Here is a 144,179-nt window from a genome sequence, read left to right as displayed (position 1 = left end):
ACTCACGAGGGCGGTACCAGACCCTCTTTCTGGCTCGGTTAAGCAAACCCTTTGGGTAACCTCTATCTCTTAGTCTCCTGATAATGATGTCTGTTTCCATGAAGAAATCCAACTCTACGCGAACAGTTGTGTTGTAGACTTAAAAATTGACCGTACGGTAGGTTATACCTCAAGTTTCTTGGATGGCGAGAGTCGCATTCCAAGAGGGTGTTAAGTTCAGAAGGTTATCTGTACAGGGTTGTGAGGATTTTCACTTCTTCAACTTGTAGCGTGAGGTCCAGAAAGCAGATGGTCTCATTGATATATGCCATCGTAAATTTGATGTCCGATGATCGTCTGTTCAGCCATGTTTTAAAGTCTATCAGTTTTCGTTCTCTGCCTGTCCAAATCATCAGGACGTCATCAATATATCACTTCCAGATGGTGATGTTATCAATGAAGGGGTTCGAAAGATCATATATATAAGTATCTTCATATTGGTCCATGAATGGATTGGCTAGACTGGGAGCGAACCCAGCTCCCATAGCGACATCCTTGCATTGGTAATAGTAAGTCTCTTGGAAAACAAAATAATTCCTTATCATGGCTATTCATAAGAGTTCCAACAAGAAATCTGTTGGGATCCAACAGGGGGTGGGTCGTTTGTGAAGAACCTTACGGATCACTTCAATCGCCTGATCTTGTGATATACTGGTATACAAGGATGTGATGTCCAATGTTACCAGGAATTGAGACAATTTGTCAAAAGGTTGGTTCTCCACTATCTGAATGGTATGCATAGTATCTCGATGAACTGAGTGACTGTCCAAGATGCATGGCTGCAAAAAGCTGTCTATGAATTGATTTAATGGCTCCAGAACAGAACCACAACCTGAGACGATTGGTCTCCCTGGTGGATGTTCCATGTTTTTATGAATTTTCAGAAGGGTGTATATTGTGGGTGTTCTGGGGTTTGTCTTATTGAGAAAGTTGTACTCCGGTTCTGTGAGAAAACCTTCCGTAAGGCCCTTATTGGTGAGTTCCTGGATAAGTTTGGAAATATCCTGGGTAGGGTCCCTGTTGATTCATTGGTAACCGTTGTTGTAATTCAATTGTTGTTTGATTTCGGCGACATAGTCATTGGTATTCTGAATAACCAGTGCTCCCCCTTTGTCTTCTGCCTTTACCACAATCGATTGGTTGTTACTAAATGACTGTAGTGCTGTTTTTCCTCCTTAGTGATGTTGGACCTGATATATTTTTTGTTGCTGAGAAGATCCATTACCTCTGTCAGTACAATTTTTTCATAGGCTGAGATCTTTTCACTGATGAAATAAGCAGCCGGGGTAAACGTGGAAGCTGGTCGAAAATCCGTTGCTGCAGAACGTTGGGCCCATTGGTCGTTTTTCTTGAAAAAGTACTTTAATTGAATTTTGGGGAATAATTGTTGAAATTCCAGCTTGATAAATGAATTTGGGGGGTCGTAGCAATAAAGGATAGGCGCTTTGCCAGAATGTCATGTTCGGCAGCTGAAAGGTGGTATTCCGAAATCTTAATAATGGGGTCTGTTCGAATAATTTCCAGACCCGAAACCAGGGAGGTTACCATCTGTAGATCTGCCACTGTGTCTGGATCTCCCTGTGGTTCTCCTGTTGGTGGAATTTGACTCTTGTGCTCCCTCGTTGAGTAATCCTTCCCCAGTTCCATCCTCTCCGTCTGTCCCAATTCGCTTCCAAGTTCATTCATGTACGATCCCCTAAAAAGGAGATGCACAGTGGGTATCCTGGAATCTTGGTCCCTGTTGGTATGATCGATTGCTGGCACTAGTAGTAGGCCTTTCTGGGTCGCGCTCCGACCCACTTCCAAAGGATGAGTTGGAGAAAGTGACAAATTTGCGTGGTCCTTGCCTGCTACGATTAATGTAGAAACCTTGAGAATCCTGCTCGTAATAGTCTTCCCTCTGGTGTTGATTGGTCCCTTTTTTGTCATATGACCTAATGTCCTTACTCAATTTCTCAAGCTTTTTGTTGAGTGTAGTCATGTTGAATTCAGCAATAGCTTTTTCCACACGTTCTAGTGTTTCTTATGCGTTGTTAAGAGCCTTATCCTCAAGGATTTCTTTTTTCAGGTCTGCTTTTTCCTAGGACAGCTTTTTTACATACTCTAGGGCTGTCTCCACTCCCAACACCATCCAGTGCCTGGAGCAAATGTTGGCGACAAAATTGAAGCCCTGCCGGAACTTGGGGATATCGATGAAGATAGCTTGTTCATTCCTCACCTGCAGGCCCTTAGGGATGATGTTAGCTTGCAAATATTTTGTTAAGAGGTGTCTGGGCAAGTGAGAACGTACAAGCTTATCGTTAAGTGTGGTATCTATGGGAGCCAACCCTCTTCCAGGAAAGTTAAACTCACTTTACTCTTGAATTAGCCTGTTTACATAATCTTCGCTGTAGGAGAGTGGCTCTCTTTTTGACATAGTATAGTTTAAAAAGACAATGAATGAAATGAAAAACCCTTGCAGGTGGTTACCTGCACTGGTAGACCATTAGAGTTAATGGGGTGACCCTGTGTCCCTCGAAACCTGGGTATTTACGATATAGTGAATAATTAGTTCTGTTGGGTAATACAATTACTGTGTTCTGTTTATTCAATATAAAAGTGACGATGTATCTCAAATTACTCTCAACAAATGCAAAACAATTTTTTTTTTAAAGTGGAAAAACATATGATAAGAACACACCAAGAGAAAGAGATTTGCAAAAAGCAGAGTTTTTTACTCTTTTATTATTCACAAGGAAATTGAATATGGCTGTCACAAACAATTAAATTGCGGCAAAACAAGAGTGACTATTGTGAAAATAAGTGAAATACGGTGACAAGTGAAGTCAGTGGTGAACTATATACTCGACATACATAAGTGACATAAATGAATTTGATACGAAATTTCTGTCCTATCTCTAAATTTATAACATTATTACAAGGCCCAATGATGATTTAAAGTTTGGGTCAAGGAGACCGTATAGACGTGAATGACAATAACATCGACGTTTCGACCCTGGAAACAGCGCAGCATGTTATATATCACAACAGGTCTTCTTCAGGACTGTAAAAGGCGGGGTGGACAGCCTATAAAATTAATTAAGAGGAGTCACGTGTGTTCTAAAAGTCAAAGAACTATTGTGTGCATTGCAGTTGTTATAGGTATGGCTTACCACATGAACGTATAATCCAATCAATGGATTAGAAGGAAGCTCTTTTTCTTTGCTGAAGTTTTATGAATTGTAAAAAAAAATAATATACTGTGTAACTGTTTATGGTTCCTTGAACCGAAATAAAGGTATTCTTCACTTGGTTTGAGTAATGAGTTGGAAAGTTCCACTTTAACCGAAATGTATCCCCCAAGGCGACTCCATGCAATAGATACTAGAGTGCAAAAAATTCCAGGCATTGCATGTTCTGTGAGTGGCAAACAAGTCCACCTGATTCAACCCCCCCAGGGGAGTTGAATCAGAATGAGGAACTTGCTGTTCGCCTCAAGAAGGTATGATACCCTTTGCCTCTATTCCTTCATATGCATGAGAAACCAAACTGTTCATGGTGTATGCTATACTTTAGTTATGTGTATTTTTAAGATTATGTGTTTTATGCTGATATTCTCTTTTATTTCCGTGTTTCTTCTTTGCAGGAGGAAAGGAAGGGACCCATCACTACTTCACTCACCAACACAGGTTCTCTACCATTTTCTTCGTCGTCACTCCAGGGATGTTTTCACAGATAAGATATACCATGCATCATTTCTCATTAGCATTTGTGGATCTTTTTGCACCATGCATATCTTAGTCAGAACGTGCTCGGGCATTTGCCCATAAACCAATGGTACAGTCATTTTTTAGTTTTATTTTTGAGTATTATTTTTAGTTAGGCAGTAGGCCTAACCTGGACTATCCTACTATCTGTGGGATGTGACCTAGCTACACACTTATGTACAGGCACTATGCTTTTACGCTCATTGACTCACCGTTGTTATGCCACTTTGTGGTCCAGGCTTTGGGCACCATGCCAGTACTACAGTTTTATGCATGCCGATAGTAAGTTGTCTGGTTGGCACTTTCATTATACCAATTGGTGTAAATATGTTTATTTTTGTTCATATATTGCAATTTGTTTTCAATCTCACTTGACATGTTCCATATGATGGTTGAATCTGCACCATTCCTTATACTTTTTCTGACTATTTTGACACCACTCCAATATGGCCGACATGTTAGATCCTCTTGTGTCCCTTCTTTATGTCTAGCATGAATTTTTAAGGACACCCATGTGGTGGTGTAAGCATGTGACCAAGGCTGCGCTGACATGCGTTGTTTGAATAAACAGTTTCCTGCAACAGTTGGTGTTGTTTATGCTATAACCTGAGATCGCCCTAAATGGACCCTTTGAATATATATATATATATATAAATATATATTTATTTACTAATAAGGGTTTTCAGCCAGCCCTGTTAACCCCTTCAGCGCTGGGCGAATTCCGCCGCGGTGCTGAAGGGTTCGAGCGCGGGCGGGGCCATGACGGAACGGTTCCGTCATGAGCACAGCTCAACCGATGCTCATGACGGAACCGTTCCGTCATGAGCATGGAAGGGGTTAATCCATTAGCCTGTTATTATGTCAGTCAAATTTTTCATCTACCCACTGCAGCATACAGAATGGGGCAATGGTCTACCCATTTCACCCATTTGCTAACTTCACTATGACAGATGACATTTTGCCGTTTCACAAGCAGCAAATCCACACACAAAGTAGTTCCCATCAGCGCTAGAGAATACTATTTCAAAGTGTGCTTTGTGAGGCCAAAAATATTTTTTCTTTAATCCATCCTTTTGTTTCTCTTGATGAAGACCTAGCAGCTGCCCCAATAAAGATATACAAAAGCCATAACAAAACAAACAAGCACTGGCAAAGACAGAAGCCCTAGTCAGCATCAGACCCATTTGCATTTCCAATGCTTGTTTTTCTTACTGCAGCGGTAATGGCGCCTGGAAACTGGGGGTAGCATTGGCAGAGTCGGAGGCATCAAGGGGAAACCATGGATAGCAGCTCCCACCTCTATCTTCATACTTTTGTGAAGAATGTGTCACTAGATTGATAAGTATGTCTGTGGGTGCCTTCGCATACCCTTGAGCATTTCCTCCTCACCCGACTGAATGCCATGGAAGTGGGAAGATACATTCACGGTTTGAAACGAGATGGGGGGAATCGCAGTATGAAATGTAATCCCGTTCATGTGATCCCTTGATTTTCCTATGGTTAGGTTCATATCTTTGGTATTGTTGAATGTACAGCAATGAAAGGGGGTGGCTATTTTAATCTGTACACCACCTTGACAATTACAGTTTTCAAAAATCCTTAATTATGTCTTTGCATATAATTAATTCTTCTTCCTGCTGTTTGTTTTTGGAGTTTGAAATGATCCTAATGCACATGAACAAAGAAGCAACCTCACACCGTGGAGCCCTGCGACTGACACTTCGGCTCCTTTTATCTCGAAATCAAAAACATAAACATAGAGCTGAAAATTGAGTTTTCAAATATCAATGTTTCTTTATCCATGAAAGACAAGACTGTGTGCACTGCCAAGCGGCCCTTCAGCCAGCCCTATCAGCATTATGAGACCGAAAGTTCATCTCCATTTATTAAGAATTCTCTAACATAGAAAGTGCCCCTGGCCAAAATCCGGACTGGCATAACAATCACACATGACATGGAGCCACTTGGGTGCTGTGGACTGCTGACCAATGGCTCTGCTCGATGATCCGGAATGATAGTTTAAGGGATTGAATGGTGGCGGCTGATGAAAGTAGTGACTAGAAGGTCATGGTTTTAAAAGCCAGCAAGTCTAACTCAGGCTTTCATGTTTGTGCACTGTACAAATCTTGATAGTAACATCTGCTACATAGAGTTTAGAAATGGCAAACCAGCTTATTATTACTACTATTACTGTTATCACTTTGCCCCAGACTCTGCAGCAAGCAGGCAGTAGTGAATCTGGTGCTGAGAGGAAAAAGTGCGGTAAATTATTGACAGAGGACAATGAGACATAAAGGAAGAGTTTGCCATGTTGACCTTCATTCTGAGTTACTTGGAGCAATATCAGCGGGTTCCATCCTAGGCCACAAGTTGTCCAGTGTGTAAGGACCCAAAATTCCGGGTCTGGAAACTGCAAACGTGGTTTTCCCAGCCTGGATTGCACCCTTAAAAAACATGGCTGGGAGACAGTCAAAAGTCACAAAAACCTCTCCACTCCCTCTCCAACCGCTGCCCAATACCTCGACTCATACTGGCGTCACCTGCTTGGAGGGCGTGATAAATATGCATGTTAAAAGGTGGAAACTGAAGTAAAGAAACTAGTAATTATAGATCCTACAAATGATTCCCCAGTATGAGAAGTATAACTCATAATCCATGCTAATCTAAGGGGCAATACGTGCTGATGTCATTGATTCTGGCCTCAATATCTCACTGTGCAGTTAACAGGGAGCTTTTAATAATGGACTGACTTGTGCTAAGTTTAAATTCCACATTCAAACCTTGAAGTGCTACTATGACGAGGTTATCCATACAAAAACCATACTAGATAATACTTTTGCTTAAATACCGGCATTGCTTATTTGTTTTTCCTTTGAAATTGTCACTATATGGGCACAGACATACTATTTTACTGACAAAGCTATATTTCACACAAAATATAATATATGAAAATCGGGTTACAGTGAATATTTATCATTTGTGCATCACCAAGTAAAGTGTCTTGATTTATTTTTGATACGATGTTTCCAGCATGTAGCATCCTACTGAGCCCAGGTACCCACCAATGACTACACGACACACAGAGAGTAGTTATACATTTCTTTATTCTTCAGCATGTAAACAAGAACTCAACATTCTAAACCTGCATTCACTTCATAACCCGCCAATGCTTACATCGCAGGCCTACGGAGTACATCAGGAACCAAGAGTTCTGTCATTCCTTATTTTTACAATACCACATCTCCCCTTTGTTAAATAAAAAGTTCCCACTTTTCACAATCAACGAATAAATAAATACATAAATAATTACAAATACATATGCACTTATAACTCTGCAATGAGCCTTCATGGCGCTTGAATCACTCATCCTGATTGGGTCTCCGGAAATAGGGAACTGGCAGAGAGAGTAACTTAACTAATAATCATTGTAATGCGATCTGTGGGACACTTGGATCCTCCAATGGTCCATCCCTGGCCGATATCATTGGCCTACCCGGTGGTTTATTAGGGTCTTTGTGTACTTTTGGGATAAAATAAATTGATGGTGTAACCAGATTGTCTTTCTTCAAAAACTTATATTCATCTATTGTGATGAGCCCCTTGCATTTCCAAGCTGAGAGTTTTCGGTGATACTCTTTATTTGCCTCTTCCAAAGTCATTGCTGTACCTCTGGAGTAACACTCTCTGTCATTGAGTTGCGCAAAAACCTCTTATATATCTATGTGTATATATATATATATAAATATATATACATATTTCCACAAAATCCACAAGTCTCGCGCCGAACTCTTCGACGGGTGCCTCCGTCATGAGCTTATGCTCCACCAAACCTCTTAACAGAGCAAACGGAGCACTCAGCGGGCTGTACAATTGAAATGTATTGACAACGCTTTTCGGCGTTGCCGCCTTGCTCATGTCAATATCATTTTACACTGTTGGCTCGCCCTCATTAAGTACGAGTTTGATGATAAACACAAAGAGAGAACTCCCTTTTGAAATGGCCAGTTCATCAAGTCGCCATTGCACAATGTTGATTGCCACATATGTCCTGAATAGTATTGACACCATCAGTTGGTAGTTTATTCATAATGCGTGCCGGATACGCCAAATAATTCAACACGCCAAGTATTATAAACCTCTCTTCATTAAGACAGTGTAAGTTTTTACGCCTTCATCTTACAGCATTTGTCACACGGTAATATTCCCGAAGGGGCCTGTTTTCAGTAGCATGCACCAATTCATTTTGTAATGTCCCTTGAGCAAGGCGGGCATATCCCACTGATAGTTGCGGCGGTTCTGGCACTTAAAAATTTATTTCCACCAAATCCACAAGTCTCATTCTAAACTCTTCGACGGAGCTGGATCTGGTCATTCTGGGTTTGGCATTTTATTCCCAATTCTAGAGCAGAAAACACATAGGGCCCGATTACGACATCAGACAAAAGCCTCTGAACAGTGGTCAGTGGCTTTCCACCTGATATCGTAGGTTTCATTCTGACCACCTTATGAGGATGACAGCGGTCAGAATGAAACCAGCTGGGACATTCTGATGACATGGTTCAGACCGGCTGAAACAGCCCGTCAGAGCGTCGGACAACAGTATAATCCCGTAATGACGGCAGAGCCAGGCTCGACTTCGCCATCTGCATTATGATGGCACTTTCCAACAGCTATTTCATGTCGGCCATTCCGACATAAAAAGTATGTCGCAAAGTGTCTTTGGTGGCTCCTAGCAGGGCCCCCTACCACCCTGACCCTCCACTACGGGATCTGGGGGGCACCTATGCTGCTATAAATCGCAATGTACCAGGCATGGGTAGTCACCTAACCTTTCACCTACATTTACCCTGCCATTGTACTTCATAATAGGATTTATGCTGACCGTTTACCTAGTTAGGTGCTGCATAAATGTTGGGTGGTTTTCTCAGAAAACTAGCCTCATTTATTATGTATGAGGATTCTCAGACTCACAGCAGAATTACCATCTTCTACATCTTCTGCATAGTAACTATGTATAAGGTCATGCCTATCATCATCCTCGGAAAACATGACACAGCAAGGTAGAACACCTGAGGGTACCTTTTGGGTCTATAAGCACCATATCTTTACTGGGGCAGGCAGAGGAGAAAGACTTCCATGCTGACACACTGACACGAGACTCTGAGGTCCTTGCACGCAGATACTCCAGCACGCAGTGGTCTGACATCCCTTGCGGGGTGTCCAGCTCGAGACCAAGACGGGGCCCTTCATTTTCTCACTTCAGGAAATGGGGTTGTCTATATCCTAGGGGGATTCTTGGCTATACACCTACATACGTGCAAGATATATCAGGCACATCTAGTTAGGGTTAGCATCGTAGGAGTAGGCATTATTACTGTCATGTATTTACATGCCTGCATATATTTATTGTTTTAGCACTATGGTATATTTCTACCATCTATTTACTCTGTTGGTGCTTAAACCTGTTTACATCTCTTTCTGTCTTTTGGCTGTTGCAGCCCACATACTGTACACTAGGATCACCGTGTTTAATAAATGCTATTGAAACCAACCCCATCGTTTATTCTGTGTATCTCTGTGAGACAAAGTGAGCACGAGTGACTGAGCGGAAAGTACAATACTGTTTTCACGTCAATAGTTGCCAGAAACTATTTGCTCCTTGGTAAGATGAGTTTCATAGTGGCACTGTAAGCTAGCTGGTATACAGGCGAACATATCCGGCAAGGGTGTCTGGAGTCAGTCTGGACACCAATCCCATAACTTATGTTGTCTAAACGCGCAGATCATATATATATTTATAGGAACTACACTACAATGCTGCCCCTCTAAACATCCCTGCACCGCTTGGCAGGCACCCTGGGCTGCCTGCCACAAGTTGCAGAGATGTTTACAAATATCCACTTGTCAATGGAAGCTCATGCTGTAGGCCGTTTCCGCATGCCAAACAAGCGTCCATTGACAAATTAATGTTTGTCACCGCCCTTTGGGCGTTTACATTGTACTTCTGTGGTCGGAACCGCCAACCTAAGGTCGGACAGTTCCTCTCCACAACGGTGTCGGGGAGACAAATTTTGCTCAACATCGTAATTACGCCCATATTGCCTGGTAACTAGGGGGGATACCAGGCAGAGGGGCAGATGTATGACCATTTTTTGCTGTTGCAAAAGGGAATTCGGCCCATTTGCGACCGCAAAATTGGTCAGCCCCATGTACAAACCATATTTTGCGAGTCGCTAAACTATTAGCGACTCGCAAAATAAGGTTTGCGACTCACTATTAGGAAGGGGCGTGCCAAGGGCATCCCTTCCTAATAGCAAGTCTGACTGCAATGTCTGATTGTTTTTCAACCGCATTTGCAGTCGCAAAACACTCGCAGTTTAACACCCTTTTCAAAAGGGTGGTAAGCCACTCGCAAACGGAAAGGTGTCCCCAAGGGACCCCTTCCCCTTTGTGAATGGGTGCGAGAATAATTTTTAAGAGCAGGCGGAAAAGTAAAAATAAAAAAGTAAAAACTGAAAAGTAAAAGTTTTCTTTTTTAAATGCATCCCATTTTCCTTTAAGCTTTATTGAAAAAGCAGTCACAGACATGGTGGTCTGCTGACACCATTCCCAATAGGGTCGCAAATTGCGACTGTCTCATGAATATTAATGAGGCATGCAATTTTCGACCCCATTGGGAATCGCAAACAGTGTCTAAGACACTGTTGTACATTCACTTTTGCGAGTCGCAAATTGCAAGTCGCAATTCGACGCAATTTGTGACTTGCAAATGGGAATGTTCCTACATGTGGGCTAGAATGTTTAAATACGGCTGTAGGATCTCCTTCTCTAATGGCCCTAATGAGGGACTTATCCAACCTTTGTATCATCCACTACACAAGAAGCCTTGGCAAATTCCAGAAAATGACTTGACTTCAAAATGAACAGTCAGGAGAGAAGAGGAAAAATAAGTGGGAATTCGTGCAAAACTTTTCCACTCTAATCTAAATAATTCGTATTAAACGTGTACCGTTTATGTTTTCTTTGAAAATAGGGCAAAGGAACGAAAACTAGATTCAACGTAAAGACTTCTTCTGTAGAAATATTTTACCTTTCAATAAAAAATAAATTGGTACCAAACACATTTTGTAGTTTCACAGTGTCCCTATTATTAAAGCCTGCAGTATAACATTTAATGTTCCAAGTTTGCCAATGGATTTGACAGTGCACTTTTAATTTGAAAAATCCTCTTTTAATCAGGCCCCGTTGCTGGCATTCCAGCTGAAATGTCCTCATTTACCGACTCATTTTGGATATTTTAATTATGACGTTGCTTTGTCTTCCTGGATGAGCTCCTGGCGGTGGGCTGCAGCAATTGTTCTCATTTTTCTTATGGGCAAAATGGCAATCAAAGTCATTAGTAGTTTGTGTTTTTAAGACGGATTGGTGTTTTGAAGAGAGAGTTCCAGGAGCTGATTGATGTGTTGCCATTAACATTGCAGATGGGTGGCAGCATGACTCAGTTGTTGTGAGCTTTAGGAAGGCTGAGTGTCCTCAGGTTTCCTCTCAAGGAAGCTTTGAAAAATATTAATGTATTGCTAGACCTCGCATTCAAGTCTTGAGACCAGTGCAATGTTTAAGTATACGGGAGTATGAACATGTGTTCATGTAATGTGTGATTTAGCTATGGGAAAATGATTAAACCGCTTTAGGCCTGGCAAAGCATAGGAAAAGCACTATATAAAATTAGAATAGAATTCAATATTGGAAAACTAGCAATGTATTTGTAGAACGTATTTGTCTGCATTGAAATATACAACACACAATATAGAAGTCTAGCTTGGCAAAGAATGATGGTAATAATGAAAATGGCATATTTTACACAATTACTGTGTTTTATAAAAAAGGTAATTGGAGTTGTATAAAAGGCAATTTAGCATCATGTATTAACTAAATCCTATTATTTCAGCACATGAATATGTCATAGACTAGCAGCTGTAGGTACAAGAGGTGCTGACCATTGCTGCAGGTAATATGCATCCCTTCGCCAGGAATACCACAAAGATTTTCAGAGTTTCAGGCAAAATTAGATTTTCCTGTCTTGAAGGCTCCCCGGACATGGAAAAAGGAAATGTGGGGGTTATTCTGTGGTAATATGGAACCACCACTAGGTGACGTCCAAAGGATGCTTCTTCCCTTTGTCTCATGGCAGAGCCAGCCCATCCCCTGCCGGAGAGGCGTCACAAAGCTTCTCCTGACCACACCAGCAGCCTGCCAGGAACTACAAGCGCCCACTTCTTCCTGGGAAGCAAGACGGGTGTAAAATAGAATTAGCACCTATTTGGGAAAACAGGAAGCAATGAAAAACTTGAAAAGAGCACTAAAGAGTAGTTGCCCTTTACCTGAAAACTGACTCCAAGTTGAAGCAAATTAGAATTCACACGTGGAGACTCAGGGTTACCAAAAGATCATGCAGGGTATATGAACAATAGGGGCAAGAAATCCGATTATGAATACCCTAGGACTGTACCTAACAGTATTTTGGCTGCAGTAAGGAGTCATTTGGAGGTAAATGGACAAGAGGTCTTCTAAGGTGGTTGTATACTGATCGCAATGTAATGCCAGAAGATACTGACGTGGTTGTGTTTTTTGGACAGGCAGAGAGGCGTAAGAGACAGAGATTCATGGAACAGACTTTTCATTTACCCATCAGGACATGATTCTAAATGTTGGTGCACTAAGTGGGGCTCTTGGAAAGAGTGGTGAATTCTCTCTGGTAGAGAATGGAAGGGTGTCACATAAAGGAGCTTGAGACATCAAATATTGTCTCCAGGAATTAAGGATATGTCTATAGAAGGTAAGAGATTGACAGCAAGTAGGAGAGTTACTGGATGCAACAAGGTAAAGAGTGTACAGTCATGGTAGGGGGTAGGAAAAGGTAAGACTGGTAATAGTAGTCTGGTAAGCAATGTTATCTGATACATCTTGCAAGATTTGTTGGCAAGTTGTAGAGGGGAAGTGGGGGATTTTGCTGGAGGTGCAGGCATTTGTTTTTTTTTCAATAGACTTGGGCTATGGATAATCTGAAAAACTATAATAGGCCCAGCTAATTCACCAAGAGCTTTCTTTTCGATTGTATCTGAAATAACCTGCACGGATAGTTCTAAGATGTCTATTCCCCCTTCTCAACATTCTTTGACCATCTAGCTGCCTTTTTACAAAAGAATATTGAACTGATACATGGCAGCAATGCCTCAAGATCCTATGACATAAACAATAGATGTGGACACAACTATAGCTGCTCTTGGTAGGTAACCATTCTATTATCCCTAACATCACAGGAGAAGTTTCATATTGGCAACTGCTATAGGGCATTGGAATAAGACAAATCTAATGATGATCCCAATGGGTCCGGCAAGAAAAAGGTATGTTGAAAATTGAGATGTTGAATGTTAACCATAGTACATCCGTTTCTAGAGTAAACCTGGTGCATTTGGGGAGAGGAGTTCGCCTAACAGCTAAGGCGCTCGACCTCGGACCTGGGGAACTTGGTTCGAGTCTCGGTAATGGCGCTGAACTTCCAGTGATTCTGGGCAAATCACTTAATCTCCCCGTGCCTAACAAACAATGAATGTGTGTCCTCATGTAACGTAACTGGTGCTATGTAAAGCGCTCTGATACCTGATTGGATTCGGGTCAAGTTTGCGCTATATAAAACTCGTCCAAAAAGAAAAAAATGTCTTATTTCTTGTAGAATGTTTGCATTCATGTGAGATTTGTATACATGAACAAACTATGTGTATTGTAATTTGATATAGGAGCAGAAAGTAATAGTTTTCTGCTATATTTAGTATTGAAGAAGTCATTACTCGTGAGGACAGCAGAAAATCTGAAAGAACCTCCATCTGACAAGACTAGCTGTGGGACTGTGTGTTTAAAAGCCGACTACCTTTCTTGTGCATCTTCTCTCATTATCCCTATGCCCCTGCAATGAGTTCAGTCTTGGATATGTTTGGCTGTCTTAGTCATGGCATGTCAGCTGACATTTTATCCATTATTGCCACCCTCACCTCCAACAGCACCTCCCTTACATTATGGAATTCTTGTGTTCCCCACTTGGGATTCCGTTCTCGCTGTGTGTCCCCTAGCATCATAAAGAGACTCTTGCCCCCTAAGGAAAACATGACCCCCTATTGGACGCTCAGAAAGAATACTCAGATGCTATCCTTTATTTAAATCAAGAAGAATCTTAGTGGGTGTTTATGGGTCGAGCCAATAGGTTCACTCCTTAAAGGCTTGCAAGAATCTCGCGTGAGTTTATGTCCCACAAGATCTCGGAAGAACTTCAAACTCTCATCGGCCATCTTAGGCGTAGCTCTATTTAAACTGCAACCACTACAGAATTAGTGTTTTGCCTTGAGCCCTTGCTGAAGGAATCACCGAGTTCCCTGCTTCACTTCTCTTGTTACCTGAAAATATGCAGGTGGAGCTCCGACGTCTTTATCCCAATCACCTGAGGACCAGGTGGGAAGAGCCCTCTTGCACGCTGTCACTGCACCTGAGAGTGAACAAGACTTTCAAGGAAGATAAGCAGGCACGCATCATTAAGCAGCAGGCTAAGGCAATGAACATATATTAGCGACATGACATTTGAGTTGGATTTGCAAAAGTCATTTTAAAAGGACAGCAATCTGTGAGAGTTCAAGAGTTTGATTTTTAACTAAAAGTCTAGAAAATTAGAAACTGCGCAGCACGCTACACATAGCTCAGTGTTTATAGAATATTTGTTAATTGCTTTTCGCAAGGAAAAGACAAGTCTTCAACAGAGCATCGGAGTCTCATTAACCTGTGTGAAAGTAACAGAAGTTAAGAAAACAGACCCAAATCCTTTGGTGGGACAATTGTGTATTAGATTTATGCAGGAAGAGTAGAAACAATATTTGTCAGGTTCTATGGGGTAATTGAATAATGTTTTGTTTGTATTGTACTTACAGCACCATAGTTTGCCACAAGTAATCATCCTTGAGACAAAGGGTAGAGAGAATCTTAGGAATAAAACAGATACAACGGACAAGAACCTTTGGCAGAGCGCAAGCCCAAACTGATTTGCAGGTAGGGAAAAACTGGAGAAAGTACAAACCACGACTACTAGGGAAGGCTCTCAATGAGTAATTACGAATTCAGGTCTAATCCCTGATTTCATTTGTGTCTTTTAAGGTTCAACAGCGTGAGAAGATGCCATTCCCAATCCCTACTCAACACAACCAACCCCCTTTTTCTGAACTTGATCCACCTTCCTTGGTGTGACATAAGAGAATGCTGGAAAGAGGGTCGGTTGTGAGGAGTACGGAAGGACAATGGTGCAGGCTTCTTCTGGCAAGCGCCTGAGTTACTGACATCAGCACTGTCAACCTGGAAGGAGACTGGTGGGTGCCAAGTCCTTTGTGCAGTAGCATTCAGATCTACATGTTAGTGGTGACTTGAAGCACAAAGGACACTGTATTAGGTTCCTATTTTACAGCGAATTGAGTTCTAGACCTTGTGTTTGATACATAAAGTCTTCAAAGCACCAGGCCGTTGCATGTTAGATATGTCCCCAGATACCCTCTACACTCTTCCTCCTCACTTCTACTCACTTCTTCTTCTTCTCAATATGCACATATTGGTGGTCATTCTTTCTCGCTATCATACCTCCCCTTTGGAATAATCTTCCACTCTGTTAAAGGCAAACTTACAATCATAATGCCTTCAAGAAATTACTCACATCTTATTTGTTTTGCTTAAATCAGAAACCACTTACAGTTTCCAGCATTAAAATGCAGGATTACATATGTTGAAGTCTACTAATAAAGTTCTTTATTTTGTAGTGGTATATGGCACAAACTAGACCCGCAGGTACCAGAGCACTTTACATAAGCACCAGTTGCGTAACAGACGGACAGATACATTTATTTTAGGCATGCAGAGATTAAGTGATTTGCCCAGAATCACAGAATTTTGAGTTTCCCTGCCGAGGCTCGAATCTGGTTCCCCAGCTTCAGGTCGACTCCCTTAGCCGTTAGGCCACATCCTCTCCCCAAACTGACTTTCTTATGGGTAGTGTGGGGAAGTTGGAGTACCCAATGTAATGAGAAAGGTAGTAGGTGGGTGGGGGTATGTATTACGTTTTGGGTACTTTGTGGAATAACACATATGCCTCAATATCCAGAGTCTAGAGCAAGTGTTTACAAGAGTTTTCATAGGCTGGCTAATTTAGAAAAGGTGAGGAACATTTTTAGTGAGGCAGGTATTAGAAAGTTGATTATTGATGTGGTAAAGGATGTACCAATCCTTTCCCACCAGACAGTCCCTGGCCCTGGTTAGATCACAAAACTGTTGTATTTGAAATTCTTGCCAGCACCTTGTAGGACTAGCAAAAGCAGCAGGAAACTCTCCCAAAAAATGTATGCTAAGTTCAAACAGTATTAAACAGCAATCCCCCCTTACTGTCTTATTGATGTGTGCATGTATACATCATAAACATTTGTAGATAAAATGCCCCACTCAAGTCTATATGCAACAATAAAGGAAGGGGAATCCCTGTGCACTGCAGCAATATTGGGGAGCTTTTGTCTCCCCCCCCCCCACAATGGGTGATAAGCTCCTCCTGGGTGCTTTGAGGGAGGCAGCCTGGTGCTCACTTCCAGGCAAACTCATTAGTATATGTACGTTGTCACTAGTAAAGTCACTACCAAGTATATGTGCCTTTAAGGTATTTTCTAGCCCCTCCCAAGTCTATCCAAGGATCATGCTTGTTGGTGAGCTTAGGGAGGGGCTAAGAACAGCTATTACTCCCACCAGGTCCTCCCTTGCCATGCCCACCAATTGAAGCCATTTCCTGTAAAAAGGGGAGCTGGGAGAGAGTTCAGCTCCTCCCTTCTAACACCAGATGTCCTTTGTAGTTTTTCAAAGTCTCGGAAAAACATACTAGCAGTGTAACAGTGCCTGGCTTCTTTGTTGGCCACAGAAGTATAGCTCTGTACCCCAGCAAGGAGCTAGATGCTGCAGGACACAGAGCACAGTTCTATGTTCCAGTGAGGAACCATACTCTGTTTGGATATTTTCTTATCCAAAGAAAAAATCTTCACTGCATCTAGCTCCTTGCTTGGCACAAACACATCTGCACCACACAAGAGTGCTGTTGTATTTTTTATTTGCCTATGTAACAATCCAAATAGTGTCTCCTTGCTGGGTCACAGAAACATACATCTAGACCGACGAACCCCAGACACTTCTGAATATTAGACACATAAAAGCATCCTGGGTGGACAAGGATGATGCCTCTTATTCGTACTCAGAATTGTACCCCGGAAGCGGACTCATTGTACTCCGCGCCCGAAGGCGCTTAAAAACAATCTCCACCCCCCGTATCTGCAGGTCAAACATTTATTTGAAAAAAACCCCAATTTGCTCATTTCTGTGATGAAATGTTCTGGACGAGTGAGGAGCAGAATACATCCCATCTACCAGTGTACCCACATTTCATCCAATAAAAACAGTACCTCACATGTGTGCAACTAGGTAGAATTGCAGACTGACTGTAAAGGAAAGATGTCAGTCAAAGTTTTTATTTCTTTGGGACTTAGATGTTTTCCTAGGTCTCAAAATCCTCCAATGGACAAAGCAAGATGCTGAAGCTGGCTAGGAACCCTCAAAGTCAGATGTTTTGTCACTGAGCTCTAACTGAAGACTTCAGTTTTGGTGCTAACAGCCAGGAGCATCATTTAGTCAATAACATTAGGGGAGTATTAATTTGAGATTTGCAAACAGGAACCTGCTCTACACTAAAAAGAATAGGGCAGAGGCCACTGGACAGTGTTAATGCATGGGGTTGGGGTTAGAGGTATACGTTTTCTGGTATTTTGAAAAGTAAGGCCAGCCAGACCAAGACTTCAGTGAGATAGTCCAGACTGTGTTGTGCACTCTAGTCCATTTCCTTCAAATAGCAATGTAGGGCAGAGACATCAAGAGGAGAAGGTAACATAAACTGATACCCAAGATCAACAGACCAAGCTTTGGGTAGGTGGCAAGAGCAGGCCTTTTAGTAGCCCAAGAACATGGTTGGAAGAAGTGAGGATTTAGACAGAGTGGGCTAGATGGAAGCTGCAAAATAGTCAAACATTCTGCAAAATACCTAACAGTGAGTAATGACATGAGACACCCAAAACTCCAAGAAAGGAAAGTTTTAATCTACCTGGACCTTAAAACCCTTATACACTGTGGCGATCTACACAGCAAGGAACAAGTGGCCCTCTTACTTTCTCCCTTTTGTTCGAAAAAAATAAAATGATATTGCAAACTTAAAGGTCTTGTCACTCGTTTACTTCCGAGATGCAAGGAGGCGGAGAAGAGGTCACATCGGGCATTTTCCGCCCTTTTTGAGGATTAAACAAGTTGTGCTGCTTTGGGAGATACCGTGCGGCTCACGGCATCCAAGGCGAGAGAGAGAGACTTCTCCCGTACTGCCGCACTACAAGGACCGCTCTGGGCGGTAATTTGCAGAGACGCCGAAGTCGGCTCCCACGGCTGGGCGCTCTCCTTTTGATACTAATATACGGAGGCTGAGAATTCATCAGCACCCCATAGACGAACCCTTCTTTTCACACGGAGGTGCGAGCTCCAGGTTCTGGTGGGATATCGGCAGCAAACTCTAGCGCTAAAAGGCGCTTCACTTTTCGTTAATGACATTGTCCCGGCCAGCAGCGTAAGAGGAACGCGGAAGTACTTGCCTAGTGCCTGCACTGGGAAGCGCTTCTGTTTTTAGTTGTGTATTGCCGGTTCTCCACCTTTGAAGCTCGCGGAAGCACCGGCCAATCGTGTGTGCGAAGGAGCACATTTTGGTTATTGGATGTTTGCGGCCGGTCCCTTCGCAAGGAGGATGCAGCAGCACTGGTAGCTGCTTTTCCACGTGTCGCACTGTCTGGAGGAATAAAGTAGAGACACTAGAAGGCCTCTCTGGCTTCTTGGTGTTTTGCCAGTCGTTCCAAGAGCTCCGAAAAGAGTCCAGGAGACAGGAGTGCCATTGGAGGCTAAAACAGAACACTCTCTACTGTGAGATAAGTATCTCGTACTTATAAGTTCAAGACTGTGTATCTTTTATACGTTCCTTTATTGGGTCGGAGCTCCTACACTGCGCCGAGAAGAACCCTGCACTTTTTCCCCTCACAAGTGTCAGGTGCGGCAGCCCCCTCTATGAGACCCGAGGAAAATAGCGGTCGAGGACGAAAGCAAAGGCAAGGGGGATATCGGTGTTACTGGCAGCTGCCCACGGCTGCTCGTGGTGGTTTCCCCGCCCTCCTATGAGGGGCTGCAAGTTGAAGGAGAGATGCTCCCTTTGCAATCTGTGCGTGAGGTGGGGGGCAGAGCAACAGGCAATACAACAGGCAGCAGTAAGCAACCCCTCTCCCTTTTGGCTGCTTATATTACAGCGCAACGCAAGCAAGAGAAATCAGTAATTGGATTTGTGGATTGAACTTTGCTTTAGGTGGACCCAAAGACCTCTGCATTTGCCTAACTCTGTACACTCGCACGCACAGGTACGCGTAGAGAGACCTATTCCTATATATTTGACCGTGAGACACTTTGGACTTTGTCCTCTAACTGTGCTGCGTGTGTGCTGGGGGGTTGCTTGCACGTCCTGGACATTTGAGTCTACCTGTTTGCGCTTACCTGTGCGCCTCCTTGGTTCTTGGGGTTGCTGCTCTTCCTGCTGGCGATTGTTTCTCCCTCCCGCCGTCGCTGGACACCACGACCGCTGTGTGGAGGGAGTGAAAGACTACACTACCCAGGCTCCTTCGCTCTAGTACCCCGGAAGCGGACTCATTGTACTCCGCGCCCGAAGGCGCTTAAAAACAATCTCTATCCCCCGCGTCGCGGGACCGCGCGTGGGCAGCGCCGGGCTGAGCCCGGGCAAAGGGCGGGCCCTCTGTAGCCCTCCGGAGTCGAAGGAGGCCGGGCTTACCCTCTTATTGTTGGTTTGTTCCGTTCTAATGTTTGTGCTCCTTTTCTTGGGCTGATTCCTTAGTGTACTGTACTTATATATTTGTTTTGTCTCCCTTTGCTCCGTTTGTATGCAATACTTATAGTGGGTTATTGCATTAGCATCATTAATATGGCTGAAAGTGTAAACAGGGGGACCCTTGATGGTTATTTATTTAAAGTTAATTTGGGAATAGATCGGTATGCAACTCTTGCGGAATTAAGGGCGAAGCGTCGAAGCTCTATTGAGCTTATTAAAAATACGCCACTCTCTGTGGCTCCTTCTCATTTAGTCACTTCCCCAATTGGGACTGGACCCTCTCACAAAGAAGTTCAATATATTGCTAGTAATGTTGACTCTCCAACACTATCTCGAAACTTAACCTCTCTAACCGAGTCAACTAATGATTTGTCCCCAATAGCTTCCCCCCTACCCCTTAATGTAACTCCTGAACCAGTTGTATTAAACGGGTCACCACCACAAGCTATCAAGCTTTTATCTCAAAAGGGTAACTTATCTAGGCAATCCAAAGCTCCAGGCCCATTACCTAGAAAAAGGAGAAAGATAGATTCAGAGTCACTAAAGAGTAAAAAAAAAAACAGTCGTAATTCTGATCTGGCTTCTACTGGCAAAGGCCCTATATTTTGCACTGCCAATTCATCTTTCTCAACTACGCCTGTATCTGGGTCTATAAATGATACATCTATTACGGAGTTAATGGGCAACATAGAACAGTTATTTAAATCTCTTATGTCACCTATTGTTGAGAGTTTAAAATCAATCGATAAAAGGCTTGTTCAGGTAAGCGCTAGTGTAGGCGAAGCATCCTCTGACTCCCTGCTGCTGCGCCTGCTATCTCATGATTACTGCCATTTACCTGCCTATAATTAATTCCAATCGTGGATCTTGAAATTGATTTTTAAATTGTACCACATGCTCGGCGCTTGAAGCGCGGTTCTGTGCGTTTTATTTTTAGCGCGTTTTAAATGCAAAATTCATTTCTGGCTTGGCTTGGCTGCAATTAGGGGGCTTCTTAGGACATACCTGCATTTAAAATTTGTTGTAATCTGCACCGCTGTTTGGCGGCCCGTTAGCTGGACTGGGGGTTAGGCGCCATCTTGGGAGGGGAAGTGCCGGCAAGAGACGCCATCTTTGTTGGCGCTCTAGCTGCTGCTGCAGACATAGCACGATTGGGTGCTATTTAAGTCGACTGAAACAGGCGCTCGCTCTGTTCAGGTAAGCGCTAGTGTAGGCGAAGCATCCTCTGACTCCCTGCTGCTGCGCCTGCTATCTCATGATTACTGCCATTTACCTGCCTATAATTAATTCCAATCGTGGATCTTGAAATTGATTTTTAAATTGTACCACATGCTCGGCGCTTGAAGCGCGGTTCTGTGCGTTTTATTTTTAGCGCGTTTTAAATGCAAAATTCATTTCTGGTTTGGCTTGGCTGCAATTAGGGGGCTTCTTAGGACATACCTGCATTTAAAATTTGTTGTAATCTGCACCGCTGTTTGGCGGCCCGTTAGCAGGACTGGGGGTTAGGCGCCATCTTGGGAGGGGAAGTGCCGGCAAGAGACGCCATCTTTGTTGGCGCTCTAGCTGCTGCTGCAGACATAGCATGATTGGGTGCTATTTATACGCCCCCATGATGACGCGCAGCGGTGACGCGCAGCGGGCGCGCCATAGGCGCGCCGGAGGCTCGCCAGAGGCGAGCCCATCTTTGCCCATCAGTGACCATCCGGGACCCGGGGCCAGAACCCCTGGTCCAAATTTGCCCTACTCCAGAGGTGAATTATTGGAGCTTAATATGGGTAAGTCCCGCCTTGATCAGGACTGTATACATCTGCTGGCTCGGGAGGGCCTGCTGATTTCACCCAAGAGCACAAGAGCGCGGCAGCGCGACTCTAATACTCATACTCTAAACTATGGCCTGCTGAATACGCGCTCTTTGCAGGGCCATAAGTTGGAGGTCTTTTCACTTCTGGAAGACGGGGAGCTAGATGCCCTTGCGCTCACCGAAACATGGCTGGAGGATTGCTCGGCGCCGGACTTAGTGGCGGCCTTACCAGATAATTATCTGGCACTCCATTTCAATAGGGGGGGAGCTAAGAAAGGAGGTGGAGTAGCTCTCCTCTATCAGGCACGTCTCCGCGCCGAAAGGTTTCTTTCCGAAACCCTAGGGGGTGCAGAGGTTATGGGGGTAAAGCTCAGGCGGGGGGCGGTATGTGTGGTGTTTTTGGTGGTGTACCGACCGCCTTGGGCGTCGCCTGATTTTCCGGTTCTTTTTACTAGATTGGTTCAGGATCTGCGCTCGAGATATGACAAAATGGTTGTGGTTGGGGACTTCAACTACCATTGGGAAAAATCCCCCAAAGAGGGACAAGCACTACAGATCGAGGAGGCTATCTCCTCCTTGGATTTCACCCAACAGGTGAAGGGACCGACACATGAGAAGGGACATATGCTTGATCTAGTCTGGACCACCATGCCAGCCCAGGGTTCTACAGAGATCTTGCCTTGTGCCTGGTCCGACCATTTTTTAATAAAGGGCAGAATTTTATTGAGTGGCCATTTGTCCGAGCCTGGGGAAGGTTGGAAAATGGCCCGGAAGTGGAGAAACTTTGATGGGGAAAAAATGGTCTACCTCCTGGAACAGTCTCCTTCAGTAAAGGAGCAGGATGCTAACATTGATGCCCTCTGTGGTCACCTTCAGCATAAACTGGGGAGCGCCATTGATTTGGTGGCACCCCTTCGTAGGGTGAAGAAGGTGGAGAGAGGAGCTGGGGCCCCTTGGTACAATGACTCCCTACGGGATATGAAACGTGGGGTGAGGAAGAAAGAACGGGCATGGCGCAAAGAGTATGACGCCATTGCCAAGAAAGAATACATTTCATCCTTAGCGAATTACAAACTAGCCATCCAAATTAGGAAGGCTGCTTTCTTTGAGGAAAGAATAGTTGCAGCTAGAAATCCACAGAAGGAAATCTTCCGGGTCCTGGCGGAGCTCAGGATAAATAAAGAGCAAAGTACTGAGTTCACCCAGGAGGATTGCCAGAGGTTTCAGGATTTCTTCGTGAATAAGATCTCCGATATTCTGGGAGAAATTGCTGCAACTACACCCCTCGAATGTCCTGATCCACCGGACCTCACTGTCCCGCCAGATATTTCACCACTAGTTGAGCTCTCCCCAATTTCAAAACAAGAACTATTTACGATCACGGACCGAGTCAAATCGGGTTCCCTGATGGATCCATGCCCTCCTGATGTGTTCAAGTTGGCATTGCCAGGAATTGAGGATGAGGTTTTGCATTTGCTGAACATCTCCCTTCACACAGGACAGGTCCCTTTTAAAGAGGCTCGCCTGATTCCTCTACTAAAAAAACCCGGATCGGACACGAAGTGTTTGAAGAACTTTCGACCCATCTCCCAGTTGCCTTTCCTGGCTAAGGTGATTGAGCAGCATGTGTTAACATTACTCCTAGGTCATCTAGAGAGCAACAACCTGCTGGAGTTCAATCAGGCAGGGTTCCGGGCTAACCATAGCACGGAATTAGTCATGCTATCAATCCTGGATGAATTGAGAACTCGGGTTGATGTAAAAACACCGAGCGCCCTGGTACTACTGGATCTCTCCGCGGCTTTTGATACCGTGTGTCATGAACAGCTTTTGTCGCGGTTGGGATCTTTTGGTATCAGGGGTACAGCACATGCTTGGCTTACATCATTCCTGCAGGGCAGGACACAAAGAGTACAGTTGGGGGACTTACTTTCCACCTCTGTTCCCATCACCTGCGGGGTTCCACAGGGATCTGCCCTGTCACCCCTACTCTTTAATATTTACCTGCAGCCATTAATCGCACTCCTGAATAGGATGGACTGCCTAGTATACAACTACGCCGATGATACCCAGATAATCATCCGGCTGGATGATGGCCCGGGAGCGTCCACCAGGTTACAGGACATACTCAAAGCCACGGTTAACTGGATGTCCGAGAACTCCTTAAAAATCAACCCGGACAAGACGGAAGTGTTGCCCATTTCCATCTCGGGCAACCCCTGGAGCGAGAAATTTTGGCCTGTGGAGCTGGGTGTGCCACCAAAACCGGCGACTGCAGTCAAAAGTCTGGGCCTATATGTGGATGACAAACTATCCATGAAAAAACAAGTCACTACGGTAGTGGGTACTTGTATAGGCCTGATACGACAATTAAGGAAGATCTCCGCATTACTCTCATTCTCTACTTTGAGACACGTGGTCTCAGCCACAATCCTGGCTAGGCTGGACTACGGGAACTCCCTGTATATAGGTTTACCCCAGCGGTTGCTGGATAAACTACAGGGGGTTATGAATGATGCAGCCAGGTTGATCTATAAGAAACCCAGGACTGTCCACTCTTCCCCCCCTGATGCAGGAGCTACATTGGCTCCCGATTCGGCAGAGGGTTGTATTGAAAGGATTGTGCATTGTACACAAGGCGCTGTATGGTAAAGCACCAAGATATTTGAAATCCCGCCTACTCCCATATATACCGGGCAGGACTTTGCGCTCGTCGGACGCTGCCCTCTTGTCCCAATCCCGTTTCAAACTGGCCACGGTGGGGGGACGTGCTTTCTCCAACACACTCCCAGCTTTGTGGAACAAACTGGCCCCAGAACTTAGGAAGGAATGCAATTTGCTATCATTCAGGAAAAAGTTAAAAACTGTACTTTTTAAGCAAGCATGGAGCAGACCCTAGGCGCACTGCTGGGATCAAGTGAATGCCATACCTCACTACGTAATCTGGACAAACAGCGCTTAGAGACCCCGGTGGTTATAACGCGCTATATAAGTTAAATAAATAAATAAATAAATGAATAAAGTAGAATTGCTAATAGGTAATAATAGGGAATCAATTCTGAATCTTACAAAGCCAACTATAGTTCCCCCTGTTGTCCCAGTTTCTGTCGTATTACCCCCCATTCCTACATCATCAAAGTCTATTTCTCAAAATCACCCAAGAATTGATAATATAATTAATGCAGGGAGAATCACTCTCCCCAAGCCAATGCAACACATCATTTTAGACAAGGATAGAGATTCCTTGGAAGAAAATAACCTAACACAAAAAGGTACAATATGCGACAGTAAAGGTCACATTCCAATTCCTATTGCAAAGGTACGCAGGCCTTTTTCTATTGAGTTACCACCAGAAGCTGTCCCTCTTGTAGTTGTTCTTGCGGGTGTCCCAACTTTAAAGGACGGTACAATTGAGGGCCATTTCCAGTTAAAAAATAAAGTGATTCACTGGCTTGGACAGAACCGCCCTCTTCCTTCATATATAAACGGGGAAATTTTACATGTCCGGCGTCTATCCTGGCTGGGAAACACACCAAAGAATATAAATGGGGACATCATTATAATTAACTTTAGAGATCCTAGAGCTGTCAGTCATATTCTTAACTGGCACACAAATCATGCAAGGTCTTTTATCACTACCTGGGAACTGACTTATTTTTATCCAAGACCTCAACCAGTTCCCACTCCTAATCCAGGGGCCCTACTTGGTAACCAGTCCAATCCTCTCATTCTGCTTAGAAACCGCTATGAGGCACTAGCAAATCTGGAAGATGTAGATTGACTTAATTACTACAAGGGTTCGTTATTAGCCCCTGATGAGCCATCTTCTGATTTATCTTCACCTCCCAATGAGCTAAGTAATCTAGTACCAGGAGCAAGTGTAGATACTTGTACTAATCATCTTATTGTCCCTGTTTCTCCGCAATCTGCCAACATTTTGGCTGGCATTGAGGTTATCACAGGGAAGTTGTTCTCTTGGAATATTGCAGGGTTGTCCTCTAAACTGGGTGCTGAGGACTGGATATGTTTTGTCAATAACTTTGATCTATGCATATTCCAAGAGACTTGGTCATGTGAACCATCTTTTGCACAGGGATATCTGAATTATTTTGTGCCTGCTTTAAAGGGCCCAAAGGGGAGACCTATGGGGGGGACTAACTATCTGGGTACGTCAGAGTTTAAAGATAGTCATCAAAGTTATTGACACTAGCCATAGAGATATTCAACTAATTAAAATGAATTTAGATAAACTAGGAACGTTGGATATTTATAATGTCTATGTCAGGAGTAACAGGGGAGGGAGGTCTGAGGTTCTAGCAGCCTTGGCCTGTCTCCTTGATACACACTCCCTAAACAACAACATTGTCATCGCGGGCGACTTCAATAGAACATTCGAACCCCTAGTCAATGAAGATGATCTCCTTGGGGACGAAGAGGACCGACAATGGGGAGTCCCTAAATTGGAGCTCACCCCGGTTGTGCGTTGGACTGATGATGTGATTAGTCTAAACGCCCTCTGTTATGAAAAGGGTTTAAGAGCTCTAAATGGAAGTACTTGTAGTGACAAAAATGGGACCAGTGCATTTGATAACGGGCGATACAATAGCAGGATTGACTACGTTTTATGTAGTCTTAAATTATGGCCCTTGATATGCGACATGGAGGTTGTTTGGAGGATAGAGAGCGATCACAACCCCCTGTGCGCAATCCACAAATGGTGGTCCCATATCAACCGGTCCACAGGCCCCACTGAGATCGTTCCTCCCCAGATTGTTCCCACTAATGACATGCGTAGATTAAGGTGGGAAAACATAGCAACCAATCAACAGGTTATTGCTAATATTAGTGGACAGGTTGATAAAGCAATACTGGCCATAGAGCACTCCAACTCACTTAGCACCGGTTTGGACAAGGTAGTAGGAATACATAACGCCCTTTTTTGTACAATTAAAGCCCATTTGCTTAAGCCTGTGAAAAACAAAGGATCCAGAGCCTTTAAGCCCGCAATGTGGTATAACGACCAGTGTAGGGACGCTCGATTAGCTTTAGGTAATGCCATTAAGGGTGGGCAAGCTACTGTAATCCAATCTGCTAGAAAGGATTACAAAGTAAGTATATCTAAGGCTAAGAAAGCCTGGGATGAGCACCACTGGTCCGAGCTAAAAGCAGCTAGTGATAGGAAGGATTCCAGGTTATTCTGGCGCATTGTCAAGTGGGGAAGTTCGGGTTCACCCGATCCCCCAGATAACAATGTACCAGAAGAAGAATGGGTAAAAAAAATTCAAAACCAGTATGCTGAGCCAAATAATGTTGTGCAAGGGTCAGATATAAGTGTAAATCAATTTCAAGATAATTTCTTTAGTATCAATGAAATTATAATGGATCTTAGCACAGTGGCTAGTGGACGTGCCCCTGGTCTTGATGGTGTCCCAGCTGACGTATTCATTAATGATAAAGAGCGCTGGTGTAAGTACATTCATCTCCTCATGAATGCTATTGCACTGGGTGCAGCGGTACCAACATCCTGGCAGGGTGCAGTAATTATACCTGTCTTTAAGAAAGGCGACCGGTCCCAGCCGGGAAACTATAGACCAATAAGCCTTATTGACACCATACAAAAGGTTGTGGGGCGTGTGATTGTCAATAGGCTCCTGGATTGGGCAGAGGAGACGAATGCCCTCTCTCCCTTCCAGGCAGGGTTTCATCGGTCCACAAGTACAGTGGACCAGGTCTTTCGTTTTACCCTGTTGCAATGGAGGACCGTCGTGCTGGGAGAAGGCAGCCTGTACGCGGCTTTTGTCGATTTGCGGGCTGCCTTCGACCTTGTTCCCCGGTCTAAGTTATGGTTGGTCCTTAAGAAGCAGGGTTTACCAAGTGAATTATTATCCCTGATAATGAGGCTTCACAAATCTAATTTTGCTAGAATCCAGTGGAGGGGACTGGGCTCGGTAACTGCGGACTTTCCAGTCGAGCGGGGAGTTCGACAAGGATGTTCAATGGCTCCTGTCCTTTTTACATTGTACATTAATGATGTTGTCGCCCGCATGCTTACTGCTCAAGTGGATGCTCCCCTTTTAGCTGGGATTAAAATCCCTATTTTAATGTTTGCAGACGACACGCTCATTTTATCTAAAACCCCTAGTGGCTTGCAGCGTGCCCTGTCTATTTTTGATCAATTTTGTGGGGAGTATGGCTTAGAGGTTAATACAGCCAAAACAAAACTTATGATTTTTAATCCCCATCGTAGTTTTAAATCCAAAATTACTTTGAATGACCGCCCGCTAGAGGTAGTGAATACTTTCACATATTTAGGCCTACATATATCTAGTGATAAGAGTTGGCGGCATCACATTGATATTGCCACACTTAGACGCAGGCAACTGTCTGGTGCTATTTGCACAGAGCATAGAAAATCTTTAACCAAACCAGTAAAACCTGCTCTACAGGTTTATGAAGCGAAGGCCCTTGGCTCTGCGCTTTATGGTGCTGAGCTCTGGGGCTTCGAGAAGGTGGTTGCACTTCAATCCTCGGAGAATAAATTTCTAAGGGCAATAACTGGTGTCCCTAAAAGCACCCCTTTGTTGCCCCTTAAATACGATCTGGGTAGAAGAGCAGTCTCAGATTTGGTTAAGCTTTGTCCAATCTTGTATTGGCGTAGGTTATGGACGACTCCTGTGCTCTCCCATTATGCCGAGGGTTTCTTAGACATTATAAAATTTGCCGTATACCACAAAATTGAGTGGTTAAAATCACTTAAGACAACCTTGACTGAGCTTGGTATGTGTTCACTCTGGGAAGATCCGGCGAGAGCGATTTTTCCATCTAAAAGTACTCTGAAAGAAATTTACTGGGAGATGGTTGCCTCCCGGTATTGGAGTAGCTCTAGTGCCGGATCTATGACTGGAGAATTTTTAGAGGCCAGGATGTATCCTTGTCTTGAACCTTACTGGGACATTATAACCAGGCCAGGAGAAAGAAAGCTCCTCTTCCAACTTAGAGCAGGTGCACTTCCACTCAGATATTTGACAGCTAAATGGGAAGGTGGATCCTGTGATTACTGCCCTGTTTGTGGTATTACTAAAGAAACGATCGGTCACTTTCTATTTGCTTGTAAGGTCTATCTGGCCCCAAGGCGTACTTGGCTGTCCCCGATGTGTAAAAACTTGGGGACCACTAGTAGCATTGTTGCTCTGCATATTATATGCACTAGCACTTTGACTTGGATTTCAGTAGCCACTGCAAAGTATCTAGGGTGGGCGTGGACGATTAGACAGAGACTGCTAGCCACTTGACTATTCTCTTGACCAGGCAGAGACTGCTAGTCATTTGACTATTCTCTGCTATGTTATTTCGTCTGCATTTTTTAACTTGTATGTTTTCTAAATTTTCCTTTTTATCCAAATCATTTTTATTATATTTTTTATAAATTCCCCATTGTCTAATAGTACGGTACGTTCAAATTAAAAAACAGGATTAGTAATTATCTCAGAAAATTTTAAGAAGTATGTCTTGTATTCTGATAGTCCTGTTTGGAATTTAATTCAACTTTAAAAATGTTGTATGAATTGTTTTTATTGCAAATTTGTATTTTGCTTTTATGATTGAAATTCGAATAAAGCATACTTTGACATCTAAGTGGAAGCTGCAAAATAGTCAAACATTCTGCAAAATACCTAACAGTGAGTAATGACATGAGACACCCAAAACTCCAAGAGAGGAAAGTTTTAAACTACCTGGACCTTAAAACCCTTATACACTGTGGCGATCTACACAGCAAGGAACAAGTGGCCCTCTTACTTTCTCCCTTTTGTTCGAAAAAAATAAAATGATATTGCAAACTTAAAGATATGAAGATTATGGGTGTGGAGTAGTGTACTGAAGGACGTTGCAATTTGTTTAATTCTACCGGGGTGTACAATTGTCCAGTGTTCAGCTTCAAGGGGTTAAGTTTGGGCCTACCTTTCCTAATTGAGTTTCTTTGATGCCACTGAAGGTGTTTGTGGATGTCACTGGTTTAGTCTAACTTCTTCACAATTGATATGCAGTCTGATATGTAGTCATTTATCAGAATACCTTGAAAGGATGTACTACTGAAGGAGCAAATACTTAGACTACTGTTTAGCTTTGACCTGTATTGTGCATATGATGGTGCAAGAAATTGTGGCTAATGTATACTGATGGTGTAGGGTGATGTCTTAGCGTGTGGTGAGAGGGATTTCTACTGATCTATCAAACACTGACATATCTGGACTGATTGATGGAGCCATGAGTTGTCTTTTCACCCACTGGCATGTGCCAGGACATCAAAATGTGATGGCTTGAAGGGCAATAACGATAGAAAGGGTAGCTGGAACCAAGATGTGTCAGGAAGAGGATGGGAGCCACTGAGCTAGGGTGACCAGGCATCCCGGATTTGCCTGGACAGTCCTGGGTTTTCACCAGCTGGCCCGGCAGATTTCAGGAAATGAAGCTTGTGTCCCGGTTTTTAGAGAGGGTCGGCTGAAAACGGTGGGAGGTATCTTTTTATGTTTTGCAAAGCAGGGTAAGTTAGCAGCTGTTATAAGAAAGCAACTTATTAACACACATGCTTCTGGCTCAAAACATGGCATTTTATGTATGTTCTTACTGCCTCTTCTGTGATTATCTGCTTAGGAGCACTGTCACTCTGTGTGCTAGGTTGAAGTAAAATTGTAGTCCTTCTTCCATTTTTGGAAAATGTCCTGAATTTTGGCTTTACCATTCCGGTCACCCTACACTGAGCCCAAGTCAACACCCCCCCCCACCACCCCTTGCATAACAGATGATGAGTGGCATTTAGTTAGATGCAAAAGAAAATTAGTAACCGGGTAAAGGTTACACGATGATATCTATAACTAAATTATTAACCCACTAAGCTATCTTACTTGGACTACAAATGTGAGATCTAACATTACAAGCAGTGATTTGGCGCAGATAAATTAACCATTTTATCCCATTTTCACGAATATTGAAACCACTGGTCAAGCCAGAATTTTCATGCCAAGTTGGACAAACAAAATCATGAAAAAACGCACAATCCAGTATTTTTCCCCTACGAAATATATGTATATAAAGCAGCAACTACAAGATGAAAACACTCTGCATGTATTTTTACTTGTCTGGACTAAATATTTTTAATGCAAGTAGAGGCAAAATCCTATGTAAATAAAAAGAATGCAGAGGTTTTTACACAAACTGTTGTTTAAGTACCAATTATTCGACCTTCCATATGTTCGAAAATTCAGAGCAATGCCCAGTATGTTTTATCATAAGATGTTGGCAACCTTCCTGCAGGACTTCAAAGAAGACATAGACACCCACTGGCTGCTCACAACCATGGTTGGAACTGGCAGCTAAAGGAGCCCTCATGGCACCAACAAGCAGGTACACAACAGTGGGTGTGATTCATGCTTCTGAAACATGAGAGGGGCAGCTTCATAACAAGCTTCTCTTCCTCAAAGAATAGGTACAGCACTCCATCAGCAGCACAAGGGCCACTCACAGGAAAGGGTCATCAGTGCAGATTTACCTCTATCACAGAACAGATACACCACGTGCATCAGTTCACAAGTTTCCCATTTTCACAGGAAAGGGAAACTACAACATCCCTTACACAACAGCGCTGGGTGTCCGTGCAGGCTCGTGGAACATGTGCAGCAAGTGTTTGTCCTTAACAGAAACGGTGCAGTTTGGTAACACCAGCTTCCCTCCCTGGCAGAAACCTTATAACATCAGAACAGTAGTGTAAGCTCTCTACTGTCACATAACAGGAAAAGCCTAAGAAGCATCAGTGAAGCCTTCTCTCTCACACACCAGTTACAACACAGCAGCAGTGCAAGCACCCTTTGCATTTGATGTGTACATTTCAGTAAGGTTGTGTGGACTGGCAAGCGCATGCCTGGTTGAGCAATTAAACAGCGATGCATGGACAGCTGCATTTTAACATCTGTCATACCAGTGCCAAGATGCCCCAACGGATGAGCATGCTGTCTATACCTACATATATCATGTCATGTTATGTCAGATGTGAGGGCTGAATGGCTGTATTGATACGTATGTAAATTGATGGAAAAGGGGATGTTGTGAGTTGGTGAACGTTTGGGTGAGCAGGAGGCAACATTTGTTGTCATGAATTCTGAATGTGTCTGAATAGATGGATGTGTAGATGAATGGAGATGGCTGGGGTCTGATGGGTATTTGTACAAGGCTGGGGGTTGGTCCATTTCTTTATAGGTTGATTAAAGGTATGTGAATATGTATGTATATGAAGATTGTGTATGTGGTACTTGTATATGCCTATGTTGTGTATTTAGATGTGTGTATGTGAGGATCTTGGGTGCGAGTGTGAATGTGTGTTCAGATGGACGCATAAGTGGATGGGTGTTTGTAAATTACCTTGATGCTGAAACATCTGAAGCTGCTTCACTTGTGCACGAGTTGAGCTGTAAAAACCAGCTGGTGACCTTGAAGGACATGTACATCTACCTGCTGGGCAATGAAGCGCTATAAACCTTTGTGATGAGGAAGCACTTTTACTGAATCCCATCATGAATTCTGATACTGTATTGTACTTGGGGGTTTCTTAGGTGCAATTAGGTGCCTTACCACTGTAACAGAAGATTGTATACCAATCTATATAATGTCTTTGATATGACACCCTGACTTGGCCATTGCTAGCTGTAAGAGAACCTCATAATTGAATAAATACCAGCAAGGCATCTCAGAATAATGCATTACATGATGCTGACATGTATAGTGCAGTTGTAAGGTTACACATATAAGTGTGACTCCAGCATTTGTGTTAATCGTGTGCCCCAATTTAGAAGAACATTAATTCGTACAGTACTTCCAAATGACACAACATGAAGCTCTATAATATCTTATCATTGGGATGCTAGTATATGCGTTTGTACTACTCTACTCAGAGTCAAAATGGACTACCACAAGCACTGCCCTGTGACTCACTGTCACACTGAAGAGACGGGAGGGGGAGAGTCCAGGCAGAGCTTAAAGGAAGCAGGTGGGGCATTGCTGGGGAATTGAAGACTCGACTTGAATCTGGTGAAAACCAATGAAGTGGGGCTTTGTTAGGACCTAACATCGTCAGATAAAATTACTTGAATACAGATCCCATGTCTGATGCTTCTCATATACATTACTGAATTCAGACATAGGAAAACCAATGCTGCAGTGAGGAATAGAAAGTTTGAAAGCTGGATTCAATTGCTTGGGCACTGTGTCCCAAATGCAAGAGTGCCACACCTAAGATCTAAGAAGGGTATGAAGTTCCGATGAGATGGGTTGGTCAAATCTCTGTGGGCATCATCACAGGCTCCCAGTCCTTTGAGTAGGACGAAAAAGGTGGGGGGGGGGGGCGCTCTAAAAAGGACATAGGCAAATATTTGTCACAAGGAATCCTTTTCAAGTGCCATGCCCTGTGTAATTATGGGTGTGGCTTAAAACAGGAAAAGTTCAATCCTGTGCTTTACACACTGTGCCAATGACCACTATTTGTGTGCCTCTCAGTGGGTTTCATGCTAATATAGCCAGACATATAACACAACAATGTATCAACAATGATTTTGTTGTCAATAATTTTAAATGAAAACGTTTTATTGTGAAACTGAGTTTTATTGAGACTGAATTAAACATTATTATCTGTTGGAGGGGGTGTTTTCTTTAACTAAATGGGGTGTGTGTCTCAATCACTTACCTTTCCATACACCCCACTTTCGTCTGCTGTCTCTCACTCTGGTTAGAAACTTACTCCCCTTTGTTCCCACACATTTCTGAAATCCTCGATCTACATATCTCACTCATTAGTTTCCTCTTAACAACCTCGTGCCACTCTCTAACTTTGCACAGATTTCTATTCACATCCTCCACTTCACCACCACTCTAAACACACAATTCACCACCTCTCTTTCAAGCACTGCCACTGTGTATCCCCTTCACACACATTCCTATAAAGTCACAATTACAATTGGCACATTTGTGAACATCTCTGTGTGCATTCGGCAGAGATGCCAAGAATTGTCGGTGCATAAAGCTTGAATAGCTTTGCAACCCACTAACAGTCACAGTGAGAAACTCACACTACCTTCAGTCTCATGTCGGGAGCTCTCACTCATGCCCCGTCATGAACACCCATCCATCGTGTTGACGGACGCCTGCACTTAACTGCAAAAAGCAGTAAAAGGAACCAACGTGACAGTGGTTCCTGGCAATGCTTTAGAAATGACCACCAGCTTGGCGGTCATTTCTTAAATTGGCGGACAGTATCTCCGTCAGGGCAATTAAGTAATTTACTCTGGCCCTGGTGGAAAAATGTGCCTCCAGCCGAAATTTCAATCGGCCCCCGATTCCTTAGTGAGACACTTGACTCTGGGGTTCCAATAGTAGTTGAAGTATACTGCTATATTCTGAAACTGTAATCAACACCTTGTACTACAACCCATGTTAGATTTCAAATTTCAATTCTATTCAATTTCAATGAATTATGAGTTATGATGAATTTAGTACTTCTCTGTCAATTTTTATGGAGTGTAATGTTGATCTTAAAATGTATTTTTATGTGGAACTCTTCAGAGTTCCAAATCATAATCAATAAATTATAATTGAATAGATAACCCATGTGAGATTTAAAAGGCAAGTGAAGACTGGTACCACTGTGTGCTCTTTGTTCAGTGTGAAGTTGCCTCAGAGTGAAGGCATGATGCTCCTTTTCCCAGCTCTTTGTTCATTCACTATGAGTATAGCCTTACACCTTGCAGTGATATTTAAAAGTAGTCTTAATATGAAAGCCTTGAAAGCTGTTGTGAAAATGAATTGGCACGTGCGACACAATCATCTTGAATCGTTTGAGCAAGGAATACGGAGTTCCTTAATCACAATCGTTCTGTGTTAGACGTTGACTATACCTGTAGATCTGCTTGGCTATTTTATCAGAGACTGGCTGCTTGTAGAGCTATGAAATCACTGCAGTCCTTCATGACTAGGTCTAGCTGCTGGTTGCATCTAGAGTAGGCACCAATGACCTTTTACAAGTCATACAGTGCTGTGTTATGAGTGTGGTTCCATCAACAATACCACACTTGCACAATCTGGCTCCCTTGCCACATGAAACACACTGATAAACAGATAGTGGTTCCTGTTGCTTGCTAACTTGATGGTCCACACAGCAGGATGTCTTCACGTTTCCACACATGTCAAACACTTGAACGGGTTGTATGTCAAAATTTCGAGGTCAGTAATATTGACCGGCACATATATCAACTACTCACTATTGACTGACAAAATATCATTAATGTAAACATACATAGGGAAGTGTAGATTGCTATTTTTACATCTACTTACCTTCACCGTATGTTAAAAGTGCAAGTCAATACAAAAACTTTGAGAAAAAGCAGGGGAGGAAAACATGGCGCCCGCGTGCTGAGCAGCAGCGCGCGTCCTCGGAGAAGCTCTCCGCTCCTCTCTCTCCCTTGTTAGCGTGTCGAGTATAAGTGGTGTTACGGCATCCTGGAGTAAAGGGATTCTTTCCCCACCTGGGTCGGCTTGAATATTCAGCGGATGAGCCTGAAAGTTTTGGACCGGGCTCCTGCCCCCACTTTCGTCTCTGTCCCCGGGCTCTCCCTGCCACGGCGCTGGGAGGCTGCAGCCGTGGAGTTAAGACGTGGCCGCAGCGCAGCGGCTCGAGGTCTCCTTCGAGGGAGAACAGTGCAGGGAGGCAGTGAAGTTTCCGGTAAGGTGACGGGGGGTAAAGGGATCGGCACTTTTTTCTCCCAGGCGCCCCCCTTGTTGGAGCCTTACAAAGCTCCGGTGGTATGTGACGGCGATTCGGCAAACGCAGCAGATCACGGACAAAATATCTGCGGGGCTGAATCTGTATCTTTTAAGAGCTCCAACTCAACCCCCTGCAAAAAGAAAGTAGCAAAGTGTAAATCACGAAAGGGTAGGGGTAGGGGCAGAGGAGGGGGGACGGGCAGGCACGGTACCCAGGCATTTCTGGCTGACCGTGGTAGTGAGAGCATATTGCAGGAGGGGCATGCAGCTGCGGAGCTAATAGGACCCCAGAGAGGGCTTGTGAGAGTTGTTGTTAAGGGGAGACAAGGAGAGCTTAAACCATCTCGTATCACACCCTCCTTGCGCTCCTTTTTTAAAGTCCTGCCCCAAGTTCTGACCATTTCAAAACCTCACCTTTCCGATCAAGATTGCAACTCTGTATGTGTAGGTCTCCATGAGAAAATGGCTTTTCAAGCGGCAAGTTCTCCCTCAGCGGATATAATCCTACCAGCGGCCGGGTCAGTCCACGACGATCAGGCAGCAGAAGATGTCAGGACAGTGGAGATAATGGTACCTAATGGGGACGTCAGTTCACAATCTGTCCAAATCTCACAAGGTGGCCCATTGATAGAGCCAGAGATTTCAACACCTACTGAGGCTCTGGTGAAGCAAACATCATGTTCTGATCAATCTCTTGAGCCTTTAGATAGGCGAGAGTTTGGTGATAGTGGAGCGGTCATGGCTTGTTCTTCGATAGAATCCTTGTTAAACTCCCTAAAAGTAGATATAACGCAGGAGTTTATGATTTCTGCAGAGAACCAATCTGAGATTAGGGCTGCCTGTGATGTTTTGGAGCGAAAAGTAGATCGGCTCAATGAGAGGACAGAAACCCTCGAAGGCACAGTAGAGGAGCTTAAAACCAATTTAGGATCTGCCCAAGCGAAAATCCACACCTTGCAAAGAGAGGGGGATGTGTTCCGCAAAAGGGTTGAGTCTTTAGAGAACTTTTCAAGAAGAAACAACCTCCGACTTTTGAAGATTCCTGAGGGGAAAGAGGGTAGTGACATTAAAACTTTCATCATAAACCTGCTCAAAGACTCACTCAATTTAGAAGAGCCACTAGATATTTTGGGGAGTGATATCCAGAGGATTCACAGGGACCCCTTTCGTTTAAAACCTGGCAGAGAAAAGCCTAGGAAGATTCTGGTCAACTTTCTTACCTATTCGATCAAAGAAAAAATCCTATCCTTGGCCCTAAAAAGGTCCTGACTTTTGAGATCCGTTCTGACCTGTCCAAAGCCACTTTAGATCGGCAGTGGGAATTAGGACAAAGGATGGAAACATTTCGTGCCCTAGGTGCAACAGTGCAGATGAGATTTCCTGCTTTTTTGCGTGTGATGTTTAAGAACAAAATGCACAATATTAGATCTCCTCTTGAGGCGGATGAGATGCTGGAGTCAATAAAAGATCTTTCTCGGGGGGGTGAAGGAATCCCTTAAAGGGGAAAAAAAAAAAGAGAGAGAAGGGAAAGAAGGAGAGAGGGGGAAAAAAAAAAAAGGGGTTGCTTTCCCTCATGTTATTCTTGGGTCACAAAGAGGAAGAGGTAGTAAAACCCCTAGTAGGCTATAAACCTAATTAGTCTTATATGAACTGTAATGGGGTTTAAAAAAAATAAAAAAAAATAAAAATTATAAATAAAAAAAATAAAAAAACTCGTTCAAAAATAAGCATAAAAGAAAAAGAGGGAAAAGAAATTAAGAGAGAAGAGTGAAAAATGGTTTCGATTAATTGAAAATATGTACTGGTTATGACACATTATGTAGTTGTGGGTGTGGTGGAAGGGGAGGGGGAGGGGAAAGGAGGGTGGAAGAGGGCGCAAAACTGGCATTTCATCTGTCCAGTGTAGGTTGGGTAGGGTTTTGCACAGGGTGGCAAGGGCAAAAATAAAAATAAACCTCAAATGTCCAAACCTAAAAAAAGCTTTAACAGTTCGGTATTTCTATTTATATTCCTTGTCTTATGCCCTAAAAAAGGCAGAGAAAGCTATGCCAACTTAGTTGTAGGAAACTTAAAAGAGGTAGGGGGGGTGACTGTTGGACGAAATGACTCAGTTAAATTTTCTATCCTGGAATGTCAATGGCCTGCGTACTGGGAGTAGGAGAGCAAAGATTTTTCAATACTTGAAGGACTCCCCGGCACAGGTCATCGTCATTCAGGAGTCACACCTCCTCAAGGGTGAAAATAGAGAGTTCTTGAAAAAGGAAAAATGGGTAGACAACTTTGTATGCACAGATCAATCAGCAAACATTAGGCGGGTGCTTTTTGTCAGAAACAACTAAAGGCATGGAACCATCTCCCCTTATCCATCTTTGGGAGGTCAAACCTTATAAAGATGTCTATCCTACCTAAATATTCTTTTTTGTTTAACTCTATCCCTATGGCCTTTGACATCAAACAAATATTCAAATGCCAACAAGGAATTAACTCTTTTATTTGGAAGAATGGAGCCTCGAGACTGGCCTGGAAAAAGCTGAGGAGAAGGAGAGAGAAAGGAGGTCTAACGTCACCAGACATCCAATACTATGCTTGGGCGTTTCAATTATCTTACTCGAGAATGCTCTTAAAAACGCCAGTGGACAACCCTAGAGGGAGGATGTTTCGAGATATGTTGGAGGGGTCCGATCTTCCATCTGACAGCTTTCTTTTTAAGTTTGGAGACCAGAAATTAAAAAAAAAAAAAAAATTAAAAATTCTTCAATCATTGGCTAGGAGTTGGTCCACAATCAGAAATAGAATAGCGTTGTGCTATTTTTCCAACTTAGCACTCATATGGGATTCGCCAGGTATTCCTTTGTGTCTTAAAGACAGACTGGCAGGCCCAATAAAGGAAGCCGGAATTCTGAATTGGGGAGAGCTGATAGCTGGTGGTTTAATGACACCTTGGGAGGTTTTGCGGGAGAAAGTCGGGTCAGGTCTATCTTACTTTAAGTATGTGCAGCTGATTAGTTGGGCTCAGGCTTTGATAAGAAAGAGAGTCCCCTTGGGAAAGTATAGCAACTTAGAAAATCTATTGGTGACAAGGCCAGGGGGGGAAAGGAGGTTGCATGTTGGTACTGGGCGATCTTGGAGGAGATAGATGACGACACCAATCTCCCTGAGGTGTTATGGGGTAGTATCATCGGCGAACAGTGCCAGCAGTTGTGGTCGATCTCATTTAGTTTACTATATAAGATTGTGAAGCCAGCTTGGCTGAGGCGAAACCATCTATATACTCTACATCGTGCTTATCTGTCCCCTCAAAAGTTAGCCAAATTCCAGCATGTAAAAAAATGCAATAAATGTGACCTAGTTGAAGCCTCGGACGTGCATATGTTTAAAGAATGCCCAGCTATTATTCATTTTTGGGAAGAGGTGATGGAAGCATTATCTTCCATTCTAAACATTACACTCAGTAATACTCTCCCCTTGATCATCTTTGGGATTGATGAAAATATCTTAGGGTCTGCTAGATCCTTCCTGTTTTTTGCAATTTTATTGGCAAGGAGACAGATCTGTAGATTTTGGGTAGACACAGCCCCTCCAACATATATGGGATGGTTATCGTCACTATATGAAGTTTCTAAAGTAGACCTGGCTAGACCCTGTAGTATTAAAAAAAAGAAAATTGCCTTTTGGGTCTATTTGATACAGTGGAAGTAAGTTTCCCGGGGTTTTTTTTTTTTTTCCCCGGGTCCCATGATTATGCCAGCTTCCCTGCTCCATGGATCTATAATAAGGGTCTTTTTCGATATTCTGGTCCAAACAGGCTGAAATATGCCTAGGTGGATTCTTTGAAGGTCATCCTTTCCCGTGTGTTGTTCTCTCCTTCTCCCGGCAATTTGCTTTTTGTTTTTAGTGCAATTGTCCAAAGCACACTAAAAGGTTTGGTGGGCAGGACAAGATAGCACAAAATGGTGGTTGGCGGATTTCTTTCTTCACACATAAGGGTTTGGCAAATGAGGACAAAAAAAAAAACTTTGAGATTTTGGTAGAATGCCATTGAAGGCAGACAAGGGCTAGGGAACTGTTAAAGAGTGAACGGGCAGCAATGTTGGACATTTTATCTGAACTCAAATTTGAGAACTTGTTTCTAGAGGCAGACTTGTCGCTTTTGGTAGATGTGAATTTTCCTGGGGAAAAGGAAGACATTTTCAACCTCATTAATGCAACACACCAACAGAAGGTAAAAGCAGTGGCGGCTGCTACGGGACTGTACTGATGGGGCGGGGTGAGGGTTAAAAAAAAGAAAATCCACTAACCTGCCAGCTGCAGCTCCTCATCCGTTCAACGCTGGAAGGAAACAGGAAGCACACAGGCTACCAGACTCCCCTAAGCCAATCATGACGCAGCTGTCACCAGCATGACAGCAGCATTGTGATTGGTCTAAGCACTGTGGTTCGGCGCTCAGACAGAGACTGGGAGTCTAGGCATGTAATCCACCCAGGCTGTGCAATACAGACAGGTGGAGAACATGCTATGTGTGCATGACTGTTTGGCCTGCCCAAGACGGCCAGCCAAACCTTCATGCGCACTTAGAACATGCTCCGCACTCCTCCCCCTGCTCTGTGGGCAACCCAGCCCAACACGCCTGCACCTAAACAGAGCCAGTTTGGAAAAATGAAATGATAATAACATAGTGATATTATCATTTTATTTGTCCAGTGAGGCTACGCTCCTCATCCGTAGCGAAAGAGCCGCCGCTGGGAAAAAGACGACCATTGCTAGAACTGATAATACATGACATCACAGCAAGCTCTGCCTCCTAGTTGCGCCCTTTAACCTCTGCATGCTTTCTCATTTAATATGGTGAACCTGGAAACTTTCTCCAGTTCCAGAACTTCAGAAATTGTAACTGTATAAATGTTTATAGTAATAATGTTTCACTTCACACCCCTTCTTCAGTCCAATGAACTCCTCTAAAAGATACGTTGAAGAACATAAAAAAGTTCCGTAACATGGCAAGTTGACGAGAAAAATGTCAGCCTAAGTGCCTTTAAAGAAAGCTAACTTTTATTCCTACTCACCTCAGAAATATACATTTTATGTCATATCCCCACATATATTTGCACCTTTGTCGGTTGACGCTCATCCCCATTTGGCAGACTTCTGTTGCCACCCCATCAGTAATGTGTGCACCCAAAAGTCCATCTTATTACCTCTGCTTGTCTAAGGCAACATCTCATGACCTCCATAACCTGCTTATCTAATACCCTAGCCCCATGCCCATGTAAAACACCAGTCTTTTCCATCTTCCTCATACACTCAGAAACCGACCCAGCCAATAAACATGGAACGCTCCGCGCTCTCCTCACGTTTTCAACCAAACTACACTCTCTCTAACTGTCTTCAACCACAGACACAGCCCACATGGCATCCATGTGATATCCCCATGTCCAAGCCTCTGTCACTTCTTGTCCCCACCATTTATTAAACCATGAAATCTCTTAACCACAATGTTGATAACATCGTCCAAAACAGAAGACTCTCTCATGTGAACATGAATGCAACTCTCACCATGTCCATCAGGATCTTCAACATCTCTATTGTCATTTCTCAAGGTCAATCTTCCAAAATTCTTCTTCCTAAACTCCCCTCACCACACGGGAGGATTATGCCATCATCTGGTAAGTTGTCACCGGTGCCAACCCCTTCCTAATTTGTCCCATTACAAAATTGATAATGTCACCTGTTCTCTTTTCCATGCGCCTACTCCCTTTCTTCCCTCTAAGCTTTTCTGACTGCAAAAACTCCGTCCAGCCCGTCATCACATACTGATCTCACACAGGTCCTTTGGAACTCTCAGACCTCTTTTGTCCACTCCAGCAGCTAAACCATGCAACCTTACTCACTGGGCATGAGATACCATGTCAGCAACTTCATTCCGCACTCCTGCAATATGCCCGCATCACTATTCTCTTATACAGCACGCTTCCATGTTCCAAATATGCAAGGACATTGTTCATTGTAATACTGCCATACAGCACGCCACTTCCTTCTACACACGCATGTAGCAGATGTCTTACTTTACACACAGACAGCAATCATGCTGCTTCTATTCACAGAAGCCTCACTTTCTCACTTGTATACAAAAATACAGGCCATTTACACACTCATATAAATGTGCAGCACACTACTTAAGTATATATGCACAAGCACAAAGGCCCTAAGGTGGAATTTAGACTAATTGTGCCAACTCCACATGTTTTCCCTAGTACTCCACCTAGACTTATTGCCTACTTGCCGAAGCATACCTGCTAAACTCATAATAAATGCATTTAGCCCAATATTTCTCTGAGTTTGACAGCACAACAATCAGCATACCTGCTAAACTCATAATAAATGTATTTAGCCCAATATTTCTCTGAGTTAGACAGCACAACAATCGGCAAAGCTTACTGACTGTTTAGGGACTACACCGTCTAAAAATCAAGCTCTACCTCCAAGAAACTTTATAAATTTACTTTACACACTGTAGGTGCTAAAAACTAGTGCTCAGGTCTGCTCTAAGCCAGTGGAGCCCATCATCATATTACACTGTGAGCCGTAAGTTAACATTAGGGTCGGATCACAGAATATGGTTGACTAATCCTTGCTCTAAACACATTTAACTACTTCATTATGAAAACAGGATTCTGAATGTGGTAATGTGTGACCAGAACATGTGTGCATATTTGCTGTGCAGTAGAATTTTGCTGTGCTGTTAATCAGTGGCATAACATTGGTCCAGGGAGCCCCTGTGGTGTGGGCGGGGCCAAACTCTAGGGGCCCCCCTACAGTACTGTAGGGAACCAGGGCGGCGGACCACTGGCCTGAGAGCTCCTGACTGGGTCTGAAGCATGGGGGGATCTCCATGTACTTTGCAGGGGGACTCCCTCAAGTTTTGTTATGCCACTGCTGGTAATGTGTTTTATTGTTTTTTGTGCTGGTGTCTCTTCGTACTGCATCGAAAAGAGCCACTCAAAAATGTTGTGTGATCTGGCCCCAGTGCCAGATTGGCTACCGGGCGTTTTGGTGTGCTGCCAAGTTGGGGTCTGATTTTGTTGATGGGGACCTGCGTGTGCTTAAAACCATTCGTTTTGCTTTGTTTATTTAGAAGCACACGCAGGTCCCCATCAACGAATTCAGCCCCCACCGCAGTAAAATTAGCCCCCAGCTTGGCTGCACACCAAAACGCCCGGTAGCCAGTCCGGCCCTGTCTGGCCCCCAGGTCATGGAAAAGGCGGCTTTGCTTTGTTTCTCTTGACAGACCGCTGCTGTTCGACAGCCTGCAAGTCATGTTTTACACATTTGTCCACGTTCTGTCCTTGGGTCACCTCTTGCCCTATCATAGATTGTTCCCGTTAGCAACGTTTTGAAGTTAATAACCCTGATTAAACTTTAGTAACCTCTATTAAAATAGTGCTTAATTATCTCTTAATTTTGTTTTTTACTCTCAGACACGAAGACCTGCGATGGAGGAGCTTTGTAGATAATTATTATGTGGTGTGTGGCTCCCCATCTTGACACACGCTGTGCGGTGGTGGAGAAACCAGGGCTTTAAGTGGGATGACAACAATAGAGGGTCTCTTAAAGGGCCGTGGCCTAAAAAAACATGAACTGAAAATCTGTGCTTAGCATAGTGTGTCGCCCCACTGGCATTTTGCTGCTTCTGTCATTGCATCCAGATATATAATACAGCAAGTAACATTTCACCTACAACAAGTCAGGACTATTGGCTTTCTCAATGGTTGTGAGTTGCATAAGATGAATAAGCAACAACTATTTCTTCGTTGTATCCAATATTGAAAATGCCTCTGCTCTTGTGGGAGAGATTGTGGCATAATGGCTAGAGCTGCCGACCTTTAAGTGTGGGCAAGCAGGTCTGAGCCTTGGTGTCGGCTCAACATCCTGTGATTCAACAAATAACCTTGTCCTTGTGTAATGCAACTGGTGCTAATGTAAAACGCACCTTCGGGTCGAGTTTGTGCAACATAAAACTGCAAAAAAATGAAAAGCTCTCAAATGATGAGACAGTGAAACAACATACACATTCTCTTTGAAGTTACATCAAAAGCAGTGAAGGATGCTACTGCGGCAGAGTTAAAAAAAAAAAAAAAACTTTTCTTCAACTTGAGGAAGAGACCAACATTGGAGAGCCCGATTGTGGCCCGTCTCAGCACCTATATTTTAGAGCTGCCGGTGCTGAGCACCAGCAGGACCCGGACTCCTTAAATCCGTAGGAGAAACTTTTTATGGTGATGAGGCCGAGGCATTGCTCAGGAAGGCACATGATTGGGTCGGAGCCGGAGACCCACAACGACGAAAAGCAAATGACTGCTTTCGGTCTTGACATTAAACAGTTAAAGTCGCCGGAAGCTTGAGGGGGTAGGAATTCTTAGTGCTAGGCAGTGCACCAATAGATGTTCAGAAGCTTCCATTTGTGATCGAGGGCAAAACATTTTTGCACTTTATATGTTTTTGTGTTTTCTGGACATTGAAAAATGGCCACTCGTTTCAGTCTGTCTCTCCGCTGCTGTTCTCACCACGCTACAGGAGTAGCACAACCAATCCACCTTGTGCCTGAGGAGCCGCTGGGACGCCGGCACCAACTGCATAGCAGCAGAGGAGGGTGAGGCGCAGGCCCCGGGACTGCGAGGACCAGCATTCCACAGCTCCAGCTGGTCCTCTTCCCGCGTGAGCCGCGCCCCCTCACAGCGCCACGCCCCCAGCCAAAGCCCTGCAAATACTCGCGGCACCCGCTTCGCGGGTGCCACTCGTTTCAGTCTGTCTCTCCGCTGCTGTTTTCACCACGCTACAGGAGTAGCACAACCAATCCACCTTGTGCCTGAGGAGCCGCTGGGACGCCGGCACCAACTGCATAGCAGCAGAGGAGGGTGAGGCGCAGGCCCCGGGACTGCGAGGACCAGCATTCCACAGCTCCAGCTGGTCCTCTTCCCGCGTGAGCCGCGCCCCCTCACAGCGCCACGCCCCCTGCCAAAGCCCTGCAAATACTCGCGGCACCCGCTTCGCGGGTGCCACTCGTTTCAGTCTGTCTCTCCGCTGCTGTTCTCACCACGCTACAGGAGTAGCACAACCAATCCACCTTGTGCCTGAGGAGCCGCTGGGACGCCGGCACCAACTGCATAGCAGCAGAGGAGGGTGAGGCGCAGGCCCCGGGACTGCGAGGACCAGCATTCCACAGCTCCAGCTGGTCCTCTTCCCGCGTGAGCCGCGCCCCCTCACAGCGCCACGCCCCCAGCCAAAGCCCTGCAAATACTCGCGGCACCCGCTTCGCGGGTGCCACTCGTTTCAGTCTGTCTCTCCGCTGCTGTTCTCACCACGCTACAGGAGTAGCACAACCAATCCACCTTGTGCCTGAGGAGCCGCTGGGACGCCGGCACCAACTGCATAGCAGCAGAGGAGGGTGAGGCGCAGGCCCCGGGACTGCGAGGACCAGCATTCCACAGCTCCAGCTGGTCCTCTTCCCGCGTGAGCCGCGCCCCCTCACAGCGCCACGCCCCCAGCCAAAGCCCTGCAAATACTCGCGGCACCCGCTTCGCGGGTGCCACTCGTTTCAGTCTGTCTCTCCGCTGCTGTTCTCACCACGCTACAGGAGTAGCACAACCAATCCACCTTGTGCCTGAGGAGCCGCTGGGACGCCGGCACCAACTGCATAGCAGCAGAGGAGGGTGAGGCGCAGGCCCCGGGACTGCGAGGACCAGCATTCCACAGCTCCAGCTGGTCCTCTTCCCGCGTGAGCCGCGCCCCCTCACAGCGCCACGCCCCCAGCCAAAGCCCTGCAAATACTCGCGGCACCCGCTTCGCGGGTGCCACTCGTTTCAGTCTGTCTCTCCGCTGCTGTTCTCACCACGCTACAGGAGTAGCACAACCAATCCACCTTGTGCCTGAGGAGCCGCTGGGACGCCGGCACCAACTGCATAGCAGCAGAGGAGGGTGAGGCGCAGGCCCCGGGACTGCGAGGACCAGCATTCCACAGCTCCAGCTGGTCCTCTTCCCGCGTGAGCCGCGCCCCCTCACAGCGCCACGCCCCTACAATCTACTACCCTTTAAAGAGCGCGCTCTGGACCGCGTAACGCGGGACGCGCGCGGGACGCAGCCCGGGGCGAAGACCGGGCAAAGAGCGGGCCGTTTAAGGCCGTTCAAGGACGGCTGAGGACGGCCCTGGCCCTGAACCCCTGCCCTGTCGCCCTTAATCTTCATTAAACGTCTAAGGTAGGCGGAACTGTGTCCTGTATTGTCGTATAACAACATCAACGGCCGCCCTCCAGCTATTACACCATTCTCTATTGACTCTGTGTTTAGATGTCGGCCATGCGCAATAGAACTAGAAGTTGTGCGAAAAAAGCTACGGTGGTAGCACAGGTGACAGGACCTATAGATCTCTTCATTTCCCGTGTAAATGAGACTATTGATCAAAGCATTGTTTTACTGGAAAAAAGAGTCTCCACGGATCTTGCAAATGCTAAGCGCTCATCCTTGGGTTCTCTTGCTAATGCCAAATCACCCGCTTTGCAGCCTTCGAATATTTGTTCCCTACCCTTAACCATGCCCACTAATAGTGCTCCGATTGTACCAAATACTGTTGATTTATCGGTTGCCCTATCAGACTCGGACCCGTTTTTGGTGGATCTGGAGGTAACACCAGACCTAGAGGCCTGTCAGTCTTCTGGCAAAGCGGCTCCATGTCTGAGCGGGTTTAATGATGTGGTAACAGCTCCTGTACCTATAGCTTCTCGGGGAAGGGTTACCAATCTCCCAAAGGCTATATCTAAGAGTAAAAACAAAGCTAAATTTACAGTTAGGAATCATAATTTGATTTCCCCCAACCCACAAATGACATCAGGTATTCCTTGTTGGGTGCAAAACATGGTAACAGATTTAAAACTGGACCTTGAAGCCACAATAGCAGCACAAATCAAGCCTCTAATTTCCAAACTGGATAGGCTTACGTCTTTAATACATTCGAAATGGCCACATAAAACGAATGGGCAAGGGCCTGATCAGCCACAAGGGATTACAGAAGCAGCCCCTAAATGTTCATCATGTATCCAGCCCCCTAAAGATGTATTAAATAACGTTCAAGTAACCGTAGCCCCCGGGAACCCAGTTATACCTCATTTGTTGCAAACTGGGAGTAATTCTGTTCAATCCACATCTATACCCACTCCGAAGGTGGTGGGTTCTATTTTGACTCCCCAACACTCTGTTGTTAGTAATAATACCACCACTATTCAAGTAAAAGATGTTGTAGGGAAATCTAATACCCCTCTAGCACCTCTTTCTACGAACAAACCTGAAGGTCTTAAGCCAAAGCAGGCACGTTTTAGGTCAATTAATTTACCACCAGAGGTTTCCCCTTTTGTGGTCGTGTTGACAGCAGTCCCCCCGTTGAAGGAGGGAGTAAAAGAAACTCACGTTGAGCTAAGAAATAAATGTGCTCAATGGTTCCACTTACATAAACCTCTGCCCAACAGTATGAACGGTGAAATTCTTACTGTACGTAGAGGGGACTGGGTGGGTAGAAGCAAGAAAACAATAGTAGGGGATGTAATTACAGTTAATTTTAGAGATACAGGGGTAGTTAGTTATATATGTAATGTACCCAATAGTGGTCCTGCGACTCAAATTAACCCACTCCCCTTGTCTTATTTCTTACCGATGCCTTCAAGACCAAACTCTCCTTGTTCCACTTTTCAAAGTAATAGAGGATTTGTGTACTCCCCGCAACATGCTACTAAACCCTGGCAGCAACCACCACACCCTTCTTCTTTTTCTCCACATTATGTTAACTATCACCAGCAGCCATTACATGCTCCATCTTTTCCCCTGCACCATGTTAATCCTCATTGGTCACATCCTCCCCATTTTCCACCACCCTTATTTCAGTCTGCCCATCAGTGGCAGCAACCCTTTCAACCACTCCAACCAGTTAAACCCCAGTGGCAACAAACATGGCAGGACTTGCCCCCTTCCCAAGACTCCCTGTACTCACAACTTGCTCATCCTAACAGATATGCTGTGTTGGACGAGGTAGATTGACTGAGCTCTACTGAAGCTTTGGATTTAAACATCTCTTTGTCCTATTTAGATATGGCGAGTGCTCCTCCTGTCACACCTTTAGCCGCACTCCCCGAACCCCCAATGGTGTCATCGTTAATACACCTCTCGCGTTTAGAAAACAGGGATAGCTTTGATGCATGTACAGCTACTGTTACTCCCAGATTAAGCCCAGATATCATCTCTCGGGAAGATGGTCCTACTTTATTACGAGCAACTCAGCCAGAGTCATCTGTAGTTGGTGATTCTGGCAAACCAGCAGGACTCTCTCTTGTTTCCTGGAACATTGCTGGCCTTGCCAGCAAATTAGGTACACCCTTCTGGACCAGTTTTTTGGGGGAGGGATTGGACCTAATTTTGTTACAGGAAACTTGGTGTCTGGACCCCATTAACATCGAAGGGTACGCATCCTACTGTCTCAGAGCCACTAAATCAAGCTCGGGTAGGGCTAAGGGGGGCCTTTTGTTGCTTTTATCTACCAAGCTGTGCGATTGTATGGTTAAATACAGCACGACAGTTGGGACCCATAGTCAAGTTATAAGGGTGGAGTGCAGGAAGAATATTGATTTAGTTGTGATAAATTTTTACAACAATCTCTTTGATGCTACTAGAGGGGATATCCTACCGCCTCTAGAAAGGGAAATAACTAAAGCCCTTGGTATTTCGAAAAGAAAGGCCGAGGTTGTCTGGGCAGGGGATTTTAACCTGCAGCCCTGCCATTTGTCCAACGGGAACATCTGCGGTTTTGGTGCAGCAATGAGTAGTCATTGGGGGGGTTTGGGTGTGAGGGAGGATTCTCCTCACTTCCAACATTGCAGTTATGGCTCCACATTAAATAATATGCTAGTCACACTAGACATGACCCTGTTAAACTGTAACACAAACAACCAGGCAATAATATGCCCTACATTTACAGGCAGAGATGCAGGATCATTTATAGATCATATTCTGTTGTCTAGCAGTGGAGACTTTACCGATCTGTATGTAAATGAAGAAAGTCTCAGCGACCATAACAGCCTTCGTGTTACCCTTCTGGGGCATGGTACCTCGACGGTTTCAGGTGGGAAATGTTCTACTGACTTAGTACCTATTAGACCGAAGGGTCTAAGGATTAAATGGACTGGATTAAATTCTAAGGTTAAGCAGAAGGAGGTTCTTACCAGATGTAAGAACCAAATTAGTTTCTGTTTGGATGATGACTGTGACTTAGGCTGCCTATTAGCTCACTTTGTCTCCATGAATAGTATTATTGATGGTATTTTTACTAAGGCCTCGCTATCTAATAGCGGTCCGAAGCAGGGGTGGTTTGATAAGACCTGTATAGTCGCCCTCCGTGATTTAAAGAATGCTTTGGGCACTAATCCACGCGTTAAGACGGATATACAATTTTTTAGGGCAAGATATAAAATAGCAATCAATACTAGGAAAAGGGTATTACAGACCGAGGCGTGGGATAAGTTGAAGGAAGCAGCTGAGACCAAAAACTGCAAACTGTATTGGGAAACAATTAACAGCCCGTTTCTCAATAAAGAAGATGTACCAGAATTAACATCTTATGTGGCATGTAGCGATTGGGTCAGTCACTTTTCCAAAATTTTCAATCCAGAAGGGTTATCTCTTGAGTCAATGTTACCTGAGTCTATCTCATGGCTACCCCTCCCGTTGGGAATTACATTAGAAGAAAGCCATGAAGCAATTTCTTTAAGCAAAGGAGGTAAGGCCCCTGGCCCCGATGGGGTCCCGCTGGATTTATACAAAGATGAACCAGCTTTATGGGCTCCCATCCTGGCGAGGATATTTAATTGTGCGGCAGAAACTAATTTCCCGTCTACTTGGGGTCAATCGGTCATTATCCCTCTACATAAGAAAGGTGACAAATCAGAGGCCTCTAACTACCGTCCAATTTCATTATTGGACGCCTCTGTGAAGGTGATGAGTAGGATTTTGCTCAGGAGGCTGGAAGATTGGGCAGCTGATTTTAACATCTTAACTAGAGTCCAATATGGCTTTCGGAAAGGCCTGGGCACATTGGACCAATGTGTAAATTTGGACCTTTTAATTAACAAATATACTGTGGCTAAAAATGGCAACCTTTTTTTATGTTTTGCTGATTTGAGCAGTGCTTTTGATTTGGTTAACCACACTATTCTTTGGGAGGTTTTGCTAGACGCAGGGGCCCCGAGGGAAATAGTCCATTTTTTAGCTAGACTTTACGAAAAACTTTCTTGTAAGGTCCGCTATGGCACCCTTGGAGAATGTACCCCGTTTTTCAAAGTGTCTCGGGGCATACGCCAGGGATGCGTTTTGGCCCCGTTGTTATTTTCCCTCTTTATTAATGACGTCGACCGTTCCTTGGTTGACATCCCAGCAGATGCCCCCTTGATTGGTGGTAAACCAGTTCCGCTGTTACTTTACGCGGACGACGCTGTTCTCATATCCCGCACACAGATGGGCCTTCAGCGCCTAATTGATAATTTTATGCAGTTTATTCAAGTTAGGCGGCTCCGCGTGAACAAAACTAAGACGTATGTTATGTCATGCGGTCGGGCAGCTAAGCAGGTAAAGCATACCTTTTTTCTGGATAAGGAAAAGTTGACTCCTGTCAAGTCCTTTTGTTATCTAGGAATTACATTTAACGATAGCGGGTCTTGGACCTCGGAATTTGATTCTATCAGACTAAAAATGCTGCGGTCTACTGGCAGTATTTTTCGTTTTGCCTCTAAACTCGGCTCACGAAGCATTTTAGACATGATGAACATATACAATGTTTGTTGTGTCCCCTCTGCACTGTATGGGGCAGGTGTATGGGGCCATAGTGTGGGTACATCCCTGCAGAAGGAGGAAAATAAGTTTTTAAGGAGGTTGTTATGTGTCCCCCCTTCTGCTTCCATTCTGCTGATCCATGAAGAAGTTGGGATCGAGTTTATTTCTGATTTAGCAGCAGTCCGGCCACTTTTATTGTGGCGTTCTATTTGGGCTAAACCAGAGACTCGATTTACTCAGGATATCATTCTTGATTGTATAGGCTTGGACCACTCCTCACGCATACAGTGGTTGAGATACATCCACCGCTGGTATCTCCTTCTTTTTAATATTGATGTATTCCGCGAGCCAGAAGAGGTTGTTTCTATTTCAAAAAAAGAAATTAAGACAACGTTCTTAAACTTCCGAAAGGCAGAGCGAGATAAAATTTCTGGCAATCTTATTACCGTGAAATTTTATAAAGATTTAAATTTAACTTCGGGGTTCCAATCCTATCTTGCGTATGTGACCCGTCCCTCCCATCAGTATGTTTTAACACGTGCCAGATTGGGTATTGTTCACCATCTGGTTGCATTTCCAAACACAAGAACCAGTTCAGATATACCCTGTCCGTGTGACAGTATTTCCCGGCAGAATAGTTGCCACTTTTTACTTCTCTGTAAATTTTATCATTCTCTCAGGTTAAAATACCTTAAGCCAATTTTTATCAAATATAATATTCGTACTACAGAAACAGCACTGATACTTTTATCCTCATTAGAGAACGAGGAGATCTGTTTTTTCCTGGCTACTTTTATTCTGAAGTGTACAGTTGTCAGGAAAAGTATTGTACTATAATATTTTTATACTTACCTGTCTGTACCTATGTTATACAGCTGCCAGGTATTGTATTATGCTGCTATTACTGTTTACATTTTTGTCTGTATATATACGTCTTCAAGTTTTATACCATTTTTGTAACTAAAGTATTATTCTTATTTTGTTGATGTCCACAGTATATTATGATTATTTATAAATTTTGATGTACAGCTGCCAGGAAAGGCCCATTGAGTAATTCCTACTGATCTCCTGTCTGTTCATTTATGTACGTTTTGCTTTTATAATAGTACGTTGACCCAAACTGGCAAGATTACTCCTTAATTGTTGCATTTCAGCCTTTTGCACAACGTCTTATCATCGTTTCTTATAAGTGGTCATATGGTGATTTTAAACATTTTAACTATGTTTTTTTTTTTTTGCTTGTATGATTTGTATGTACAAATCGAATAAAAGCTTTAAATTGAAATTGGGTACTTTCAGAAACACAATAGAAGAGACAGGCTTTTTTCTTTGTAGAAGGAAAGCTTCTCCCAAAATGCACTGCGCGTTCACAGTGACCTCTGGCAGTGCTGAAGGGTTCTATGAAGGGAAGCCTGGCCGCGGTTAGTATCTTTATAATTTGATTCGCTCTGCAGCTGCACAATAAGATTATAGAGATATCTTCATCCGTCAGGTATGTTTCTGGCATCTGGACCACATAAACTCAAGGACAATTTGATATATTGTAGTTACAATTTAAGGGATTATTTGACTTTACAAATTTAAAAATAGAAACGTGCCAAGGGTGTGTGATTGGTAAAGTTCATTAGCACTTCCTGACTCCTTGAGCATACCTGGTGGAGAGCGTTAGTGTTTCTTTCACACCACAGTTTTAAGCGACTCCTTAGTGTGTGGGTACCTTTTGACTGAACAATCCACTCCAAAACTCTCGCAAATCTTGATATATTCAAGAAAGCAGTCAGAATTTGCATAGGCATGGAGTCAGAAATGATTTCTTACCTTTGTAAACAAATCTGTTATGCACAATCTTAAACAAAGTTTTGGACATAGTTCTTTTCATTAGGGCCCTCTCTTGAGCACTGACTACATGTAATTCATAAATTACGGCAATACATACCAATGGCTGATTGTTTGTAGGCGAAGGCCTATTCTCCCTATTGCAGGTCTTCCCTAACGTTTTAGAACCATGACCTGCTTTTTGGCATGAAAAACGTTGGGAAAGCACCTAGCTTTCATAGCTATGAGTCGGGCGATTTTCCATTGAAATGTGCACTACATTTGCACAGACATACCGTTTTATTGATACAACTATATTGCACACGATTGACAATGTGTGGAAATGGTGTTTTAGTCAATATTTATAATTTGCACACCACCAAGAAAAAGTGTCTTAATTTGTATTGATCATCGTATAATCTTTCTTTCCATTATACTTCAGAAGTACAAAGAAAGTCCTTTGTTTTTTCTTTCAAAACTTGTGAATGTGTTCAGTTAATTTACATGTCTTGTCATATTATTGTGTTATAAGAAATGACACCCTACAGCCTTTTCGTTCACACTCTCTGTACCTCAGCAAGTTTGTCATATAATTCACTTATAATTTTTTTCTCTGACTGCAAAGTGAGAGGAGTTTGTACACACCAATCCCCATTGAAAAAAAAAATTGAGCAGCAATTTATCAGAAAACATAGCCTGACGTGATCTCTTCCATTACAGAGCATCAAATGTGACAAAATCAATACAGAATTCAACTGAATCTTTATTTATTGTTTGGACTTTCATGACCCACTAAAATCCTTGCGACCCACAAATGCGTTAAAATATACACATGGACCTCAATTACGAGGTTGGTGTCAAAAGCCACCAAACTTGAACATTGGGTAAACACTAATTCCCTGGAGTTCGGTAAATAAATAATGAATATGAGTTATTATCATGTACTGCGGAATCTGTATTTACAAGATACTAGATGTGTGCTATTGACCAAATGTGGTATATACTGCACAGAGGGCCTCTGTGTCTTACCACAGGAACTTCCAATGCCTGATAATAGATTATTTTTCATGTTTTCCTAATATTCTATTTATTGGAATGAATGACAAGGTATTCCTTATTTGCGAATCTCAATTTGCAATTCGCAAATAAGGAATAGGTGGGATTCGCAAAGTATTTTGCTAATCCTAACTTCATTGCATTTTGTGATTCTCTAATTGCGATTCCCTAAAAATCGCAATTTGAGAATCGCAAAACATGGGCAGGGTGCAGAGTATATAAAAAGTTGAACACGTACTTTTACGTTTTTTATTCCTGGTAGTGAAAAACTATGAAATGTGTTGTCCACTACTGCAGGGCCTGCCTCTTCCATAGGATAACATTGGGTTATATTATTATATTTAATACGTGATAACTTTCAATTGGGGTCAAAAAGGAATGTCAATTTTGGTATCTCAAGAATTGAAATGAAAAACCCTCTTTAATATTAAAGTTAGACTTTGAGTCACAGTTCTGAAAATATCACATTTAAAAAGAAGATTTTCTTTTGTCCTAACCATTTGTTGCATACAGCCTGTATCCCGGATCACATGACTAGGTGTTGCTGACAGTTGAGCATTGTGCATTGCTCCCAGACAGTGAGACAAAGGTGGAATAGGTGTTGGCAGGATGGGCCATCTCTGACTTGATAGAAGGGTGGAGCTGTCATCTACCACACTTGCACATCACAATGTCTCTACCGCACAACACTCACAATTGGTTTGACACTAGTCGTTTGTGCCCTCAGACAAACCAGGTATGTATGTAAGAGGCAAAGGTATCAAGGAAATAATACAAAAAATCATTCACGAAAAGAGCACATTTAATTACCCCTTTAAGAGTATCAAATATTCATTATGAGTACATCAAACATTATTTTCAAAAATACACAAAAACAGGCGCTTATTCAAAGAAAGAAAAAATGACAAATATCACAAAGCATCAATTATATACAATGCACAAAAAACATACTGCAAATAATAATGATAACCCAAATGCAAATTATTCCCATCAGTGTCCCCCCTCAAAATGACAGGCGAACCACTGGGAGGTAGTCAAAAAAAGGGGAAACACAAAAGAAGGTGAAGTGGCCCAACATTTTCAGTGTCCCTACAACAATCGAAGAATCACTAATAATCTAGTGACTCCAAAATAATGTTTGATGTACTCATAATGAATATTTGATACTCTTGAAGGGGTAATTAAATGTGCTCTTTTCGTGAATGATTTTTTGTATTATTTCCTTGATACCATTGCCTCTTACTTACATATATGTCCTTATACCCAGGTATCATAGGGTAATTGGGTATACCCCTGTTGTTTATGACTAGCCCAGACAAGCCAGGGCCAGGACAGGGAGGCAGGAAATTCTAAACACCTCTGAAGGTGGAAACCTCCCGAACCTTCTCCTTACTTCAAAACAGGCACCAAGTATAAATATTGGATGCTCAGACCTAACTCTTCAGTACCTGGACCTTTGGAAGACTCAGAAGGACTGCTGTGCTACACTGCATTAAGACGGGCTTCTACTCTGCTGCCCTGCTGTCTGAGTGAGAAGGACTGGAACTGCATCTTGAACCCAGGACCACAACAGTGACTCCAAGGGCTAGTTGGCAGGCCGCAGGGACAGAAAAGGCTACAACCACCTTAAACCTAGTACTTGGGCTCTGTCTGCTATGAGTCTTGACCCTCAAGTAGTGCCACCTCAGTCCTGGATCCTTGGAAGTGGGCCTGAAGGTGCTCTGCCAGCCCAGCTGTGGACATTTAAGCAGAACCGATGAAGCACAACGCTTCTTCTCGTATCTCTGCATCCGAACCACAGCTGGGCGATGCATCCCTGATTCAGACATCACATCGGAGCCTGCAGCTTCTCAGAACCGCCGATATACAGTGCATCCTTGATGCAGGACATTGCATCGCAAGTCCCACTAGATGGTATACTCAATGACAGTGCAGGACTTTGCATTGCATTCTGTAGCTTTCTTAGGGACCATAGCTTTTCATTGCATCCAGAATCAGGATTGTGGATACTCCATTCAGTGCCCTCAGTTTTGGTCCCTGTATCTGGTCTGAACTCCATCGTGGTTGGCTTGAACTTGCTGTATACAACAAAGACCTGTTCACACTGTGAACAATTATTTCATACATCTGTATCAATTGTCATGAACTTTAGACACTCTTCACAACTTGCGATTCTATCGTCTAAGCTATTCAACGGTGTAGTTCACTAAAAAGAAAGAAAAATAAATTTTGCGTACGAGGTAAGTCAAGATGACTCTCAATGTGCAATAACCTTCTGTCTCCGCCACCCAAATGTCGTGAGAAAAGGAGTGAAAAGGAGTGTTGGTGCCTCACGCACCAACACTCCTTTTCACTCCTTTTCTCATGACATTTGGGTGGCGGAGACAGAAGGTTATTGCACATTGAGAGTCATCTTGACTTACCTCGTACGCAAAATTTATTTTTCTTTCTTTTTAGTGAACTACACCGTTGAATAGCTTAGACGATAGAATCGCAAGTTGTGAAGAGTGTCTAAAGTTCATGACAATTGATACAGATGTATGAAATAATTGTTCACAGTGTGAACAGGTCTTTGTTGTATACAGTGTATTGAGTGGGGGATGACCTGTTCTCTGCCCCTTCAGCTCCTTATTGTAGACTGGCTTGAACTTGCGCCTTTGTCCCAGCAACCATAAAACCATAGTTGGCACTTTGTGCCTTTATGCATTATTTTCACTTAACCCCTTCGCCGCGGCGCGAATTCTGCCGTGGCGCTGGGGGGGAGGTGCGGGGTGAGCGCGGTGCCGCCATGCTCGTGACGGAACCACGCCGTCATGAGTCACGGGCGAGCTGTGCTCATGATGGCGGGGTTCCGTCACGACTCCGCCCACTCGTTATTTCGCCCGCACAGGCGGAGAATCAGTGCCACGCGGGCGGAGCGGCCGCAGCATGACGGATCCGCGCCGTCATGAGCACATGCCACCCGTGGCTCATGACGGCGTGGTTCCATCATGCGCATGGAAGGGGTTAAACATTTTGGTCTCACATAATTTATTAAAGTTTACTCTATTTGCTAAATTTGTGTGGGATTTTTCTCGTGTTGTGTTTTCACTTTATCACTGTTTAAAGTGCTGCATAAATACTTTAAAAGACTCACAAATGATGGATGGAATGCAGAGCAAATCAAACGTTCACCCCCAGGCAAGAGACCTGGGTTATATCCATTGTTCTTTTTCTCACCATGCCACCCCAGTTTAGACCCAGCCATATGCAAATCAGTCTTGACCCTGTGCCTCATGGGAACAGTCCAGCCCGAACTGCAAAGCCAGTGCCTCCCGGGACTGGAAACAAGCATCGTGGGACTGGTTTCGGGGCTTCACCCCACATCAGCTAGGGTAGCTTGAATCCAGTGGCACAGTGAGCCCAGGATCCACATCTGGGAATACCCAGCACACTTAGGACAAGAAAGCAAAAGACACACAAATGATGGACGGAATGCAGAGCAAATGAAACAGTTACTCCAAGTTAAGAGATTTGGATTAAATCCATTGTTTTTTTGCTCACCATGCCACCCCAGTTTAGACCCAGCCATATGCAAACCAGTCTGGACCCTGTGCCTCATTGGAACAGTCCAGCCCGAACTGCAAAGCCCGGTCCTCCCTGGAACAGAAACAAGCATCCTGGGACGTGTTTTGGGGCATCACCCCTCATCGGACAGGCTGGCTAGCTTGCTGATTTGAATATGGCTGGGTTCAAACTGGGATGGCATGGAGAGAAAAACAACAATGGATTTAGGCCCAGATATCTGTACTAGGGGGAAGACTGTTTTGCATATAGCTGGGTTCAAACTGGAATGACATGGAGAGCAAAAAATGATGGATTTAGACCCAGATCTCTGTACTGGGGTGAATGTATGACATTGTTCTGCATTCGACCCATCAATTGTTCTTTTTGCATTTGTCACCCTAAGTGGGACGGGTATGCCCAGACTTGGCTCCCGTGCTCTCCATGCCACTAGAGTCAAGCTATCCTGGCTGATGAGGGTGCTGGTTTTCAGTACAGGAAGCACCTGGCCTGGCAATTCCGACTGGAATGTTCCCATTGGGAGCAAGACTGATTTGCAGATGGCTGGTTTCAAACTGGAATGGCACGGGGAGCAAAAAAAGATGGATTTAGGCCCAGATCTCTGTACTGTGGTGAATGCATGACATTGTTCTGCATTCTGTCCATCAATTGTTCTTTTTGCATTTTTTACCCGAATGGGACGGGTATGCCCAGATGCAGGTCCTGTGCTCTCCATGCTACTGGAGTCAAGCTATCCTGGCTGAAGAGGGGTGAAACCCCGAAACTGGTCCTAGGATGCGTGTTTCCACTACAGGGAGGACCTGCCCTGGCAGATTGGGCTGGACTGTTTCCATTGGGTGCAAGGTCAAGACTGATTTACGTATGGCTGGGTTCAAACTTGAATGTCATGGGGAGCAAAAAAACTGATGGATTTAGGCCCAGATCTCTGTACTGGGGTGAATGTATGACATTGTTGTCCATCAAGTGTTCTTTTTGTATAAATACTTAGACTGAATACAAAGAAGAGAGGGCTCGCTCACCTTCCTGAATTAGTATTCCAAAACACAATATGGAGCGAGCCAAGCTCCCAAATACCAGAAAAATGTCTTCCACAAAAAGAGTGTTAATAAACGCCTTTGTTTTTTTTAAAGACCCCTCACACAACCTAGTTGGTTGCATGCTTCATCATCGGTGTCCAACCCACAACAACTAGCGTGCCCCAGGTGTGCTTCAATGCCTGATTACAGCTGAGCTGGTTTTGTTTTGGGGGGAGATTATTTTCTTTCAAAATGATCAGAAGGCGAGTTAGGTTAAAATCAGTGATGGATGTATGGCCAGGAATTAGTGTCCTCTCACATACTGCAGCCATGCGGACATGTTTTAGCCACAATAGCAATGCCGCCCCAAGGGGTCAGTGTGGCTTTCATCAGGGCCATTTACACATATTCACTAAGGCATGCGAGTGAGTTTCAACACACAACTTATGTTTGTTTTTGCGGTTACTCTCTTTCAGATTCTGTATGGGAATAAAACAGATAAGCGAGACATACAACAAATAGTACTTTTCTTTAGACGAAAAGATACACAAAAGGGTAAAGCGTGTCACAAAATGAATGCTTAAGCCATCATGTAACTAGGTCCCATCTCAATGGACCCACTGTGACCTTAAGGACAAACATCAAATGCTATCAGTGATGCTGCATTTCACTTCATTCAGGCTATTCATAAGTGCTGTAAATGTATCTGCCCTGTGAAACACTCTCTGCATGGTGACATTTACATGCACTGTTACATTTTTGCAAGATCGATGCCCACCGTGGGCGTCGCTAATTTACCATAAGGCTCAACATTCACAAGGTTTAAATGCGTGCACGATGCTGTTCTATATTGATCATGCTTTGTGCTTTATATGCCCAGTGCTCATTACGAACCATATGCTCAGCCAAGTATGAGTGAGGCTATTCTTTTTCATCATTATTTTATGATGCCCAAGAGCATGCTCTGGTCGAACTGTGCCATCCACAGCAAACACAGAGCACCATAACATTTAAATCTTCAAGAAAAACGTGTTTGTTAGTAGGTAGTAATTTGCTACCTGGATACTCTGGGAGGAGCCCTGTAGTCACACAGTGTCAGAACCACATACCCATCAGGTTTGTTGTCGATAATTATGGTTGGCTGTAAACAATAAAGGTTATCCGCCTCTGCCCCCTGCACTTGTTTTGTCAAGGGCGATCGCCCATGTCCTAACCTGTAGAGAGGTCTCAGCAATCCAGGTGTTACCTGGGGACACATTGCTGTAGACTAAATAGTAGGAGACAGATGCCGGATTCCTCATGCATGCGTATTATGCATAGACAATCGTCCGATGGCATGAGTCACGCGTCAAGGGGCGTGCCGGTTACCAGGTTGAACGCATTGTTATGGGAATGGCCTGGAGAGCCAGAGCTGCAGACTGGAGCACATAGGAACAAGTCAGGGATATTTTTATCACTATGATGTTTGATTCTAAGTAAAACAATGGAAAATTAGTCTAAGCCACTCATTTTTGTTTGTCAGTAAAAAGAGCAATATTAAGATGATGAGGAGAACAGAATATTTCTGTGATGGTGACCACTTTCGATATGGCATAAAATGATGCTGAGGCGGATGGGAAAGATATGGTGGTAATACTAAAAATCCTTGTATTTTACATTAACAAAGGGGAGGGGGGGCAATCAATAACCTCAGTGATATATTCTTGTCCAAAAGTCTTGCTTAGGATGTTGGTATTGTCATAATGATACCCAGAACAGACTTGTTAGGAGCCTCCTCTGCAAGTATTAGGGGCCTACAACTGGATGCTGTTCCATGGGACATTATCATTGAGACCTGTTATCTAGGTAGAAAGATGATAGACCCATTTGTTACTCTTTTTCTAACATCTTCCTCTCAGTGCTGTCATTGTTCCGTTCCAATTGTTCAAGAACCCATTTCATTTAAGTTGGGGTATGTCTTACTTTTAAGAAATGGTCTGTCATTTTTGTTGTATTTCTTTTGCAACAAATGTTACTGCTGTGCTCGCAAATGCATGTTTTAACTTTTCTTGTGGTCGTTTGAATATAATGAAGATTACATGGGCATGTGTTTTGGTATACCACATTGGCTGAGTTACAATTTGTGTGTTTTCTGATCTGCCGGGTGTTTCGAGGTTGAGTGCCATAGATGTTGTAGTCGGATGACACACACTGCAATTATTGCATGCGTAATACCTGCTGACATTGAGATGTCGCCAAGTTTCCAGTACGGTATGTCTTGTTTCAGAGATCTTTTTTGGTCATGTGTGCACCAAACGTTCATTTAGGAATCTCGCTCTTTTGAAAGAAAAAAGTGGTTTCTCTCACTTGAGTTTGACAGTTTCTACTATGCCCCAGTATTTGTTTACAACTTTTTTAACTTGGTTAGAGATGGTATTATAAGTGGTGGCACAAGTGAGAGGGAAGCTTGAAACCTACCCAGTATGATCTTTGAGGAGGACTACCCTATTTTGGTTCTTTGCCCATGTCTTTGTCCTTCTTATTACCCTTTCATTCTGCTGCAACCTTTCCATCAGGGCCATCGCCTATAGGTTGAAGTCAGATATATATAATTACAGTTTCTTCTGTGGTGGAGGAACTGACCATGTGGTAAATTCTCCTTTAATGGGAGCTGACCCAAGTAGAGAGGCTCTAAAACCTCCTCAAGTGGGGACAGAGAAAACGCACATTTAGCGTGAGAGTCATTGTGTCGGGTGCACAGATTGACTTACGCATTCTCCGACATCTCAGGACTACTTGGGTCGGCTTTCTGCAATCACTGTATAAAGGTACACCACATTTGAGTCTATTTGTGATTGGAATATCCTTGAGACCAAACTGGATTCCAACCACTGTGTAGATTTAAATCTTTCGGTCCTGACGACTTGCCATCTAGTCATTCATGACAAACATTGCAAGAAACATGTTGACCTTTTTCCTAGCTACCAGAGATCATTGTCTCTAATGTTAGCCACCTCTTTTTTAAATGAGACAAGTAAACTCACCTATTAAAACTTGCTTTCAAAAACTACGGTCTATTTTAAACAACACAATTTGTATGCACAAACACCTCATGACACAAATTTAGACTTAAATGCCCTATACCCCCACCTCACATAAGGCTTTGGAACAAAGGATCTCGGATAAAGAGCCCCTTCACAGGTACCTGTCAGGCACTGCAGTGCCAGCCCGATGAAGAGGACTCCTTATGATGAAGCATGACACCCGTCCTGGTGTGTGAGGGCCTAAGGAACTGACCACCCTGTCCATTTCTTTGGACACGACCTACCACATATTCTCTCCCTTTTTTTGCTCTTTTCTTTTTTCAAAATGAACTGCATACCTATATTGATAGACTTGATATTGTTAGGGGTGCGTATGCTGGACCTACAAGCCTCCCTTGTGCCTTTATGTTTGTGATTTGAGGAAAGGAAAATGCCAACTTTCTAAAAGTGGCATTACAGAACTGTGACTTAAAATCCAAATTTATCATTAAAGAGGATTTTAATTACAATAGCTCAGACACCAAACATGAGTTACCTGCCTGCTCCCAACCAAAGTTACCATTCATTGTTGAAATTGGAGGTCTCTAATTGGCAGAGGTATGGGACAGATAGCCTTTCAATAGTGAATAACGAAATACTCAGTATTTCAATATCAGGACACGTCACACTCACCAGTGCATGTCCTACCTTTAACATACACTGCATCCTGTGCATGGGAGTACCTTGGGCCGACCATGAGGGTACATGTAAGAAAAGGGAAGGTTGGGGCCTGGCAAGTAGATGCACTTGCAAGGTCAACATGCTAGTTTACAACTGCGTGCACAGACAATACATTCGTAGGTCTAAGACACATTGACAGGGCTACTCATGTGGGTGGCAAAACCAGTGCTGCAAACCCACTAGCAAAAGACAGACAATTGATGGACGGAATGCAGAAAAAATCAATACATTCACCCCCAGTCAAGAGATCTGGGTTAAATCCATCATTCTTTTGCTCGCCATGCCACCCCAGTTTAGACCTGGCCATATGCAAATCAGTCTTGACCCTGTAACTCGTAGGAACAGTCCAGTCCGAACTGCCAAGCCAGGTCCTCCCTGGACCGGAAACAAGCATCCTAGGACCGGTTTCGGGGATTCACCCCTCTTCAGCCAGGATAGCTTGATTCCAGTGGCACAGTGAGCAGCAGCAGCTTTTGATTTACAGGCCCTGGCACACACTGGGCACTTAAATAGGGACTTACCAGTAAATCAAATAGGCCAATCATGGATAAACGATCATATCATAATTTATACAGAGAGCGTATGCACTTTGGCACTGGTCAGCAGTGGTAAAGTGCCCAGAATCCTATAACCAACAAAAACAGTGTCAGAAAAATAGGAGCCAAAAGGCAAACAGTTTGGGGATAAACCTGTCAAAAGGGCCAGGTCTCATACTTATTAAATATGATAAGGTAAATCTATGTTATCCTATTGGAGAGGGAGACCTCACAGCAGTGAAAAATAAATCAATGGACTGTCCAAGGCCTACACTAGAGGTGACATATGTATTAAAAATGTCGTTTTAGGTCTGGCAAGAGGTTTATTCTGCAAAGTAGAATTGGCAGTTTATAACTATCAACAGGTTGCAATGGCAGACCAGAGACATGATTACAAATGCTACTTAAGTGTGTGGCACAATAAGTGCTGCAGACCCACTAGTAGCATTTATTTAACGGGCCCTAGGACATGTAATATAACTATACAAATATTAGGGGTAGCAGAAGTGACAGCATAGGTCATGTGACCTATGATTACGTCAAAGGAAGAGACTTCACTAGGGGTGGGCGGAATTGGCGGAAGGCACTTCCGCCAATTCTCGCGAGAATGCACGCAATTTCCGCGATCACGCGATATTTCCGTGATCCCGGAAATTGGTGCTTCTGGCCTGCCGCTGCCGCCCGCTACAGTTTGTGTGCGTACTTGCCACGGCGCCGACGTCCCTGGGGTCCCTCGAGTCAGCTGTCCATCGTAGTGGGGGAAAGGGCGGAAGACGTTGCCCACCGCTGGTGTGTGGGGCGGGGCTTCCATGCAGTTCACATGCCGCGGGCCAGAGACCGATCAGAGCAGCAGACGAGGAGACAGAACCTCCTGGTGTCAGGAACTACACGGGGATTGCGCTCGAGAAAGTCATGGCTGCACATCAGGTAAGGAGTCGCCACGTTACTGAATTTGAGCTTCCACTCGGGCCCCTGCTTTATTTATATCTGTAAGTGCTTCCTGTTGTGGTTGGCAGGCAACAATTTCCGTTCCCTCCCGGAAATTGCGACAATTCGGCATTTCCGCGTTCCGGTCGGAACGCGGAAATGTCGAATTGTCGCAATTTCCGGGAGCGGAACGGAAATTGTCGCCCACCCCTAGACTTCACATGACATTTGACCTCAGTGCCACTGGAATCAAGCTATCCTGGCTGAAGAGGGGTATAACCCCGAAACCGGTCCTAGGATGCTTGTTTCCGGTCCAGCGAGGACCTGGCTTGGCAGTTTGGGCTGGACTGTTCCCATGAGGCACAGGGTCAAGACTGATTTGCATATGGTCAGGTCTAAACTGGGGTGGCATGGTGAGCAAATGAATGATGGATTTAACCCCGATCTCTTGACTGAGGGTGAATGTTTTGATTTCTTCTGCTTTCCATCCATCAATTAAGTGTCTTTTGTTTTCTCGCCCTAAGTGCGCCTGGTATGCCCAGACGTGGGTCCTGGGCTCACTGTGGCACTGAAATCAAGCTATCCTGGCTGAAGAGGGGTGAAACCCCGAAACCGGTCCTAGGATGCTTGTTTCCAGTCCAGGGAGGATCTGGCTTGGCAGTTCAGGCTGGACTGTCCCCATGAGGCACAGGGTCAAGACTGATTTGCATATGGCCAGGTTTAAACTGGTGGTGGCATGGTGAGCAAAAGAATGATGGATTTAACCCAGCTCTCTTGACTGGGGGTGAATGTTTTGGTGTGTTTCTGCATTCCGTCCATCAATTGTGTGTCTTTTGTTTTCTCGCTCTGCATCGTTTTTTAAGCTGCGGTAGCACCTCTCATTCTGCAATAATGTGCACGCAGACACACAAATAAAGCACAGATAGATATCTGCAAAAAACGGCGGACTGTGAGCTAACAACATGTCTTACACGCAACAGAGCACTCAGTGTCTCCGACGAGACCAAAAGAGCAGTGCTTTGCTAAACAGAGGACATCTGTGATGTTTAGGTGCTGCTTAGAGCCTCGCTTTCAGCAAGCCTCCTGTAGGTAGGTCAGTGCACTGTGCAAGCAAATTGACATTCATTCTCCACCTGATTTAAACTCAGTTTCTTCTTTCTCTTCTTTTGCCCTATTCCGTGTTATTTTTTCACCTATTCTCGCTTTTCTTTTATAATATTTTCTTTCTTCCTCTCCTTCTTTTCCTCCTTTCACTTTTTAACTCTTTTCTCCTTCTTCCCTTTCTCACCTTTTTTCTCTCTTCTCATTTGTTTCTTCCTTGTTTCCATTTTTTCCTCTCTAATTGTGTCTGTTTTCTTTAATTTCTTGTCACTTTCTTTCATGTCTTCTTTTCTATCCTTCTTCCAATTCTTCTTTGTCCTCCTTTTCGCATCATTCCTTGATTTTTTTATTTTTTCCTTCTATTTTTATTTGTCTTTCTTATCTACTTCTTACCCTACTTTCCTTCTCTTGTTACTTTTTGTTCCATTTCTTTCCTTCCTAGTCCTTGTTTTTCTTCCTTTTCCTCCTTCCTTCTTTACTTGCGTCATTGCTTTTTTCCTCCTTCACTTCTGTGTTCCTACTTTCGATTTTTCTTTAATGATCTCCTCTGTTCCTTTCTTCATTTTTTATTCCCCTTTCCTTTAGTCTTGTCTTCCTTTTTCATGTTTTTCTCAATTTTCTTTATTGCCACGGTTGTTTAAGAATGTTTAGTTTATAAAAGTAATATTATGCTTTTTCCATCACAATCCGACAGGTACAACCAGCGGCGTAGAGGGGGCAGAGAAGAGATATGTTTAACTGGCATTACAGTATGCATGTAAATTACAACATTATTACCGAAAATGGTCTCAGCAAAGCCTACAAGGTATTTGTGAAAAAACTACTTAATAATTTGTGTATTTGTGGGAATGCGGGCACATGACATTTAGGTAGAAGAGTGAAGGGGGGCGTACTTGTGTATTTTTTGCCTGGGATGACAAAACTGTCCTTAAGGGATCAATAATGTTTTGTGATCTAAACCAGGAGGTGAAAACTGACTACCGACTTGGACACCTCCTTCCAACCTTTCCTGTAGCAAGATCAGACAGCACCAACACTTTAGAAAGACACTGTGCTAAGAAGTCACCGAGCAAGTCTCACACGTCTTTAGCAGGAGGTGAGACTTTATTTCTAAGGTGTTTTGTTTAGTGTTTTAAATAGACATGGTTAATTTACACCCCGTGTTTCACCTTTATCTAAATGCTTCGAGTTGTAAACAAACTGGCACGGAGACTTATTGGCTACGTATTATTAGCACAAGATCATGTCACTTGAATAAGTGGAAATGCCAAGATTATAACTGCAGTTTTAAACAATTTACAATAAATCACATCCAGAGCAGTGTCTTGAATGGGACATTTCATGAGTGGTGTCTCATTTAAAAAATGTATATAACCCTTAATACCATCTTTATGCCACCTTCCAATTCTTCCAGTTTATGTCAGACTATGAACTTGAGGCTTAAAAGATGGAGCAGTGCCCACATAAAGGGAAAGTTGGAAATGCCTCTTTTCTTTCGGCTTAACCAGTCACCCATTTCTTGACCTCCCACTTTATGTTCCACATCTCTGTCTCCCTTGCATCTACTGTCAAAAACAAGCATTTCTTCTTTCTTCACATTTGTACCATCAATGAAGATACCATCACTTGTGGTAGTTAGAGATTGTCTCCCAAGTTCCTGCTGGGTGCAGGACCTCGGTATGCTGGGGGATCCACCAGTGTAATAAAACAAAAATTGTTGCTCTTCCCTCTAACTATGGAAGACGAGTGGCTGCGTTTCGCAACTATACTTTAGGGTGGCCACAGCCCAGATGTAGTTTTGGGCTTCCGCAGACCACCACAAAAATCAAACAACATGTCCCATCACTTTTTCAGAACACCACAGAAGAGCGGAACACACCAAAATCAGATACATGGGCAGAGACAGGCAGAGACACTACTGAAGAAACAAACACTCAAGGAGGGTGTGGGTAAATGAGCAGTGGTGAAATATATCTGCACATCCGGCAACTCATTATGACCATCAGTGCCCAAGAAATTAAATTCTCTTATACTTACTTTTTCCAACTGAGGACACATACAGCACGGACAGCCCTGTCTCTTCCCCGCCTCCCTGTTTTCACCTGGTCTCACCTATTGGTAAATGTTTGCATGCCATGATTTTCAACCTGACTAGTTAAGGATTGTGCTGTCATCCAACCTACACCAATGTGTGTCTGGAGTCCCCACTGCACTCTTACAACCAGACACATAGAAGATATTCTCCCATCGAAACCAGCAATGCCAAGTGATGACAGGAAGGTGCATCACTGTGTAGCTAATATACACACCCCAATTCGAGTAAGCAGAGGACATAGAAAGAGAAAGAGAAAATAGTGAATTTTACAACTAAAAATATGATTATTACTGCTAGACAGAAAGGAAGAGGGCTGCTTTTCTCATTTTTCAACAGCAGAAGCTGGAATGAAAACCTTGTTCTAACAAAATGTCATTAGTTAAGTGCCGCCTAAAATATAATTTATGATTTTCCATGACAAAGTAGCAATATGTTTTCCTATGCCAACACTTTTATCACTGTTTGTGCATCTAAACTCAGACACAGGATTCCACACATAGAATTTGGTTGTTGGGCTATTTACTCGGGTTCCTTTGTACCTTCACTTGCTTTGCATACTCCTCCTTCCATTATGTACTTGGAAAGCTTCTAAAAGTGCACTTGAATACTTATTAACATGAATGACATAGCATCGCTAGTAATGTTAGTGTTAAGAAGCATTTGGGCGACCACTGGGGCATAAAATGCTCTGCACATGCATTCCATTGTAAATGTTGCAGAAGTATCCAGTCTTTATTTAAACCATTTTCTGTACACGAAAGAAAAATTACCATAAAGAAGAAAGATGAACTTTCTTAGCGTTCATAAATATTCCCTTTGCCATATGTCAGTAAAAGGTTGCAGTCAACATGTTTTCTGCAAGCTGAGAGAAGGCACATACTTGTTTAGAGATCCATTCGTTAGTAGTCATCATAGCTCCATACTATTCAATTTGTCTTTGAAATGTTTTACAATTTTTATCCGCACTAAATGATTGCAACCGGAATAGACCATGAGCCATATTATCAAGAATGGCGATAACTTTATCGCTGCTTTAGCGGCAGGAAACTGCCACTAAAGCGGCCATAAGGGGCTTGATAATATGCCCTTGAGAATTCCAATAGAAGCCCATGTTCACTCCAGAACATGGGCTTCTATTGGAATTCTCAAGGGCATATTATCAAGCCCATTATCGCCGCTTTAGCGGCAGTTTCCTGACGCTAAAGCGGCGATAATGTTATTGCCATTCTTGATAATATGGCCCCATATCTTTTTGATTGGTAGACAGAAAGTAATCATCATAGTCTAAAAGTATTTAAACTGTCAATGATAGGTTTGCGTGAAACCGGTTATCTGCATGGTAAATAAACATTACAAGACTAGAAAACAAGCCTTACTTTAGTACTCTGTGTGGCAATGTACTGTGGAGCTGATTGGTCTATGACCTAAAAGGTTAGAATGTGGCATGGATTCCAGTGTGGAATCAGTAGAGCTATCGTGGGGGTTCTGTAAGTGGGAGTTGGAGATGAGCTGTTGGTGGATGAGGTGCCAATAAATCCACTTGCTTAACTACTTGACCTGCCTCCTACTTATTCATATCCTTGAGGACACCACATTTATTTGGCGACGAGCGGGAGTAAAGGCACCTCAACATCGGCTGGGCACTAACCTTTAGAAGGTGTATGCGTGGATTTTGGAGCTGTTTCTCTTCATCTCTGGTCGTGAGGAGGCGCAGGAGGAGGCCTATTCGAGTGGCGTTGCTCCGGGTACGACACAGCGGATTTCTTCGTCGAGATTTGGCAGGAGGAGAACAGCTGGTGGTATCGAGAGCGCGAGACCGCTCTGCTTCATGGATTAAGTTTCAAGGCCGTGAGCGCGAGGCTTCGGCGTGCTTGCAAGGGAGTTGCCAAGGGAGACGCGAGGCTTCTGTGCTCCGTGATGCATTCAAGGCCGTGAGCGCGAGCGTTGCCAAGGGAGACGCGCCGCTTCTACGCTACGCTTCGTCTTTCAAGGCTTTGATCGTGTGTGTTACCAAGGGAGACGCGAGGCTTCTGCGCATGTGCAAGTAATTCCCAGATGGAGGCTTGGATGTAGCCAATGAGAACCTCGTTGGGGGCCATTTTGAGTCGTTGGGAAGATTACAATGCACTTGTGAGGAAACACGGTGTTTGGAAAAGGCAGAACTTTGTGCCCATTTCTTTTGCAACCTGTGGGAATCTGCTTAGTATTCATACTTCATTGGAAGTGTGTTTATGTGAGCCAGCTGGTCATAATTACTTAAACATTTTATGAAAATTTTCGATGGGTTAGTGCTACCAAAAGTGGAACTGCTCGCTTGTTTAAAAAAAAAAAAAAAGGGAAAATTTGTTTTTTATTTTTGTTTTTTTCTTTCTCTCCTCCTGTTTTTTTTTTTTTCTAGGCTTGCAAATATTTAAGATTTAAAAGAGTTTATTGACATGCAGAATGTAACACAACCACCGTTTTTTCTAACTAGTCCAGGTGAGCCGAATGTGAAATGGCAGAAATGGAAAAAGATTTTTACGAATTATGCGAGGGTTTGTGGCACGAATCTCAGTGCCGAACGCAAGCATTCGTTGTTGTTGCATTGCCTTGGGGGTGAAGGTCAGGAAGTTCTAGAACATTTACCTGAGTTAAGTGCTTCCGAACAAAGGAACCTCAATGAGTATGAAATATGTATTGAACAATTGGACCGTCATTACCTCCCAAGGCTGAGCACGATAATGGAGAGGTATCATTTTGGTCTAAGGGGGCAGAAAAAAGAGGAGTCGGTTGAGGAGTACGTTTCGGCTCTGAGGAAGCTTGCTTCTTCATGCAAATTTGGTTCTGCTGTGGAGGAGAGGATTAGGGATCAGTTTGTGTTGAGGTGTGCGCATGATGATATCAGGAAAGAGCTCTGGTTGAAGGATGAACCTCCACTGGAGGAAGTTATTACTATTGCCAAGCAAGTTGAGCACATGAGGAAGTGTGTGGATGAGTTGAATGAAGAAAAGAGTAAAAGTGAAGAAAAGAGTAAAAGTACTGTGGTTGAAAATAAAATAGAAGAAGTGGTATGTCAAGTACAAAAGAGGGAGGTTAAGGGAAAAGATACTAGTATATCTATGCCTAGCAATGTATTCAGTTCTCCTGTTGGAGGAAAACCTGTGTGTTTTAGATGTGGACGTTTTGGACATTTTGCTAACTCACCTTATTGTCCGGGACTGAGAGCCATCTGCAACATGTGTGGTCGGAAAGGGCATTTTGCAAAATGTTGCAAGGGTAAAGGCAATAAAGATAACAGTGTAACTGCAAGAAATCAACCTGAAGTAAAGGTTGTCACATTTCAAGTTGATGCAAGTATAAGTGATCACCCTTCTCATGTAGTAGTTGTAGAAGGGGTACCCCTTAATTTTAAGTTTGATTCCTGTTCGCACCTGACAATTATTGGAGAGGATGTTTTTATGCAACATTTTGTCAATAAGGTGAAATATTTCAAGAATGATCTTTCTCCCATGGGGTATGGTGGTTTACCTATAAAGATGTCTGGATATTTTGTGGCCACCATTGAACTTTGTGGGAAGATGATTGCGGGGAAGATATATGTTGCTAAGCGGGGTGATTCTCTTATGGGTTGGCCTCATCAACGTCTATTGGGGGTATGGTTAAACCCAAATGCCTCTCCACAGGTTCAGGTACAAGCGGTTGGGGATACCTCTCTCAAGTTTGTAGAACAGTTTGCTGACATATTTAAGGATACTTTGGGGTGTCTTAAGGGATACAAACACCACATCAAAGTGAGAGTAGGAGCGGTACCTGTAGTGGCAAAAGTAAGGAGGATTCCGTTGAATGAACAAGCTGGTGTTCAGAAGGAGATAGATAAATTGGTGGAAGCAGGCATAATTGTACCGGTTGAAGCCACTGAGTGGTTGGCTCCAATAGTCGTGGCCAAGAAGGCCACTGGCGAAATTCGACTTTGCATTGACTTGAGGGCATTGAACAAAGAAGTCATAGTGGATAAGTTTCCCTTACCGAACATTGATGAGATGGTTGGTACGTTGGGCGGGGCGAAGTTCTTTTCAACTCTTGATCTGGCCTCAGCGTACCATCAAGTTGTGTTAGATGATTCCTCCCAGGATCTCACGGCTTTTGTTACCCCTATGGGTACTTTTAAATTTTGTAGAATGCCGTTCGGGCTTGTGTCGGCGGCTTCTGTGTTTCAACGAATAATGTCACACATTATCAGAGGTCTAAGTGGAGTTAAATGCTATCAGGATGACCTTTTGATTTTTGGAAACACCTTGCATGAGCATGATTGTCGGGTTTTGGCTGTCTTGCAACGTCTAAGAGAAGCGGGTCTTACTCTTAGGAAAGATAAGTGTAGATTTGGGTTGCAGGAGGTAAATTATCTTGGACATTGTATAACTGGACATGGGATTTTTCCCAAGAAGGAATTGGTAGAATCCATCATGAATGTTTCTGTGCCGGTTAACAAGGAAGAATTGCTTTCTTTTCTTGGTATGGTAGAGTTTTACGGTAAATTTATCCCTGGTTATGCAAGTAAAACTCATGCTTTGAGGAAATTGACTGTGAAAAATGCAGAGTTTTTGTGGTCAAGTGAGTGCGAGGAGGAGTTCCTTTTGATCAAGAAGGAGTTGAGTAAAGCGCCAGCTCTTCATGCGTTTGTGCCTAGTGATCCGACGGTTATTATGACGGATGCTAGTGATAAAGGGTTGGGGGCAGTGTTGCTTCAGAAGAAGGATGGAGTGGATTGTTTGATTGCTTGTGCTTCAAGGTGCCTAAGAGGGTCTGAAAGGGGTTATTCAGTTATAGAGAAAGAGTCCCTAGCTATATTTTGGGCTTTGAGGAAGTTTAAAAATCTGGTGTGGGGTGTAAAGGTCTGTGTTTTGTCGGACCATAAGCCCTTAAAGGAGGTGTTTTCTAAGAAAGGTCTGGACTCTATTTCTTCAAGAATAAGGAAATGGATTATTTCTTTACAAGAATTTAATTTTGTAGTTGATTACATTCCAGGTGTGGTCAATAGGTCTGCTGACTGTCTTTCTAGGTTGGTTGATCTTAAAGGGAGCAATGTGGAGGATGGTGAGGATGATAATGAGGTGGTTAATGTCTGTGAAATCACGGATGGTACTGTTACCCAAGAGGATTGGAATACGGAGATCAAAAAGGATGATGAAATTTCAAGAGTGATGGTGATGTTGAGGGAAGGTAAACGGTTGGAGAAACCGTGGAGTTTAGTTTCTGATGAGCTTTCTGTGGTGGACGGCTTACTTTCGAGGGGCACGAGGTTGGTCCCGCCGTTGGGTATTAGAGAGAAATTGCTCAGTTTTGCCCATATTGGTCATCTTGGGATTGTCAAGACTAAGGAACTGTTGAGGTTGCAGTTTTGGTGGCCTGGTATGGATATGGAGATAGAGAGGTTAGTTCGAGAATGTCCTGAATGCTGTGCTAGTGATAAGATTTTGAAGACTAAACAAACCCCAATGGTGTGCAGGAAGTTGCCTGATCATCCTTGGGATGAGGTTTCTATTGACATTGTTGGGCCTTTGCATGGGGTTTGTGACACTCCATATCTAATAGTGGTTTTGGACTTATACTCTAGGTGGATTGAGGTAGGTGCTGTTAGGGATGTGTCTACGGTGTGTGTCATCAGGTTTTTGCAAGAAATTTTCAACAGAGAAAGCTTTCCTAACAGTATCCTTTCGGACAATGGACCTCAGTTTACCTCTGGTGAGTTCAAAGATTTTATGGTGAGATGCGGTATTCAACATAAAAGGTGTGCCATATATCATCCTGAAGCGAATGGTGCAATAGAAAGGGTCAACAAGACTCTTAAGGAGAGTATTCAGCTGGCAAGAGCTAGTGGGTTGAATTGGAAGGAATCTCTTCAAGATAGAATTTTGGCTTACCGGGTGTCCCCTCATTCAACTACTGGGAGATCTCCTTTTGAGTTATTTAAAGGGAGGGTACCTAATACTTTGTTGTGTCCTGGTTGGATGAAGTTAAACAAAGGTTTTGTTGATAATCAGGTGGGGAGATGGAGGGATAGAGAGATAGAGAAGCAGTCTTTGAGGAAATGTTATGTTGATGATAAGAAAGGTGCCCAATTTCAGGTGGTCAAGGTTGGGGATTTGGTTAAGATAAGAGCCCCTGTGGGGTGTCAACCTTGGTCGAAATATACTAATGTAAGACCTGTGGTTAAGGTGTTCAACAACGCGGTTAAAACAAGTGATGGCAGGATTTGGAACAAGAGTCGTGTTGTTGTGGTTAATCCGGTTGTTTCTGTTGGTCAAGCAGATAGCGACAGGTTAATCTCCGGTCCTGGGTCCTCTGTTCCTTTGTCCTCTGGTTCTAATTTCCCTGGGGTCTTGAGGGGCATTCGGGAAAGAAGTCAAAGGGTACGCAGACTTCCTCTGTATATGAAGGACTATGTTAGGTCATAAGTTGGTTCCGTTGAGTGTGGGGAGGCTCATTTGCATATAAATATGTCACATGTTAATGCTTTACTATGAAGTTTTTTTCTGTTTATTTTAGTAGCATGTTACACTCTATCTTGATTCTGTGTGATGCTTTCTTTTGTTTATTACCATTTGCAATTTTGTTATTATTATTGTTAAGGGGGAAGATGTGTGGCAATGTACTGTGGAGCTGATTGGTCTATGACCTAAAAGGTTAGAATGTGGCATGGATTCCAGTGTGGAATCAGTAGAGCTATCGTGGGGGTTCTGTAAGTGGGAGTTGGAGATGAGCTGTTGGTGGATGAGGTGCCAATAAATCCACTTGCTTAACTACTTGACCTGCCTCCTACTTATTCATATCCTTGAGGACACCACACTCTGTTACTGTTCAGGAAGTATTCATAACACTTCGGTAGTTCTCATACACGAGTCTTCACAAAAGAACACTATTGAATACTATAAAGACATAATATAGTCTACAAATACTATAAAAATACAAGCTGAATACTAAGGGCCATATTCTCAAGAACGTGTGATAACCATTGCAAAAGTAACTTAACGCAACCTCCAACATCGCAGTCTATCGCGGGAAATGTACACCGTGTTAACCAAGTATTCACAACACGGCAGTACCGTGTGAGAGTCACCAGATAACGCATCAAGTGGGCACGCTAAAATCAACGCCACGCCGCAAAAATGAGGCCAATCGCGATACAAAAAGCCACAAAAACCAGTGGCAGGCCTGCAAATCCCACGCGTCTGGCGGGAAAATGCACTATAAAAGCTACAAAAACAACACACCAGAAAGAATCCAAAGTGCGTAGCAACAGGGATGCACCCTGACCCAGTGCAGAGGCCAACTCAAACCCCACAAGCCCCACAGACCACCAGCAAGGACCAACGGGGTCGGGGTAGGCTTAGGAGAAGAGGGAGAGGAAGACGGGGTGCAGTCCACAGGAAAACAAGACCAGCGTCACAAAGGTGACAGAACACTACCAGCAACATACCCACAATCAGACTATCTTGAATGCAGAAGGAGTGTCGAGGAGGCCAATGGAGGAGGCCAAGAGGCGCTGGCATGACGTGGAAACCTAAACCAAGCCCAAAGCCGCTGACAACAGGAAGGCAGCAACGGCGACAGGAGGTGGGAGTCCAGCGCCACAGGAAGAGCTGGAGGAAATGGTGGGCAGTCATCAGTGTGGAGACGATGCAAGGAGTTGGGAGTCCGGACACAGCTCGATAGGACCTGACACAACAACAACAGGGTGAGGATCCAACAGGGACTGGGGGGGCGGGGGAGATGGGCACAATGGCACACATGCACAGTGATGTGTAGCACACTGCACAACCACAAATACCCAGGGACATGTCCCCATCCCCGTGGCACACTGCAGCACACACACATAGCAATCACAGCACATCCCATGACAATGTGGCACAAAGTGCAACACCGACACTGCAGAACAGGGGACACAACTGGGTCCGCCCATGCGCAGAAACAGGCCAATCACATTGGACAGAGCATGGAACTGTGAGATGCATATGTACGGGTACAACCTCACATCAGTCATGTAGTCCAAATGTCCACTGTCCCAACTCAAATTGCCAGCAACACCCAAACAGTCAAAATGTACATTGTCACACATTCTGCTTTTCTACAAGAACAATGTGCCAACATTAATGTCAACACAATGACAACATGCATCTCCCCTTCACATTGCAGAGGGACAAACAACACCTCCAGCTGGTCAGACCACACAACCCATCAGTGATGCTGGAGACAACCACCACAACTTCGACACCGACGCCCTACAACAGCCCATGGACATCCCACGCAACCCACCACCAGGACCAGGGCAGACAAAGCTACTTAGAGGAGAACACAGTCCTTGCAACAGACCACACAGCATGAAGCACCTGCAAGCATGGCTGGCTCACAACACTTCACCAACCCACACATGGCACCGTAATGCCAGGTGTCAGAACGCCAAAAGGAGGTGGCCAAACAGGTGTGGGTGTTGTCTGAACCCATGGAAGGCAAACTAGAACACATACGTGGGTGTCCATTACCCTTCAGGGACCAGCCACACCCCAAAGGAGACCCACACTGCCATAGAGACACATGCAGATGCACATTCCCAGTACAGAACCACACCCAGCGGCACGCACATATCAGTCACACACCCACGTTGGTTCTGCATACAAACGCCCAGTCCACTTCCCTTACGAATTGAGTGGGTGACGACAAAGCTACATGTCCAAGCTCTAACCCGCTGCCTGCGGTAACATGTCTGCATCCGCTGTACACAGCGTAATATAATGTTATAGGGCCCAGGGCCCTCATGCATACAACAAGACTGCAGGGACACACGCAGATATTATGTCGAACTGGCTACGGGCACGTGCGCCTGGTCCCTTTATTGGCAGAGCCACATGTACAGTGATGTCTGTGCTGGGCGTGTGTGGGGTGAGTGCAAGCCAGCCCTCAGGGAGTTGTTGGTGCTGGCAACAAATACAACAGTGAACACAATGAATACAGAAACAGACAACACCAGCATTACAGGGACAACTGCGGAGTATCATGGAGGTAGCCAGAGCAAGTCCAGAGGTCACACAATGAGCAAACAGAAGTGTCCGTGAGTTGCAGTGCGCTGAGTTTGGGGCACCAGAGCTGAGTGTGCACATGTGAAGAAAATGTCTAGGATTGTGTCCCTTCGGGACATTCCTGATGCAGCTGCAGTGGGGGTTGTCGCAACTGCATCATCTTCCTCATCAACGTCCCAGGTCTCCCACACTGCCTGAGCTGACATTGCTGCGTGAACTCTCCACAGCACATAACCAAAACAGTAATGGACGATGATTCGTGGTGCACTGAGTTAGTGGCGCCTGGAGTGCTGAGCAGGGGATCAGGCTGATGATGGTATCCAGGACAGGTGTGAGGGACGTGGATGTGGCTGGCTGTGAGACTCCTCCGACTCTGGCGGGTGTTGTTTGGGGGGTACTGAAGGCCAACAGGTGCAGCACAGCCAGCAGCTTTGTGTGAGGTGGGATGTTGGTTGTCCGCTGTGTTGGTGCCGTCGGCCTGTTGGGCAATGATGGTCAGGATGCGTAGGATGGTTGTCCTTTTGAGTCTGTAGTGGGCAATGACATTGTCAGGTGTTGGGTCTGTGAGGCTGGTGTGTTTCCTGGGGTCCGCTGTCCTTGTCTGGGCTGCTTCTGTGGTGGTCTGGGGGGTGGGGGTCCGGGGGGTTGGGGTCCTGGTTTGGTGGCGGTGGGTGTTGTGGCCCTCTTGGGTGTCTGGGCGGCATGATCAGTGGCTCCATGGCATCAGTTTCCCTTCAGGTATAGCTCTGGGCTGGGCTCCCTTTTGTGGTGCAGGCTGTCGTCCGACTTTGCACCAGGTCTGAGCAGGTGTTATGTTCCTGGTGCTAACGCCCCTAATCGCCTGTTTTGTGTTCTTATCTCCGATGTGGCTGGTCATTGAGAATGTTGAGGAGTGATGTTGTTGCGGCTTTTCGCACGGGAAGGCCTACTCTGCATCTCAATAGCGATAGTTGTGGTTGTCATCCGTGGTGATGTTTTTTGAGGCTGCTATCGCGGGTAAACTGGTCCTGGGGGCTGTTTCCACCAGCTTGTGAAGGGGGCGATACATTTATCGCAACTTTGGCTGTGATGAAGTGCCGTTAACTTGGCGATGGCTCCTTGAGAATATGCCCATAAATGTATTATTCAACTTTAGTGAGGGATTGCCCTCACTTGCAAAGCACTTACCAGCCTGTGGACTAGGGATTGTTCAAAGTTGTTAATTTCAGGTTATGTTCAAAATGCTCCAAGTAAGAAAAAAGACAAATGACTAATACTGGCATGTCCTTCCACAGCAAATCATAGGCAAACAAAGTTGAATGGTGAAACAAAAATTGTAATGGAGCACCGCAAACAAAACCTGCATGAACAAGGAGCTTGGCGGATTAACCTATCAGCATACTGTTAGTAACAATCTGCCCTAAAACATAATAAAATAACTCTTTTCCTTCCCTTGGTTGCTTGAAGGGATTCTATAGATTATGTTATCAGTAGAGAAATCGGATTGTTTATTATTTAGTATACATCCTGTGATATGGTATATCATATCCACTATCCTAGCTCTAAAAAAGCATTCTTGTTAGGACTCATTCACCGTACCCTTTTAAGCCGATAAATATGCAGTTGAAAAGAAATTAAACTAAACTGCAGAACATATTTATAGGTGTATATCCGTTATTTACTGAATATGGATCAACCCTGAAAGGAGATACCAATCTTGGTCATGTGTGCCCTCATTCTTCATGATAAATGATAAGAAGAAAAAAGCAGAAATTTCCATTACTTTATTTGAAGAAACATCCAGCAAAAATGTGTTTGAAAATAAACACAAACCAGGATCCTGGTGACCTTGCTAACTACTGCATAGCCAAGGATCTGTAACTCCTGGGGAACATCCTAGAGAAGTCCATTGCAAAAGAATTACATGATAAGATGAAATGCAAGGTCTACCTTTATAGCTACTGGTCACTCAGCAGTGCAGAGATAGCGACTATCGAAGTGGTTCAAGATGCACTGCAGGTAAAAGGTAACAGCGACCTCTGCAGGGCTGTCCTATTTGACTTCTCTCTGATAGTCAACAGACGTAAGAATGAAATGCTGCTGTTTGATACTATTCTATTCTAAATGGGCCTCCATTTCATTGTACTGTGATGATTTGAGTGGTATTGCAAAAAAGAGCCTAGTGGTCCTTCGGGTCAGCAGCCAGGCAGAGTGGCAGTCCTTTTAGCACCACAGCAGTCCTTCTTCCTGGCAGAGTCTCCATAGGTCCTGAGGTTTACTGAAGAGTTGGGGATTGAATACCAATATTTATACCTGGTGCCCACTTTGAAGTGGAGGAACCTCCTAGAGGTTTCCACCCACCTCAAGTATCAGGCATCCCCTTCCCCCCGTCCTGGCTCCAGCTTGTCTGGGGTCCAAATAGAACAGTATCAAACCCTTTGTGAGAGTGCTAAGGTAGAGTCTTTTAGTTGTGAAATTGTGGTAGGTGACAGCTCCTCCCACTGATTAACTCAGGGTGGCCAATCCTCCCAACACCTAGCCTTTCTTTGTCTCACTGTCTTGAAGCAATACACAAAGACCAACTAACAGCTACACCTGGTCATGTGACCAAGGAACCAGCTGTAGGCACCAAATGGTTATGAAAAGAAAATGCCAACATTCTAAAAGTGTCAAAGCTGGTAGGATGCACTCCATAGTTTCCCAAGCATTACAAGCAAGCTTAAGGTTTTCAAATTATTGCGGCGTGCAACCCCGAAGTGCGTTCCATCCATTCACATAAAGGAATTCTCATTGGTAGTGGAACCTCGTCAGGTCCCAACACAGGATTCACTGCCAAAAAAACCCTTCCTCTTCAAATGAGTTCCACTTATTCTTACATTTTAATCCAATTTATTTACCAAGTCTCAATGCGTAATCAATTTATCTCCGATCGTAATTCAAATCTTTAAATTCTATGCTAGAAATGATGACAGCCCCAGCTGTGGCAGTGAGACATAACCAATATTTGGTTGCTGGTTATTGCTCCATGTCCCTATGCCTACATAATAACTTGATTCACAGCAAACTGCTAATTTCCGTTATGTGCCCTTTTTTCCATTTCCTCTGCAGTTTTACTTGGTACTATCTTTAATGCTGTTTTTTCAATGATGATGAACCTAGGTAAATTAGCGGTAACACTGATGTAACTTGGAAATATTGTTTGAAGATGAGCTGCGGAACTAACTAGTAGTGCTGCTGTTAAGACAAGCTTGTGTTCTGAATTTGTCTTGCTTTCTTGACACATGGACATGTTATACCAGCATGTACCATCATCCCCTCTTTCATCAACAAAGGAAACAGCAGCCTCCCAACTCATTTTTAATTGCTGTAGTCTCAGTATTAAGACCTACATCTAAAGTGGTTTGTTACATTTGCATTTTAAACGAAAACCTTTGTACATCCAAAAGCCCAGCAAGGGGGAAGAATATGTCAACAATGAGTACAACATTTGTCTACATAGAAATGAAGCAGAAAAGACAACATAAGAAGTGAAGACTCAAATAAAAATACACAGTATGAAGGATAACTTTACAATGCAAGGCATAAAACTATTCCACCTATTGTGAAGACATGTTAAATTCAGTGTTAGATTTTGTTAGCAACTGTTCCTCAGAATACATTATCAACTCGAATGGCAGTTTTCAGCCACAAATTGAGCTGTCCTCAGGTTTTAAACAGACATTATGCTCAGATGCAGCCATAATCTGCATCAATTGTCAGCAGATATGCTCCATTCTTCAGATTCTAGACTTGGAAACACACAAAATATGTGTCAGATACCTTAGATTAAACTAATTTACATTGGCTTGGCATGGCATCACTCCACGATTGAGAGGAATTGTGCCACTATTTGATTCAGAACATTTCAACGATGGTCAGGCAACTTGCACTGCATATCGCTCGACAACCAGTATCTATGCAACACTTCAAAGAGTCCACTAAGACTTGATAGTGCCACAGCAGATGACAGAATGGCTTGACCTAGGAAGAATCAAGCAGAAATGTTAATACAAGTTTCTGAGAATCAAACACAACGGGTGCAAAACATAAATTATCGCATAACGGGATCATCATTATTTGACAAATTAAAACACAGCATTTAGAATGGCAATGCTTTTGCGATGCTGGCCTTGCTTTATTGCATGCATTATTTGGCTTATAGCAGTGTATACTTGTTTACTTATGCACAGTGCTGTAATTTTCATATATACCAATAAAATGCACAATATCCAAAATGCAATTTGTGGATTAGTAGCATAAATTGTATAGAGGATTTCTGCACAGGAAACACAAACAAATTACATTTGAGTAACAATCACTTAGCATCTGGAAAACATTTTTCAATGAGTTCACAGCTGAGTTCATTGCTTGCATCTTAATTGCTGTTAGCTTGATGACACATTACCAACTTCACCCTGGGTTTGCCACTGGTAATCATCATCAGGGATGAATGGGATGATTCCCTGCAGGACAACATTGTGAAGTAGGAGAGTAGAGGAGGACCCCTCCGGGTTTGTCCAGGCACACAAATCTGGACTTCAGGAGCCAATTATGAATAGTATAATCTAAGTTCACTGAATAATATCATCACAAAAGCAAATGTAATTGAAATTATGTTTGTAAGGGTGCACCTTTTCAACAACAATGGTTGACATCAATATAATATTTGATGCTTGCCAACAAGCCAGGCCCTCCTAGCTGCAAAGGTCTGCCATCCCTTGAGCTATGCAGCAGTTGCAAAGCTCTAGCGAGTCATGGGTGAAATCTTGAAATCTTGAACATTTACTGATGATGCAGAAACCTGCTATGCCAACCACCTGCTCATTGATAAAGTGAAAATGTTTCTCACTGTAATTCATTTCCTTCCAACCTTAAGGTTACACCGTTGCAGCGTGGGGTCCATCTGCGGCACCAATCACATGTAAAAAGCCTCACAATCCATAGAACTTAGCCTTGAAATTATTCAGTGTAGAATTATCCAATGAAAATTGGATTTATTAATGCATCCATCTGAACATAATATTCAGGTCCCAGTTAAGGGCAGCTAAATAAGTTGGCTGTGATATCCCTTTGGAGTTGCTAACTGCATATTGAAAGGAATCAGTAGCATAAAAAGGTAAAACTGCTTTAATGTTCTAAATAGGTGTGATGACAGTCAGTGGCGGTACCGTTCATCTTGTATTACTTTATGATGTGACTTTTCAGCATGGTTGCTATATTCCAATGTGGTTTGTACACACATGTATTATGTGTAAGTATAATTTACCATCTTCCTTGTGGTGGTTGATGGGCATATCTGTAACATGAGTGCAATTTGTCAACGTACCATGTTCACACTTATTTGAAAAAATAAACTTTTTTAAACCCGCTGGTACATTTGTTATTACCAGAGGTTTTGACCTTCGAAAAGGTTGTTCTCAGAGACTTCAACGTTCAGAAACTACGGGTTCCAGAACTCTTTTTTAACCATTCTCACACTGAATTGGAGACTGCTAGACTGATGGGCATTGATCCTACAATCAAGATTACAGCAGCAGATAAAGGTGGTGTCACAGTCATTTTGGACATGGTAGCATATTAAAAGGAATTCCTTAGGCAGTTCTGTGATATACGTCAGTACCACCCATTGAAACAAGATCCAACAGTCAGTTTACAAAGAGTGATCAAACAGATGATGGATGAAGGGATGGATGCAGGGCGGATCACTCTGAATTCTGGATAACAGATAGACGTGTCGTCCCATAATTTTACATATTACTTAAGGGCCACAAACAAAAATGGCCGCCACATGGCACCCCTATTGTTTCAGATCTTGGATCACTTTTGGAACCCCTTTCACAATTTTTGGATGTTTTTCTGAGAACTTTGGTGGAAGCTATGCCATTATACCTCCAAGACACCAATGACACCTTAAGGATCTTGGAAGATCTACCTTTTGATACTTCAACAGACTTCTTAGTTTCCTTTGAAGTAGATTCTCTCCACATCTGTATTCCGGAAAATGAGGCTTCGGAACATATACAGCCCCTGCTGATAAATTGGCATCATGATTATCTCACACCTATCTCCATCATTATGAATTGTACCAAATTAGCTATGAAAGAGAATTACTTTTGGTTTGCGAATTGCCTCTAGCAACAAGCATCTGGGATATCTATGGGCAGTACTTGTACCCAAAGTCAGGTTAACCTATACATGCAAAGCTTTGAAACCATTCACATTTGAATGGATTTCAATCCATATAACATTCAGTTGAGATTGAGGAAGTGATATAGCGAAAATATATTGGCCATTTGGAGAGGTGAGGTTGAGACCATTCTTGAATTCCACACTCAAGAAACCGGTATTTGATATTTATTTGAGAAAACAGTAAGGACGGATTGTCAGTCTTTGATCTTCTCATATATCCTTTGGATGGAGCAATGGAGACTGAACTTTACAAGAGACCAATGGATCTGAATTTGTTGTAATCCTCTGAGAGCTTCTACCAAAAAGCATCAAGGGACAGTCTCCCTGTGGGTCAAATTCTATGAATCGGGCACAATTGTTCACAGATATGTAAATTTAAAGAACACACACATAGCTTAACCACACAAGTTGTCCGGAGACATTATCCCAGGGATTTAATGAAAAAAAGCTGCAAAACAATCAAGGAACAATAATCGTTCTTCTCTTTTGGATAATAAACCAAACTCTATCACATATAGATTGGTGTGTGTCAGTGCCAATTGCAGATCATCAATAACCATTAAAAATGTGTAAGAATTGAGATATCCTCAACTTTGGCAATCTATCATTACATAAACCTTTGTTTGCATTCAAGCATAGTCAAAATCAAATGGAAAAATTGGTACACACTAGACAAGTTTCCACTGACGTACAGGGCCAGGGAACTCTTTGGGCTTTATGTTCTATAAGAGGCCATTACCCATGAGGCACTTCTGGAGTATGCCGCTATTCTAAACACACCACACATCTCGTTTGGGGGATGAATACTCCTTGGAAGTTGCAACAACATTAAAGCTTCAGTAGTGAAAGGCTTATCTATATGGTTTTGTGCCCTGGCTGGGGATGACAACAAAGTAGAGGATTGCAGTATCATGAGTTGTAAACGGGTGACAACCAAACTGACTTTGAATTACCTGGAAATAGCCAGAGTGAGGACGATCTGACTTGGACAGTATTGAATAAACCGAATATACTCAAAAACACTTGAGATGTGAAACAATTTCTAAAGAACAACTCATGTATGTGTGCTGGACAATGATATCCCCAGGACCAGTTCATCGTAACTTAAAAAAAATTCCCCATGCTTTTACAATCTGTTGACATAGCGATTAATTTGACTCAGAGAACAATATTGAGATCTTTGAACGTCCCTCTTTCTCTCCGACTAGATAAATAGAAATTAACATCTCCCAAAAGAGTCGTTCATTTTGGGGTTTTCTACTTTTTGATTTTATCACCAGGATAACTGTTTTAATAATTGACAACAATTCCCAGCATTCCTTGAGCCACTTGTGGGTTGCTAGTTCATCCTTGTTTGTGTGTGTGTGTCTTTGATTGACAGTGCATCACATTTGCCATTTACCTGCTTTATGACTCCTCCTTACATAACAAGCTTTACTTTGCCACAGACAATTAGACTTATGTGTATTGTGATAAATTTAATGCTTTGGTCCTATGTTTTTGGTCTAGGTAAGAGAAAGGGTTCCCTTAAGGCACAAATAGAAAACAGGTATAAAATAATGTACCTTATGACTTAACAAATACATACAACAAAATATGGAAAAGTTAAAAGTTCATTTATTTGAGTATATTAAAAAACAGTCAATAGGGATAACTAAACTAAATCCCTGAACTAAAACAAGATAACATTAAGACAATATATATAATTGCGACCTGCACAATTACAAGCAGACAGAACAGTTACAACACACATTTGTTGGATACAGGTTTGTATATTCTTTCTCCGCTCTAATGACACCAGAGTAGTATCACTACCAAATCAGCGTATCTATTATGGTGTTGGAGACTTGAATTATACGCTTTAGGTTGCGTCGACGCGTTTCGGTGAAAACTCCTTCTTATAATCACCTCTATCAAGACATAAAATTTGTCTGCCAGAACCAGAGGGTATGTAAAATTGCCCCTGGAATAATATTGACAATCCTTTATAGGGATCACTTCACGTTTCCTAATTGGAGCGTGGGCTTCTGTAGTCGCCTTATACAAAGCTGTTCCGAAAAAATGCGATCTTTTGTTGTCCCCCTGATCATGGAAGACCAAGGGAAATTGGTTGTGTTGTAGACCATAAGAGTCATATACGATCAGGCCAAAATTGCCATGTATAAATATAAGTATCACGAAATCTCCACGTCTGACGGGTTATGTTACAGGAAGTTGTGGTTGTAATTCTCTTTTAGGCTTCACAAAGATAACCTATGATATATGGCCAAATATAATGAGAGTCTACCTAGTTAGTAGATAAGGGTTCCGCTCTCTATATGGGTCTGAGTCGTGTATGTTTTTGGTGGCTGGGTAAGTATGCTTATTTATCCACAAACTACAGTTCCCAGCAAGATCACATGATGCTTCAGAATAGATGTCACCTGGCCTTTGCATCCTGCTGGCGGGCTTTAAATATTGCGGAAGCACAGAGTTCACAGACCCAGCAAACACCTATTGCCTAGGAGCAGAAGGCTGGTAACTAATTTAGCGGTTCCTGCTCTTTTCGATTTAGACCCTGACGTGGTGTAACCTTTTGTTTAATTATACACTAAACAGATTACTCTATTAGCTTTACATGCCGATATTTGGGAGCTCGAATGAACTAACCCCTTTGTCGGTTTATCTGACTTCTAACCACTGCAATAGGCATGTTAGCAGATGGTAACACTATGCAAATAGGCTTCTGAAAGGATTAAAAGAGGTGTTGTCTGGTATCACATTTGTTAACAACACAGGAGTTTGTTTTGCAATAATTGTGTGCTGTTTATTGATTCATTCCAATGCATATGGCATTTCTAGTTGCACAATGACAAAAACATTTCTATATGTGTGTCTAAGTCTCAGCCCTGGGAGACTTGCCAGGGTAAACACAGGGCCACGTATGAAAGTATTTTGTTGTGACCTGACAATATCATTCCATCTTTTACAGGTTCCTCAGAAAGGGAGGTCTCCTATGGCTGTTTGGTGACCACTGTTTGTACCAGTTATATATTTTTTCTTTACACAGCACCACTGCTTTGATAGCAGTGTGACTTTTGTTAGGTCCTAAATAATGCCTCTTCACCTCATTGAGGGTGCTTTTGGGCAGAAACATGTTGACCTTGATATGTAGGAAGGGATGAGTTTCGTCCCTGAGTCACTTCACTGATTTTAATCCTATGATTGGGGGACATACTAGAGGTGTAGTGTCCCACCTAGAGGCAGTTTTGATTTCACACCATCTTTTTCTCTTCTCACTTACTTATTGCACTCTGCTCTGCTCTCTCACTCCTCAGACTCACATAGGGTTGACTGGATGTCAACGAGCTTTTCCTGTTCCAGGAGTCCCACACTACAATTAACTATTGTGGTGTGGGGAGGGACCTATAAGGAAGCATGGTACCTCAGGGTGGTTGAGGGTTCTCGCCCTAAAGATATTATCTTCTTTCAGGTCACAAACATTGGAGCTTATTGACTGTAGAGTTATTTACTCAGACATTAATCTCAAGACCCGGGAACATCTTTGTCTTTGCTTTTTGTGTATACTGGTTTGATGAGCATGCAACAAGTTTAACATTTGGCATATGGCAAAGTACTAATACTTAAATTGTTTCAAGAATGGTAATAATTTCTCTACATTTGGTTCTATTATAAATATATTTTTTACAATATATATAAATATGTATTTTCAATACTACAATTTTAGAAAAAATCAAAACATTATAATGTAACAATTTTAAAATAAAACAATAAGGATTTTCAATGTAAATAAATCGCCTGTATTCTTGAAAGAATGTAGGTATAGTCAGAATATTCGAAAAAGGTTTTATTTGTTTCCATTATTTGCAGAGAACTCTGTTGAATTAGATTACATGGTAAACAGTTTAAATCTATTGTTTGGGATGTGGACATTGTAGTTGTTATTTGATTGAAGCAATGTCATGGATGATGGAGGTGTCTGTCAATAATGCACTACCAGTCCACTATTTTATTAGGCATACCCTTTTGTGACAAAGTCGTTTTTTAATGGTGGACCAAAAATGGTGGATCCCTGCAGTATCTGTCATGGACAACAAACTAGCAAGTCTTGTCTGCACCTATCTAAAATTGTTCAAAACCGTATGATGTGGGAATCTGTGCTTAAAACCACATTTTTGTACTTTGTTTGTCTAAAATAGTAGTCTGGTGTCTTTATTTATCATATTTCTAACTAAGAAATATGAAACCAGAGTACTCTGGGAGGCTGCCTACCATTCCTTAGTAGAAGTCAATATTTTTTTGTATTTCAAATATATATATATACCTGGAACATTAATTTGGGAATATGTAATTCTTTTTTAATCAAGTACTTTGGGGTTTTGTACATAATGTATTTGACCAACATTAATGATTGAAAAAACAAACAAAAATTTAAATGTTGAGCCACAGTACTTTACCAGTCAGTTATATGGTTTTAAAATATAAATCAGCCAGACATGGCTGAGGGCAGGCTGGTCCTCCCTTTTGCATGGAGATGCTGTGTGGTGAACAAGGGAAACAACAATCAGAGTGACAAAATTATTAAAATCCATGGTGTCGCTAAGCATGTCATTTTTTACTTTGAATCTTTGTTTAATATCGTAAATATTTTAGAACATGGAACTATTTGAGCCAAGGGGCCTCCCTTTCTGTGGTACTCACACTTCCAATTGCTTAGTCAATATGGACCATGCTTGTGACATTGATAATTTTTTTTTGTGGACTGGGTACTACCAAGCATTGGGAAAGGAGTACCCTCTACATAAAACACAAAGGTACTGAGTTTATGCTTGCCAAATGGGTACTATATCACAAAGTGATATACAGCTCATACACATAACTAGACATCCAATAATACACGGATGGCCTATCTATCACATTGATGTTAGGTATTGTTTGGTATACATAACGTTAAGTTTAGTGTCACAAACAGTTAACATAGTGCATTTAAAACAAGTTTAAAAGTTGTACTTATGGTCTATTTTATTGTGCATTGCGTTGTTGTTATACCTCTACTGCAGAGTTACAGGCCTTGGAGTAGGAGGGACATGTTGATAGAGTAGGTTTTGTGGTTGTTGTAGGCAAGGTTTTCTTTTTATATTTTTTAACCTCCAACAGAGGTGTAGAGGATAACCTGCCATGTTTCCATCAGCAGAAAGAATTCTAAACAGAGTGAATGGAGTAGTGACTTTCTGTCACTCCCACGATCATGTTTAGGGTATACCGCTGTCAACAGAGGAAGTAAAATGCAATGGAGGCAGCGGACAGTTGCATGACTTTTGTCTGTCAAACCGCCATACTGTAAATCTGACAAATGGACCAGCATGACAACCAATGGTTAAACAAATGTTTTTTGAAGGCCAGTCCACATCAACCAAACTCTAATTCAGGACCTACGTCTAAATGAATAAGTTAATGCTGGACTATAATGATAATAGTCCTTATGAAGTCTCTGAGTGCAACTGCAGTATGCTATTGAAAGAGTCACACTAACATTGATAGGTAATACCAGGCACTGACACACAGAAACTAGCTTTATTTTACATATGAAACAGTAAGTTTGTTAGAGCTTTTTCATTGTACAAGATTTCTGTGAGATTATCCACCATCAATGTCTCAGGCCAGGAACCAATTAGAGAGCAGTGGGAAGTGATGTGCCAAGGTTGCTGCAGGCTCAGAAAAAAGTGACTAAGTAAGCTACTGATTATGTAGATGAGCTGTGCTGCAGCAACACTGAGTAGAAATGCTGACACCTTGTGGGATCTACAAGGAGCAGCCCTGTTACATACCGCAAATGAAGGTAGGGAATCAGTAAGAGAAAGTGCAGAGGAAGGCACAGCCGGACTGTGAACCAAAACAGACCCTGGCAAACAGCTCTGCGTCCCGGTAAGGGGGGCGCTAGTTGGAAGCACCCCTCTCACCTCACCAATGTCGCTTTTGTAACAGGGGGCCGATATTGTAGCTATGCTGCAAAACCTGCCACCGGTAACTAAAACGGCCCCCAGGGGTCCAAAATCGCCCCCCCACCATGGCGGCCCATCGGGGTAAAGCTCGGTGCCCACTACGGCCTGTCCAGCCCTGGAGGAAGGTGAGTGGAGTAAAACTGAGGAAGGAGGGGAGCAGGGAGAAAGTGAAAGGACTGAGCGAAACTGAGAGCACCAACAGGACAGGGAGCAGATTTGTGAAGCTCCACTTCTTAATACCCCAAACCCATATGGGATCGATCAATAATGGGATAATGTAACCTTCCACAAAATGTCATGAGCTTGACAAAATACACTCATTTTATGGCAAACCTTTCAAAACCAATTGCATCCCGTAGCCGAAGAGGGCTAACCTAAAGCCACTGCCTCTGTAGTACTTTTTTATATTTATTTGTTTAAATATTGTTAACAGGAGATCTTCAGTCACCTAAAGCTGACTGCAGAGAGAACAAACAATTGTAAGACTCCCAAAACAAATTTACTGCCTTGCAACTATTGTAGAAAGCTCATTCACAACAAGAGTTAAATAAGGTACATAAAAAAACAAGCCAGGACAGGCTTATGAAAAGAGGAAAAAAGAAGCCCTGAATAAACGGTGTAAATGTCATATAGTTTACGATAACCATACAAAATGTAATACCAGCTTATGAAAAAATTGCCTCAATGCTGAATTCGAATGACAAGAAGATGAAAAATCAACAGACCAAAGCTTCCTTATCTATAGAATTGAGTTTGTTTGCGAATAAAATTAAAGAGACTGAACAAACACACTTTTCAAACTTGTACCTCAGGATGGTGAGAGGAGAAAAGGCACTGAAGACAAAAATCTGGATTTATTGGACCTTTACAGTCACCTGAAAGGGAACACAACTTAACAGCAAGAATATTTTAAAAGAATGAAAACAGAAGGCACCCCAGGTAAGGCAAGAAACTGAACATTAACCTGTAAAGAAAATACAGCAGCAAACGTTATGGGGGCAACTCACAACTACGCAATATTTGGATATAATTAGTATTGGAAAACATTTGTAATTAATATAGGCAAACAGGTGAAAAAAAGACAATGGAAAGTAAAATCTTCAACTTTGGAGAAGATGGAAAATGTGTGCGAGAGAAACACCAGCTTAAATCAATAAAGAGCCCAGGGTCGTAGCACAGGCCCCTGCAGACCCTATAACACAGGAGGGCTCTTTCCCTTAACTCTAAAGCATATGGATATTAGGGAGATGTGGAATCTTAGGGCACCTTCATCACTTTCTGCACCTTTGTGTTACACTACTGAGGAAACCAAAACTGTGATTAAATAAGACCAATACACAAGGGGAAATAATGATTTACCATAAAGACATCATTTAATAGGGTAGAAATGCATATTGTAAGGAATCACCTTGTATGAAGGCATGTGCAAACAGTTGTGAATCCTCATATAACACAGAAGCAGAGTAGAGTGAGACTGTCTAAGTAACCAACCCAAAGAAAATAATAGTACTGACATATTGGTAAGAAGAAAAGCATGACTGAGAGTGAAAGGGGGTAGGTCATAGAAGCAAATCAGGGCAGCTGCATTGACTAGCTCAGCTGTAACCTCTAATGATTTAAGCAAGACTCAGAAAGTGTTCAATGATTGGGGGGTAGTATAGCCAGGGGGGCTAAGATGGACATGTTCCTGTAGAGCTCTGCACCACTGTCTGGGAAATGGTCATTTCTGGACAGTGAAAGAGCAATGCCCAACACCTACTTTAAAGAGGTCCTTTTGAGGATGTGGAGTGATAGATTTAAGGAAGTTATGAGAATGATGAGATCCAACACGCGCAAGAGTGGGACCCACAAGGTGAGAAATCCAATATGGCTGCCAGCACTCCCGAGATGGAGGCCTGATAGAATCCAGGACCCAAACTGGTGAGGTGACAAGACTAAGTGGCTCACTTTCCACAGGTGAAGTTGGTGAGGACCTCTGATCCAGCGGTGAACCAGCCACAGATACCCCAATACCATATACTCATCTGGGACCATAAACACACATGCTCATTCAAAGGCCAGTAAAACCGCTGGAGTCAAGGGTTTTGTTATTTCTTACTGCAAGATTAGTTACTTATCATTCCTAACTAATCTTTCACTGATCAAAGAGTTCTCTCCTCTGGTCAATGGACCATTAGTTGAACTAAATGATGGTGAAATGACATGAATTAATTCTCTTTGCAATGAAATTACCACAGACTCAGGACATTTTTAAGGCTTCATCTAAAATAATTTCTTGTGAACCATTTTCAAAGTACAGTACAGTCACCGAGTCTCACAGGAAGGAAGATTCAATTAATCAATCAATCAATCAAATATCATACACAACAATGACTTTGCTCACAAAGGAGAGGATAGAGAGAAAAGCACATATGCCCATTCACGGAAATATAATTTCAGAGGATGGTGTGAAAACCAACCCCTTGGCCAAGGGGCTGGGAAGGGTCCCCTGGGAAAGATCAGACAACAAAGGATTCAGGACAGGAATCAGGACAGGATAGATGACCTCTCACGCATCGACGCTTGTGTAGCACCCCTCTCTGACACTCTCTTCCTCCTCGAGATTCTTGCGAGATCTTCTTCTAAATTATTTAAGTTAAAGTTTATGGTGCTGCAATTCGATTCTTCAGCAGCATTTGCTCGTTACTCCGACAGCATCCCAAGCTCTGTAGCATTCAGCATCTCCGTCTAACTAACTAACTAAGGCTACCTCAATTATACCTTTCGATGCTCATGTGCCACCCATTAATGTTTCAATATCACAAAATTACTAACTCTGATTGGACAGCCAAGGGGGAATGATCATCACACCATGCTTATTTTCAATTTATTCTTTCAGTTTATTGTTCATTGATCCCACCCCTTAATTTTTATTCATAAATCTTTATTCCCACCAGTATTCACATCTTAATCGACACAAAAGTATAAACTTCATAAGTTCCCATTCGTTTCCAGAGGACTTAAGTACTGGTTCCCTGGGTATGTAACATTTTCGTCCTTGGACTACGTTCAAGTGTCACGTCACTTCTTCCGGCTCATTTGCACTACGCATGTGCGGAGATCACGTGGGTTACAGACTCCGGATTCTTACAAAAGGCCCAAATGTTTACTAATAGAAAAGTCGAAAGAAAACAAATATTAATTTCAAATAAAATGGTTTCACAGTATACCACCTATCTCTATTCTAATCCCATTTACTTATAAATGCTTTCCCTGCATTAGTATTAGCAAAACAGATTGGTTTAGTTTCAGCAAGGGCAGATGCTTAGCATGTGAGTTTTCAAGCGGCCATTTCAAAAATGTCTGCGCAAGCGCAAGAAATTCCCTCCAAGCTACAGGTCGTCATACTGCGCAGATGCAGTTGACGCATGCGCAATACAGTTTCCCGCATTAGCAGCCATTTTAGATTTTGCTTGAGTTACTTGTTAGTAACACACATAGGCAAGATTGTCTTTCTTTTATGTAGAGTGTGATGCGTATTAATTTACACAATACATAGTTAATACAAGGTTGTGAGTTAAATGAGAAGATTGCTTCCGAGCAAGTCTCTTTTCTACGAGTCCTTGCTCCATCACCTCGACCTGGACTGGGGAGTCTCATCCCGTTGAGCGAGTGGGAACACACGGCCTGATGGGAGAGCAAGGTGTGCTGGGAAAGTGCAAACTGGTAGAAGGCCCGGATGAGAAAGGGAGAGGAGGATCCTGTGCACCCCTGTGCCCCTATCCGGAAAACCTTGCAGACCTAGCTATGCAGTGCTATCATCCTGAAAGGGATGGGGGCACCTTGAGCAGGCTGCTGGAGGCTGCTTCAGTAGCAGCTCTGGAGAGAGCTTAACGATCTATCCTGGATAAGGTGGATAATGGATAAAATTGCTTAAGCCGCACTAACCTTTGAATTGTGGTATCATCACTGGAACATGTACAAAATAAGTTTCACAGCTTACTGAGGGTTTCAGAGGATTCTGAGATACGTTTAGCTAGGACACATAGGGTCTACTCTGGGTTACAGAGGAAGAAAAATCTCACACCTCACATTGTTGCTTGCATTCATTTTTACAGCCAAAAAGAGGTCATCTTCCTTGCATGCAGGAAACATGAGACAATATAACAAAAAGGAGGAAAAAAAATGATATTTCAGGATGCATCTTACTACACCCACACTGTGTTGACAGTTAGTACCTATTGAAGAGATCATAATATCCTTTATCACTGGAGCACAAAAGATAAAAAGGCGAGAAAAGCAGCAGCATATATCTTAAAAATAAAGACACAAGATTTTGAAGATACTCATAAAGAGCCACAGAGAAACAAAATGCTGATGTTCCCTGACAAACACAACAAAGTCCCAAGCAAAAAAAAGGTAAAAAGGTGCCTGCATAACCAGTGGGAGAGGGACCAGAGGGTGGGGCCTATAGATGAAGAATGAGAAAAAACTGGGGCATATTGTTTTTTGGCTACTTTGTGGCGTGGGGGGCCACCACCGCCCGTTAGAAAGATGGCATAATAATGTGTAGAATTTTGCTCTCTCTCGCAATATCCCTCCCACTAGGGCACTCTTGAATTCTCTTATTGTACAGGACAGTCCATGCAGATCAGGGTACACCCTCAGATGTTGCCCCATTTGATTGGGGTACATTTTCTACCATGATTTAGCATGACATATATTCAAGGAGCGTAAACATCCCAGTTATGCTGGATGCAAGGTTACATTAAGGCGCCGATCACAATCCTGTAAAAACCGGGTACGAACCGTCGGACGGAGCATATTCTCCGTCCGACGCGTACCCGGTCGTCAAAATATATAAACATGGAATTACGATTCGCACGAGAACACCATTTCCGTCCGAATCGTAAAAAACCCCGACCGAACAAAATAAGCCTACAAATGCGATCCGGGAAAGCGCCGACCTGACGTCGGGACGCTCGCAGCCTGCCATTCACGAATCAGGAATTAAGATTCGCACCGACGTCATCCCGCACGGTGAATATTTTCCGGCAGCCAAAAACTGCCGGGAAATCAGGACGACGTGAACAAGGACTACCAGTACGCGACGGACAGACAGGACGACGCGAACAAGGAGGACCAGTACGCGACAGGACGACGCGAACAAGGAGTACCAGTACGCGATGGACAGACAGGACGACGCGAACAAGGAGGACCAGTACGCGACAGGACGACGCGAACAAGGAGGACCAGTACGCGACGGACAGACATGGACCCGAACCTACGAGTCATCCCGGCCCTCATAGCAGTCGACCTCCTCCCCAGGTTCGGACGCAGACGCCGCAGAAGGTCAGAACAACTAAGGGAGGGGGGAAAGTGGGTTGGGGGGGTGGCAGGACCATGGCAGGCCACAAACCCCCCACCAAAGTCACACAGCACACATGCCCTGGACATACCTGACTCCCATGCCCTGGTCACTACGAGGGGGTGGGGGCGTGTCCAGATAAGCCAGCGACCGCCACAACGGAAGTCCGTCACGATGCGAACAGGCAACACAACCAGACAGGTACGTCCCGTACCCATGCCTGAAGAGCGTGGGTACGAGTCGAACCACGCCCACACCCACGTCACCCCAACAATGGCGGGACGGCTCGTACCCACGTGGCAAAGGCCTGGGTACGGCCCGCACAAGCATCACATAGCGTGGGGACGGATATGTACGGACCCTACCCCCACCCCGTATGCATGGAGCGTACCCCCCACCCCAACAGTGTAAGTACGACCCGTACCCACCCGCGTACGTATGGAGCGTACCCCCACTCCAACAGTGTAAGTACGACCCGTACCCACACCCGCGTACGTATGGAGTGTACCCCCACCCCAACAGCGTAAGTACGACCCGTACCCACACCCGCGTACGTATGGAGCGTACCCCCACCCCAACAGTGTAAGTACGACCCGTACCCACACCCGCGTACGTATGGAGCGTACCCCCACCCCAACAGCGTAAGTACGACCCGTACCCACACCCGCGTACGTATGGAGCGTACCCCCACCCCAACAGCGTAAGTACGACCCGTACCCACACCCGCGTACGTATGGAGCGTACCCCCACCCCAACAGTGTAAGTATGACCCGTACCCACCCGCGTACGTATGGAGCGTACCCCCACCCCAACAGTGTAAGTACGACTCGTACCCCCACCCACGTACGTATGGAGCGTACACCCACCCCAACAGTGTAAGTACGACTCGTACCCCCACCTGTGTACGTATGGAGCGTAGCCCCACCCCAACAGTGTAAGTACGACCCGTACCCATCCGCGTACGTATGGAGCGTACCCCCACCCCAACAGTGTAAGTACGACCCGTACACACACCCGCGTACGTATGGAGCGTACCCCCACCCCAACAATGTAAGTACGACCCGTACCCACCCGCGTACGTATGGAGCGTACCCCCACCCCAACAGTGTAAGTACGACTCGTACCCTCACCTCGAATGCATGGAGCGTAGCCCCACCCCAACAGTGTAAGTACGACACGTACCCCCACCTCCAATGCATGGAGCGTATCCACATCCGTGTATGTCATCTGCGTACATATTGTTAAATTGGAGAGGTGGGTGCAGAGTCCTCCCAGCAGTGCCCTGAGACAGGAGGGGTGTGTGCAGAGTCCTCCCAGCAGTGGCCTGAGACAGGAGGGGTGGGTGCCTATCACTCCCAGCAGTGCTCTGAGACAGGAGGGGTGGGTGCCTATCACTCCCAGTAGTGCCCTGAGACAGGAGGGGTGTGTGCAGAGTCCTCCCAGCAGTGCCCAGACACAGGAGGGGTGTGTGCAGAGTCCTCCCAGCAGTGCCCTGAGACAGGAGGGGTGTGTGCAGAGTCCTCCCAGCAGTGCCCAGACACAGGAGGGGTGGGTGCAGAGTCCCCCCAGCAGTGCCCTGAGACAGGAGGGGTGTGTGCAGAGTCCTCCCAGCAGTGCCCTGAGACAGGAGGGGTGTGTGCAGAGTCCTCCCAGCAGTGGCCTGAGACAGGAGGGGTGGGTGCAGAGTCCTCCCAGCAGTGGCCTGAGACAGGAGGGGTGTGTGCAGAGTCCTCCCAGCAGTGCCCTGAGACAGGAGGGGTGGGTGCAGAGTCCTCCCAGCAGTGCCCAGACACAGGAGGGGTGTGTGCAGAGTCCTCCCAGCAGTGCCCAGACACAGGAGGGGTGTGTGCAGAGTCCTCCCAGCAGTGCCCTGAGACAGGAGGGGTGTGTGCAGAGTCCTCCCAGCAGTGCCCAGACACAGGAGGGGTGTGTGCAGAGTCCTCCCAGCAGTGCCCTGAGACAGGAGGGGTGTGTGCAGAGTCCTCCCAGCAGTGCCCTGAGACAGGAGGGGTGTGTGCAGAGTCCTCCCAGCAGTGGCCTGAGACAGGAGGGGTGGGTGCCTATCACTCCCAGCAGTGCTCTGAGACAGGAGGGGTGGGTGCCTATCACTCCCAGCAGTGCCCTGAGACAGGAGGGGTGGGTGCAGAGTCCTCCCAGCAGTGCCCAGACACAGGAGGGGTGTGTGCAGAGTCCTCCCAGCAGTGCCCAGACACAGGAGGGGTGTGTGCAGAGTCCTCCCAGCAGTGGCCTGAGACAGCAGGGGTGTGTGCCTATCACTCCCAGCAGTGCCCTGAGACAGGAGGGGTGTGTGCAGAGTCCTCCCAGCAGTGCCCAGACACAGGAGGGGTGTGTGCAGAGTCCTCCCAGCAGTGCCCAGACACAGGAGGGGTGTGTGCAGAGTCCTCCCAGCAGTGCCCAGACACAGGAGGGGTGTGTGCAGAGTCCTCCCAGCAGTGGCCTGAGACAGGAGGGGTGTGTGCCTATCACTCCCAGCAGTGCCCTGAGACAGGAGGGGTGTGTGCAGAGTCCTCCCAGCAGTGCCCAGACACAGGAGGGGTGTGTGCAGAGTCCTCCCAGCAGTGCCCTGAGACAGGAGGGGTGGGTGCAGAGTCCTCCCAGCAGTGCCCAGACACAGGAGGGGTGTGTGCAGAGTCCTCCCAGCAGTGCCCAGACACAGGAGGGGTGTGTGCAGAGTCCTCCCAGCAGTGCCCTGAGACAGGAGGGTTGTGTGCAGAGTCCTCCCAGCAGTGCCCACACACAGGAGGGGTGTGTGCAGAGTCCTCCCAGCAGTGCCCAGACACAGGAGGGCTGGGTGCAGAGTCCTCCCAGCAGTGGCCTGAGACAGGAGGGGTGGGTGCCTATCACTCCCAGCAGTGCTCTGAGACAGGAGGGGTGGGTGCCTATCACTCCCAGCAGTGCCCTGAGACAGGAGGGGTGGGTGCAGAGTCCTCCCAGCAGTGCCCAGACACAGGAGGGGTGTGTGCAGAGTCCTCCCAGCAGTGCCCAGACACAGGAGGGGTGTGTGCAGAGTCCTCCCAGCAGTGGCCTGAGACAGGAGGGGTGTGTGCCTATCACTCCCAGCAGTGCCCTGAGACAGGAGGGGTGTGTGCAGAGTCCTCCCAGCAGTGCCCAGACACAGGAGGGGTGTGTGCAGAGTCCTCCCAGCAGTGCCCACACACAGGAGGGGTGTGTGCAGAGTCCTCCCAGCAGTGGCCTGAGACAGGAGGGGTGGGTGCAGAGTCCTCCCAGCAGTGCCCTGAGACAGGAGGGGTGGGTGCAGAGTCCTCCCAGCAGTGCCCAGACACAGGAGGGGTGTGTGCAGAGTCCTCCCAGCAGTGCCCAGACACAGGAGGGGTGTGTGCAGAGTCCTCCCAGCAGTGCCCTGAGACAGGAGGGGTGTGTGCAGAGTCCTCCCAGCAGTGCCCAGACACAGGAGGGGTGTGTGCAGAGTCCTCCCAGCAGTGCCCTGAGACAGGAGGGGTGTGTGCAGAGTCCTCCCAGCAGTGCCCTGAGACAGGAGGGGTGTGTGCAGAGTCCTCCCAGCAGTGGCCTGAGACAGGAGGGGTGGGTGCCTATCACTCCCAGCAGTGCTCTGAGACAGGAGGGGTGGGTGCCTATCACTCCCAGCAGTGCCCTGAGACAGGAGGGGTGGGTGCAGCGTCCTCCCAGCAGTGCCCAGACACAGGAGGGGTGTGTGCAGAGTCCTCCCAGCAGTGCCCAGACACAGGAGGGGTGTGTGCAGAGTCCTCCCAGCAGTGGCCTGAGACAGCAGGGGTGTGTGCCTATCACTCCCAGCAGTGCCCTGAGACAGGAGGGGTGTGTGCAGAGTCCTCCCAGCAGTGCCCAGACACAGGAGGGGTGTGTGCAGAGTCCTCCCAGCAGTGCCCAGACACAGGAGGGGTGTGTGCAGAGTCCTCCCAGCAGTGCCCAGACACAGGAGGGGTGTGTGCAGAGTCCTCCCAGCAGTGGCCTGAGACAGGAGGGGTGTGTGCCTATCACTCCCAGCAGTGCCCTGAGACAGGAGGGGTGTGTGCAGAGTCCTCCCAGCAGTGCCCAGACACAGGAGGGGTGTGTGCAGAGTCCTCCCAGCAGTGCCCAGACACAGGAGGGGTGTGTGCAGAGTCCTCCCAGCGTCCTCCCAGCAGTGCCCAGACACAGGAGGGGTGTGTGCAGAGTCCTCCCAGCAGTGCCCAGACACAGGAGGGGTGTGTGCAGAGTCCTCCCAGCAGTGGCCTGAGACAGGAGGGGTGTGTGCCTATCACTCCCAGCAGTGCCCTGAGACAGGAGGGGTGTGTGCAGAGTCCTCCCAGCAGTGCCCAGACACAGGAGGGGTGTGTGCAGAGTCCTCCCAGCAGTGCCCACACCACCCCCACACATGATGCTGCAGGCATTGTACACTTGGAGAAGGTGTCAGGCTACATAACGTTGTGATGGAGTGACTACACAGAGACCAGGGAACACATTTCAAGGTGGGGAAGGGAGGCAGGAGAGGCCTGCAACACTGTGGGTAACAGGATCGTCACAGCACCATAAACCCTGGAAGTGTATCCATGGAACAGTGCACTTACAAATGCTGGTGAAACACAACAAACACACACATGTACCTACCCCCTTCCGGCTGCTGCATGTCCTGTAGACGCCTGTCCAAGTCAGGAAAGACCACCGCCAGCACACGTTTCTGGATGTGGGAGAGACGGCGGCGCCCGCGGTTCTTGTGGCTCTCAGGTGAGTCCCCCAGCAGGACCCGTGCGATCCTCCTCGTCCAGCACCGGATATCCTGCCAGCGTTTCCTCACCTGGGACAGGTGCCGCCTCCGACCATCCGCACTCCTCACGGCGCTGACGGCGTCCAGCCATATCTGCTCCTTGGCAGAGGCGTCTACCTGTGAGGATGAACAAGTGACACTACATCAATACACCTTGCACATGTCACGGGGACACAGATTAGAACACATTTGCTGTTTACAACAAGGCATAGTATGCATCCAACGCATTGCAACTTTGTCATAGGGACATGATCCTGTGGGGGAAGGCCAAAAGCAGTACGTGCCATTGAAAGGACACAGGTGGAATGAGGGCAACTACACAATCAATGATCCAGGCTCACACTGTGCATCACACCCACCCCTCCTGTCTCAGGGCACTGCTGGGAGTGATAGGCCCCCACCCCTCCTGTCTCAGGGCACTGCTGGGAGGACTCTGCACACTCCCCTCCTGTCTCAGGGCACTGCTGGGAGTGATAGGCCCCCACCCCTCCTGTCTCAGGGCACTGCTGGGAGTGATAGGCCCCCATCCCTCCTGTCTCAGGGCACTGCTGGGAGGACTCTGCACACACCCCTCCTGTCTCAGGGCACTGCTGGGAGTGATAGGCCCCCACCCCTCCTGTCTCAGGGCACTGCTGGGAGTGATAGGCCCCCACCCCTCCTGTCTCAGGGCACTGCTGGGAGGACTCTGCACACACCCCTCCTGTCTCAGGGCACTGCTGGGAGTGAAAGGCACCCACCCCTCTTGTCTCAGGGCACTGCTGGGAGGACTCTGCACACACCCCTCCTGTGTCTGGGCACTGCTGGGAGTGAAAGGCACCCACCCCTCCTGTCTCAGAGCACTGCTGGGAGTGATAGGCACCCACCCCTCCTGTCTCAGGGCACTGCTGGGAGGACTCTGCACACTCCCCTCCTGTCTCAGGGCACTGCTGGGAGACATCAGGCATTCCCCCCCCCTGGGACCCCCCCTACAGTACAAAGCATGTGTGTCACACCTGGACACAATGGCAGAAGTCACAGTCACTAAAAAGGGACACAATCTGTGCCAGTGGACACTGAACTCACCTGATAACCTGGTCGCCCATACAGCATGGGGTACCGTGGGAGGATCACATCCACCAAAGCCATGTTCTCCTCCAGGGTGAATGGCTGTGACCTCTCCACAGCCCTTGACATGGTTCCAGGGAATCAGTAGCAGCAGCTGGGTCGTGGAATACAAACATGTGCAGGCAAGTGCTCCCTCATGGGACCTGGCTGCCTTATATCTGCCTTGCTGGCCCATCTCATGCACAGGAGTACAGAGTGATTGGTCACTCACATTTGCATCCTATGTTTCCTCCAATCCCTTCAAACCTAGCAGTCTGTGTGTTCTCTATCGGTTTCATTCTCCTGCATGATGTCAGCCCCACAAACACATTGCAACAAAGTAGATAATTTCCAACTGACTACTGCTGTGCACCTTCCAGAACACATTCAAATTTTGAACTTGGTCTCCATGACAACCAGCATGCATGTAGGCCTTAATACTTGTCCCTCATGTGTCCCCTATGTAATTTGGAGCTCCACACACAGGTACGGTGCGTTCCGGGGCCCTAGGGCACCCCAAATGCATTGCAACGGCCCGTACACGCGTGCCTACGTTCACTATCACTATGGGTGTCCTCGCGTATGCTACTCGTAGTGGTACGGGCCGTACACATGCCTGTACGCTCCCTATCACTATGGGTGTCCTCGCGTATGCGTACTCGTAGTGGTACGGGCCGTACACACGCCTGTACGCTCCCTATCACTATGGGTGTCCTCGCGTATGCGTACTCGTAGTGGTACGGGCCGGACACACGCCTGTACGCTCCCTATCACTATGGGTGTCCTCGCGTATGCGTACTCGTAGTGGTACGGGCCGTACACACGCCTGTACGCTCTCTATCACTATGGGTGTCCTCGCGTATGCGTACTCGTAGTGGTACGGGCCGTACACACGCCTGTACGCTCCCTATCACTATGGGTGGCCTCGCGTATGCGTACACGTAGTGATAGGGAGAGTACAGGCGTGTGTACGGCCCGTACCACTACGAGTACGCATACGCGAGGACACCCATAGTTGATAGGGAACGTACAGGCGTGTGTACGGCCCGTACCACTACGAGTACGCATACGCGAGGACACCCATAGTGATAGGGAGCGTACAGGCGTGTGTACGGCCCGTACCACTACGAGTACGCATACGCGAGGACACCCATAGTGATAGGGAGCGTACAGGCGTGTGTACGGCCCGTACCACTACGAGTACGCATACGCGAGGCCACCCATAGTGATAGGGAGCGTACAGGCGTGTGTACGGCCCGTACCACTACGAGTACGCATACGCGAGAACACCCATAGTGATAGGGAGCGTACAGGCGTGTGTACGGCCCGTACCACTACGAGTACGCATACGCGAGGCCACCCATAGTGATAGGGAGCGTACAGGCGTGTGTACGGCCCGTACCACTATGGGTGTTCTTGCGTATGCCTACTCGTAGTGGTACGGGCCGTACACAAGCCTGTACGCTCGCCATCACGATGGGTACACATAAGGCAGCACTCCCATAGTGATATGGGAACGTACACAGGCCCTCTTCGCAGCAGTACAGCGGTTTTCACACATCACAGTGGTGACAGGCGGCACACAGGTAGGGATAGGGCGGACATACTTGTCCATGGATGGACATACTTGTCCATGGATGGACATACTTGTCCATGAATGGACATACTTGTCCATTAATTGACATCAAGGCATCGTCTGTGCATTACTACATGTGTGGGGCACAGGTGTGACGGCCTGTGATGTGGAACATTACTCCTGAGTCGAGAAGGCACCAGATGTATGATGAGATGTCTACAGATGTACTTTGTGATGGTGCAATGTGTGCCAGGCATGCCCTTGACTCCTTTGACATGTGTGCATGTCGTACTGCACACTTGGGGTGAGCGTCAATGGCATGGCACGGACACCAACACACGGAAGTGTCCCCTGATGCCCGGTACAGGGGTTATCACACCTGACTTGTCACTACCCACGGTGCACAATGTGACTATGTCATGTATGTGTGGGGGCTTCCCATCAGGTTGATGTTGGAGCACCCTCAAAAGCTGCAGCCGTTGCAGCAACCAACATGTGTCTGTGTGTAGATTGTCATTGCACACTGTTCCGCACACCATGCCACATGTGGTATCGGATGTGAGGTGCACATGTATGCATGGGACACGGAGTAGCATGACAAGGACATGTCTGCATCCTCACAATGAATGTGTGGTGAGTCATGACATGTGCACCTTCATGGCAAGGTGTGTGGGCTGTCCTAATGTAATGTCATGTGACCTGTGGCTCTAGTGTTCCGCTACCAGTCTCTGCAATCGGCATCCTACTTCTGCTGATGTGTGGGCGTATGTCACTCCTGTCTTGTGTCTGGCTGTTCACTTGCACTGGGACACAGCTATTCCCATGGCGTGGCATGGGGAGGTTCTCAATCTCCGTGTGTAGCTGGGTCTTGGTAGGAGTGTCACCTTGCATCCATACGTGTCCTGGGCATGTAGCACATACCTGACTCCCTATGTAGCATATGTGTATTGACAGATTAACATGTGCTCAGTACATATGAATTGTTGTCGTAGTGCACTCACTCTTCCTTGTCACTTCCAAATTACTGCAGAGCGCCGCCTCTTGCCCGACTGTTAGACCCGGCCTCGTAGCATGGCTCTTCCTGTCCTTGCACTACCTAACCTGGTACCAGGGACCCCAAGCACACGGCCCAGCCGATCCTTCCCACCAGAACACACACACGCGACCCGGGCCTCCCCGTCCATGGCCTCTCTCCTTTCGGCCACCCCGGGCACGCGTGCCCACTTCGTGCACCAAGATGGCCGCCCGACCCCAGCACAACCCGGGCCTAGAGGCGCCACTCCGGCTGGAGGACATCACGCTTCCAGGGGATGAGAGAGGGAGGAGCAGTTTCTATCGCACCTCTGAACTCCCCTGGGACGATGGGTTTCGATCGGCCCTCCGGCCTCCCTGAAGGCTGGCTCCACGCCTGCTGGGTGTCTGGGACTCCTCCCGACCCGGCCCTGAAAGGACAAAAGACAATGGCAGGAAACCTCGACAAGCGACCCCCAGGTGACAAGACCCCTGCCTGCACAGACTCCGGACATCAAAGAGGGGTCGACCTATAACAAGGGGTGCTCTGGGACTGTCAGGCAGATTCGCCTTGGAACATCTGAGCCCTGCTGAGTGACTCGCGGCTCCCCGAAGATCGTAAGACCTCCGAACTTGTGCTTGAGCCCTGCTGAGTGACTCGCGGCTCCCTGAAGATCGTAAGACCTCCGAACTTGTGCTTGAGCCCTGCTGAGTGACTCGCGGCTCCCTGAAGATCGTAAGACCTCCGAACTTGTGCTTGAGCCCTGCTGAGTGACTCGCGGCTCTCTGAAGATCGTAAGACCTCCGAACTTGTGCTTGAGCCTGCTGAGTGACTCGCGGCTCCCCCAGACTCTCTTTGGTCCCGCCGGACCCCACGACGGCAAGCGTATCCCCCAGCTCGAGGATTGTGAGCTGTGCGCCGGGTACGCTCCTGCATTTGATCCATATCCCCCCAAAGACTGTCCCGCTACCTCCTACCCCCGCCAAGACTCTGGGAGCCCACGCTCTGCTTGTAAATATCTGCCTTGCTGATCATAAAGATCCTACCACTTCGATTTGATAAAGCTTGAATCCTAAGAACCCTCGGTGTGGTGTCTCTTTGTCGTGTGGTGCCAAGTGTACGATCCTAGATACGAGATTCCTCGCCTGCGGAATCTCCCGCCAGTGCCCGGCTACGATACTTTGAGGGTGGGTCTCAGGACAGTCAGGGCCCCCTCCGGGCTTCTCTGAGGTCGCCTTCTAACATTGGTGGCAAGCGACGGGATTCGGGCCCATAACCTAGAGATCGTACCGTGAACGACTGACACACTACCGACAAAGATGGCAGAAGGAAGCGCCATGAGCCCCGCAGAAACCAACACCAACAGGGTGTTCCAGGTGGAACAACTAGAAGAATACACGCACAAAGAACTGAAGCAATTCTGCAAAGAACTTAATATCGCTACCACCGGTCTCAACACCAAAGAAGATTTGCAGAAAGCACTGAAAGCTTGGGTGGATGCCGGGGCCTCCCGCCCAGAAGGCATGGGGGAGCGACACGACGAAGCAGAACCCACCCAAGGCAAAAGCAGCAGCAATCAGGTGCGAGGCTTCGTGCCAGACGGGGGCCTTTCCCCGGAAGAGCTCGCAGACAGAGAGAGAAGTCGCAATCACGAACTCGAGTTAGCCAAACTCAAAATCGAAGGCGAATTGAAATTAGCGGAAAGAAAGCTAGCAGTAGAACAAATGCGCGTACAAGGCGAATTGGAAGAGAAGAAGCTCCAACGGGAGCACGAAGGAAGGAAGCTCCAACTAGAGCACGAACGCAGCTTGAAGGAGATCGAGCTCAAAGCCAGAAACGAGGAAGGGAGGCCCCCGGGGAACCGAGAGGCGGCCTCCCCGGCAGAACAAAAGGTCCACATCCCCAAGGACGTGGTCAAAGAATATTATAAAAATTATGACATTCAACAATGGTTCAGGGCCTACGAGGTCGCCATGACCTCTCATCGGGTCCCGCAGAAGGACTGGGGGGCAGGGCTGTGGGGACGGTTTCTGAGCGAAGGAAGGGACACCCTGCTCGACCTACCCCTCTCCCTGCAGACCTCCTACAGCCACATGAAAGAGGCTCTCCTCACTAGGTACGGCCTCACCCCAGAGATGTACCGTCAGCGATTCCGGGACTGCAGGAAGATCCCGGGCACCACCTGGGTGGAGTATGTAAACTTTTTCAGTCGGGCCTTCGATGGGTGGATCAAGGGCAGCAAGGTCACCACCCTCGAGGAACTCACCGACCTCATGTTGTGGGAACACCTGGCGGCGAACTGCTTTGTGGAACTACGCCATCATCTGCTCGACAGCAAACTCACCGATCCCCAGAAGCTGGCTGTGGAAGCAGACCGCTGGACCAACACCCGGGTCCCCCGGAACAGTGTAGGAGAATACCCCCGAGCCAGTCAAGGACCACCCCGCCAGAGAGGGGGATGGAACCAGGGAGGGCAGAGAGAGTCCCAGTCGAGTCCCCCGAAGGCCCAACCTCCACCTTTCCCGGCGCCCCCCCACCAGTCTCCGGACCCCCCGGGAGACGGGGGCACCAGGTAACCATCACTTGTTTCCTTTGTCAGAGGCCCGGGCACTACGCCAATGACCCGGAGTGCCCCATGGCCCCCCAGGTCCCCCCTGCTGCAAACCCTGCTAGACAGATAGCCAACGTACCCGTGGGGGAGGAGGTTGAGGACACCGGGGAGTGGGAACCCACAGCTATGGCCCTAGTATCCCTGGGAGATAGAGAGATGGTCCCAGGTAGCCTCCTGTCCTCCAACACGAAGAAGTACGGGCAGCTCATCAAGATCAATGGCCACCAAATAGAAGCCCTGCGAGACACCGGGGCCAGCATCACCGGTGTCCTCAGGCACTTAGTCCCCGAGGAGCAGATCCTACCCAACGCCTTTTGCCCCGTAATTTCCGCAGATAATAGAGAGAGTATGTGTCAGGTAGCCCTGGTGCCGTTTGAGTGGGGAGGGGTGATAGGTAAACTGAGGGTTGCCGTAAGAACCTCCCAGCCGGTCGACTGCCTCTTAGGGAACGACCTGGAGAGCTCTCCCTGGAAGTACGTCGAGCGCAAGGCCCACCTAGGGATGATGGGACTCCCCGATTGGGTGTGCGCCACCACCCGATCTATGTCCGCCCGACTCACCCCCCTGGGGGAAGTCGAGGACCCCCCGACCGAGGGAGTCAGAGCAGTCCCCGCCGAGGGTCCTCCCGTCCCCCCATCGGGAGGGTCAGTCGCCAGCGACGAACCCTCACCGTCCGACACCACCCCGGTCCCCGAGTTAGGCGATCTGGCCGAATTGGCCCCGTGGCGCCATGAGGGCGGGCCCACCCGGGAGGAGTTCTGCCGGGAGCAAGCCACCTGTCCTTCCCTGGTCGGACTGCGGCACCAGGCCGAGGGCCAAGCCGCAGGCGACCAAACCGGAACGCACCGAGTTTATTGGGAGAATAACCTCTTGTACAGTGAGCAGAAGTCGGTGGAGCTAGGATCTGGCCGGGTGCTGGTGGTACCCCTACGCTTCCGAGACTTCCTCCTGGGCTTGTCCCACGACGTCCCCCTCGCCGGCCACCTGGGTCAAGACAAAACCTACAGCCGTCTCGTGACTCACTTTTACTGGCCTAGGATGAGAGTAGCTGTAGAAGCCCACTGCAAGTCCTTTCCCACGTGCTAGGCTAGTGGGAAGAGTGGGGGGAAGTGCAAGGCACCCCTCCAACCCTTCCCGGTCATCAGTACCCCATTCGAAAGAGTCGGAATCGACATCGTGGGGCCCCTGGATCCCCCCACCTCCCAAGGTCACCGTTTCATTCTGGTCCAAGTGGATCACGCCACCCGATACCCTGAGGCGATCCCCCTACGCACCGTCACGGCTCCCGTGGTGGGCCGAGCCCTGATGGGGATCTTTTCCCGGGTGGGTTTTCCCCGCGAGGTCGTGAGCGATCGCGGCACTAATTTTATCTCAAAATACATGACGTCCCTGTGGCAACAATGTGGGGTGTCCTATAAGTTCACCACCCCGTACCATCCCCAAGGGAACGGCCTAGTAGAAAGGTTTAACCGGACTCTGAAAGGGATGATCAACGGCCTAGAAGAACCCCTCCGGCGTAAGTGGGACGTCCTGCTCCCCTGCCTCCTGTTCGCTTACCGGGAAGTCCCACAGAAGTCCTTGGGGTTCAGCCCATTTGAATTACTATATGGGCACCCCGTCCGAGGTCCCCTCAGCTTGGTTAAGGAAGGGTGGGAGGCAGCACCCCAGACCACCCCACGAGATGTGTTCCAATACGTTCTGGCCCTCCGGAACCAGACCAGGAAGTTCCGAGAGCTGGCCGAGGCCAACCTGGAGGCAAGCCAAGAAGAGATGAAGCGCTGGTACGACCAGAATGCCACTCTGGTCGAGTTCCAGCCGGGCCAGCAGGTATGGGTCATGGCCCCCATGAAGCCTGGCGCCCTCCAGGACAAGTGGACCGGGCCCTTCAAAGTGATTGAGCGGAAGAGTCCAATCACGTACTTGGTGGACGTCCAGTCGCCCCGGGATCCCCTGCGGGTCCTACACGTGAACCGCCTCAAGCCTCACTTTGTACGGACAGAACTGAGCCTCCTGCTGGCCACCGATGACGGGGCCGAAGATGAGTCCGATCCCCTCCCGGACCTCCTGTGTGTCAAGGAGAAGGATGGCTCCGTGGAAGGAGTGAACCTCTCCCCATCCCTCACTGACCAGCAACAAGCGGACTGTCGCCAGCTCCTAGGACAATTCTCCGACCTCTTCTCCCTGATCCCCCGAGTCACCGACTGGTGTGTCCATGACGTGGACACCGGGGACAGCCCGCCAGTAAGACACCGAGCCTACCGAGTCCCTGACCGAGTCCGGTCCTGCATTCAAGCTGAAGTCTCGAAGATGTTGACCCTGGGGGTGATCGAGCCATCCGATAGTCCCTGGGCCAGCCCCGTGGTCCTAGTTCCGAAGGCAGCGGCCCCCGGTGTCGCCCCCGAGCTCCGATTCTACGTGGACTACCAGGGCTCAATGACGTCACCCGGGCCGATGCCCACCCCATCCCCCGAGCCGACGAGCTCATTGACCGACTCGGGGCGGCCCGGTTCCTCAGCACATTCGACCTCACCTGCGGATACTGGCAGATTGCGCTCACAGAGGAAGCCAAGGAGCGGTCCGCCTTCTGCACCCCAGATGGGCATTATCGCTTCCGCGTAATGCCCTTCGGAATGAAAAAAGCCCCGGCCACCTTCCAGCGACTGGTGAATAGGGTCCTGGCCGGGATGGAACAGTTCAGTGCGGCCTATCTAGACGACATCGCCGTTTTCAGTTCTGGATGGAGTGAGCACCTCCAGCACCTCCGGAGAGTGCTAACCGCCCTGCGCCAGGCAGGCCTCACAGTAAAAGCCAGCAAGTGCCAGATTGGGCAAGGATCAGTAGTCTACCTGGGGCACCAAGTCGGGAGCGGTCAGGTCGCCCCTCTACAGCCAAAGATCGACGCCATCCTAGCCTGGGAACCACCCACCACCCAAACAGAGGTCCGAGCCTTCCTGGGCCTCACTGGCTACTACCGAATATTCATCCGGGGGTATGGCAGCCTGGTTGGCCCCCCCACCGAACTCACATCAAAAAAACAGCCCAAGAGGGTGCAGTGGACGACTACCTGCCAGGAAGCGTTCGATGCCCTAAAGAAGGCCATGTGCACGGCCCCCGTCCTCCAGGCTCCCGACTACTCCAAGGAGTTTGTAGTCCAGACCGATGCCTCCGAGCATGGCATTGGAGCCGTCCTGTCCCAGGTGAATGACCAAGGCCTAGACCAGCCCATCGCCTTCCTCAGCCGGCGGCTGTTGCCCTGAGAACAGAGGTGGAGCACCATTGAGCGCGAAGCATTTGCCGTAGTCTGGGCCCTTAAGAAGCTGCGCCCTTACTTGTTTGGCACCCATTTCAAAGTACAAACCGACCATCGGCCCTTGCGATGGCTCATGCAGATGCGAGGAGAAAACCCCAAGCTACTGCGGTGGTCAATCTCCCTCCAGGGGATGGATTTCACCGTAGAACATCACCCTGGTACGGACCACGCCAACGCTGACGGCCTCTCCCGGTTCTTCCGCCTCAGCGAAGAGAACCCCCCAAGATGATGGGTAGTTCTCTCCGGCTTTCAGCTGGGGGGATGCGTGTTAGACCCGGCCTCGTAGCATGGCTCTTCCTGTCCTCGCACTACCTAACCTGGTACCAGGGACCCCAAGCACACGGCCCAGCCGATCCTTCCCACCAGAACACACACACGCGACCCGGGCCTCCCCGTCCATGGCCTCTCTCCTTTCGGCCACCCCGGGCACGCGTGCCCACTTCGTGCACCAAGATGGCCGCCCGACCCCAGCACAACCCGGGCCTAGAGGCGCCACTCCGGCTGGAGGACATCACGCTTCCAGGGGATGAGAGAGGGAGGAGCAGTTTCTATCGCACCTCTGAACTCCCCTGGGACGATGGGTTTCGATCGGCCCTCCGGCCTCCCTGAAGGCTGGCTCCACGCCTGCTGGGTGTCTGGGACTCCTCCCGACCTGGCCCTGAAAGGATCAAAAGACAATGGCAGGAAACCTCGACAAGCGACCCCCAGGTGACAAGACCCCTGCCTGCACAGACTCCGGACATCAAAGAGGGGTCGACCTATAACAAGGGGTGCTCTGGGACTGTCAGGCAGATTCGCCTTGGAACATCTGAGCCCTGCTGAGTGACTCGCGGCTCCCCGAAGATCGTAAGACCTCCGAACTTGTGCTTGAGCCCTGCTGAGTGACTCGCGGCTCCCTGAAGATCTTAAGACCTCCGAACTTGTGCTTGAGCCCTGCTGAGTGACTCGCGGCTCCCTGAAGATCGTAAGACCTCCGAACTTGTGCTTGAGCCCTGCTAAGTGACTCGCGGCTCTCTGAAGATCGTAAGACCTCCGAACTTGTGCTTGAGCCCTGCTGAGTGACTCGCGGCTCCGCCAGACTCTCTTTGGTCCCGCCGGACCCCACGACGGCAAGCGTATCCCCCAGCTCGAGGATTGTGAGCTGTGCGCCGGGTACGCTCCTGCATTTGATCCATATCCCCCCAAAGACTGTCCCGCTACCTCCTACCCCCGCCAAGACTCTGGGATCCCACGCTCTGCTTGTAAATATCTGCCTTGCTGATCATAAAGATCCTACCACTTCGATTTGATAAAGCTTGAATCCTAAGAACCCTCGGTGTGGTGTCTCTTTGTCGTGTGGTGCCAAGTGTACGATCCTAGATACGAGATTCCTCCCCTGCGGAATCTCCCGCCAGTGCCCGGCTACGATACTTTGAGGGTGGGTCTCAGGACAGTCAGGGCCCCCTCCGGGCTCCTCTGAGGTCGCCTTCTAACACCGATCAATTCCGGACTTGGCTGCCATGCAGGAGAATGACAGCATCCGGCTCTACCGCTTCACCCAACCATTGATTCTGGAGTTGACGGCGAGACTGGTACCACACCTGCAACCGCAGCACAGGTATCCTACGGCACTGACACCCCAGCTGAAGGTAATGGCTGCCCTACATTTTCTTGCCACGGGTACCTTTCAAAATACCATAGCTCATGTTGGTGGCATGTCCCAGAGCATGTTCTGCCGTGTGCTGCATGATTTCTTAGAGGCCATGTTGATTCACCTGGATGACTTCATCAAGTTCCCAACCCCTGAACAGTTGACTGCGGTCAAGCGTGGATTCTATGCCCTGGGAGGGATGCCCCATGTCATTGGGTCCATAGATGGGACACATGTAGCTTTGGTACCACCACACGCACGGGAGGTGGCGTACCGCAATCGGAAGCACTACCACTCCATCAATGCCCTTGTGGTGTGTCAGTCCAACATGGTGATTTCACATGTCTGTGCTCGTTTTCCAGGATCAGCACACAATGCCTACATCATGAGGCGTAGCAGGATGCCTGAAATGATGATGCAGCTGCGCAACGAAAGAGCATGTGTTGTTGGTGGGTACAGTCTGTCTGTCCTGTAATTTGCATAGCCTACCAGCACGACCGCTTCACCAGTTCTAACGATGTCCATGTGCTTCCCATGTAGGGGACGCTGGCTATCCCAACATGCCATGGCTGCTCACACCTCTCCGCAACCCCATCACGCCGGCCCAGCTCCGCTACAACACCGCCCATGGCCGGACAAGGCGAGTGATAGAGAGGACGTTTGGCCTGCTGAAGAGCCGATTTAGGTGCCTCCACAAGACCGGCGGCGCGCTCCCATATGCCCCTGCGAAGGTCTGCAAAATCTTCATGGTCTGCTGCATGCTGCACAACATGGCAGTTGAGAGAGCTGTGCCACTCATCCTGGATCAACATGACGAGGACCATCCACCCGTGGAGGACGAAGGGCTTGGCAATGGGGCTAGTGATGTGGAGGATGTGGAGCCGCAAGAGGACATCCGGACTCGGCTCATATGCGACTTCTTTGCTTAGTGGTGAGTACCAGTGTCTGAGTGTGCACGCATTGGTCCCCGTGTGGCATGTGTTGTGATGTGTGTCTCCACCTGCATGTATGGCACGTGAGTCAGAGGTGTGTGTGGGTGTGTCACTGGAGTGATGGTGGCAGTGATGGTTGTATTTCCCCTGTCATAATTGTGACCTAGCATGTTGTCATCCATACATGTGTCGAGTAAATGCACATGCAAGTGGCTGTGCTTTTTGTGGCTGACTTCTTGTGTGTCTCTCTTCCCCAGGTACTTGCGCATGCCGTCTGCTGCTTGCATTGTTGTGGCACTGCTATTCCTCATGGACACGTCATCGTGGGCTGACTCAGCGTTACAGGCACGGACACGTTTGGAAGTCTCCATAGGGTAAGGGATGCATCAGGGGTGTATTGGGTGTGGCAGTTGTTCACGATGTATGCACACTGCCCCTGTCGATGTTTGTTTCCTCTGCAGCCATGTAGCATCCCCATGGGACATGACATGCAGCTGTGTACACCTGAATAGATGGTCTGCCTGGTTGACAGTTATCAGTGATGGGATAGTGGATTGTGATGATGGCATCAATGTGTGTGACACTGCCCTCAGACACATACGGTTAGCATTGGCTTGACATGGTGTGGGACTTCCACATCAGCGGATCAATGGTGTATGGCAGTCTCTCCGTGAGCAGCTGTGGGTGTTTAGCTGTTAGCCGACAATTGTGTGCCAGTTCCATGGCTAACACGCATTTGTGCTGCAGAAGGGGGGTTCCAGTGTTGGACCCACATGTTACTCCACAAGATGTGTTCATGTGTACTTCATGTTGCCTCTGCAATCCCGAAAACATGACTAATAAAGGTGTCCCTATGCCTCCAAGGTGCCTCTTCTCCGTCAATGCTGGTGTGTTGCCACGGTGCATCCAGCATGTCTGGCATGGTTTTCCATGATAGTGGCTATGTGTCGATGTGTCGAGTAGCAAGATGCAAGCTGTGTGTGTGGGCTGAGACTGTGTATTGGGCATGATGTCCATGACTGTGTGGGTATTGTGACATGTGCCATCCCCATGCATCCAACGTTGGCCAGGCCCCCATTCTCTGCATCCACCGGACTCAAGCTTGCAGGACATGGTTCTGCCACCTGTCTACACATACCTGGGTTCCCCCCAGGACCCTGGACATGATCCCTGACCTCTGCGCATGACTGTTGCTGTACTCAATGTGTCTGTCAGCACGGTTGTGCGGCCACCCCCTCAGCTGGTTTGGCCCATCACGGGTGTGTATGGTGCTCCATGTCTGTCTTGCCTAATACACTGTGACCCGTGTGTCCTGTGCCAGACTCAGGCCCCAGTGTGTGGATGGTTGGAGTCAAAAGAGAGCTCAGGCATGTTTAGACTTTACAACACACATGTAAGGTAATAATTCAACCAGCAGGCATCTTCTCTTCATGGTGTGAATTTTTATTTGGGGGGGGGGGGGGGGGGAAAGAAGTGAGGGGCTTTCCGGGAGTTTGGAATCCAAAGTTCAGTAGGGGAGTTGGTGTCCTTGCCATTTGAAATCCTCAGAGTCCATGCCACAGTCTTTGTCAACATTGGTCAGACAATGACCAGCAGGGCCATGTGGCAGAGAATGTCTCTTGATGCTGTGATGCTGTTGCTCCAGTGGGCCAGGTGCCAGGCCAGGTGTCCTGGGAGATGGTGATGTTGCGCCGACCCTCACGGTCTTTTCCGTGGACGACCCGCCCTCCTGCGGGGACCCTCAGAAGCAGGCCGTGACGACGTCTGGGATGCTCCATCGGATGTTTCCTCCTTCTCCTCCTGCTCCCTCCCTGTGGGTGGTGATGTTCTTCGCCTTCTGGCACAGGGAGGGTCGGCCATGTTGTTGGCCATCCGACGGAGTGTATCGTGAATTCCCGTGTACGCCGTCACGAGCTCAGCCTGTCCGTCCTCCATCCTCTGTTGGTGTTGCAGTAGACAGGCATGTAGCTCCGCATGTTGCTGGGCCTGCTGGGTCTTGATCCCCTCGAGGACAGAGACAACCTGGGCCAGGCCCGTGGTGTCCTGCCGGTATGTGTCCAGGATGTTACGGACATGGGAAAATACCGGTTCCCCAGCCAACTGGTCAGGCTCGCGCCTCCGCCGTCCTCCACTCCCACCACCGCTGCCCACTTGCACCTGGCCTGCCCTTGTGGGTACATCGGGTCTCCGGGACCCCTGAGGGGTGGCATTGGCGTTGTCGCCTGCCTCCTCCTGGGTGCCCGGGACACCGTGTCCCTCCTGGCCAGCCTGGCTGCATTGTGGTGGTGGTGGGGCAGGGATCCTGGGTGTCTCCTGGGATGTGGCAGGAGTGGGGGTGGTGGTTGGCACAGTTGTACCTGACGCAGGTGCTGCAGGTGGTTGGACACCAGAGGTGCCGGGTCGGTCGGGGTCTTCCACAGAGTGGTGAGAGTCGTCGCTGCCGGTGGGATCGGGCTCCCGCAGATCCGGGTCCTGTGAGTCTTCCCCCCCAGTGTTGGGGGGTGAACCACGACGTTGACCTGTGTGTGAGAGAGACAATGTTAATTTTGGTCCATGCAACATCCATGTTTCATCAGTTTCAAAGTTGGCACTTTTCCTCTTGGAATGAGGATCTGTCTTGCATTCCACTCACAGTGCACTTGTGCATGGGTGTGTCCCTTGGGCACCACTTTGGCCCCTTTCACTATGTGTGGCACAGTCTTACTTGCTGCGTCAAGTGTGACTGCAGTCAGCAGTGGAGTGGGCAGGTGTGGCGAGCCATGCATTGGCGGCTTCAGTGTAGCACTGTACATGTGCACATGGAGTAGATCCACACACTTATATAATGCAGGTAGCTGTCGTTGTGCTTGTGAACAGGTTGTGACATGGCCCTGTGTTTGGCTATGGAGAAGAGGGGGGGTTCTGGCACTGGCCACCCTTGGCTACATGCACGCTGTCTACCTGCTGACGAGCAGACATTCCCACACACCACACGGCTGATTTGCTCTCCTTGTGTCTCCCTCCCTCTCTGTCCCCCTCTCCCTCCCTCTCTGTCCCCCTCTCCCTCCCTCCGTGTGTCAGCCTCCTCCCTCTGTCCGTGTCCCTGTGTCTCCCTCCCTCTCTGTCCCCCTCTCCCTCCCTCCGTGTGTCAGCCTCCTCCCTCTGTCCGTCTCCCTGTGTCTCCCTCCCTCTCTGTCCCCCTCTCCCTCCCTCCGTGTGTCAGCCTCCTCCCTCTGTCCGTGTCCCTGTGTCTCCCTCCCTCTCTGTCCCCCTCTCCCTCCCTCCGTGTGTCAGCCTCCTCCCTCTGTCCGTGTCCCTGTGTCTCCCTCCCTCTCTGTCCCCCTCTCCCTCCCTCCGTGTGTCAGCCTCCTCCCTCTGTCCGTGTCCCTGTGTCTCCCTCCCTCTCTGTCCCCCTCTCCCTCCCTCCGTGTGTCAGCCTCCTCCCTCTGTCCGTGTCCCTGTGTCTCCCTCCCTCTCTGTCCCCCTCTCCCTCCCTCCGTGTGTCAGCCTCCTCCCTCTGTCCGTGTCCCTGTGTCTCCCTCCCTCTCTGTCCCCCTCTCCCTCCCTCCGTGTGTCAGCCTCCTCCCTCTGTCCGTGTCCCTGTGTCTCCCTCCCTCTCTGTCCCCCTCTCCCTCCCTCCGTGTGTCAGCCTCCTCCCTCTGTCCTTGTCCCTGTGTCTCCCTCCCTCTCTATCCCCCTCTCCCTCCCTCTGTGTGTCACCCTCTGTCACCTCAGCCCAGCTTCCTGTGCACACACTGTTAGCAGATCTTTGAATGGCCCTTGGCTTGTTGATGTGAGTTTGTTTCTGATCTCCAGGCACCCATTGGGTGTAGTGTCTGTGTGTGCGCTGCTGCTGTGGTGGTGTGTGCTGCCACTCTTTCACATTGTTGGCTGTTCATTAGCTGCTGTCATGTGCAAAACAGTGCCTTCACCCCCATGTGTTGATGCAAGGCGTCCGCCATTTGCTGGCGAGTATTTCCTGTGTGGGGACACAGTGTTTGTCTGGCTGTGACCTAGGCCATATGGGCAGAGGGCATTGTTGTCTGCTTCTGAGTTGCACTATGTGATTTTTTGGGGCCCACCCTCCCGCCATCCGGGTTACCGTGTCATGTGTTGTTGTCTTCTGTGGCATGTGACTTGACATTGTCCAGCTGGGTGCATGGGGCATGGTGGCGGCAGTGGCATGTGCGTGTTCATGGAGTGTGGTTGAGTCATGCGATAGCTTGGGGTGGTTGCGTGCCTGTTAGTGATTTTGGTTGTGGATGACGTTCCCCCCATGTGAGGTGCGTTGTTTGTGTACTCACCCGGGTCTCGGAGTCCTTCTAATCCCTCCACTGCCTCCACCGGCAGTATGGCCATCACCCTCTCCTCCCAGGGCTGGTAGTGTACGGGTCTGCGGGAGGGCCCTCCTCCAGTGGCGTTGGCCTGGTTGTGTTCCTCCTGCATCTTGGCTCGGACCCTCCTCCGCAGATCGTACCACCTGGATTGGCATTCCTGCCTGGTCCTTCTGGTGTCCGCAACAGCATTCACAGCATCGACGATGGTCTGCCACATGGCTGTTTTTGCTGCCATGCTGGTCTGTCTGACCAATGTTCCAAAGAGCTGTGGCTCGACTCTGAGGATTTCATCAACAAAAACCTCCAACTCTCGGTTACTGAACTTTGAATTCTTGTTAGTGGGCATGGTGAGGGGTGTGGGTGTGGATGGTGGTGGGGGTGTGTGGATGGTTGTGGGTGTGTGGGTGTGGTTGTGCAGGTGTGTGTGTGTGAATGTGATGAGGGGGTGTTTGTGAAGGTGGTTGTGTGAAGGTGTGCAAGTGTAAGGTGTGGTGAAGCTTGTAGTATGGTGCTGTAGGTTGTCTGTGGTGTCTGGCAGCAGTGAGTCTGTTGCAAAGGCTCATGGTTTGTGTGTGTGGGCCCTTTTTATTGGTCCATTGGTGGGTGTGGCTGTGTTTGAAGTTTGGGTGGGTGTGTTATAAGGAGTGGTGGTGTTTAGGGCCTCTGTTTGTTTTTGGCAGTTGCAGGTCAGTGAATGTGTGTTTTTTAGTGTTTGTTGGCCATGTTTAGTGGCTTTGTGCCATTCGAATAGTGTATTCTTGTGTTGTTTTGTTTTGTCCTGGTTGTGTACGTGCGTTTTGAGCATGTGTACGGTGTGTACATGGGCCATTTGGTTGTACGGTGCTGTCCTTGTGTGTGGCTTGGTACGACTCGTACATGCGGTTGTGATGTTGGGGCCTGGGGTGTGCTCCGTACTTAGGAGGTTGTGTTGGGGGTGCGACGGGAACGTACTGGGGTGTACACAGACGGTGGTACGACACGTACAGGGGTGGGGGTACGACTCGAACGTACTGGGGTGTAGGTACACGGTGGTACGACACGTACAGGGGTGGGGGTACGACTCGAACGTACTGGGGTGTACATAGACGGTGGTACGACACGTACAGGGGTGGGGGGTGTACATAGACGGTGGTACGACACGTACAGGGGTGGGGGGTGTACATAGACGGTGGTACGACACGTACAGGGGTGGGGGGTGTACATAGACGGTGGTACGACACGTACAGGGGTGGGGGTACGACTCGAACGTACTGGGGTGTAGGTACACGGTGGTACGACACGTACAGGGGTGGGGGTACAACTCAAACGTACTGGGGTGTACATAGACGGTGGTACGACACGTACAGGGGTGGGGGTTCGACTCGAACGTACTGGGGTGTACATAGACGGTGGTACGACTCGTACAGGGGTGGGGGTACGACTCGAACGTACTGAGGTGTACATTGATGGTGGTACGACACGTACAGGGGTGGGGGGGTGTACATAGACGGTGGTACAACACGTACAGGGGTGGGGGTGTACATAGACGGTGGTACGACACGTACAGGGGTGGGGGTACAACTCGAACGTACTGGGGTGTAGGTACACAGTGGTACGACACGTACAGGGGTGGGGGTACGACTCGAACGTACTGGGGTGTACATAGACGGTGGTACGACACGTACAGGGGTGGGGGTTCGACTCGAACATACTGAGGTGTACATAGACGGTGGTACGACTCGTACAGGGGTGGGGGTACGACTCGAACGTACTGGGGTGTACATTGACGGTGGTACGACATGTACAGGGGTGGGGGGGTGTACATAGATGGTGGTACGACACGTACAGGGGTGGGGGGTGTACATAGACGGTGGTACGACACGTACAGGGGTGGGGGTATGACTCGAACGTACTGGGGTGTAGGTACACGGTGGTACGACACGTACAGGGGTGGGGGTACGACTCGAACGTACTGGGGTGTAGGTACACGGTGGTACGACACGTACAGGGGTGGGGGTACGACTCAAACGTACTGGGGTGTAGGTACACGGTGGTACGACACGTACAGGGGTGGGGGTATGACTCGAACGTACTGGGGTGTAGGTACACGGTGGTATGACTCGTACAGGGGTGGGGGTACAACTCGAACGTACTGGGGTGTACATAGACGGTGGTACGACACGTACAGGGGTGGGGGTTCGACTCAAACGTACTGGGGTGTACATAGACGGTGGTACGACTCGTACAGGGGTGGGGGTAAGACTCGAACGTACTGAGGTGTACATTGACGGTGGTACAACACGTACAGGGGTGGGGGGGGTGTACATAGACGGTGGTACAACACGTACAGGGGTGGGGGTGTACATAGACGGTGGTACGACACGTACAGGGGTGGGGGTACGACTCGAATGTACTGGGGTGTAGGTACACAGTGGTACGACACGTACAGGGGTGGGGGTACGACTCGAACGTACTGGGGTGTACATAGACGGTGGTACGACACGTACAGGGGTGGGGGTTCGACTCGAACGTACTGGGGTGTACATAGACGGTGGTACGACTCATACAGGGGTGGGGGTACGACTCGAACGTACTGGGGTGTACATTGACGGTGGTACGACACGTACAGGGGTGGGGGGGTGTACATAGACGGTGGTACGACACGTACAGGGGTGGGGGGTGTACATAGACTGTGGTACGACACGTACAGGGGTGGGGGTACGACTCGAACGTACTGGGGTGTAGGTACACGGTGGTACGACACGTACAGGGGTGGGGGTACGACTCGAACATACTGGGGTGTAGGTACATGGTGGTATGACACGTGCAGGGGTGGGGGAACGACTCGAACGTACTGGGGTGTAGGTACACGGTGGTACGACACGTACAGGGGTGGGGGTACGACTCGAACGTACTGGGGTGTACATAGACGGTGGTACGACACGTACAGGGGTGGGGGTACGACTCAAACGTACTGGGGTGTACATACATGGTGGTACGACTCGTACAGGGGTGGGGGTATGACTCGAACGTACTGGGGTGTACATACACGGGGGGTATGTGTCGGACGTACGGGGGCTGGGGGGAGTGTTGGGCGCATATGCGGGCACATGTCTCCATGGTTGCTATGGGAGTTCGGTGCGGACGGTGTTTTTTCAATACGGTTGTAGCCTCGGACGCACGGGATGGATCGTGATTCCTCGGTCGGACTTCACCTTTCACATTTGTACGGTAAATCGTACGAGGACGTGTCGGACACATTTTCCGACCCGAGGACGTGTGGGGAAATATTCCCAATGCGGTTCGTATGGACTTTTTACCATGCGAATCGTGATTGCCAGTTCGTACGGCACTTGTACGATTCGTACGGTAAAAAGACCGGATACGAGTCGCACGGGGAATTTTTTTACCGGATCGTAATTGGCACCTTACTGTTATCTTCAGTGGACAGATAGGAAGGCTGCTACTTTCACACCAGGGCACTTACAAAAAGAAAACACCAGAAGATAGGTTAAATATAAATGCATCAGCGCTCAGCAAAAACAACCAGCTGATGGGTATAGCACATCATCATCTATCGTGACATTAATCAAGCTATTAACATCCAACATTCAAGGCCCGAATTCTTACATGAAGAGGGAGACACTATTAATATAGCTGAAAGCTAGAGATATCACAGTAGCATTCGTAGAAGAAACTCACTTAATCTTAAAAAACAAACACAGACTCTATATGCCTTTATTCACCTTACAGTATAAATATCCAGGAATTCCAAATCCAAGGGTTTAGCTGTTTTGTCTCAGAAAGGGTTGAGAGTCAGAGCTAAATTCACAAATATTGGCAGACATGGACGTTCCCTAATCCTTAGGGAGAAACTAGTAGACAATCCAATAACCATGACTATATATAGTGCCCCAGAGGAAAAAAATCATCCTTCAAATAATTATTATTGATCCTGGCAAATGTAAGAGACATGCTAACAGAGGGAAATGATTTCATGTAGCAATGGATCTGATTGTGCAGCAATCTAACAGGGGATGTGGTAACCCAACCCACTGATTACATTGCTTGAAAGTCTCGGAGACTTAGGGCCACATGTACGACCTGCAAAATAGCGCCTCACAAATCGAGACTCATTTGCGACTCTTAATTTGGGAGGCGCTATTTGACATGTACAAAGGTGTGTTTAACACTGTTTGCAATTCCCAATGGGGTCGCAAATTGTGAGGCTCATAAATATTAGTGAGCCTCTCACAATTTGCAAGTCCCTTGGGAATGACAGGCCCTACCAGGGATGGTGGCCTGCTGGGCTCAGCAGACCACCATGTCTGGGACTGCTTTTAAATAGAGCAGCTTTTTTAAAAAAAAATGCAGCCCATTTTCCAGTAAAGGAAAATGGGCTCTATTTAAAAAAAAAAATGAAACGTTTCTGTTTAATTTTGTAAAGGCAGGTAGTGGTTCCTGGGACCACTGCCTGCCCTTAAAAAATATTTTTAGAGACATTCACAAAGCGGAAGGAGTCCCCTGGGGATCCCATTCAAATTGCAAATGCATTACCACCCTCTTGAAGAAGGTGGTAATTTGCGAGTGTTTTGGAACCGCAATTGCGGTCACAAAACATTTATACATTGCTTTGCGGACGCTATTAGGAAGGGAATGCCCCTTCCTAATAGCGACTCGGAATTCCTAAATAGCGAGTCGCAAATAAATTGTGACCCGCTATTTAGAGATTGTACATGGCCCTGGGTCATTTTGCATGCGCAAGCAGGTTGCAAACCTGTTTGCGCATGCAATTTAGGGTCAAACATCTGCCCCTTAGATTTGGAGGCTATTTAGAAATCTCAACACTCTTTAGGGAAAGATTATACTTTCATCTTCACTGCCCATTGAATGTTCTCTATAATTAACATGTCTTTACCAGAGAGAAGTTCTCCTGATGATTCCCATGAGCTTGATTGGCACACAGTTTCTGTGTGACCATGACCCAATGATGATTCAATATCATGCAGAAAAAATAAAAAAATCCAGAAAGGCCATAGCGTATGAAGAACATTGCTTTCTGGTGAAGGATGCTATCCGAGATGCGCTGGACTATTAGTCGCAAGAGAATGATTAGAACGTAATGTTATGATGGATGCAAATAAAGCAGCAATCAGGGGAGAACTGATATCAAATACCACAAACTTTTTTAGGAGAAATTGAGTCTGTTAACAAAAACTAGACAAAAAAACATCCTCCCTGAAAACTGACCACGAGTGTACCTACTCCTTTAGAATATTTAATAAAATACGGAGATTAAGAGGCAAATTACAACACATTTCACTGGGATAAACAGTGTGCTGCATGCTGCAAACAAAATGACTATATAACAAGCATTTGCAATGCATTAAGTCTCGCATTTGGGAAACTTAGAGCTATTGGCGCTGTAAATGACAATGTCTTTTACCTATGTGTTTTGGTTTGGGGTACAGTGGATTTATGTGTTGTGGGGTGGAATTATGTGGTTTGGATTGGAATTGTTAGTTGTTGAATTGTGTGTGGTGGAATTTTGTGGTGTGGAGTGGATTTGTGTAGTGGAATTATGTGTGTGCGGTGCAATTATGTGGATAGTATTTATGAGGTATTGAGTGTACTGGAATTATGTGGAGTGGGATTGTGTGAAAATGTGGAAATGGAATTGTGTACAGTTGAATTGTGTGGTGTGGAAGTGTGTGGAAGTGTGTGGCGTTGAGTGAAATTATGCTTATTGGAAATATGTGGCATGGTGTGGAGTGTATTTGTGTGGATTGTGTTACCAAGTTTATGACTGATGAAATGTAATTACAAAGAAATGCGGCCTTCACTTAAAATTAAAAACTGTTGCTTCGACCAAAAAATGCACAAACGTCTCTTTAATTTTTGACCTAAGCAAGGAGGAGCTGCAAACCAAACATACATATTTAACATGAGCCAGGGAAAAAGAAAATAATTCCAAGACCAAACACTTCAACACACTGGTGGAAACTTACTAGAAATGTGAAATGTAGTTGCTTTAAAGGTATGAAATGAGCGTATTTTTGAAAGCTTGTAATAGTAAGTCAGCAAGAGGAACCAACAGAGGAGGTGTGCTTTGACAAAGAAAGAAGAAGGATCAACCTTAAAAGCAAGGTAATGAAATGAGGTAAACTGAGGTAGACGTGGTGGTGGGAAAAATACAGAGGAAGGAGGACAACCAGGATATGGAGAACAAGGGGAAAGTTAATAATATTTTCAGGGGTATTAGGAAGAGATGTTAAATAAATGCTCTGTTTAATATAAAAGACAACGAATGCACCAACAGCCTGCTCCAACCCCTATTCATCAGGTTTAGCGGTGGTAGGAAACGCCAGATTGGAACTCCCCTAGGGGCGCTCAGGCGAGGCCATAAGAGAACGGAAACTGAAGTGGGTGAGAATGGTTGAGGGGTAGGGGGATGAGAGGCTATTTAATTTGGCAGCAGCAACACTGAACAGCGAAAGAAGGGTGATAGGGGTTGTTGCTGCTGAGTGTGAGGTTAGGGGGCGGGTCGGGGGTGCAGGGAACTGTGCGCCTTGGGAGGGACGAGGTGCTGTGGCATAGGGGAGAGGGGGGAGTGATGTGTAGGGTAGCCGGCGGGGTAATAGTACAACAGAAGTGGTTAATAAACGGCAAGAATGTTATGGGCATTAATAAAGGGTTAAGGGAAATTGTTACATTATATTTCTGGGTATTTGTGTAACTCACTTTTTACCAATTTATTGGTCTGAGAGCACACAGTGGCTCATCTAGTAGAGGTCCCAACCCAAGGGTAGATTCCCTCCTTGACACACATTCCGTAAGGATGGGTGTGTTGGTGATAAAGCCACCAAGGGACAAAGGTCTGTAGAGGTCAGCGTGAGCTGATCAATTGCAGATTTAGGGTTGGGGCAGCGTTAAAATGCACACAGTGAATGGCATTGTTGTTGCTTACACCTTTGTAATAAGTTAAAAAATTGAAAGACGTAATGAAATTGGGGTGCAGAGGAGTGAGCAGTAGGAGCTGGCATAATTTAACAAATGAAAGAAAGGCGACTCGAGAGTGACAAGGAGGTTGTTTAGAGTAATATGAGGTATGGGATAGTTGGGGAAGGAAGCAGGGGCGATCAGATCGAAAGGAATAGGACTTGTAGACGGGTGCAGGCTCGGGGAGGGAGCCTGGCAAGTGCATCCGGTGCATCGCTGGTGCACTGATGGCGGCAGGGTGGGGCCGTTATAGGATGCTGAGTGAGTTGGATGGAGACAAAGCAAGCCACGGCGAGCGGTAGGGGTGGGGAGAGGTGGGCACTAGGTGAGGTGGCTAGAGAACAGGCGGGCAGGGGTCTGGTTGCAGGGTTCATGGTAGGGGGAGGAGCCCTCCAAGTTTAGGAATTCTTTAGATAAGGGGAACAGGGCGGGGGCTGGCTACGATACATTGGGGGGCCATAACATCTAGTCTGCGAGGTTGGCACGCATGGGGGATTGCAGTGCACCCAGCCAGGGGTTCTTGCGGCAGCAGAGTAGGGCAATGTGCGGGCGGGTGCGTGGCTAAGGTGTGAGGATAGTTGGGCTGGGGTGTGGGTTCTGGGCTGGCTCGGTGGTGGTTTGAATGCTGCTATTCAGGGGTATGGTGCGGGTCGGACAGGATTGCAGGAGACATGTGTGGGTAGAGGGCATGGTGGGGGCGTCCATGACATGAGTTGTGGTGATTGTCATGGAATGAGTTGGACCTCTTGGACTCTTCCACGGACATGATTCAGCTCCTCCTTCGTTCGGATGCACACACAACGATTTCCCTTCAGTGCTGATGGGGCCAAAAATGCTCCAATAGTGTGAATACATATTTGTCAAGCAACAACACAAGCATGCTAGTGTATGAAATAATCGGGGGTCTCTAGAAGGGGCATAGCTAATATGATGAAGGGTGTGGCTTAAATCACAGAAGTTAAAAGTCGGTGCTTTGCATAGTGTGCTGCCGAACTTTTAATTGATGGTTTATATCATTGCATCAAGATAAATGATGTTACAAGGAACATCATACTTACAACGGGTTAGGTCTCTTGGCTTTGTCAACGGTTGTTAACGGCATAAGAGATAGGAGCAGCAACTATAGCTTGGACATAAAGTAGAGGTGCTACAGAGGGTTCAGAGAGCGAGGTCAGCTGGTGGAGTGTAGGGAGTTTGGGCGCAAATTTAGTTAAGTGGGTAATGTTTGGGGAGTTACATGGCATGGGAAGAAATGCGGGAACTTTGGGTGCAGGGGTGGTGCTTGTGAAGGGAGACTGTTTCCCGGACTGCTGGAGGCTTACTTTGGAGGTTGTGAATTGCAAAAAGGGGGATCAGGAGCATGGTGTCAGTAAGGCAGGCAATGGTGGGGATGTCGGGGTGACGGGGGAGCCTCAGTGTGGATCTACAGCCAGTGGTCCTGGGGGGAGTGTTTAATCTCCTCTGCCTCTCATCATTTTGTGGACTTTGGTGCTGTCGAATATGCATGCACCGACGTCAAACATTTGGCGCATGCGTATAATCATTATGTAAGGTAGCGCGAGCATGTTAATGCGCACTAATTTACAAAATAACAATTATGCTGTATAAGCGTAAACATGACTGTAGTTAGTCGGTGCAGCTTCCGGAATAACCGGAAGGTACGTATCAGGTAAAGAACCAATAATAAGCCCGCTAACAAAAAAAAACTCAAAAGTTAACTAAAGGCAAGCGGTGAGAAATTATAATAGGCGGAGTTTCCCCACGCATATAGATTACTAAATGTCTCAGAAAGACAGCGAATGCGCGCTGCCTAGGCGAGACCTAAAAAGGATGAAAAGCAGACAGACTCCTTGCCTATAAAATTTGAATAGCTCAAAGCAGGAACCTTATAAAGTGCATAAAAACAATACATGGCGTAGGAAAACAAGATAGAAGTTAGCACACACAATTCACCAACTTCAACTCAACACTTAAATACAGTGAAAATACTCAGAACTGAACAGGAAGAATATTTAAAGGATATAAGATTTAATGCCAAACCGCCTGACCTGCTTGATCCTCTAGAAGAAAACATTATGCTCCAAGAAGTGTTAGAAGCTGCTAAAAGATTACGAAGCAATAAAGCAATCAGCCCAAAAAGCTATATTGCCTCGATCTATAAAGCTTTTAAAAATAAAATAGCAATACCTGTAGCACAAACATTTAACTCATTTCAGTGAACACAAGAGGTAACGAGGACCATGATGGAGACTAAAATGGCACATATTTCTAATCCTAAAAAAGACCCCTACAGACCCATACCTCTTAAATACAGATGGGCAATATAGATTTGAAAGTTTAAACCAAAATACTGCTTCAACGACTCAAGAATTGCCCTGCATCACACACCAAGCACAATCCAAATGTATCAAAGAAATAGAATGTAGAGGTAATGTTTGATTCTCTTTAGACCTCTGCCAGGTGACTACAGATAAAAATACCCAAATGTTCCTCCTTTCGATTGATGTGGAGAAGGCATTCAATAGACTGGTCACGAGATATGTTTCAAGCTCAGGATAAAACTAATCTGAGCCGGACAATTAAAAAAATAATTAAAGGCAACTTTGTACAGCCATCGATGGTACTCAAATAATAGCCTTAAAATCCACTTGAGCAGGGGAACGAGTTAGGGATGCCCACTTTCCCCAGCATATTTGTCCTGGAGCATCTTGTATAAAAAAAGGCTAATTTAGATTAAAGGAGTAATGGTCCAGAATATAATCCATAGAGTTACCTTATTTGCTGATGGTGTTTTATGTTTCTTCAGAAAACCAGAGACATCTCCACAGGCCTTGATTCAGGATCTTGAACAATTCTCAGAGGTAATCGGTGTCAAGCTCTATTACAAATACATGGGGGAGGAGATTCCAACTCTATCAAACATTGAAAAAAAAGAATGACTGATCAAGCATTCAAGTCATCCACATGCCCTCTAGAATACCACAGAGTGAAAATTGCCCCAAACATGATCAACCTATCCAAGGCAGATAGCCCACCTCTCTAAATGCCCTCTTTAAAGATTGATATCGCTAAAGATTGATATAGCTGGGTATGATAAAAAATGTGCTAGTTTGGCAGAGTAGCCTGCGCCAAAATGTACTTTATCCCCAGATTATGCCACTCTAACTCTACCACTGATATAGAACTGGGACGAGAGACTGATGATGATGATGATGCCTGCCCACATGTATGGTCTGTGGCAACTTCTGCGTCTATATCAATCCATCATACAGGATTCATAAAGCGCAGCTGATCACTCACAATGGTATACAGGTTCGGTCAATGCAGCCAATAAAATGTCTCATTGTCCCATATTTCCTCACAAGGGTTTTCTATGCTGGTATTTAACCCTACCCTTCATGACTCATTTTCCTTTGTATCATGTAGGTGAATGCCCTATACCTGAACTCCATGTCGGACGTCCATTTGTTATTGAAGATGGCACCAGGCACGCTAAGGGCCACCCTGGGACCAGAGACGGAGGTGGGAGCAGACATGAATGTGCATGGGTACAGTGGCTTTGCTATCTCCAAGAATCTATTTTTTGGAAAGTCTCGGGCCACACAGGAGTCTCTCCTATGGTGCCCTGCCTGCGCATCCTACCTAGCTCTGTTTGAATTTTGCTAGGCTCAGTGAAAAGTTACATTACTGTGGGATTGGTCTCGTATCGAGTTACATTTACTACTACTCTATGGGGTTCTACTGTGTTGGCTTGTATCTTGGCTCTAATCCTACATAGGTATAAGTGGAGGAGACATTTTGCTTTGTCGGGCGATACCTCTTGAGATAACTAAAACCTGTCTGCGCCTTCTGCCTGTGGTATCAGTGAACATGCATAGCACCTGTAGTGTAAGAGCACACTGTGTAGTGCGTGTGGAATATTAGCATTGGGTTCAGTATAATTGTAAGTGATGCCAGAGAGGTCCCTACGCAAGTGCTGTAGAAAAGTCAGGATAGCCTCCATTTGACTAGGTAGATTTCTGGCTATGGATGAATGCGGCCACACCCATATTAAACAGAGAGTATACAGTGGTACAATAATACATAACTTTTGAAACATTGCAGGTCTTGGGATTATTTCCAGAGGAGGCATCTGTAGTCTTCTAGTGATCGGGGTTTCTTTGCTTTTGTGAAAGTGTGTAAGAGTTAATTTGCAAATGTCTGTATAAAAACACAGTCTGTAGTCTTTGACTTGCACACTCGGCCTTGTTGGAATTCTGAAAGTAATCGCTGAAGAGAGGGTACACTTGTGGCTTAACTGTAGACCTGATGAATAAGAGCTGTTGTGTGTGGGTTAGTTTAGAAAAATGTGCATCCTTATGTATCATCATAAATCAACCTTGGAGGATCCTGTGCGATTCCTTTTTGGGGTTTGTTTGTTTTCATTCACACAATTCTAGTGGGGTACTGGAAGATGGTTCCAAATGGGGTAGCTATTTATTTTTAAAACAGTGGTCTTTACTCATGGGTCATTGTTTAACCCCCTTCACCACGACAGGAAAGGACGTTTTAGTATGCAAGTGATTTTGTCTACTTAGTTGCTTTTTTATGGGTGTCATCAGTCTTCTAATCTCATTCCTTCCCTAATGTGTGTGGAGGTAATTTATCAATGAGGGTGTTTCTTTTGACCCATGCATGCGCAGTGTGATGTAGAAGTCTGGGGGGGAGGGGGGCAAAATTGGGTGTTTGTTAACATTGATAAAAGGAGGAGGAAATATTATGTTTAGAGTTCTGTTCAAGGCCAGAACTTCATCGAAAGTCTCCCAATGTGGATAATGTACTGAGAGGGCTGGTGATTTTGGTGAACTCCCCCACCACTCGGCACCTTGCTATGCCTTACAATCTGTCAGAGTGTGTGCTTGGACATCACAGTTTTATGAGGACACCATTAACCCAATTGCATGGGAAATCTGGCTCCCGATACTGGAACATTTCCTCGTTATGTAACCAAAAAAAGGCCTCCTTTGTCCTGGAGGCCATTGGCTGTGGTTGGGACTACATACTATGAGGGAATTTTGGTCCGGGGCCAGAGGACCGAGAATGAGGTCCCTTTGATCTCATGATAGTAACACATCCCAAATGACCTTTGATAGGGGGACCTGGGTGCCTGTTTTTATACTTTGATCAGGGGAGTTACCAGGCCCCCATGTCAGACTGCCCTACCCCCGGGGCGTGGCCAGCAAATTTTCCCTGAGGGATCAGCAGCAGAATAGGGCCTAGGCCCCCACAGGCACCCAAAGGCGTTTGGCGTAAAGGTATTTCCTTCCCAGACAGTCACCCCTCTCTGCCATGGTTGTGGCTCTGGTCCATATTGGGCTGGGCTCCCTGGACCTTGTTGCGGAGGTGTTGTTGCTGAATGATTTCCCTGTGGCTGAATGTAAGGTGCATTCGGATTGGTCTGCGCTTGATTTTGTGGATGGGGATTTTGCTGGGACTGGCCTAGGCTTATCGATCTTAGCTCATGATACGCCTTTAGCCAGCATTGGTCGGCCATGGGACCCATACTCTGGCAATAGAAACATTCTCTGAGGTCTGGATTCTACCAGCCTCCCTGAACTCTGCCGTTAGGACTGGGTGGAAACCCTCTGAGGGTTTAAGGCAGAGTTTCCGACTAGTACCATTTGCATCCTTGAGATCTTCCCAACCCACTCGAGGGTGGTCTTTTTCAATTTATGCTTCATCAGTTTATTGTTTTCTCGTTGAGCTTGCTCCTGGTTTTCCCTGTCCTCTTCCTGTTTGTATCTGAAGTACTGTAATATGTGGTCCTGTCCTGTATTTCTCGACAGGGTTTGCTGTCTAATCCTACTACATTGTCCAGTCCACTCTCTATTTCGGTAGGCAGCCCCTTTTTGAGGATGTTATAAAATAATGCATTCTGGGGGCCTGTGTCAGTCCATGACCGTTCTGTCTCTTGTCCCCATTGTTCACTCATTCTGTCTAGAAAGTCGGTTACAATCTCCCCGGGTTTCATACTTTCTCTCATCAATCCTCCTACATCTGGGCAGTCAGGGAAAATTTCCTTTAGGACCGTCGATATCTGGTGCCTGAAAGAAGAAATCCTTGTGTGTTCTATTATGTTGGTGTTGAAGGCTCCCCCCTAAGGCCAGTGGAATGTGGTGACTAAGTGTGTGCCTGCCATTCATGGCAAAACTCACTTAGTTTTTTAGCCTGCCTGAAGAACCTAGTGTGCATGTGGTTTAGAGGTGACTCAAAGATTTAGTTGGGAACTTTTCAAGGGACCGGTATAGTCTAACTTCTCGGGTCAAATAATCCTAAATTCTACTCTGATTTTGGGATAATATGCACATGGGATTATGCCAGCAATACTAACTTTACTGCCATCTCAGCCTTAGACAACGATGCATCGAAAACAGCCACAATACACAAAACAACAATGCAAATCAAGGGCCATAACCTGAAAGAAAGTGCAATGGTTATATTCAAAACATTGAACATTTATAGCAGTGGAATAATAGATATGGAACAATGGTTTGTGGGAATGGCGATTTCTTCAAAAGTACATTAAATCATTCACAAGACACAACATTTAAGATAAAACACAATTGCAATAATTTACCAGCACCACAACATCAAGAATGTAACATCTGAATGCCAAAATTATAAGCAAGAGAGAGAAAGAGAGAGAGAGACACAGAGAGAGAGAGAGACAGAGAGAGAGAGAGAGAGAGAGAGAGAGAGAGAGAGAGAGAGAGAGAGAGAATGAGAGGAAGCACAAAAATGACAGAGGTAAGTCACGACTATCAAAAATACCTTAGACCGCTCCAAGCGCATGCTGCCCGATGACAAGAGGAGGCTATGGTGGTATATGGGACTAAGTGAGCCTGATAGTCTGTCAATATCAGCTCTGGTCAGAAACACAAAAAGAACTACGGTGGCTATTCTATAAGCAAATTGAACGGTGTACTCGGTACTTCAATTGTTATGGCCCAGTACACTTCTACAGACTTAGGGGAAACTTAAAATAATAGTCTACTATCTGCAAAAAGTCATCCTTAGTGGAAGAGGAAACCTCACACACTTGTTAGTGTCATGCTTCATCAAGGGAGTCCTCTCCCCACCCCAGTAGGGCAATGCCACTGAGGCATACTCAACCTCCTTGAAGACTGTACTGGAAAAAGGGAGTTTTTACATAAATCTTACTGGACAACACCGATGGAAGTGGGGATCCAGATGTAAATGTAAAAGTATGTTAGTGTTTATAGTGTAATGCCTTTATTCTACAGGACACTAGGTATGATCAAAAATCTAAACTGAATGGGTAGATCGAGAATAATGACTCACACCCATTTCGTATCTTCCAACTGTTTCTGCCCGTCTATATTAGCATAAATGGTCTGGGGCATTCTTCAGGCCATATGGATACCTGTTTGTCCGTCATTTGTGTAAACTAATTTTAAAATGACACTACGTTTTCCAGGATGTGAGGCTAACCTATTAGATCCTTCAAGTGTGTCCTACCTGATAGTCGATAATTAGGAACTTGAAACCCTAGAGTTTAGAGGATACGTCATCCTGGTCACACAGGAGGTGCTGTCCTTTGTAGTCACACATTCTACAAAAGGAACGCCACTCTGTATTACATAATCTTCGCCCGCTCTGTGCTTCTGGTATTGACTCTGGGACAAAGATAGCAACAATGTACATAGAGAAGAAGGAACAACTTGACAACCACAGGCCCTTCTTGGCCAAGTACAAGCTACATCTAATCTCCAAGATCCAAATTTCCCTAATATCCAAAGTATACCCTATGTCATACCCAGAGGTCATGCCTACCGACTGTGTCATACCGACTGGCCAACGCAAATACCACCTCTCATTTCTTTCAGGTACTACCAGTGTTAAGAAACCAAAACCACTGAGAAAACTCTTTCAGACTAAAAAATACGTTTGAGGCCTCAGCCCAGTATCACATCCAGGGGACAAGTGTACCATCTGTGTAACGCCCAGCGGTCCAGGCGACTAAACACCCTTCACCTTTCCTAGCATGCTGAGCAGGATCTCCTCCAAGGCCACCTTGCGACTACTCAGTTCGGACACATAAACTAGGCAATGTGTCAGATTTCTGTTAGTGGCAGGGTGCTCAGGTTAAATTTTGCACTTCTTCCTAGTTTGCCATATGCCAAATGATGGGACAAATGATCAGATGTATTCTCTCACCTACTGATGGCAGCTTCAGGACGGACCTCCACCCTGTGGATTTAGCAGAGCTTCCAAACAATTGCGGCGTCTGCTTACCATCCTTGCTGAGCAGATGTGAATCCATTCGGCTGGGATTCTTTTCCTTTGGCTGCAGTCGGGCTCGAAGCACCAATCTCTTATGGCTGGTTCACCAAAATGTTGCTGGAATGTAAATTTACCTTGACAAAACAAAATACAATAGGCGTTTGGCAAAGCAGGAACAATTGGTTTAATTAAACGCTGCAGCCGGGAAACCACAGAAACGGATCTGAGGGATGTCTTGTCATACATTTTATCTGAGTGCCATTATGTACAGTCATTGAAGCACCTTAAAACAATTTAGATCTTATTGTAGAAATAAGGAATGTGGCCCTAGTCAAGAAGCTGTAAATCAGTCCAACTGATAGCGAACGCAGGTGGATCTCAATCTTGAATGGATAAAAAGTTAGTCCAGATGTCCAGCATGAGAAACGAATGATCACTGCGTATACTGTGTGTGCTGTGTCCTGATTGCGTGAGTGTTCCTAACTTTATCTGTTATCTAACTTTATGGTGTTTAGGGAAAGCATGCACCTATCCAGCCATATGTGATTTATTGGGGCCAATTTCTTGGGACCATTGTGGTGTTTCTGCCTATCTGTGGGGCTAATATGTGATTTCCCTGTTTGTGTGTTTGCCCCGTTGGTTACGTGCAACCCCACCTGTGATCTGTCAATCAGTAGTCTCAGTCCTGGGTCACAGGGTCTGCCTGATCACGTATTTCTGACTTGGGGTGGATGAGAGGCTGTCTCTGGAAATTGAAACGTGGTGACCTGGTACCTCCACAATCCCAATATAAGATAGATGCAATATTACATCCCATCGAGACCTCATGCATGTCTGTCAAGTCCTGTATAGAGGAAATTCGAGGGTAGTTTGGACTCCTCTGCAAAAACCAGTGGAAGTTAGCCTCTAGGGTCACTGATACTGAGCATCGTCTCTCAGATCTGACACTGTATTTGGCAGATCAAAACAAGTCCACACTGGATCTCAGCGAATGAATGCAAAGACTGGAATATTGTGCAGAGAATGCCGAGGGGAAGACTCGGTGCAACAAAATCCAAGTAGTTGTCTCCCAGAGGGTGCGGAGGGATTCTGACTGATGGTTGAATTTCTGGGGGAGTGGGTGAACATTCACACCAACCCAATCCCTCTCCCCACATTTCTCAATGGAAAGAGCACACCGGGTACCCTCCCACAGACTTCTGCCTGGGACATCCACTTGTCCAATGGTGGCAAAGATGCTCCACTACAACGACAGAGAAGCTATCCTGGAATATGAAAACTGTTGCATATTTATATTCCCAGACTACACTATGTTGACTCAATGGCAACACTCCTCCTTTTTCGCAGTGAAGTGCCGCCTCCGGGACTTAAATATTCAATACTCTCTCCAGCGACATTTAAGGCAATGCAGGTCCAACAAGGCCACTTTTTCACTGAGCCAAACTCAGGCTGTCTGGAAGCTCACTTTAAGGGCAGCCATCACCCTTAAACCCATCCCAACCTGGCGGGTGGATAAACGGAACACTAAAATAGTCCTGGGGTGCTCCTAGAGTGCCCTCATCTCATGCACTTCACCAGAATCAACGATCGACAATATACATAGCATTTGCCCTCCGACAACAATCCTTGCAGACCCAACATACTGACCTCAGTGATACAGTGAGCGAGGATGATTTGGTTCGGCATGTGGGGCTACTGTCCAGCCAAGTAATAATGCCACGATCAGGAGATTATCTACTGTAAAGATTCATTCCCTTCCGTCTCATGGTTACTGAACATAGCCCCTGACCGCTCAGGGTCCCCTGACGTTCCACCTCTACCATGACTTTGATTGCACAGCCGTAGCCTTTTTTCACTACTTCTCCAACTTTAGCAGTACTCCCTTATCATCCCTGTTTCATGTACAGGCTCGTAGAGCAAAGGTTTGGGTGTGCAATCCTTGGCTGCAGGCTCTAGTTTTGGTGAGGGTTTTGTTGTTAGCTACCTGTTGTTTTTATTCCCATTGCACGAGCGACACATGATCCCTCCTTCTTGCAGGCTGAAATGGATAAATGGTAATGGTACCTGACTACAACTCCACCTCACTCCCCACACATATCTGACATTTCCCTATGGCCAATAAACGCTCCATATGACTTCTGACACTAAATTTATGAGAGATACATTCAGCACACTGCTGTTTCTCATTATATAATTACATCAAAAGACAATGGGGACACATTAGCTTCCTATAGGAAACACATCTTACTAGCAATGAACTCTAGTGCCTAAGCAAGCGATGGAGAGGTACAGTTCACGGTAAGACATATGCCACATATGCCTGGCCTGCACTGCTTTGGATACACCCTGGTACTATGTACCCCCATTTAAGCCCAAAAAATAGTCATTGATAAGAAGGGAAGATACATATTTGTGGAGGGCTGGTTAGATGGTGAGCCCATCCTTCCAGGTTGTATCTATGCACCTAATAGAGCAGCTGACATTCTGGATGACTCTATCAAGAGTCCTAGCCCAATGACTAGGTATACCATGGAGAATAGGTGTCAATTATAACAACGTACTGAATGTCTCTCTTGACCGTTCCCACACCCCACTCCTTCATGCCCCAGCTCACCAACACTCCAAGCAGTTCTCTGGATGGGATCAACTGTGGTGCCATCTAGATGATTGGGAGCCCATTGCCCATGCCTACACCTTTACTCTCAAAACTCAACCCCACACAATCTTTACGTCTGCTTAGACCACCGTATGTGTTCTCAGGACTTAGTATCACGTCTTCTCCACTCAGACTACCTGGGCTGCATGATATCAGACCATGCCACGCAAATAGTGAACATTGCGTGGGGTACTCCTCACCCACCGGTTCCTACCTGGAGGTTATCCAAAAGATACACTAAATGACCTGGTATTTTGTGATGCCCATTTCACCCACGTAGGTGGAAAATCATGGCACAGCCACCAGCCATGCTGTTGAATAGGATTCCTTTACAGTGGTCACTAGGGGTTTCAGCACTCAAAACATAACTGGAGTTTGCAGGGAATTTAGTGCCCTCAGAGAAATTGATGAGGCAGTGACCGCATTGGAAAACCTCCCTCTTTGTGATGACATGGTGTACCACGCCCTGATAGATGTCAAGAAACAACAAGCTGCCTTAGTAGAACACCTTCACTGTAATTCCACAGAACAAACAGCTGCATACACTCTGTGGGGGTGTAACCCGGTTGCCTACTGGCATAGTTAGCCCTATAGGAAATACATATCTCAGCAATCACAGAAAGTGCCCCTGCTACGGACCCAATTTTGATATCCCAATCACAGATAATTCAAGCATTTAGTTCATACTATGCCGAGCTGTACAGGGCTATCCAATCGCCTCTCCTCCAATAGCTCATTAGCCATATTGGGCACAGACTATAAAATACTCAGCAAAGTCCTAGCAGATCGGTACTTGAGTGTACTTCCGGTCCTCATTCACCCCGTTCAAAATGGATTTATACCAGGATGCAACATGTCAAATAATAATCTTCCATGTGACACCTGCAGGCAGCATGCCTCATATTGATCTTTGAGAAGGCCTTTGATTCTTTATCTTGGGAGTCCCTCTCTAAGGTTCTATGGGTAGCAGGACTGGGCCAACGCCTGTTGACATGCTCAAAGCTGTTGTACACAAACCCGTCATTTAGGGCGTGCATTGGTTGCTTGATTTCACCCTCCTTTCCAATGGGTCGTAACCCATGTTAGGGCTGCCCTCTCATAGTCACAATCACCATTGAGCCGGTGGCTCATTGCCAATGCTTGGAGGGCCAGCAATGCAGGATCCCCCTACACGGAACCACACTCTATGTGGATGACTTGTTATTATAGATAAGCACACATGTCCTTAATAGTAACTACTTTCTCAGACTTTGAGGAAGCAGCTAGCCTCCAAGTGAACTGGGGGAAATTATGCTGCTTTCCATTTTGCAGTGATGCCCCCAACAGATATTTCAAATGGACGACACTCCACTAGCCTGGAGGACCATTGCTGTCCGTCATCTAGTGTTTTATCTATACCAGTCTCAAAAGACCTGTTGGAAGGTAACCTGAAACATGCCTATATAATCCTTATACCCCAAATCCACTTCTGGCAACAGCTTCCGCTTGCACTCACAGGCAGGATAGCACTTTCTAATATGATTGTCACCCGCCTTCTATATAATTTTGTAAATGATCCAGTGTTTTCCCAACGTTGCTTCTTCCTCGATTTTTATCAATTGTTGGGAGATTTGCTGGGGCAAGACAGGGGCCGAGGTGTGGCTCTTCAAAAACATCAACTGCTGATGTGTCAAGGTGGGTTTGGGGGCCATCCTTCGAAGCTTACTACCTAGTGGCATAGCTCCAATGGGTATCCAGATGGCTGTCAGCAACAAACCTCTATGAGACAAGCATACAAGATGGTACTCTCCCCTCCTATATAATTTGCCATCTCTTACCCCCCACTATCAAGACATATTGCTCCTGGTCCCTACAAGCGTGGATCACCAGAAAATGTCTAAGATTTTCCAGCTCACTAGTAAAATCACCCCATTCTCCCCCAAAATTCCCCTCCAGAAACGTTGGTCCACTTATTGCTGAGCAACTGTCAGAAAGGCATTCATACTCCTTAGAAACGGTAGGACTTCTTCCAAGATGCCCAGATCCTTACATTCGAGCAAATGTGTCAGGGCTATAAAATTCCCCTGGTACAGTTATCAATACATGGGCAATTCCGATCATTATGGGGAGCACTCAATGAAAACCTGCCTACCCACGTGGTGATACATCCTCTATATCTCATGGGGGAGGTCGACATCTCATCACATGGCTATACAACGCTATTAGGGAACAAGCGGACATCCCTCTGGTTCACCTTCAATGCCTCTGGGAGGAGGACTAACAAGACTTCTTCACAGCACTGATGGGTCTAGAGCCCTAGAGTCTCCTAAGACTGTTTAGAGGAATACTCGTTTTAAAAACATCCAATATATGATCCTTCACAGGTCTTATCTTGCTCACTCTCAACGAAATTGTATGTTCCCCATAGCCAATTTCACTGCTCTGGTCCTTCCCCAGCATAGCATGTTTCTGGCATGCAGTACATGCTTCACTATCCTAACTCATGGGAGGATTAGGTATTTTTTACAGACAAAACAATCATAGGGTATAGGTGCACTTCACCAACCTCACCCTCCTCTTGGCCATGCATCTACTAACCATGCACTGGAGGGCTCAACATCCTCTGGCTCTCACCCAATGGTGCAAGGGACAACCTAGATGGAGAGGCAGAAAGCTCCGCACTGCATTGGGAGGAGGCTTTTCGTATATGCTGGCTCAATATAACTGCTGCCTGGCATACTATGCTTATACAGGACAAGGAACAGGCTAAAGAGGACTTCAAACCCTCACTGTGCCAAGTTTAAAGGCCTCAGGTCCTTAGCTACCCTCCACCCCATCATAATACGCCAGAGTTCACATTCACTCTGCTAACCCCCAAATTCTACAACCCATATCCATTATTTCTTGGGTTTCCCTCTTTCTAGAACACATGGGGAGACCACTTCATATGGCAGCAGGTGGCTGAAGGTTTCCGACATTTTACATCATTACGAGCCAGTGCAATTCACTCCTAGCCTATTGAGTGTGAATTTTCTGAACCTTGGTTTCTTTCATGTACTAAAATTGAAATGTATCTGAAGATTTCTACATGTTTTTGTTCTTATATTGCTACAATTGCCAATGTCTAAAAGAGAATGCCGCCTTTTTTTGCTCTCATCCTGCTACAACTGCTAATGTCTAAAGTTGATAAACCCAATAAAAATTGTTTAATCCCAAAGAGAAAGACTGGAGAATCAACCATCACAATGTCATTGGTAATAATTGGAATACCCACCAAGAGGCATGTTAGAGAAGACAAACATGATGTAGTGTACTTCATGCCACAAGTAAGGCTGTATTTATATTTAGAATATTTCAAAAGCAAGACGGTCATAAAAATGCTGGTATACACACTAAATAGGGCAGACTAGACACTTACCAATTTTTGAAGGATGTTACACATCCACCAAAATATAACTAACCCCCTAAGACTGCAAATACTGGCTATGATGTAAAAAAAGAAGTACTAGGTGTCTGAGGGGGATGTTCATCAACCATCAGAAGCTGCACTGAATATTTGAAAGTATACCAAAGAAGGAAACATTGTGCAAGAAGCTAAAACATCACTAAAAGAAAATTATTTTATATTATTATTCCAACAGGTATCTATCTGGCTATGCAACAAAAATGGAAACTTCTACCGTTCAATGACAATAGAAGAAAAAAAAGGAGAAACATGAGAAAGAGGTTAACGTAAAATAAGCAAATTCTAAATATGCAAGTAGGTGAAAGAGTGGATTTGTGGATCCTTTTATTTATCTCCCACAGAGTATGCAATGGAATTAGTTCCATCTACTATGAGACTATGGGTGTTCCGAGAGGTGAATCAGGCCACAATTGCAGAAGCAGGTCAGTGTATTGATTAGGAAATTTAATAGAATTAGGAACTAAAAAGAAAAAGTAAACATTGGCATTGGGAAAAACTATAAGCTATTGGCATGGAATTAAGAAAATAAAAATGTTTTCAATTGTTAAGGGCCTAAGTATACAACAAAAATCAAGCGCTGTTTTACAGTTCATGAAAACTGAATCAGTAGAACGTTATGTATGTGCAGTTGTAGGCCAGGCCACTCTAGCTTCTCTGACTCCATTGCAAACCACTGTCTCTCCAAATAGGAACAAAAGAAGGAGACAATGGAGAAGGAATTGATGTCACTGAAGCTACAGATGCTGCAAAGAAATATAGAAGGGAGTGGTCGAGCGAACATACACTGGGGAGAGGACGGAAGGGGTAAAAGTGGGTGGTCCTTTGGGGAGAATGAGGTGACTAACATGCTCCTTGTGGCTTGTGCTTTTCTTGTGGGCAGTTGGAGCACTAAGAGGTGGAAATGCCTGAAAGTCAACCAGGTTGAGCCAAAGGGTCTATACACTGCTAATCTTGACCGGACCCTACAAAACCCATATCCCAAATACTAGGACAGTCCAAGAGGAGCTGACTGTACATTAAGTGCTTTGTTTCCCATAGACCAGAAGGGTACATACACTGATAGTGTGATAAACGGTAAGCCCGCTACTTCTTTAATTGACACTGGGCCTAGCTGTTTTGCTTTAGAAACCTCTGAGTTTCCCTCTATGTTTCTTTTCAGCAAACCCATTGAAGAAAATGGGCTTGCATCTGGTGTGCTAGAGTATGATCACAGGGATCAAAAGAAACCCATTGACTATTATTTTCACACCTTAGACCCTGACATGACTCCCGCCTTGCTTTCATTTGGTTGTATCTGCAGCCCATTGGGTTGAGACCACTAAAAGCAAAGTTTTGGGTTCTTCACTGATAGCTGTACCGCACTCCATTGTAGCGTTTAACCTCCCCATCAAGACCCAGTACTCATCAGCTGCATGTCTGTCTCAATATGAAATGTTTTAGCTGTCTGCAGCACACATTACCCTTGTCTGTTGTCTTCTTGTAAATCTTGCTTTCCTCAGGACCACTGCCCAGGAAGAGGAGCATCATGACTGCCTTGTGGTTACTGACCAGGTGACGAAGCCCCAGATAGAGCTTACTGACATGCCAATTAAAAGCTGTTCTATTGTGTTCCTTGTTGATAGATCATGTCTCTGTAATGATATGATTGAAACTGTTGCTGCATTTGCTGTATAGACTGTATCTCAGGTAATTGAGAGCCATAAACTGCCTCTGGTGCACTCTGCTCAGAAGCTGAACTAATTGTCCTACCCAATCCTACATTTTGTGAGGCAAAGAAATTGTAACCATTTATTGTGAGTCAAAGTATACCTTTGAAGTTGTATATGATTTTGGGCTTTTGTGGATGCAACAGGGTTTCCTTACTTCAACGGAGCCCCCAGCCAAAAATGGAGAGAGGACTTGGCCTAATGGCTAAGGCAGTCAACCTCAAATCTAGGGAACTGGGTTTGAGTATCGGCAAGGACGCGCAATATTCTGTGTGTTAGACTTGGGGGTCTCTAGTTGGCACAGGTAGGTACTTGTGACAAATATGGACCCTCGCCTCTGGTCAGGGTAAAGGGGTACACTCCTAAAATAACCCCTGCTCACCCCCTTGGTAGTTTGGCATAAGCAGACAGGTTTTTTTTTAATTTTAATTTTTATTTTTGTCCTCATATGCCACCAAGGTTCTATATGCGCGATCAATAGGTTAACAAGCGATATGCTGCCTCAGTACATACCAACTGGAAGGGACAGACATGGAGCGAGGACCTCGTCCCACAGCGATAGAGCTTGACATACCTGCGATCACCATAGCGTAACCTTAAGGGGGATTTTGGAAATCAGCCAGAATACTGAAAGAAGTATCAAAGCACTGCTTATACCCAGAAATGGGATAGATGGCTTAATCATTGGACCTGGGGAAAAAAAAAAAACCCAGTCTCTCAATGATCCCATTTCAGGAGGCGCCAAAAAGATCTTTTATAAGGATTCCCTATTCTGGCCAAGTCCAGCTTGGAGACCTGCAGGGCAGAAGCAAACCATTCATTGACAGAAGGGGGTGAAGAATCCTTCCACTTCTTGCATATCTCCCTTCTAGCAAGTAGTAAAGCGTAGAAGACTAACTTTTTCGCCAGTGTGGAAACCCCCTCTAAGATTCCGAAAATCACCAACTGAGGATCTAAAATTATGTTGAAGTCTACTGAGGACGACAGAATCTTGCAAATAGCTTCCCAGAACTGCGACAAAAGAGGGCACTCATAAAACATGTGGATATCCGAGGCTGCCAAGAGTCCACATCTAGCACACACCGCCATAATCCCCTGAGTAAATTTAGAAAGTCGAAGTAGTAAGCTCTGTGAATAGTATAAAGGTGGTTCTTGCGCAACCACGCCGGTTTCACAACATCCCACATCATTCTACATGATGTACTCCATAGCTCTTGCAAGTTAGTATTGCTTATATCTGTCCCCCAAACTCATCTGGTAACAAGAATACTCCATCCATCTCCTCCAAGATCAGATTATACCAAGACGAAATCTCCTTCTTAGCAGGGGGTTTGTCAATCAACAAAGTTATAAGGGTACTATAACCACCTAATGGGAACTTGCTTCTTCGAGAGGGCTGTGCAGTATAAGATCGAGACCAGCTGGACATCTGCAGATATTTTAGCCTAGCTAGGCCAGGGCCAATCCTCCTACTCAAACACTCCCAGGAAAGCAATTCCCCGTCAACAAATAGGTCTCCCCAGACCTCCATCCCTGCCTCTCTGATAGGTACTGCAAGTGAATCTCCCAACCAGAGCGGATTATCGGGCAGATCCCATAAGGGAGTCCTGCAGCCACAGTACCCTATTTTAATACGTTTTAGAACCTGGGTCCAAGTCATTGCCATTCCCAATAGAATCTTCAATTTAATTTTTTTAAAGAACTTGGGATCACCAAATTTTAAAAGGAATCCAAACTGGCTAACCCCCTCTCCACTAAGCAAAGTGGTGTATAGAGTTCCCACCCCATACTCTACTGGTTTCTTTAACAGCATCCTGGCATGAGATAACTGGAACGCCCAGGCATACACCTGGATGTCCGGAGCAGCCAACCCCCCCTTTTCCCTACGCCTCCTTATCTTTTTCCACGAAATTCTTGGAAGATGTTTATTCCAAATACATGTGTTAATCTCAGCCTGAAATGTTTTAATAGAAATTGGATCAAAATACAGGGGGATAGTGTTGAAAAGAAAAGAAAGCTTTGGCAAGATAGACATCTTAAACAAGTTAGCCCTTCCTAATAATGACAATGGAAGATGGAACCAAGACTGAAGTAACTTACGGCAATCCTTAACTATCTTGGAAAAATTAGTATTGACAATCTGGTCTATATCTTCTACAATATCAAGGCCCAGATATCTCAACTTCTTTCCTGGTCGAATACCAGCAATACACAAACTCTGGTCCATACCCCAGGTCATCATCTCGGTTTTTGTGGCATTGAGCTCATACCCAGATACTTCCCCAAATGCCGAGGCTAGCTTGAATATTTCCGGGAGAGCCATATGGGCGTCAGATGTAAAAATGAGGGTGTCATCAGCGTACAGGGCCAATTTTCTCTCCCAACCCCTGTACGCAAACGCCTTGATATTAACATTATCCCTCAGGCTTTGGGCAAATGGTTCAGCGTATAGATCAAAAAGAAGCGGGGAGTGGGGGCAGCCCTGCCCTGTGCCCCTCGAAATGTTAAAGGGATCAGATAAATTGCCATTGACCAGTACGCAAGCATTTGGGTTCTGATATAAAAGGCCAATTGCCCGGCGAAACCCTGCTCCCACATTGAACTTTGCCAGGGCCTCCGACAGATACAACCAATTGACTCTGTCAAAGGCCTTGGTGGCATCCAAGGTAAGGACCGCCAGGGGGAGAGACTCCAAAACTGCCAAGTCAATAGCCCCGATTAAGTCAAAGGTTAATTCATATAGCTGTCGCCCCTTGACGAACCCCTTCTGATCAGGGTGTAAGATGTTAGGGGCAACAAGAGCTAATCTATTGGCCAGAATTGAAGCAAATATTTTATAATCTACGTTCAGTATGGAGATTGGCCTATATGAGCCACATGCCGTGGGTGGTTTCCCCGGTTTTAAAATTACTGTAATGGACGCACTGTCCCATGACATCGGAGGACGACCACTATCCAGTAGACTATTATTAAATAGTAAAACCAGGAAGGAGACAAGTTCCCGCTCCAGTATTTTGTATATTTTGGCCGGTAGGCCATCTGTACCAGACGCCTTCCCCTTTTTGGCATTATGTATGGCCTTAATAACTTCCTCCTCCAAGATTTCACCATCTAACATCTCGCTTTGCTCAGCAGAAAGTGCTGGAAGGGTGATCTTGCTGAGCCAATCTTTAATGGTAACTAAGCTGATGTTCTTGTCTTCACAATAGATATTTTGAAAAAATTCTCTAAAGGCAGATCTAATATCGTCATCTCGGGAGAGTGGGGAGCCATTGACATTAATCACCTCGATGTTATTCCGGACTTGGTCCGTTTTGGTTTTCCATGCCAATAGCTTCCCCGCTCCTTCTCCATACTGAAAGTGTGCAAGTTTGCTGGCCTCCCACCTTTCTTGTATCCGCTGATTTAGGATCGAAGCTAGATGGCCCTTTAAGGAAAATAATCTTTCAGACAAAGAAGAGCGGGCCGCTTCTGTATTATAATCAACGACTAGATCTAATTGGGTCTGGATCTTAGCAATATTTGCTTCCACTGATGTCACGGCCTCCCTATATTCCCTCCTCCTGTAAGCCGTTTTATTTGTAATAAGGCATCTCAAAAATGCTTTCAGAGAGTCCCACACCATTCCGATGCCTGACGATCCTATATTTATCTTTAAGAAATGGCTCACGTCAGACTTAAGGAAGAGAACATCGTCTGGGTGGGAGAGTAAGGAACGATCAAAAGACCAACTCTTGGCCGGCACCCTTAGTATTGATATAAGTTCCAAAACTACGGCAGAGTGGTCAGATAGATGTAGTGGGAGGTATTTAATGTCTTTAACAAAATCCACTAAGGAATGGCTGATTAGTACAAAGTCTATTCTAGACTGATGGCGGTATTTATAGTTTCTATAAGAGACACCCTGCTGTTCACCTGCCCTTAACCTCCAGATGTCTACATATCCATACTGCTTCATTGCGTTTAGCAAAAGGGACCTTGATTTTGATGGAATTCGAGATCGACTATTATGAGATTTATCCAAAGTGGGGTTTAAGACAATATTAAAGTCACCTGCAAAAATTACAGGCTCTGGCAAAGACAAAAGGTGAGAGAAGATTGCCTCCAAGGCTGACGGATCGTCCTGATTAGGACCATAGTACCCCACAAAAGTAAACTGAGTACCCAAGATGGAGAGAGAAGCAATAACCCATCTACCTACAGGGTCAACCTTGAAATCTAACACCCTAGCCCTGAGATGTTTTTTTTAAAATAAGCGATACCCCTCTACAGGTCAAAGACTGAGAAGTAGAAATTGCAAAGTCGATCCACTTATTCCCTTTAACTAACGCATCCATTTCATCCTGGATCAGATGCGTCTCTTGCAGTATGATGACCTGTGCCTCCGAGTCTCGAAGATATTGTAATATTTTCCTAGCCCTAGTTTTAGTACGCAGGCCGTTCACGTTCCCAGATATTATCTTTAGACTAGCCATAGCCATAAAACTTGTCCTGACGACTGACCCTAACACCACCAAACCTTGCATGGGGGCTTAGGACATCATTCGTCTGACCTAACCTTATATCAAATAGCAGCATATCTAAGGTTATCATACACAGAGCAAAGTACAATAGAACACTAAGTTGGCACATGAGGAGTTTTTTAAAACATTTTACCCCGTGACCCTCCCAACCCCCCTTCCACCCCCTCCCTCCCTCCCATGGAGAACCCTTGGTGTATCTAACCGGATCAAGTCCAGCAGATGGCACCCCCATCTCAAGCTCCCGTGACCACCCCCCGATCTCTGAGCCGAGTTTCCCCCCAAAGTGACCAAAGTGATCAAAGCAACCGTTTATGCTAACGCAAAACGTATGTGCAAACGATAGTGCATGAAAAGTGTATGCAAAAAAAAAAAGAAAGGAATCATGGACATATATGTATATCTATTTCATCTTTTCTGCCCTTCTCCCTACTCTATTCCCCCTTTTTCCACCTTTTTCTTTTTCACTTTATATATTTTTTTTTAATTTTTTTTATATTTAGCAAAGATTATTTGTTTTTTCAATACCTGCAATTATGCATTTATACCTAACACTCAGAATCCTTCCTTGATCTATAAGTTACAAGGCATATATTTTAACCCGCCGTCTTATTGCCCAAATCTAAAAGGAGCTCATCAGCAGCTTGCACTGTCCTAATATTAAACATCTTATTATTGAACATCACCTTCAAGGCGGCAGGGAACACCAACTGAGCAGTTGCTCCCAACTTTCTAAATGCATCCAGCCGTCTGCCAAACTCCCACTGTTTCTCTAACGTAACTCTAGAGAGATCAGACCTGATAAGAAAAGTAAATCCCTTACCAGGAAGAGATTTTTGTTTTAGGGCTAAGTTGAGGATCTGCTCTTTAAGGGCGTAGGTATGAAAATTGACAAGGATTTTGCGGGGCTTAGATCTTTGTTGATTTCTCCTAAACGGGTCTCTATGGACCCTTTGAATGTCAATGGTCAATTCCTCTGAGGATTGATCTAGACACAACGACTCCTTCAGTAATTGCACCACATAAGTCAGAGCCTTTGAAACCCTCCGGTACATTAAGTATGCGGATATTAGATCTTCTGGCATTGTTTTCTAACACCTCCATCCTGTCTAATAGGGCCTGATCCTCCTTCCGCAACTTAACAATGTACTCCTCAGCCTTATCCAGATGCATAGACATCACAGCGACAGCCTCTTCTAACTCTCCCGTCCTGGAGGTTAGCCCATCGATCTTTTTGTCTAGAGATTCACAATGGTTACGGATGTCCATCTGATTAGCAGAAGATTCTTCAAACCCTTTTTTAATATCTCGGGATAGGGATGAAAACATTGCCAGTAAAGAGGCCGCAGAGATTGTGCCCTCTGTATCAGGATTAGATATACAAGCTTGCTGCTGGTCCAGATGGAGGGGATCTTCCATCCCCTCCCTACTCAACCCTGTGCCGTCAGATTCCATTTGGGTTACCAGGTTGGGGGTAACAAAAACCCCTACTCCTCCCCCTGCTCCTTCTAGATCATGCTTTCCACTCCCCGGGGGTTCGCGTACTGATGGACCGGACAAGCCACTGGACAATAAGTCTCCCTTAGATGGAACCGACTCCACCTCGGAGGAAACATTCACAGAAGTGAGTAAAGACCCCGAATCTCCGGAGGGGCCACAAGAGGCAGGGACGAAATCTGAAACTGGGACATCCATGACGTCCAGGACATCTGAAACAGGCAGATCTGCATCCCCAGAATCCATTACTGTCAGGGGGGAAAACATGTCCTGCGCCTCTGTCAAACAGAGCACCTGTGGTATTACTTTAAAATAGGAGCGCAGGGACGGAGTTATCTTAGTGCCCAGATCCAGTGCCGCGTTCAAATCCCTTTTAAGTTTAGCTTTACATCTGGCCCCGTTTGATCGTATGCCCTTTGACTTCACTTCTGCAGACAAATAAGATGAGGCTTTCTTACCTTCAAGGGGTGTAGATCCATTTTCCACCAGTTTAACCAATTTTACCTCACGTAGAGTAGTGGGGGCAGGCTCCTTCCACAGTGCCTTTGTAGGCACCCTGCCTCTTCTACGAGCTCCTCTACCCCTATTTTTGGGTGACCGCTGGTGTAGCTGCAAACACTCCTCTGCGGACTCCTCCAAGACCCCCTCCACACAGCTTCCCGTGTACTTCGTGCCCACAGGACACTCAACTGCCACTTTGCCCTCCACTGCTCCTCGAGAAACAAACTCGGACTTTTGAGCCTGGGACTTAGCTGAAACGCTACATGCAGTAAGCGCCAGACAGTGTGCCTTCCTGCCCCGTCGCAGCTCCAGGGCGGCCACGGACCACAGCCTCAGAACGGCCGGTACTTCGATGTGTATTTCTCTGTACTTAGAGCCTTGCTTAGAGCCAGTAGCACTCACTACACCCCTGCTGCTTCCACCACCGAAGATGCATGACTCGCCGCCTGAAGCTCCCGTCATAGAGAGGGAGGACAGACAGCCACATCGAGCTATGCCGAATGCCAGGTACATGGGAGGGATACTCCGTTTTCCTTTCTATGTTTTTTTTTTGTGGAATCCAAAACTTTGGTCATCGAAAAAGTATAAACATCAGCTTATAGAGAATTTCTT

Source organism: Triturus cristatus, chromosome 12 (assembly GCF_964204655.1).
Source record: "Triturus cristatus chromosome 12, aTriCri1.1, whole genome shotgun sequence".
Taxonomy (NCBI): Eukaryota; Metazoa; Chordata; class Amphibia; order Caudata; family Salamandridae; genus Triturus; species Triturus cristatus.
The sequence above is the reverse complement of the archived record's forward strand: the minus strand, read 5'-3'. Positions refer to the sequence as shown.